This window comes from Lutra lutra, chromosome 8 (genome assembly GCF_902655055.1).
Source record: "Lutra lutra chromosome 8, mLutLut1.2, whole genome shotgun sequence".
NCBI classification, from domain to species: domain Eukaryota; kingdom Metazoa; phylum Chordata; class Mammalia; order Carnivora; family Mustelidae; genus Lutra; species Lutra lutra.
Genome location: NC_062285.1, coordinates 125,931,335 through 126,075,513, shown reverse-complemented (window position 1 = coordinate 126,075,513; position 144,179 = coordinate 125,931,335). Strand labels below are relative to the sequence as shown.

General features: G+C 42.2%; 2 protein-coding genes and 1 long non-coding RNA gene across 3 annotated transcripts; 2 read left to right on the top strand and 1 right to left on the bottom strand.

Annotated features, from left to right (window-relative positions):
- Positions 1-33,991: 33,991 nt before the first annotated feature.
- Positions 33,992-36,505, bottom strand: ASCL1 (achaete-scute family bHLH transcription factor 1). The gene is made up of 2 exons (XM_047741990.1): positions 35,458-36,505; positions 33,992-35,082 (listed from the first exon to the last, which is right to left on the bottom strand). Exon 1 carries the CDS (start codon positions 36,204-36,206, stop codon positions 35,505-35,507), a length of 702 nt encoding a protein of 233 aa, XP_047597946.1. The 5' UTR covers positions 36,207-36,505; the 3' UTR covers positions 33,992-35,082; positions 35,458-35,504.
- A 34,451-nt stretch (positions 36,506-70,956) lies between these two features.
- On the top strand, positions 70,957-143,609 carry PAH (phenylalanine hydroxylase). Its single transcript, XM_047742432.1, has 13 exons — positions 70,957-71,123; positions 77,328-77,435; positions 91,425-91,608; positions 105,567-105,655; positions 121,221-121,288; positions 128,303-128,499; positions 130,646-130,781; positions 132,047-132,116; positions 135,595-135,651; positions 137,450-137,545; positions 137,950-138,083; positions 141,254-141,369; positions 143,008-143,609. The coding sequence occupies exons 1-13, from the start codon at positions 71,067-71,069 to the stop codon at positions 143,049-143,051; spliced, it is 1,356 nt and encodes a 451-aa protein (XP_047598388.1). The 5' UTR covers positions 70,957-71,066; the 3' UTR covers positions 143,052-143,609.
- Positions 111,179-112,462, top strand: LOC125107397 (uncharacterized). Its single transcript, XR_007129536.1, has 2 exons — positions 111,179-111,303; positions 111,486-112,462. It is a non-coding gene; the product is annotated as an uncharacterized LOC125107397 (long non-coding RNA).
- Positions 143,610-144,179: the final 570 nt, after the last annotated feature.

Genomic DNA, 144,179 nt, shown 5'->3' with positions numbered 1-144,179 from the left:
AATACAGAAATCAGTCTTATTTCTACAATGAGTAATGGACAATTGGAAATTGGAATTTTACAAAGTCAATACCATTTGCAATCCTATAAAAACTGTATTAACAGAGTGAAAATAGAATAAAAAATTGAGCAGAACTCAGAGACCTATGGAACAATAACAAAACAACAAAATTTATATCATTATATTATCAGAAGGAAAGGAAAAAACAAGAGAACTGAAAGACGATTGAAGAAACAATTACTGAAAATGTCCTAAATTTGACAAAAGATACAAAGTTGCAGATCCAAGAAGCCGAGTGAATAAACAGAATAATCCCAAAGAATTCCATGCTAAGACACAACATAATTAAACTTTGAAAAACTAAAGACAAAGGAAAAAATTGAAATGACACATTATCTATAGGAAATAGGATTTGAATGATCAATTTGAAATTGACGATGTGTTTCTCATCTGAAACGAATGAAGCCAGAAGCCACTGTGCCAGAAGTGGCACACCATTTTTCAAGGGTCAACTTGAATTCAAAGACCTGTTAATTATGAATTTTGAATTCTAGAATAGCTAAAACAATTGTAATAAAAAAAGAATAAAGCAGAAATAGCCACTCTACCCAATAGTCAGGCTCGCTATTTACCTACAATATTCAAGACAGTGTGGTGCCGATGGATCAATACCTAGAGAAATGGAACAGAAGAGAGAATCCAGAAACAGTTTCACATAAATATGCCTGACTAATTTTTGGCAAAAGTGCAAAAGCAACACAAGGGAGAAAAGATAGATATTCAACAAATGGTCACCATAGCAATAGGATGTCCATAGTCATAAGAACGAACCTCAACCTATACCTCACGCTTTGCAGAAACATTAAGTCAAAATAAACCATTAGCTTAAACACAAAATGTAAAACTATAAACCTTTTAAAATAAAAATAAGAGAAAGTCATTGGGACCTAGGGCTAGGCTAAGAGTGCTTAGATCTGTAAAAGGAAAGGTTATTAAATTGAATTGTCACAAAACTGAGACATTTTTACTTTATGAAAGCCTATGTGAAGAGGAGGAAAATATAAGCTAAGCTTGGGAGAAAATCTTTGCCCGAAAAAAGATAAGTATCCAGAATATATGAGGATCTTCCAAAATTCAACAGTAAAGAAAATATTAAATTAGAAAACAAGGGACACGAATAGACAGTTTACAGAAAAGGTTATGGACATGGCAAACAAGCCCATGAAAAAAAAATATTCCACGTCATTAGCTGTCGGGAAATGAATGTTAAAACCATAATGAGAGGGGCGCCTGGGTGGCTCAGTGGGTTAAAGCCTCTGCCTTCAGCTCAGGTCATGATCCCAGGGTTCTGGGATCGAGCCCCGCATCGGGCTCTCTGCTCGGCGGGGAGTCTGCTTCTCTTCCTTTCTCTCTCTGCATGCCTCTCTGCCTACTTGTCTATCAAATAAATTTTAAAAAAAAAAACCATAATGAGATATCACTACACACCTATTAGAATGACTAAAATGTTAAGCACCAAACAATGGTAAGGATGTAGAGAAACTGGATAGTTCATGCATTGCTTGTGGGAATATACGATAGTAGAGCTACTCAGGAAAGGAATTTTTAGTTTCTAATAAAACTAAACTTTCAATTATCACACAATCCAGTAATTGTACCATTGGGGATTTACTTCCAAGAAATAAAAACTTACTTCTAAACACAACATATACACAAAAACTGTATACAAATGTTCATAGCAGCTTTATTTATAATAGTCAAAAACTGAAAACTGAAAAGACTACATATTCTTCAACAGGTGAATGGTTAAACAAAGTGTGGTACATACACACTATGGAATACAACTTAGCAATAAACAGAGAGAAAACTATTGATACATCGAACAACTTAGACAAATCCTCAGGGAAGTCTACCAATTGGGAAAAAAGAAAGTCAAACCCAAAAGATTAGATACTGCACAATTGCATATATATATAACTTCTTTAAAAATTATAAAATTGTATAGATGAAGGAATGATTAATAGCTACCCAGACTAGAGATGAGGGGAAAGAGGAGGGTCTATAAAGGGCTAAAGGAGAGATCCTGTGGTGATGTAACTGGTCGGTATCTTGCCTGTGGTAGCAGATACAGAACCCTGTACATGTGGTAAGATTGCATAGAATTAAATACACACACGGAATTGAAGATAAGAATAAGCATACTCATAAATGAATACATTGAATAAGATCGCTGGATTGCATAGACATCAATATCCTGGTTGTGATATTATACTATAGTTTTGCAAAGGTTACCATTCGTGGAAACTGGGAAGAGTGTACATGAGATCTCTATTATTTTTCACAACTGCAAGCAAATCCACCATTTTCTCAATAAAAATCTCAATTAAAAATAAAGCAAGGGGATGCCTGGGTGGCTCAGTCATTGGACATTTGCCTTCGGCTCAGGTCATGATCTCAGGGTCTTGGGATCAAGTCCCGCATCAGGTTCCCTGCTCAGCGGGGTGCCTGTTTCTCCTTCTCCCACTCCCCCTGCTTCTATTCCCTCTCTCCCTGTATCTATGTCTGTCAAATAAATATAAAATCTTTTAAAAAATGAAAAATAAAACAAAATCATACACCTACCCTACAATCCAGCCATTCTACTCTTAGGTATTCACCCAAGAGAAATGAAAGAGTTTGTCACACAAAGACTTTTACATTAATATTTATATTACTGATAGTCAAAATCTGTTAGCAACTCAAATGTCCACCTACAGGTGGAGGGAAAAATAAAGTATGTTTCATCCATACAATGGGAAGCTACTCAGAATTTTAAAGGAATGAGTTATTGATACAAACAACAGCATGATGAATCTCAAAATAATTCTGCTGAGCCAAAGAACCCAAACAAATAAAAAAGATGAGTATATGCTCTATGTTTCCATTTCAAGAAAATTCTAGAAAATGTAAACTAGACTACACTGGCAAAGAGCAGATCAGTGGGGATGGAAGGTAAAGGAAAAAGGAATTACAAAAAGGCCCCAGGAAAGTCTTCTGGGCGATAGATCTGTTTATTATTTTAACTGTGTTTATGGTTCATGGCTACACATATATGTCAAGCTTATCATATTATCCATGTTACACACATGTAGTTTACTTACATCTACTATTCCTTAATAAATCTGTCTTTTAAAAGTGCTATAGGAAAAGGGAAGTAAGAAAGAGATTATTATTCCCATTACCCTAATAACTTAGGCTCAAGGAAGTTTCCTCTAGAGTTCTATAGCTAGTAAATATTGAGAGCAGAATTCCAAAATAAGTCTTATTACAAAATCTTCCTTATTTCCATTACACTTTACTGAATGGCAACATGTATGTATCAGCTATCACTATAATAAGTCTGTGTAATGAACTGTCTCCAAACTAAACACATCTCCTTGCTCATTCACCTGCAGGTCAGCTGGAGGTCTGCTGATCTAGGTTGAGTTCAACTGGGCTTGGCTCCCAGGTACAAGGTACACAAGGATGTGTTCTGCAGAACTGCCAATGTCCTGGAACCTGTAGGCTACCTAGAGCATGTCGTTTTTCTGGCAGGGTCAGAAGTACAAACTGACAAAGCCCAGCTTCTCAAGCAGGATTCAAGCCTATGCTTCTTTCCATCTGCATCCCAGTGCCTGACACAGGTCACCCACACACAAAGGGCAGAAAGTCTGCTGGTCCTCTAGCAGGAGGAGCTGGAAAATCACATGACAACAGCCCTTGATACAAAAAAGAGAAAGGGAATGGGAACACTAGTGCCCTCTACTAATGCCTGACCAATAAAACAAGAAAAACAATTCAATACCATTTCAAAACAGGTGCAAAACTAGAATGGATAAAGGAGGACCACTTCTGTGAGACAGGTTCAGGTAAAACTGGGAGGTTGCAGCAGGAACAGGAAGCAGGGTCAGCAGCCACACAGCCAGACTGAGAGGACAAGATGTCTATTTCTTTGTTCCTACCAGCATCCAGCCCACCCATATTTCTGTCAAGGAAGCCTAATTTCTGTCAAATGCATTTTCCTACAACTCCCTCATCACAAGCAGGACCACGGTACTATATGCAGTCTATCTCAGTGATGATTTAACTCTCAAGTGGGGGTGAAGTCAGAGTTGTGCTGGACTCACGGAAGAGGAGAACCCGGGATCCCAAGCATGTCTGTCATCTGCTGTCTGCCAGGCCTGCTTCTTCAATCACTCTTCAGTTCTATGAGCCTTCCCACAGCTTTCTAACACACTTCTTTTTTCCTCAAGGCATCAGAGTTCATGACAATTGCTTACAGCCTAAGAACAAAATAACAGAGTCAGGATTACTATTTGGGGCGCCTCAAAAACCACCATGTCTGAATTGAGTCTCTGGTGGCTCAAGAGCCACATTAACAACAGTTCCCTCAGAAGGTCTTCATCACAATTCCTCCGTACTCAGGACTCCTTCCCTCTCTCTGTCTCTCCTCCACTTCTCTCTAGACAGGCCTTCCTCTGCTTCTTAGTGTCTGCCTTGTTGTGGCTTCTGGTCACTACTTTCCCTCAGCTGTCACTACTTTCCCACTTCACGGGCCACATGTCTTTAAGGGTGTCTCCAGTCCAACATCTCAAAAGAGAGAGAGGTTGTCTGGGCACTGAGGTCACCATGAGGAATTGAGCTCCCCTGCTGGCCAAAAATCTTAAACCAAGCTGCTTCTTAGGTTGCCTGCAGATAGCTTCTCTTGGGGCAGGCACTGGTCTCAGGTCTACAGAGCTGTGGTCAAATTCATGTGGTTAGAAAGCATTAAGATTTATGCATAAAGTGACTTCCCTCAGACAGGGCTGTAGGCACGGCAGTCACCCTGAACCTGGCACATGTATCAGTCTTTATCTGAGTGAGGAAGAAGTGAGCATTTGGAGAAGGGAAGGGAATGGAAGCTAAAAGGCTAACTTTACAAATGAGGGCTCTCCGGGGGTATCAGCAGAGGGAGCCAGGCAAATGTTTTCAAGGCTGATTAGAATACCCTGGTGAATACCTTGATAGACATTCTGTCTTGCCCTGAGTTGCTCAAGCTGAAACAGGTCTAGGGCGGCCAGCCACGTGACAGCTTGGAACAACCAACAGACTGATGCAGGCTGTCAGGTCCTGGAGTGTGCGAAAGAGGATGAGCTAATGAGGGACTTGTCAGAGACCCTGAAACCTTATAGTGCCTCCAACAGGCTGGTGGCCCTCCCCCTACTTGGGGAGTGGAGCATTTGGGAACTCTGTGGCAGGAGCTTTTGTCCTCCTATGTGGCAAATCTCCAGCCGGAGAGTGGCTCTGCAGAGGTTTAATTACAGCTGATGGTCAAACCTGGGTGACATTCAGTTAGACAAAAGCCAGGGCGATCACTCTGTCCTCTGAGAGCGCATGATTCCTTCAAACCCAAAACACAATGCAATTTTAATAACTGACATTAGTTAAAACTTTGTACTTTAAAGAAAATACTTTCAAATACCAAAATATAGGTCATCTTTAAGGGCTTGCTTACTATTGGTAGATAATGAGCTAAGTGTGTTAAATATATGATCTCATTTAATCTTTACAATAAACCTCTGAAGTAGGAGATATTATCTCTTTTTTTACAGATAAAGAAATTAAGGGTTGGGGAAGCATATACAAAATGCCCAGAGTCACATAGAGCCAAGACTCCAGTTTAAAGCTGTTTAAACCCAAAATTTAGCCCTTACCACTACATTCTACTTTAATTTTCTAGATACTCATAAAACCAATGAAGTTGACATTTATTAGCTCCATTTAAAGAGGAGGGATTTCAGCAAAACTAAGAGATGGAGACACTTATTCCAGGTTATATCACTTAGTAGATAATGGACCAGGACTAGACCTTAGACCTGACACCAAAAGTGATGCACCAGGTATAGTAGAAAGATCATGTGCTTGAAATCAGACAGACTTCATTCAAATGCCTCTTGTGTATTTACTATGTGACTTAGGCAAATTTCTCAGCATCTCTGAGTTATAAGGTGGGGCCCATATACCTATACCAAAGGGAAAAAGAGGACATACTGGATGAAGGTGGATCCTGATTGGTGACTAGTGTTCTTATAAGATGAGGATCCAGATTGTGAAATTTGGGAAAAAGGAATATTCCTTTATGTCTATTTCCAGTCTTCTCAGTCCCTCCCCTGAGGCAATGAGTACAGACCTGACTGTCTTCTTGGCAGAAGACCTGATGGAGGATGGAGGACAGAAAGGGTTTAGGAAGAGTGAGGACCAAAGCACATATTAGTGGTGTAGCCTTGTGTGAAGTCAGCCTGTGGGGGATTATGGCATGGCTTTGCCCCATTCAAGACCCAGGATCTGGCAAGTGGATTGACCTCTTATTAATCAAAGTGTGGACCAGGAACCAGCAGGATTAGCCTCAACTGGAAGCTTGTTAGAAATCTCAAGCCTTACCAAGGCCTACTGAATCAGAACCTGCATTTTTACTCCTTACTTCTTATGCACATTAAAGTTTGAGAGGTACTGTATTAACACATCTAAGCCTCAGGCTCACATTAATAAAGTGAGGATAACAACAATAGCCTCATAGGATATAAGAAAGATTGAGTGAGTTAATGAGTGTAAAGCACTTAGCACAATGCTTTGCATACACCAAGCACTTAAACAAACAAGGCTTAGATTTCTAGACCTACATAAAAAGAACTAAGAGAATGAGGGGTACTTGGGTGGCTCAGTCGGTTAAGCATCTGACTCTTGGTTTTGGCTCAGGTGGTGATTTCATGGGTTGTGATATAGAGCTCTTAGTCGGGGTCAGTGCTCACACTTAGTGGGGAGTCTGCTTGAAGACTTCCTCCCTCTGCCCCTCCCCCCATTCTCTTGCTCTCTCTCCCTCTCTCTCTATGTCCCATAAATAAAATAAATCGTAAAGAAAAAAAAAAAAAAACCTAAGATAATAATAAAAAGAATCATGTGGGAGAACCTAACCACCCCCCATTACCAATGTTTTTTGTGAAGAAACAGTTTTTTTTTTTCTTTAAAAAATAGTTTATTATTATTATTATTATTATTATTATTAACCTATAATGCATTATTTGTTTCAGGGGTATAGGTCTGTGATTCATCAGTCTTACACAATTCATCGTGCTCACCATAGCACATGCCCTTCCCAGTGTCCATCATCCAGTCACCCCATACCTCCCACCCCCTCTACTCTAGCAACCCTCAGTTTGTTTCCTGAGGTTAAGAATCTTTTATGGTTTGTCTCCCTCTCTGGTTTCATCTTGTTTTGTTTTTCCCTCCCTTCCCCTGTGATCCTCTGTCTTGTTTCTCAAATTCTTCTTATCAGTGAGATCATATGATAATTGTCTTTCTCTGATTGACTTATTTCACTCAGTATAACACCCTCTAGTTCCATCCACATTGTTGCAAATGGCAAGATTTCATTTTTTGAAGGCCGTATAATATTCCAGTGTGTGTGTGTGTGTGTGTGTGTGTGTGTGTGTTTGCATGTGTGTGTGTGTGTATCACATCTTCTTTCTCCATTCATCTATTATTGGACATTAGGTTCTTTCCATAGTTTGGCTATTATGGACACTGTTGCTATAAACACTGGGGTGCACATGCCCTTTCAGATCACTACATTTGTATTTTGGAAGTAAATATTTAGTAGTGCAAATCTGGGTCATAGGGTAGATCTATTTTCAACTTTTTGAGAAACTTCCATACTGTTTCTCAGCATGGCTGCACCAGCTTGCATTCCTACCAACAGTGTAGGAGGGTTCCGCTTTCTCCACATCCTCGCCAATATCTGTCATTTCCTGACTTGTTAATTTTAGCCATTCTGACTGGTGTGAGGTGGTGTCTCATTGACATTTTGATTTGTATTTCCCTGATGTTGACTGATATGGAGCACTTTTTCATGTGTCTGTTGGCCATTTGGCTGTCTTCTTTGCAGAAATGCCTCTTCAAGTCTTCTGCCTATTTCTTGATTGGATTATTTGTTGTTTGGTGTTGAGTTTGATAAGTTCTTTATAGATTTTAGACACTAGCCCTTTATCTGATATGTCATTTGCAAATATCTTCTCCCATTCTGTTGGCTGTCTTTTGGTTTTGTTGACTGTTTCCTTTGCTTTGCAAAAGCTTTTGATCTTGATGAAGTCCCAATTGTTCATTTTTGCCCTTGCTTCCCTTGCCTTTGGCAATGTTTCTAGGAAGAAGTTGCTGTGACTGAGGTGGAAGAGGTTGCTTCCTGTGTTCCTCTCAAGGATTCTGATGGATTCCTGTCTCACATTGAGGTCTTTCATCCATTTTGAGTTGATTTTTGTTGTGGTGTAAGGAAATGGTCCAGGTTCATTCTTCTGCATGTGACTGTCCAATTTTCCCAACACCATTTGTTGAAGAGACGGTCTTCTTTTCCACTGGGCATTCTTTCCTGCTTTGTCAAAGATGAGTTGACCATAGAGTTGGGGGTCCATTTCTGGGCTCTCTATTCTGTTCCATTGATCTGTGTGTCTGCTTTTGTGCCAGTACTATACTGTCTTGATGATTACAGCTTTGTAAAAGAGCTTGAAGTCCTGAATTGTGATGCCACCAGCTTTGGTTCTCTTTCTCAACATTCTTCTGGCTATTCAGGGTCTTTTGTCATTACATACAAATTTTAGGTTTATTTGTTCTATTTCTTTGAAAAAAGATGGTGTTATTTTGATAGGGATTGCATTAAATGTGTAGATTGCTTTACGTAGCATAGACATTTTCACAATATTTGTTTTTCCAGTTCATGAGTGTGGAATGTTTTTTCCATTTCTTTGTGTCTTTCTCAATTTCTTTCATGAATATTCTACAGTTTTCTGAATACAGATTCTTTGCCTCTTTGTTTAGATGTATTCCTAGGTATGAAGAAACAGTTTCTGAATTTTGGCTGAGAACACAGGGATTCATCTGTTTCCTCTCCTCTCTGTGTAGCAGTGGCTGGTCCCACCAGAAGGGACCATTCAGAGGGAGCCCCTGGGGAGGACTGCAGTGGGTCTACAGCAGCTAATGTGCAATGATGTTTGCCAAATGCCTAGCATCCTGCCTAGCACATAAGAGGTGCTCAATAAATTGCATGTTTTGTATCCCATCATTAATTTCCTACAAATGAGTCTTTGAATCAAATCCAACCTTATTCTTGGGCTTTCTGAGTTAAAAACCCAGACTCTGAAAAAAACCAATTTTTCCCTAGATCATCTATGACACATGCTGGGGAGTAAGGAAGGAGGGAGAAGAAGGTTGCTTTCTCATCTACTTGTTGCTAGATTTCATAACATTTACGTTTTTCTGCTTATATAAATAAAATGTACTCTCACACAGGAAATATTTAAAAAGATAATTAAAACCATCTGAAATCCTGGTACCCAAGAATGTTAGCATGCTCTTTCTTTTCTTCCATACTCTCTATGGATGGTTGTATAAACTATATTTACACAATTGTGTTGAGTACATACTGAATATGCAGTTTATGGATCCTACTTTTTAAATTTCACTCAACATTTTATTGTGATCATTTCCAAATCAATAAACAGACTTCCAACAAACACTTTTTTCTAAGATTTTATTTACTTATTTGAGAGAGAGCTTGCGTGTGCACAAGAGCAGGAGCTGGGGGTGGGGGTGGGCAGAGGGAGAGGGACAAGCAGACTCCCCGCTGAGCAGGGAACCAGATGCAGGGCTTGATCCAAGGACCCTGGGATCATGACATGAGCTGAAGGCTTAACCTACTGAGCCACCCAGGTGCCCCAAACACTTTTTAATGAAGACCCTAGTAGTTCTCAATTATGGCTCGACCATCATTTATGTTACAATTCTTCTATTTCTGGTCATTTAGATTATTCCCAAGTTTTTGCTACTGTAAGTTGTATTTCAGTTATGGTCTTTAAAGATAAATTTTTGTTTATATTTATGACTATTTTCTTGGATGTTAATCCCAATGAGTGGTATTTCTGGTTTATAGGGTATGAGATTGTCAAAATTCTTGATATATACTGTAAAATTTTTTCCCAAAGGGCTACATCAACTTGGATTCCCACACAGCATTGTGAAATATTTATTTCTGTGGCCTGAATTGAGTATTACCAATTTTTTCATCTTTATATTTTAAATGGACAGAAAAATATCATTTACATTTTCATGTCTTTAATCACTGGTGAAGTTGAATATTTTTCTAATCTTTACTGACCAAGCTGGCTGGCTAGCTCAGTTGGTTAGAGTGTGGTGCTGATAATCTTTACTGATCATTCTTATATTTTATAAATGATCTGTTTGTGTCTTTTGCCTATTTTCTATTATAAACTTTTGGCATATCCTATGGGTTTATAAAACTCTTTTCTTAATGAAAGTACTAAATATTTGTAATGTGCATTACAAATACTTTTACTGGATCATTCTTTGCTTTTTAATGTGGTTATGACAATGTAATATACTTAATTTTAAATTGTCCTTACAGTCTAATCTATTTTTTTGTCTTGTGTGTTTTTTTATTGTTCTTGTGCTTAAAAATGTCTTCACATTCCTACAAGTCAGTTAAATAAGGGCCTATTTTGTCTTTTAATTGTTCGTGGCTTTATTTTTTATACTGGTCTCTCACTTAAGCCAGATTATTGCATTATAGAGTAAGATCAGAAAGTAACTTACAGTTTTCTCCTCAAATACCCAATTTTATCATATGTTGAATAATATATACATTCCCCACTGGTTTGTAATGGTCCATTATCTCATACTACTTTATTTTTTAATTTCAAGTTTTCATTTAAATTCTAGTTAGTTAACATATATGGTAAAATTGGTTTCAGGTATAGAATTTAGTGATTCAGGACTTATATATAATAACACTCAGTGTTCATCAGCACAAGTGCCCTTCTTAATGCTTATTACCGATTTACCCATCCCTGGTCCACCTCTCTTCCAGCAGCCCTCAGTTTGTTCTCTATAGTTAAGAGTCCTTTATGATTTGCCTCTCTCTTTTTTCCCCTTCTCCTATGTTCATCTGTTTCTTTTCTTAAATTCCATGTTTGAGTGAAATCGTATGGTATATTTATCTTTTTCTGGCTTATTTCACTTTGCATAATACAATCTAGCTCCATCCATGTCACTGAAAATGGCAAATTTCATTCTTTCTGATGGCTGAGTAATATTCCATTGTGTATATATACCACACATCTTTATCCACTCAGTTCATCCAGCTGATGGACATTTGGACTCTTTCCATAATTTGGCATTGTTGATAATGCTGCTATAAACATTAGGGTGCATGTACCCCTTCAATTCTGCATTTTTGTATCCTTTGGATAAATACCTAGTAGTGCAATTGCTAAGTTGTTGGGTAGCTCTATTTTCAACTTTTTGATGGACCTCCAAACTGCTTTCCACAATGGCTGCACCAGTTTGCATTCCAACCAACAGTGTAAAAGGGTTCCCCTTTCTCTGCATCTTCACCAACATCTGTTGTTTTCTATGTTAATATTAGCCATTCTCACTGGTGTGAGGTTATATCTCATTGTGGTTTTGATTTGTATTTCCCTGATGCTGAATGATGTGGAGCATTTTCTCATGTGTCTGTTGGCCACCTGCATCTCTTCTTTGGAAAAATGTCTATTCAGGTCTTCTGCCCATTTCTTAATTAGGTTATTTATTTTTTGGTTGTTGAGTTTGATAATTTCTTTATAGATTTTGAATGCTAACCCTTTATAGGATATGTCATTTGAAATATCTTCTCCCATTCTGTAGGCTGCCTTTTAGTTTTGTTGATTGTTTCCTTCACTGTGCAAAAGCTTTTTATCTTGAGGAAGTCCCAATAGTTCATTTTTGTTTTTGTTTCCCTTGCTTCCAGAGACATTTCTAGTAAGAAGTTGCTATAGCCAAGGTCACTGAAGTTGCTGCCTATGTTCTCCACTGGGATTTTGATGGCTTCCTGTCTCACATTTAGGTCTTTCATCCATTCTGAATTTATTTTTGTGTCTGGTGTAAGAAAGTGATCCAGTTTCATTTTTCTGCATGTGGCTGTTTTGCAGTTTCCACAACATCATTTGTTGAAGAGACTGTCTTTTTTCCATTAGATATTCTTTCCTGATTTGTTAAAGCTTAGTTGACTTTACAGTTGTGGGTCCATTTCTGATTTTTTGCTCTATTCCATTGATCCATGTATCTGTTTTTGTGCCAATACCATACTTCTCATACTACTTTTTTTGTAAATATTTTTTCAAGATGTGGTATTCCATTCCATTGATTCATTTACTAATTAGTGAATTATTACTGTACTGTTTTCATTATTGTAACTTTCTAAGAATCTCTAACTTCCGGAGGTTGTACCCATACTTTTGATATAATTATTCAGTTAAAACTTCTAAACATTCTGGTTACACATTTTAAAAAAAGACACAAATCATTAACTCTGAGATACAAGAGGCATTGTATCTTATCTCATTAAACAGACAAGTTTGTTCGTGTCAAAAAAGCTGAAATGACTTGGCCAAGATTTCTGAGCTCCCTAGAAGCTGGGGTAGAATTTGAATCCAGACTGCTACAACCGATTTAGAGGGCTTTCTACCACTTCATACTAATTTTTGCTTTCACGAGGTGTCAACAAAATGCAGGACTGAATGGTTTCAATTCAGCCAGGGTGAGCATTAACCAAGATGCAAGTACTCTAATATCGTTCCTGATCCTGGGGGCACTAATATGCTATAAACTTCTTCAGTAAAGTATCAAGTGTAGAAATTGTTGAATAAAGGGTATAGAAGGAAGGAGAGATTCATTCTAACTAGAGGTTGGAGGTTTCCAAAAAGAGATGACCTCTCTGCTGAGGCTCGAAGGATGACCCACATTGAGAAAGAAAAGGATGAACAGCACAGAACGGACAAAAACACAAAGCATAAAACAACAGTATCTTCAGGGGCTCTGTTTTGCTCCCTTGCCCCATGCCACCCAGCCAATCCATCAGCCCTACTGCTGACACCACTTTAAAAAATAAATCCCAACTATGCAAGTTCTTCATCATGTTAGTGATCATCCCAGATAGCTGAGTGTGGCCCTTCAAAATGCTATGTATCTCCATGGTCCTGTCTGTCTGCTGAGCTCCCAAAACTGCCTCCCTGAATCTTCACCTTTCCTCTTTACCTCATTATTTCCAACTAGCTTTCATGTTTCCATCAAAAAAAAAAAAATCTCCATTCTCTCAGAAATCCTATCTTCTGCAGCATCAAGCATTTGGGATAATAAGAGTGTATTTTAGTAACAACCCAATGAGGCTCTTAAATCAAGTACAACAAGTCACAGTGCTTGTTCATAGTGCAATTGTCTCAACCGTCCATTCCATCAGTTTCTTGAGTTCTTCCCTCCCCCCACTTTTCTAATCCACTGGATTATGTGAGTGGAAAATGAGACAACATATATGAAAACACTTTTTAAAAAATATATTTAATTTATTTATTTGACAGAGAAATCACAAGTAGGCAGAGAGGCAGGCGGGGGGGGTGGTGGAAGCAGGCTCCCTGCTGAGCAAAGACCCCCCCCCACCCAATGCAGGGCTCAATCCCAGGACCCCGGGATCATGACCTGAGTTGAAGGCAGAGGCTTTAACCCACTAAGCCACCCAGGCGCCTCTGAAAACACTTTTTAAAACATAAATGAATCTCCATATGTCACTTGCCATTTGTTCCATCGTTAAGATCCTGTGTAATGGCCCTTTTGACATGTACTGTAAGATTACTATTGTCTGACATTACCTGTTCTCGCTTTCTCTGTCACAGTAATGGAACCACTGTTTTTTTTTAGCTGAGTGCGTGACTATATTAACCAACCAACCAACCAACCAACAAAACTCAACATTTCCCAGACACCTTTTCAGATATATGTGGCCAATTGACTAAATTTTGTGTATGAGCAGAGTAAATGTGACTTCAGGGTGTGTCTTCCTCCACCATCCCCCACCCACCACCACCCCAGCTGGCATGTGGATGCGGTGGTGCACCATCTTAGACCAGACGGAACAAAGGAACACCTTGAGAAAAGTGGAGGAAGATACAATGGTTTGGGTTCCTACCACCACAGATCTTCAGTGCTATCCCTGAACTTATTAGATATTGACAGTTATGTATGAGAACTTATTTTCCAAACTTATTTTAGCTGCTATTATTTTGGATCTCTGTTCTCTGTCATCATTAATGCAACATGAATGTACTCGAAGTTTCACAGCTTCTGTGATTTTCTGCCCCTTACTCTAAAATGCTGGCCCTCTGCTTAGTTCAGTTGGTCAAAGCACAGTGCTCAGATGAGAAGTAGCATCCCTGCTTGGACCAGGTAATTCCAGTTTCCAACTGCCTCTAACAGACTTCTCTGTGCTGCAGATGAGAGTGTAGATAGGTCTAGGCAAATATATCCCTTCCATGGTGGGTGAGAAGATTTCAATGAACCCACTACCTACAAACAGTGGTGCTACATGAAAAACACAACTAAGGAGTGGAACATGGTCCTGTAGTCTGGTGTGAATTGATGAGGTTCTCTTGGAGGCCAATTTGGCAGTATATATTAAAATTAAAATGCTAAGCCCTATATCTCAGCAATTTCACTTTTCAGTATCTATCCTAGAGACAGACTCATTGATGTATGACAAAGTGGTATGCAAAGCATTTTCATGGATAGTAGGCAATGCTGACAGACAGTGAATGTCTTTAGCATATAGATGCATACTTTGAAATTTTGAGAAGCTATTTGTTTAATAAGGTGATCCATTTATATCGATTTCACAGGTATTGATAAGGGCTATGGCAAAGTAAGAATTTAAATAGAAGCCAAGAGTCAATTTTACATGGATATGGCAAATATCATGAAGTCATAATCTGAATGAGTTACGTTTGTGATAATGCAGGATTTACTGATCTATGTCAAGCTCAGTGAAGAATTGTTGCATGTCTATCATCTCCCGAATAGCATAAGGCTTGCTCTCCTTTCCATGGCCAGTGCTACATATAACGCTTATGCATAAGAAGCTCTAAATGAGATATTGCCCAAGAACCAGGTGACTGTCACTTTGATATTGTGAATTGAAAGAGGGCATTCCTCAGTGACAAACAGCCTTAGGGAGGTTTATGGTAGGGTTGACGTGCTTGGTAGGTCAGTGGTTCTTGACCTTGGTTGCATGTTAGAAACATCTGTGGAGGTTTGTAAACTCTCCATGCCAAGGCTGCACCCCATATCAATTAAATCAGATTTTCTGGACATGGGACTGAGACCTCTGTATTATTCTGTCTCCAAAGTACTTTGAACATGTAACCAAAGTTGAGAATTATGAGTCTGGGTGATAAAGCTGCAACCAGCCAGCTAAGTGACTGAAATCCAGGGGTTATCAAGGTAAAATGACAGGACCCATAGATTCTCAGACTGTTAAGGACTTCGCTCTGCCAGAATGTTTCCCCCTTTGGATAAATGCATGGCTGACCCTCTCATCACCTAAAGGTTACTGCCAAATCCCACTTTCTCATGGAGGTCTACTTTGACCACCATATTTCATATTGCACTCTGCATCCAACCCCACCCTCACATGTCCCTGTTCCCCCTTATTCTGCCCTACTTTTTCCTTTTCCAAAGCACTTTTTACCCATGAATGGATACCATTTACTTATTACCAATTACTTATTGTTTATGATTGTCTCATCCCTCTAGGAGGTAAGCTTCTGTGGCACAGGGATCTTTGCTTTCTTCCCTAAATACCTCCAGATCTGAATGAGTGCAACATACATGGTGGGCCCTCAGTAAATACTTGCTAAATGAATATAACCTAGAGCTAGCAAAGGCCTGCTAGAGCGTTTGCTCAACCCAACCTTCTCATTGAACTGACGACAAAACCAACCGCAGCCAAGAGAAGAGAAGAAAGGCATCCAGGGCCAAAGAGCGAGACACTGGCTGAACTGAGACTAGACACCAGCCCTCTGAGTCCCAGCCCAATCCTCCTTCAGTCCAGTAAACCAGTTGTCTGTTTAGAAGTGTTCATGCAAACAGTTCCAAACAGTGAACTTGAAGAGCAGCCTTTGTTTCTACCAGGCTTTTCAAAAATCTCTTTCCTTTTTGAGGGCATTATCAGCATTAGGCATTGATGATTGTGTTTGAAATTTGAGAACACCACTATATGCTGTCTTTGTAATCATTCAGAACCTAAAGACCATATGGAGACATTGGTTTTTACCAGGCTTTTCTTTTTCTCCTTCCTTCCTTCCTTCCTTTCTTCCCTCCCTCCCTCCCTCCCTCTTTTTTTCTTTCACAATTTTTGTTTGTTTTTTGCTTTCACTAATCTGGGCTGAAATAAAGAAACCATGAGATCTGCACTCTGGATTTTGTAAATGAGCCTGCTGCTCATCGCACTTTCCAGCAAGATAAGACCCAAATACCGTTCGCAGAAATGCTTCGCTATCTCTCAAGCAATCCGGCTCCTGTGTGGGCCCCTTGGTAACAGCTTGGCAAATCCGCAAAAGGAATGTGACTATATAGTTTGTGTGCGGACCGCGGAGTTATTATGGCTTCCAAATTGCCTAGCAGGTCATTAATCATAGGCCAAGATAGGCCATCGCGGCAGTAGTGGCGTGAAAGCGTCCAGCATAATGCCGGCGAAATCATGTTTAACAGGCAGCTCTTGCTGGCGTAGATATGGAAAGGGGAGAGGCAAGGGAAAAAATCAGTCCCCTTTTAGGAAAGAAAACTTCTACTTATCTTTGATTTGCATTCAGTCCTCCCTCAATAGTCCTTAAGCCTGTTATTTAATTCATTTTGGTGCCAGGGTTCATCACAAAGCAAAAACCCTAAGCGAGACCTATGCAGTCTGTGACCTCCAAACCCCCCGTCTTTTCTTGTCAGTTCTATGTCATTTGTGCAGTTGAACTCCACCAATTTGAAATGCTGACCTCTTCCATAGACAACCTTATTCTCCTCCAGTGAAAGAAAGGCCCAGGGCCGACAAACCACTCAAGCGGAGATGGCAAGAAAAGAGAAAAGTGGTTGACTCGTAAATCAATTTCCACAGCCCACCCAAAACCCACACACACATTGAATTTGTATAAATTAAAAAAAAAATTGCTGAATGGATTTATAAAGAAGAGGGTTCCAAGAACAAAATAAAAAAAAATATGAATTGAGGCCAAGAAGAATGATGTCGGATCCCTGCTCCCAGTGGGCCCACACAGTGCTGAGGGCCTCCCCGCAGTTCTTCTACACCTGGACTCCCTGAGGTTGCTTGAAAAGAAACGTTGAGAATAAAATGCTGGAGAAAAGTTGCATGTCACTGGCAAGGCAACAAAAGAAAGGGGGTGGGGACATGACCAGAAAAACAGAACTTGAGTTATGGAGCCCAGAACTGATAAGCCTGAGATGTGGGATGTGTACCAGATCCTCCTGCACTGGGCTGTGCCTCGGGACCTACAGGCCCCATGTCCCCCCAGTGCTGGGCGCAGGTCCGGTCAGCCCGTGAACATAGAACTAGGTCATTTCCTGTGGCCTGCAATTTCACACAGCCACTGTTTTTTTCTTGCCATGTCTATTATTTCTCTTTGATTTTAGATCTTTTCTCATCAAAACCAATCACCCACTAGATAATGTTATTTAATTAAAATCTTCATTTATTGAGCACGTACTATGGTTTCTGAACTAGGCATTGAGGATAACAAACATAGCTCCTTGACCAAATATCTAACAATCTACTGTGAACTCAAAATATAAAAGCTCCTCTCATAGTAGAAAAAAAATTAGGAGAACAGAATTATGAGTTTCTCTTTAACATACGAATCCATTTTTTCTAGATTCTCTCCACATCCTTTCTCCCTTCCCTGCTACCTGGATTTTTTTGGGCTGAGAAGAAAAGTCCCAAATCAGTCTGAACTTTGCTACAGATGTTCTTACTATTCTATAGATCTTAAAAAAAATTCTCTTCTTGTGTTCTGAAAATTGAGGGTTTCTCCCTAATTTGAAGCACACACTAATGACCTCTTTTATTCAGTTACTTTTAAGACTTGTGAAGCATTGTTAAACAATTAATGAGGATTCACAAATTGTTAAAGTGAGTAAGAAACATCATGGAGTTTCCTGGCTCCTTTTCTTAAGAGCTATTGTTCTCAGAGCTACAAAATGCTCATTGTAACTCCTGGTGGTCAATATGAAAATTGCCATCATTTCTCTTCCTGATACAGCAGAGTCTACTTAATAAAAGTGACTTGGGCAGTGCTACTGAATTTTAAACACAATTCAAAGTCCTTTTGTTTTGATCATTTCTTTACAAAGAAAAGGAAGAGCTGTAGTCAAATAAATTAGGGAACATTGTGATAAGGGCAACTAAATAACAACAGAATATGTAAAAGTTCCAGAGAAAAAGTGATTGATCTGTGTAAGGTGAGATCAAGGAAGGCATCCTGGAGGAAGCTATGTCTGAGCCAGAACTTAAAGGGTAAATGAATACACCAGACTAACAAAGAGGGCATGTGAAAAGGTAATGAGAGGAGAAAAAGTGAGAGCGTGCAAGGGATTATAAAGTGTTTGGTGTGGCTGGGATATAAAGGTCAACAGGGATGATTGAAGATCTGCTTGAGACTGTAGGCAGGAGCTAGGTTATCAACCCTTCATAAGTGAGGTAGTATCATGGGCAGTGGGAAAACCATAAAAGATATATGGTCACACTTCAAAGCGATCACTCCAGTGGCAATGGTGTGGTCTGCATATTATTTTTAAAGTACTCTGCTATCTGTGGTATGGATTGGATGTGACACAAACAAGGGGTTGATCTCAAAGACAGAGACCAAGGGAGAAATGAGAAGGTCCTAAACAAAGATGGAAGCCATGGGGCTGGGAAATCAGGGGCTGAATCTAAGAGATAAATACAGGGTCTCTAAAAACTCTGGAAACAGAGAAAAAATACGTTTAAACAATATATTTTTTACATTTTCAAGTAACATATTCTTTACATTTCCTTCAACTTCCAGACACTTTCACAGGCAAAATATCTCTAAGCTAAAGCCTAATAGGTCTAATCTTTAATCTGAGGAAGGAGATCAATCAATAAACTGAATATTTCCCTGTTTCTACCGATTTTTCAGATACCATATAGAACCTTTTGGATTTAGCGATGCTCACTGGCTGCCAGTTGGAGAGAATGCAAGAGAGAATCTTGGAAATGACTCTTGGGTTTTTGGTTGAAGATACTGGGTGGGTGACAACATCAGAAACCCAGATTTGGGAAACAAGTTTGGCATGTTCTTTCAAGACTTCTTAAATAACTAATGAGAGCTGAATTAAGACCCTTAGAGGCTCTAAGAATGGGCAAAGATAGGAAGGACTGAATGTAGAGTTCTAACACCAATGTCAGTGTCATGGGCTTAAATGCAGAATCCACCAATCAAGGAACCAATTAGAAAAGATTCCACCTGGCCTTGATGGTTTGTACGTCTTTCCATCTTGAAATCCTACTGAGAATATATTCCTTTGAAAGTTATACCTGGCAGCCTCTCCACGGGTTCTAATCTTAGAAATACCCCTTCCTAATTGTGTGATGTTGGGTAAGTCAGCTAGTATCTCTGGGCCTCCATTTCACCACCTGTTGCTCAGAGGGTTAAACGAGGAGACCTTTAAATACCCAGCATCTCCACAAATGAAACTGATGATGTTGTGTTGAGAAATCTGGTCTGGTTTACAACTTAAAAGTATAGACAAATAAGGAAAACTGAAAGGACTGAGAGCTTGATGGTGGGATCCATGAATTGGTGTAAAGTGCCTCTCTTTCTCTCTCTCTTTTTCTTAGATTTTATTTATTTATTTGAGAGAGAGAGAGTGAGAGTATGGGGGTGGGATGTAGAAGGACAAGCAGACTCCCCACTGAACTCGGGCTCCACAATGGCTCGATCTCAGGACTCTGAGTTTGTGACCTGAGCCTCTGAGCCAAAGTAAGAAGCCCCCACCTAGACGCCCCAGTATAAAGTGGTTCTTGGTATAGAATCTACTGTAGAGGGACCTTGAATCTCTTTGATACCCAATATTCATCCTCCTCTTCTTCCTTGCTAACAGAATCCCATTTGTGTTTGAAGCAACCATGTTCATGGCTTAAAAATCCATTTCTGGCTACATTTGCCCCATTCCATTAGCCATTTGATATTATTCTGGCCAGAGATACAATTGGGGTTTATGGAGGAAGTTTCAAGAAAACACTTTAGGGGAGAACAGCTTCAGCTGGCACAGCCCTCCTCTTTATCCTCACCTTTCTTGTCTTAGAAACCAGATATAATCTAGAGATGGAGCAGTCATCCTGGGGCCACAAGGCACCCAGCAAAATGCTAAGTAAGAATGGAAAGCTATTCAGCACCTGTGGCCTGAGAGCACCCTGAGCCATTATACCAACCCCAATTCCTACTGCCAGACTTCTTGCTCAGAGAGAAAGGAAGGGAAGAAGGGAGGGAGGGAGCAAGGAAGGAAAGTGGAATGGAGGGAAGGAAGAGAGGGAGGGAGGGAGGGAGGAAAAAGGAAGGGGCAAGTCCCTCATATTTGATTTCACCATCACAGGTTGGGTATTCTGCACGTGCCATCCAAGGTATTTCTGATAAAATTGTTGCCTGACCTCCCCCATATAATGATGAATAAGCCCATTTCCCTGCAACATTTAGTACCCTTGGGAGAACCAGATATAATAAATGACTGCTTCTGGAAAAGAGCTTGCTTATAATGATAAAACTAATTGCAATCTTCCAGGACAGAGACCATATTTTATTTATTTATTTTTAAAGATTTTATTTATTTATTTGACAGAGAGAAATCACAAGTAGGCAGAGAGGCAAGCAGAGAGAGAGAGAGGAGGAAGCAGGCTCCCTGCTGAGCAGAAAGCCCGATGTGGGGCTCGAACCCAGGACCTGGGATCATGACCTGAGCCAAAGGCAGCGGCTTAACCCACTGAGCCACCCAGGCGCCCCAGAGACCATATTTTATTCATCTTTATAGCCCCAGTGCCCAATGTGGACATGACATATTTTAGGATCACAACCCCTATGAGTTAAATGAATGATGAAGAGAAGGAAACGATCTTTTTCCATCAAGGAGTTATTCCATCTATATGACAGCTCACATTCACCTGTGATGATTGGTCATTAAGTCCATAGGACTGACTCCCATCCCACCCATCCCCCAGGTTACATAAACCAGTCTATGGGAATGTCACAGAGAAAGTATAAGAAGCTACTGATTATTTCATCAGTGTATCTGACAGGCTCCAGGAAGAAACTAATCCCCAGTCTCCTGGAGTAAACTAAGGGCTCTTCTGCTACCATCCATGTCAAACAATAATGGCACTTGACTTAAAAGATGGAGCAGAGCTGGAGAGAGAACCACCCGCAAGACCCAGAGGGCACTAGGGGTGACTGTGTAGGGAAGGCAGAGACTGAAGAAGGTCCTTCTTTTGTTCCTTCTCCTCTGCCATACGGCTTACCTGGAAATTAGCCTCTCAACTAATGCTTAGATCTGAACTTCAGTTCTATTTGGATGTAAATAGCTTATCTGTTTTTAACCCCCTAACTAGGAAATGATTTTCACAGAGAAACCAACAGTTAGGAGTGGCAAGAGAACTGAATGAGGAGAGATGTCTTGCTAGAGCACAATGTAAATATTGCTACTATCTCCAGCTGCATCCATGTCCAGCAAGGACTCAAAGGACAGTTTCTAAAGTTACCCCACTTGTCACCATCATCATCACTCTAAAGCAAAATATCTGTAAACTATGACCTGAAAGCCAAATCTTGTCTTTGTAAATAAAGTTTTATTAGGACACAACCACACTTTCATTTACATATTGTTTCTGCTTCTCTTACACTACAGTTGCAGAAAATATCTACTTGTTACCTGTTTTATTTATTTATTTATTTATTTTTAATTTATATGAACTAGATCAAGGGAGGGGCAGAGGGAGAGTTAGAGAACCTCAAGTAGACTTCCCACTGAGTGCACAGCCCACGTGGGGCTGGATCTCACAATCCTGAGATCATGACCTGAGCTGAAATCAAGAGTTGGATGCTTAACAGACTGAACCACCCAGAAGCCCCTCTATTTGTCACCCTTTACAGAAATAGTTTGATGACCCCTGGTTGACAGCTGTTTGTCATTTTTTGTTATTTTGTTTTGTTTTGGGCTACCCGACATCTGAGTGCCCTTTCCTTGAGTGCTCTTCAGCATTTTGGTAGAAAGCAGAGCCCGTCTCCTACTATAAAAGTGGGCAAAGCCAGATACCATTTTCCTGGTCTCCCTTGCATCTGTGTCTCAATCAATGAGAAGCTCCCACCCCAGATGTGGACTTGATAGCTACTGGCACAAAGAACAGAGATAGCAGAGAATTCATGTTTGTCACAACGGCAGGTGGGACCATGGCTATAGCCAGGCAATTTCCTGGCAATGGCTCCATGGTGCCAGTGGGACATCCAGTGTCTGGTCCTGGAGATGGTGACAGCATAAATGGTGGTATCCAGAGGCTGGAGGCAGAATCGGCTACAACTTCACCCAACTATTGCAGGGAATTATTTTAACCATGATCGTGACTGCTGTCCAGCCTCATCTCTGACCCTTGGAATCAGCCTTTCCAGTTACTCTGAAAAACGGAAAGCCTTTCAATAAGTTTCTTTCAGTGTAAGCCAGTCAGTTTATCTCTGTTGCTTGTAACTGAGAGCTCTGACCAATAAAACCGTCTTTTTTTTTTAAACCTGTGTAGAGCAAATAGCAGATTACAAATCACCATCACATAACCTGTTTTGTTCTTCTGACACCCCTGCAAAGTGTGTCTTTATGCCCATTTAACAGATGAAGAAACTGAGGCTGAGTGAAGTCAAGCAATCTCTTTCAGTTGACCCTTGGAGTCCCTTTTTTTTTTTTTAAAGATTTTATTTTATTTATTTGACAGAGAGAGATCACAAGCAGGCAGAGAGGCAGGCAGAGAGAGAGGAGGAAGCAGGCTCCCTGCTGAGCAGAGAGCCCGATGCGGGGCTCGATCCCAGGACCCTGAGATCATGACCTGAGCCGAAGGCAGCGGCTTAACCCACTGAGCCACCCAGGCGTCCCTTGGAGTCCCTTTTGATGCAAACATGGAAATTCTCTCTACTATGCCAAGCAAGCAGAGCTCTTTCATAATACCAGGGACATGCTCATTTGGTTATACTTATAAATTCCTCAAAGCCCACAGAGGGTTGAGAGCTCTGTTCATGTTTACCGGCATCTTGTCATTTTTTGCTTCCTTTATTCCAGTCCAGGTGGCCTTATTTTTTCATTTGAAAATGTCATTACCACGTCATTAGCAATGCAGTTACCTGGCAGTAGGAAGAAGCATCCTAGGCCATATGGCTGAGTTTAATCTACATGGTCACGGTGTAATCCCATTGAAATGGCTTCCCTTTGCAATCAAAACCGAATTTCACACTTTACCAAGATGGGGACAGCTCTTGTCTTCCCCAGAGTAATATAGATCTCCCCAGGCAGCCAAGGCCAATGGAAATGGCTTTCTTCTCTAGGCCAGCAGCAGGTGGGGAGCAGGGCTGGGAGGTCAGCATGAATGGGAAGAGGCTGGAAATGAGAGAGGCAGGAACACTCTGGGACTCAGAATCCAAAATAATCCTTCACATTCCCTACCTATGGATTACCGTCGGGGACATTCAACCCCTGGAACTTTGGAAATGTAAGTTTGGGATATAAATCACCTTTATGCTATTGGTCATTTTATCTCATTCACAGTTGTTATTTCTAAAGCTGGTTATCTGAATTCTTCCCCCAGAAGGGCTAACGTTACAATCACTTTCCACAAACTGGCCTTATCTCAGAACCACTTAGTTAATTAGACTCCCAGGAATATGTATTTTAAGCAGATAGGCCCCCCATTTATTATAATGCAGCTTTATTATAATACAGTCTAGTGTATGAGAATCGCTAGTGTAAGTAAATATGAAAAAAAAAATCAAATGTCACTAACAATGTAAGACAAGCCGAATGAAAGAAGGAGGCGTCACTTTTAAAAAAATTGGTAAAGTTGTTTGTTTGCCTGTTTAAAATATAATCATACCTCATGAGGCCATGAGGGAGTTGGTCCTCCTCATCCTTGCTGGTGAGAATGTAACTGATTCAGCTTTTCTGAAAACAATCAGGTAACATGAATCCAAAAGTCTTTTCTCAGAAAACACATTTCCTTTAACAGAACAATTCTCCTTCTTAGATACGTCCTCAGGACATAATCATGCATAATTGTTTGGTTATAAAGTTTTTCATCACAGGATTTATTCACAAAGCAAAAAATAAAGAAATCCCTGTATAAAAATACCCAGATTGGTTAAAATATTATGGTACATTCAATGAACATTTGAAATTATTTTTTGTCACAGAAGACTATGATGAATCAGAAACATGTAACTATAAGATTTTTAAAGTCTTTCTTACCCCACAAACTGAAAAGGGGGGGTCATGTTGGTCTCTCACAATGGTATCGTGAGGGCTTAGAATAGGGCTTAGGAAGATATTTGTTGAGTTAATAACTAAACTGATTTATGTTCATATTTTATGTAGAAAAGTGAGTTATATGAAGCCACTTCATCAAAAAATAAATAGGTAATTGTACATTGACTCATTTTCTCTGGTTGATAGAATTATAGGTGATGGCTATTGTTTTCACTTATGAAAAAATAGTTATTATATGACAGATCTATAAATCTACATAAATGCTCATAAATATATATCCCATTTACAATTCTGTACAATATGCCATCGTATAATCCTGCCAATATTTATTTGAATCAGAACTCCGATAGTAAAGTTACAGGTTGTTTTATATTTTCAATACTAGAAAAATAATAATATTACTACAACACTCTTCATTGTGTGTCTTTTGAGCATATCTGATTTTTTTTCTTCCTTAGGAAAAGTACCAAGAATTAGAATTAGCATGTCTATTTTCATCTGTAGAGAATCTCTGGTGACAAATAAGCTGTTCACTGAAATGCTTACCATCTTTAGATACTGCAAAATTAATGCTCTTTGTTTGTGTGTCCCAGTGAAGCAGGTGATATTCCTGAAAATGGGGAGGTGGGTCCAGAGGAGGCTTCTTGGCCACTCCACCAGGAAAGGACTGTTCGGAGAAAGAACCCAATGTGGGCACTGCATTGTCTCCAAGCCTTGCTTCCATTCCCTTGAGAAGTGGAGACATGATGAACTGTCTGAATGCTGAAGGGGGACTGGTCCAGCCTGGCCCCCTCCTGGGGCTTCAGTGTTTGCTTCTGCTGTTTTTTCAAGGAAAAGATCTCATCCTTAGTTCATATAAACTATGACTGCTGCATCACTGTAGCTCTATAAACCACAGGTCTCACTTCAGCAGTGTTCTCTCATGTGCTTGTGGGGGGTGCTCCTAAGATTGACCTGTGTTTCAAACATGACTGCATTCTGAACATCTTCAGGCAATGTCATACTTTCATTAAATATGCTCAAACTAGACCTTGTGCTTACACTCCTCCATTATTTCGGCCAGCAGTCCATGAGGTAATGATTATTTATCAAGGACAGACTCTGTCTTCTGGAAGATGAAGAAGGTTGCTCAGAGAATGAGGAGAAAAGAAACATGTGGGAGAGACAAAGGACATGCAGAGCATCCCTGTTCTCTGGAAACCAAAGCATCCCCACAAAGAATCAGTGGAAAAACAATGATGGAGAAGCTGACTGACTGTTGCAGAATTATTAAAGATTCCTAGAATTATAAACTAAAGCATTGCTGGCCTGCCTTCCTTCCTTCCTTCTTTCCTTCCTTCCTTCCTTCCTTCCTTCCTTCCTTCCTTCCTTCTTTCCTTCTTTCCTTCCTCTTCTTCCCTTCCTCCCTTTCTCTCTTTCTTTTTTTTTTTTTTTTAAATTGGTGTTTAGGAACTTGGATGAGCTGCTGGTAGGTGGAATTACAGCAAAGGGGTGACAGCAAACCCAGACACTTGGGAGTTGATGCAAATTTAATTAATCTCAACAGTGGGAGATGCAATGGGAATGAAGGCCATCCCTTGAATATCTAAGAATGATTTTCTGAAAATTTTCCTTCTGAAGCTCCGAGAGGAGGCCAAAGTTCTGAATCACCCTTAAATGCTGAGAGGATAAGCCTCCTAGGAGGAAAGCACAAAGGCGAGTTCTAATTTCTAGTGCTTGCTTGCTTCTAGCAAAGCTATCACTTCTTGGAACTTCATTTTTGCCTTCCACAAAATGAGCTGGTAATTTCCTGTCTGCCTCACCAGAGAGCCATAAGCAATAGCAAAACCATTCTGCTCTTACTAGAGGGTGACTGCTCACTCTTGGAGGCCCTGAAACTCTTCCACACCACCAGACATTCTCCCGAAGACCCACCCGAAGAGATTCTGCTTTAGCTCATACCATCCCCAGGCTGTGAACACCACACAACAACAGAATACAAAATTGCCTGGACTTAGCTACAGCCATCATTGTATCCATGGATCATTTTTGTTTCATGGATGTAATTGCCTGTGTGGCATTTATTTTCCTGGTACACACACACACACACACACACACACACACACACAAAGACTCTAATTTTAATTTTCAAGTGAATTTTCTTTTTTCTCTTTTCTCTCCTTCTTTCCTTCCTTCCTTCCCTCCTTTCTTTTAAGAGAGATAGGGAGGGGCAGAGGGCAAAGGAGACAATCTTAAGCAGGTTCCAACCAGGGCAGAGCCTGACATGGGGGGCTCCTCATGGGGCTCGATTCCATGACCCTGAGATCATGAACTGAACCAAAATCAAGAGTCAGTCATTAACCAACTGCACCTCCCCGGTGCCCCTCAAGTGAAATGAGTAACCTACTATGTGCTAGATTCCATGCAAGGCACTTTTCCTGTTACACATATTCTATCTTTCCAATTCCCCTCACAGATAAGTATTAGTATCTCCATTTATGCAGATAAGGAAACAAAGATTCAACTCCCTAGTTAATTGATGGTACATGGAGAATCCCAACCAGATTTCTAGACCCCAAAATCAAATATTTTTTGGAATAAAATTATGCTCAAAGAAAATCAAAAGCACCATTCTAAGGAATCCCTCCTTTCTTCCTTCTTTCTTTCGTTCCACAGATTTTTGAGAGTCAAGCATGCTGTTCTAGAAACAGGAAATATTCTTGGTAATATAAGAAAGATGGCTAAGAACATCTCACATGTCAGTCATGTTTTCAGAAGTGGACAAAGTTGATCTCTCGATCTTCTTGGAAAAACTGCGGGCTAGATTATGGTTGAAAGAACATGGAATTTGGAGTCAGGCAAAACTGAATTTCAATCTTGATTCTGCCACTACCAAGCTATGTGAGCATGGAGAAGTTATATAATTTTCTGAGCCCCTCATTTTTTTTTTCCTCTATAAGGTAAAAATGATAATACAACACTTTATAGGATTGCTCTGATTATGAACAAAATTAGATGCCTGGCACTTGGAAAATGCTCAATCAGGGGAGATGAGGGGGTGGTCATATGTGTAGATTTTTAACCATGGTCATTGCAAGAAATGGGCCTCCTACACTGCCCTGGTCTGGGAGTGCTTTCCATGCACCCATCCACAGGGCTACCTTGTATGACCCCTCCCAGGCATCTTGCCCTGACTCTTAGAAAGAAGCAGCTGGGGGTATCTTTGCACACCCTGACACTACAGAAACCACACTTAGGCGGGCTCCATCTCCTTCGGCTTTCAAATCTCTGCTCCTTTGGCTGGCGGGTGCTTCACGGGGTGGAGGGCCAATTCGCCATGGCGGTTTGTATCTGCAGCAGGCCTGACAGGCTGGGAGAGGAAGGCGTTAATGTTTTCTGACAGGCGACCCCTAATTGTGGGAGCTTTTCTTCTCGGGCTTTCTGTGAAATTCTGACTTAGGCGAGCAGCATAACAAAGTGGTAGGGCATTGAGCAGGGCTTGCACTACACTGAGCTGGGGGGGCCAGGGGGTCTGGCCCGGCATTATTCATGAAGACTTTCAGCTGTTTTTGTCTTTTAACTAACCTTTGAGTTTGATCAGAGGGCTGGCCGGCCTCCCTTTCGCCAAAGGCCCTGCTGGCACCTGGACAATGGGGACAGACTGTTTTTCCTAGTAAAGAGCGATAGCCGAGGGAGGCCAGGGCTGAGTGTACTGGAGGTGGGAGGAGAGGGCTGGGGGTGAGGGGGAAGCCAGCCTTATTTCTCTCTTGGTCTTGGAAGAGGGGTGGTTACTGATAGAATTTCCAACTCCCAGCACCAGCAGCCACTCTAATGGTGAACAACTTTAGGTCGAACAACTTTATCCAGGAAAATTCACACAGTGGGCTGGTTTTCTCATTTGATTTTCAAATGCCACACTCCTTTTACCCCCCAATATTTTTCTTCTTCTCTTTCTCCTCACTCCATTCCCTCCTTCCAAAGGGCCCATTGACTGGAGTAGGGCTCCAATCTAGAGATGTTTGGGTGTTGTTAACTGTAAATAATGATGGGAAAACCGCGAGAGAGTAAATGAGTGCAGAAAGGCGAGGAGAAGAAAGAAAGAAAGAAAAAAAAGAAAGAAAGAAAGAAAGAAAGAAAGAAAGAAAGAAAGAAAGAAAGAAAGAAAGAAAGGGAGAAAGGGAAGTGAGAGAGGAGAAAGAGAAAGTGACTCAAAGACGGGGAAAGACCCAAAGAAAGGCAGGCAGAGTGATCCCGGCACGGAGTCTCTGGGAGGGTGGGCTGAGCCGCCGCCGCAGTGCCTGCAACCCGCCGGGCTGGGGAGCGCCTGAGTGCCGCAGCGCAGTCTACCGCCGGCGGGCAGGGGAGCAGGGCGCGGGGAGGGGGCGGCAGGGGGAGGTGCTTTCCAAGCGCTCTCGCTTTTGGCAGGTGCCGAGCTTTTGTCCCCGGCATCCACTTCCTGCCCTGACTGCCCGGACCAGGGCCCGGTCCTCTCCAGCGTACTTTGCAGAAAGTGACTCCCTTCAAGGAGTGTGGGTTGGCGCCTTTTCTCCCCGTCTCATTCCCAAAATAGCCCTGGTAGCCAGCGCATCAAAGGCGGCTTTGTGAGCGGCCGCCTGCAGGCTGCCTGGAGGGGGGCGCACGTGGGGCGTTCTGGGAGCGCGTCCCACTCCCCTCTCCAAACTCTCTCTATTCTCCCATTCATTCTTCTCTCCTCTCCTTCTTTGTCTCTTTCTCCTTCTGCTTTTCTCCTCTTCTGTGCTCTCTCCACATCTCTGTCTCTCCTCTCCTCTCTACCCGGGAGTTCATTTGGGAGTTGTTCTTCCTCCTCTCTTCCGTCTGCCACCCCCCCCCCCCCCCCGCCCCGCTCCACCCCATCCCAATCTCTCTTCCCCTTGTTCTCTCCCTTTCCTCTCTCTCCCTTCCCCTCTCTCCCATCTCCTGCCTCTTATTCCCTTTCACACCTCCGGGCTCCTTCGGCGCCCACGCCCCCCTCTCCCCACCAGCCCCCAGCACCCCTCCAACCCCACCCCTGCGGTCAGGTAGCAGGGCGAGGCCGGCGCGCGCAGCTGACAGCGGACGCATGCCTGCAGCCAATGAACGCCCAGATGCGCTGCAGCTTGAATAAATCATTAAACCTGACACGCGCTCGGGGCCCGCGCTCTGCGCAGCAACTTGCTTCCTGCCATTAACCTACACACCCTCTTTTGTAACAACCTAATCTTGCATATACAAAGGAAGAAGGAATATAACTTCGACCTGCCTTAGAGACCAACCCTTCGCCTGCGCAGCGGGAAGAGAACGTTAGTGCCAGCGAATCCACGGCCCCCCCACCTTCGACTTTGATAACCTGGAGTTTCTGGGGGAATCCGAAAACGGATCATTTCGTGGCCCAGGAGTGGACACCGGGAGAAAAAAGTTGAGAGACGTCTCAACAATAGGAAGAGGAAAATACGGTCGAGGGCATTCACTATATCAGAGACACATCCATAGTGTTTTAAAAAGAGTCTGCAATAAAACAAGCTTCTCGGAGAGCTCACTCTAAAAGATATAAATATAGACAAGTCCTAGAAATGTTGACTAAATTTAATAATTTGTTCCTCCATTTCTAAATGAGTACATAAATGCCTGAGTGAATGAATGAGTGGCTTCCCCACCGAAGCATGGTCTTTGTTTATCTTGGTACCAAAGCCTCCAGCACCACCTTTCTGCGTGGTTCAGGAAGATCAAGAAAAGCAGTTGTCTCTTGCACTGGTATTTCTTGCATTGACAACTCTAAAACCTTTTTGTTTTCTGTTTATCAAGGGAAGCTATTATCTTCATTTTCCAGAAGAGAACCCTATAACTGACTTCTTTTGCGATCCTTGGGGTAAGTCATTCTTAGCTCAAAAAGAACTCATTTTCCAAAGTTAGGTTTAGAACAGAATTAGGTTCACTTCTGCCCTAGTTTCCTACTGATAACCCTGTGTGTCCCTGAAAATCTTACACAAAACTGATACATCCCCGAGATCCTGTGGGAGAGTAGTCCATGCACCAGCCAAGGTCAACAGAACCAGATGGCCAGCTTGAAAGGGTAAATGAAAAGAGTTTAATGGAAAGAGGAGAGGTGGGTGGGGCTAAGGGAAGCAAAATGGTGCAGCACCCTGAGACTACTAACAAGAGGGAGCCATTACCTCCTCTGTGCCTGAAGAAGCAAGAGGAAGAAGCTGTCACTACATCTCAGCAAGATCTGTTCTGGGAGAAAGGCCTTCTGACAAGAGCTGTAGCCTTAGACCCAGGAGCAGAGCCACTGTCAGAGCAACTGAGCACAAGCGGTGAGGAACAGGGGTATAAAGGACCCAACCTAACTCCCTTACTACCTTGCAATCTCCTATTGGTGCCTTCCACTGGCCAAACCCAACAGAAAGCCAGAGGTCAAGGGAGCCCTAGTGATGAGGTCCATAACAACCAGCCTCCTGAAAGACAAAGCAGAGCAGAGAAGGTGGGTTTGGAGGAGGAAAGGAAGATAAGCAGCACTGCCCTCAATCTGACAGGGCAGACCATCCATTCAGTCAGCAAATACCTGTCTCCCCAGGGGCTGTGGAGATGCCAGTGCACAAGACAGGTATGGTCTCTGTCCTCCTGGAGTTTACCCTCTAGCAGAGGGGCAGTTGAGAGCAATCATATAACCAAAGATATAGTTTTTTCACATAGTAGTTAATGCCAGGAAGGAGAAACAGCAGAATGGATAGAGAGTGAGGGTGGCCTGGGGGAAAGCTGCTTTAGACAGAGTATTCAGGGAAACTTCTGGGAGGAGGTGACATTTGAAGTAAGGTGACCTGACCCTCCCAGTTAAGCCGAACTTAACTCCACATCTACTGCCAAACTTCTTTCTGTGTGGTTTATGGGTAAGCCTCAAATCTAGGCTGTGATTTAGATGCATCTGTGGACCAGTCCTGTGAAAATGAGAGGCAGGGCTGGAAGTCGAGAATAACAACTATAGGCACTCACATTTACATAGAGCTTATAACCTCCCCCACAAGGCAAGTGCTAACTGCTTTACATTGTCTCCTCTTGCTGCTGTGGGTCCCATCAACCGCATGTTACAAACACGAACACTTAAGCTGGGAAGGAATTGAATTGCTGCTGCTTCTGTGTTCCAACAGCCCCAGGTTTGCAAGAACAGCCAGGTGGGAATGCACATTCCACTCCCTCCTTCTTATTACATCTCCGTCCTTTTCCTTTGACGCTTGCTCGATGCAGAGAGCAGACTGGTATCTTCTCTCTTCTTTGGTGGGCCTGCCTGATGTGAACTTGAGATAAGTTCTTCTCCAGTTCTACTCCCAATTTAAAAGTTTTAAAAGGCTTTGTCACAGAGGTGCAATGTGCATCCTAGTGGCTCCAGCTCCAGCCTCTGATAGTACTCGGGTCCAGCAGTTCGGCAGCCAGGGGCAGGTCTGCCTTTTCTTTCCCGCACTGCCCCCTCCTCCTTGTCAATTTCAGGCGTGTCTCCAGTCTTAACTCAGTGGTCTCCCCGCCACTTTTTGAATAGGTAAGATTTCTCAGTCAGTAAAGTAAGTCAAGGCAGTTTTCTTCTCCAGTACCCTCCTCCAAAAAAAAAAAAAAAAAAAAAAAAAAAAAAAAAAAAAAAAGTGAGGTGGGGGCTAGGACAGAGGAGAGGCCGCGATTGCTAGCCGCTGGGGTCTACATTTTGTATTTCGCTGACAGCCCAGGGCCGCTGCAAAGCCCGCCGCGCAGCCAATGGGCAGCGGTGATTTATGGAGCTGACTAATGCTGGCTGAATGCGGCCTGTCAGAGCACTGTGAATGGCTTCCCTTCCCCGCACAAGCCCCGGCTTTGTGTTGCTAAGCGATTAGAGCAGATGTAATGAGATTTTGCCCAATCCCCGCTTTGCCCTTTCCTAGCTTCGGCAAAATTGTGTGTGTTTTTGTGAATTTTTAGAGTTTGCCTTCGCATTGTGGCAAACAACGGCTAACTTTGCCTCGAGTTTAACGAGACTGGATATTTCCCATTCAGAAGTGAGTAAAAGAACACCTGTCTTCAGAAGGAGAAGGGGGGAAAAATCCCCTTTGTGGGGGCTGAAACATTATCCTAATGTTATATTCATAGCCATAAATGACTTGCTACACTTTCTTTGCATACCTTATCTGGAAACTTGCAAAGGAGCTAAATTAAAAGAAAAAGAAATGGGGGGAGGGGACCTCCAGCTCTGGTCCTCCAAATGAGAAGATAAAAATAAAAGCAGGCATCACAAAAGCATTACTTCCCTCAAGTAAGCTCTAAATTGGCCCACTGCTGGCAGAAAGTCCGATTATTTATGGCGATGAGGAATTTACTGATTTTTTTCCCCTTAATTACGCTCATCTCTTTGAAAGGGACTGAAGCTTCAATGTGCATTCTATAGAGGGTCATTTAGCAAAATGACATCAGACGCTGTGGCGTGCTCCGTGCATCGCGGCTTTAAAAAATTATTATTCTGTGCCACTAAATGGTATAGATGTACCAACACAGACTAGATTTTTAACTCTGGAAGACGTGCTGGCTCTCCATTCTTTGTTGGGTTTTGTAAGATGCATTTTGCGCTAGGCTTTCCGCTTGGCTGGAGACACGCAAACTGAATCTGCAAGTAATGCAGGCGTTGAGCTAGGAGCTGGCGAGAGAGGGGGTAGGATTCTGATCACGTCCTTGCTAACTGACAAGAAGCAAGCCAGCCAAAAACCCACCAATTTCTTTTTGAATCTTGGTAATTGGGTACTTTTACACGCAGCTCACGCTATTCGGATAGAGTCACAAGCTTAGATAGGCCAGTGTCTCAAAGCGACCACACATTTCTAAGGCTTTCATTCATTTAAATCTAACTCCTTCTGCAAGGAATTCATATCATACGTGTCCTTTACTTAAAATCAACATGGAAAGTGTGTGGAGTGGGGCAAAGGAAGAGAAAATGTGTGCCTAGGAGTGAAGGAAGAACACACCCACCACTGGGAGAAAGGCAGGTGGGGGGGTGGGGGGGGAGGGTTGCTACCACCCCCATGCCCAGGCTCCAGTACCACCAGTCTTCCATCCACCCCTAATGTCCATGATCCCATCCAGCCTTTCCAGTTTCACAAAAAGAAACTCCAAATTGGAGTAAGGGTTAGAAAGTAAGGTGAGGACCCTCTCTTTCCAGTTCACTTTCTGGGGGATTTTAAAAATGCACAATCAACCCATCAAAAGACATCACAGCCATTATAAGTACCTGTTCTTGAGGTGTGTGTGCTTACAGCATAAAAAGGGAAGAAAGCTGTCTTTGCTTATGCAAGTCTTTCCCCCTGCATTCATCATAGAGTCACCTTGGGTAGGACTGATCATAGCCCTTATCTTTGTCATTTCTGCCCCTTGGCATGTTTTATACCACCCTCGTGTCCACCACCCACTCCTTCCCTTTGGCATTTCGAAAATAATGGACAGGGACAGTGGAGTCAAGGAAGACTTGGAGGCAGCTGATTATTTTCATTTGTAAAAAAAGAAAAAAGTTTTATTACGAAACTAGTTTGTATAAAACAGGGTTATACACGTTTCTTGTAAGTTTGTAATAAAACAGTAAGAAAAAAAAAAAGGCAGTGATAGAAATTTCCCAAAGGGCAACCTATCAAAACCAACTGGCTGCCACACTTTACGTTTGGACAGTAGCTGCATAAACTTTGTTCTTTTTGAACAGTATTTAATAACATCATTAATACATTAACAAAGTTTCTATAAAGTAAGACACATTGGTGCTGAAGTTCATCTGGTGGCCTTTTGATCTCACCTGTGAGGAGAGTTCTTTACAAAACCACATAGGGGGAATGGCAGTTGTAACGTGAACTACACATCTAAAATATGCAGAGGTAATAGCATTACATGTTAAAGTATCAAGATATACACATTTTAAACCATTTGTACAAAACTCTATAAATTTTTTCTCTCTTTCTCTCTTATGTACAAAAATATTTTAATATATCCCCAAATTGGTTAGGATAGATACAAATAGATTTTTCTTATAATAAAAAAATTCACAAAAGATTGGAAGCATTCTATGACGAAAATGGTAGAAAAGATGGTGTGAGGAAATGGGATTTAGGGAGTCCCCCCACCCCCACCCCAGGAGGATCTGAGTTTCAAAGGACTGAGTAGAGCATGATTTCACTGCAGACAAATGTCCACAGCTTACTGGGATGGGGGATACTGAGATGAAAGACACCAACCCATTTCTACAGGGCTAAGAACTTCGCTTTCAGAGAGGGCAGGGAGGTGAAGGCACCCTAGCAAGTGCTTTCAGTTCTGCCTGTTACTGGTGGGTGGGAGTTTCTGTAGGGCTGTGCTGCTCCCTTCTGCCTGGAGCCCACTGGTTTTGCACACAAGCTTCATTCTGGGCTTTGACTCAGGTTCTAGTCACCCTTCATAGCTCCGTTAATGACTGGAGTGCAAAGATACAGTTCTGAGCGTATCCCTGCCTTGCAAGAGCCATGCTTCTCAGGCATGCATGGCTTAGTTGGTCTTGGGGTTGGTTGCCTGATTTTATTTTGTTTCATTTTTCTTTCCTTCTTCTCTTCTTCTTTTTTTCTTTTTTTCTCCCTTCAACATCGCCGACAAAGCACTAAAGATGCAGGTTGTGCGGTCACCCTATAACTTAAGAAGAAGGGAAGAGGTTAGTGTGAACTTGGAGGATGGCGGGGGCGGGGGGGAAGGTGAAGGTTTGGAAAAGGATCTGTCAGGTAGAGCATCTCTTTTGACAGGTCGGGGTACTCGAGTCTCCGGCATCCCTCCACCTCACTCCACCCTCAGTCCTTGGAGAACTAGGGAAAGCCACTCCCAGGGGCCAATACTGAAACAAACCAAGCAGCATTTGAAGTCAACAAACTTTAACAATTTTTTTTAAATCAGCCGCCACTCTCCCCCCACCCCCAATCTCCGTGGAGACAGTCTCTGTCCTCCAGACACTAAGACGGAGGAAAAAGAAGGAAGGTAAGAAAATCATTCTGTTCGCTCCCAAATGCGACCTACCTGCTTCCAAAGTCCGTTCGCATCAGGGCCTGACCAGGCCGAGCCCTTCAGAACCAGTTGGTGAAGTCGAGCAGCTCTTGTTCCTCGGGGCTGAGTGGGTCGTAAGAGCCCTCGTCTGACGAGTAGGAGGAGACCGGCGAGCCGGCCATGGAGTTCAAGTCGTTGGAGTAGTTGGGGGAGATGGTGGGCGACAGGACGCCAGCCTGGAAGGCGGCGCTCACCGCGTCGTGCTCGTCCAGCAGCTGCTGCAGTGCGCGTATGTACTCGACCGCGGAGCGCAGCGTCTCCACCTTGCTCATCTTCTTGTTGGCGGCGCCGTTGGGGACGTGTTCCCGAAGGGTGGCGAAGCCCAGGTTGACCAGCTTGACGCGGTTGCGCTCGCGCTCGTTGCGGCGCGCCACGGCGGCCGGCTGCTGCTGCGGCAGGCTGTAGCCGAAGCCGCTGAAGTTGAGCCGGCGTTTGCAGCGCATCAGTTCGGGCGAGGACGAGCGCTGTCTCTTGACTTGCTTGGACGCTGACTTGTGACCGCCCCCTGAGGGCTGGCCGTCGGCCGCGGGGCTCAGATGCGGCGCGGGCTGCTGCTGCTGCTGCTGCTGCTGCGCGCTTTGCGCCGCCGCCGCCGCTGCAGCCGCCGCCGCCGCCGCTGCCGTGGCAAAGAAGCAGGCTGCGGGCGGCAGGAAGGGCTGCTGGGGCTGCGGCTGGGGCTGCTGGCCTGCGCCGCCGCTCTCCATCTTGGCAGAGCTCTCCATGCGCAGCGGCCGCCAAGGAGTCGCAGAATGGGAGCAAGCGGGGACGCGAGGTGCGGACGCGCGAGGCGACGCAGACAGGACTTGGGCGCACGAACAGAGAGGGAAAGAAGGGGAGAGAGGAAGAGGGAGGCCGGAGGGAAGTTAAAAAAAAAATCCCCGGGAGACTTCTTAGGGTGGGAGCAAAGAAGGTGCAAACGCTTTTCCTCCTCCTTCCACTCCACCTCCTCCCTCCCCTCCTCCCTTCGCGGGGTTGGCTTCAGGAGACTCGCGTGGCGCTCGCGTGTGAGGCTGCCGCTAGCGCCTTCTTGTTAAAAAAAAAAAAAAAAAAAGCCGAAGAAGCAAAAGTCAGTGGTGAGCACGGTCTGTTGAGTCTCCGTTCCTCGCTCCCTACGACTGCGCTCTCTTGCGCAGGGCCTCGGTCTCTCCAGCCGTGGCTCAGGCTGTTTTTTATTATTTTGTTAACTCCCTTTCTTTCTTATTTCCTTCTTTCACTCGCCCTCCCTGGCCGGTCCCCTGTCGGTGCGCCTTCCACGTTCCCTGGCCAGAAGTGAGAGAGTGCTGGGCGGCCGGAGTGCGGCCGCCTTTTCAATGGGACACCCAGCCCCACGCGCAGCCCTGGCCCCGCCTCGCCCCCCACACCCCGCTGCTACAGCGAGCGGCTGCAGCCCCCACTCCCCCCCTCCTACCTCCTCCTCCCACCCACTCCCTAAACTCTCCCTCCTCTTCTCCCCTTCCCCCCCGCCCGGTCCCTGCGCCCGCTCCTTGCAAACTCTCCATTCAGTGGGGTTTGTTGTTGCAGTGCGTGCGCCTGGCGCGTGCCGGACTCCCGGCTGAATAAACAGGCGGCGCGCTCAGGGCGGGCTGCAGCCGGGGGGTGGCTCTAGAAAGGGGGGGCCGGCGTCCCTGGAGGGGCCAATAGCCCTGGGAATTGGGGGTGTATGGGTGGAAAGGTTTGGGGGTGAAGTGCCTCGGGATTCGACTGACAACTGGAGCAGAGCACAGAGAAGGGTTTGAGCAGACAAGTGCCACGGGTGGTGGGCAGGTTGGGGAGAATGGGGCTCTATTTTTCCTGCTTTCATCTCCCATCTACTGTCATTCTCTTGGGAGTCTTTGCTGTTTGGAGGAGCTGAAGCAAATTTGCAATTGAAGTTTAGAAAGATGGGGAGAACTCCGTGGGAATTACTGGACTGTTAAGTAAATAAAATTGCGGTTAAGACTGGGTCCCAACACATCCTCTCGATAGCTCTGTGGCCCCTTGGTAAGTGGCAACCGCTCCGAGCCTCAGTTTCCTCATCTGTAGCAACAGAAGTTTGGATTAGATGGTCTCCAGTGTCCCATCCAGGTGTACAAACTAGGATCTGGTCCCCACAACCGAGTAAATGTGGAGGGGACCAACAAAACCAGAGGTGTTCTCTTTGGGGGTGGTTGTGATCGGTGCTATACGTAGGGGTATGGCAGCGATTTCCGCCCTCCCCCCCTCATGACCTCGGTTGCCTGTAGCATCGACCCCCTTCCCAAAGGATTGTTTCCGGACCGGCTGGGGGATGGATAAAGAGGGGAGTACTCTTGGGGTATTCTCAGGGTGGGTCTGAGGAAAGAGATGGGGGTAGAGGTTGAGGGAACAGAGGAGCTTCTCCGGTTGTTCCGCGCCGCCCCAGGCACCTCGGCGGCCTTGGCGCAGCCTCCATCTCGCCCCAGGCGTGTGCCCGGCGGGCCGGTGGCAGGCGACTGGGAGCGGAGCCCGGCGGGGCCGCGTGCTGGCGCCGCGAGGGAGGGGGAGGCGCTTACAGCGGTGGCTCGGCCGCTTGGACAGCGCCCACCCAGGCGCCCTTCCTGGGCTTTGGTCCTGGCGCTCTCTGGTATGGCCGGGTCCAGCTTTGGGGCGCCTTGGGACGGGGCTCTGCGAAGAATGCGGACCCAGCCACCGGTCCCATCTCGGCACCGCTCTGGTGGAGGCAGGGGAAGAAGTGTGGGGCGCGTCTCAGGTCGAGTCTCCATAGACAGAAGGAAGAGGGCAATCATCCGTGGATTTGTCCGGTAGAGACAGACAGTTTTGATCAGAGACCTGCAAGCAGGGCTGATTGTGGGGGAATTATCCAAATAATTGCTTCTCATTGGACTTCCTTTGTGGAGAACGGTCTTTCTAAAGGATCTGTGGGGGTGACCCAAGGAGCGGCTTTTGGTATGTGTGACTGGCTTGGAGTGTTTCCAGAACAATAGCGGTGGTGATGGGCAGTGAAGACGGATGGCTCCGGAGAAGCACCTCTCTTCTCTGCCTCAGTTTCCTCTTCGAAAACGTGTGGGTTTGGGAAGCATCGGACGGAGCCGTGACCAACAGAGACCAGTTCTGTGAACCTCCTTCCCCACACAGTAACCTGTGACTTCACCCCACAGGACTGCTGGACTCGGTGGGGTTTACACCTCTGTCCTCTCCTCCCACCCCCAACCCACCCCAGGAAAGGAGTTGAGAGGACTCCAAGATCACTTTTGTCTTCCCTTCCGGGAAGTATAGGAAGTTGTGGGGCCTAAAACAGAGCCACACCGCCGCTTTCGTCCGTGGAAGCCGCAGACCACCTGGAGAAGAGCGGTTACTCAGGCACTCCTCCCCACCCACGAGCCCCAGCTGTGAGCCCCGGGTGCTGGCCGCTAGGAGGCGTCTAGGAAAAGCCTCCTGGGCCCTATCCACTCCTCTTTAGCAAAACGCGGGGAGTCGCCAACACCGACCCATCTGACTCCTTTTTCTTTCCAAGGCGGATTCAAGCGCCCTTCCATTCAGACTCTAACATTCCACATTTGACCAAGGTCTATAATCCTGGTTTGCACTGTAACCTTGAACAAGCCCCTCTTCCTCGACTGCTCTCAGTTGCTCCATCTATGCAGGAGCGGCTACACCAGCTCATTTCGAGATGGGGCTGCGAGTGCGGAAAATCTGCCAACAGCCAGCACGCGTTCTCAGTTTCCTTTTCGGGTGCGGACTTCACGCGTTATGGAGATCCTAATGATCAGGGACTTCAAGGGCAGAGCCTACTCCCATCCCCCACCCCACACACGCCAGAAAATGGGCACCCAAATAGAAGTTCCAGCTAGTGAAGCCATGCATTGTAGTGGCCATATGCGTTCGCCTCCACCCAGGAGAAAAAAAGACTGCCGGCACTGGGATCCTTCCGGCCCTAGAACATGTGTCCTTATTCTCCCTGCTCCAGCCCAGAACCAAATCCCATCCTCACCCTCCCCACTCCAGCGTCCTCAGCCTGCTTCTTAAGGGCTTTGCAAAATCTCAAAGAACTCAGGTGTTCGCTTCTGCCTATTTGAGTAAACTCAAAGGATGCTCCTCACCATAGCCCTAACCCACCAAGCCTTAACCCTTCCTCTCCATCTTCTCCAACCAAAAGGTAGAGTGGTTTAATATTGTTTTTTAGGGGCTTGGCCTCTGTCTTTGGAGACTGTGCCCTACCAAAGTGAGTTTCCCACTGAAATTGCCTTTCGGGTGGTGTCACCAGTTTGGAACAAAGGACTAAAGCTTAAGAGCCCCTGAGAATCTTGCCTCTGACCCTGGGGCCTAGATGATCTCACACACACACACACACACACACACACACACACACACACACACCTCTGAGAGATCTGCCATGTACTGTCCTGGGCCCTGGGAACCCTAGACCTTGCACTGAGAGGTGAAGCAAATGGACTTGATTTGATATCCAGTTTCCATTGCTTAACAGCTGTGACATGGAGCAAATAGCTTATATTCTGAGTCTTGGTTTCCTCATCTGTACCATGTCCATAGTTGTAGTACGACCTCCAAGTGTTGTGAGGTTTCAGCAAGATGGACATGGAGCGCTCTGGGGCAGGTCTAAGATTGGAAGGAATTGATGAGAACAGCCTTTCTAAAACTATGAGAAAGCCACTGTTCATATAGCCCACCCAGGAAGGGGCTTGTGGGAGGATGCGGGTTCTAAGTTTACTGGAACCACACTGTGATAATCATTTGCAGCCATTGTCCAGCAGTTGGAGATCCACCGTCACCCTGTCCCGCAGTCCCAGCACCTGGAAGTGGGTAATTTCTGTCATTTTGGAGAAGTGGTGGTACGGTCAAAAATCAAGGAGATAGAGATAGGACCCAAGATTTTAACATAAAACAGAAGCAAGTGAGTTCAGATACAGACATGCTTCAAGGCCTGCACATGAAGGGATTTAATAGAGCCATTGGCCCTTACCCCTAGCCTTCTGTGCCTCCCTTGCCAACCAAGGGCCCTGCCTCTAAGCAAGTCCCCTGGGCTTTACTTGACTAGGACACTCAAAATGTCATTTATCTAGATGTGGAGGGAGAAGAAAATGCACAAAAGGAGTGTTTAATACCTTCATCCATAAATGGAGTAGTGACATTTTCTTTGCTTATCTGTCAAGGCTGTCAGGAGAATTAAATCTGATGTTGTTCGTGAATTCACTTTGTAAATCCCTCCACACATGTCAGGGATCGCCATTCTTGTGACAAGGTGGCCATACACTGACCTCCTTTGGTGTGTATTACCCAGAATATAGACATCCCAGAAAAATGGGAAGGTTTCTCTTTCTTTTCAAAAACAGTAAAAACCCTTCCTTACCTTCTCTAGCATCTCAGGCCCCTCTTCTATGCTAGGGAATCCTGGAAGAGTACCTTATCTTAGATGAAACCTTGAATATATTCAGCTTCTGTACCTATGTGGGGAGACAGCTTTCCTAGTGATGCAGGGGGATCTGCCCCCCCCCCCCAGGGCATCTGAGGTCCTGATGCCCCAAGTCTGCCACCTTCATTTCCACTCACAGTTGAAGGCCAGGCCCGTGCCACCTTTGTTCACACACTATCTTCAACCACCAGAGTTGTGCACCTTCTCTCTGTAGAAAGGAGTTCAGCCATATCTTTCTTTAAAGGCTCCATCTGTGCTTTTTTCTTTTGGAAGGAGGGGAATTAACATTAAAAGTGAAGCTAGATTTTCTATCCAACAGATCATTTGGTAAAATTATATTTACGGTGAATCCTGAACAAAGAGCAAAGAAAGTACAAAGATGAACACAGGCCTCCGATTCTTGATTTGGAGACAAGACTTTTTAGTGCAACCTTTAATTTGAGTGAGCGCTAATCGTCAGAAGCCTCGATGCCTCAAGAAAAGTGAGTATACAGGGTGTTCATAGCAGATACTTGGTTTCCAGTAGCTGGAACACAGGGCCTCTGGCCTGGGGTAGACATTGCTCTAAGTCTGTACTTGACACTGTCCTATCCAGGAAAAAGGAAAAGTTTCTGACTGTTTAATCTATTGTCTCCAAGCTCAGCCTTCCCAAGGTAACCCCAGAAACTGCGGCTGCCTAGCCTGAGTTGGGTCTGACCAGCCCGGATTGGCCTGGGAAAAGGGGTTGGGTGTGGGGAGAGGCAGAACAGCATAAACCATGGATTTGGCTTGCCTGCTTGGTCACAGCAGCCAGGCCTGCACCTGCATTAAGGAATCCAGGCTTCAAACAAATCTATTTGCTTTTTCAATAAGCCTTTAAAAAAAAAAAGCTGGAAAAACAAAACAAAAAAAAGCACAAACTATTATTTTATTGTGGCTTTTTGGTTGGGGAGGGGAGATTCGGGTAGGGTGAGGGAGTAATTTGCAGCCACTCTCACAAGTCCTTTTGAAGTTCTCCAAATAAGGAGAAGTAACGCTGCTAAGTCTTTATTTTTTTCTAAAGCCCCATTTACATTATGATTAAATACCTTCCTGGGCTAAGCATAAAGAAAGTCGTTAATCTATATAGCTCTCCAAAGAATCAATACATTCTAAACTTTTGTAGGATTTGTTACACTCTATTTTGTTACAGTAGGCCAGCTCCTCTAGGTCTAGGCACATGGCTCTCCTTCCCTCCCCCCCTCCACCTCCTCCAAGAATGAAAATAAAGTAAAGGTCTTTCACGGTAAACAAAACCAGCTGATTCTTCACAGAGACCCCATGAATAGCTGGAGAAGAAAAAAAAAACTTACAATAAATGGTGCATTTTTTTCTCTGCTGGGTATAGTATTCAAGGATCAGGGCAGTATTCAAACAGAGGTCCATTTTTTGCTCAGCAAGAGAGTTTAGAAAAGAAGCGTGGGGTCCATTCAGAGCTTTCCCCCCTTCACAATCGCAGGGTTCTATGAAACCTATATTCCATGCCTTGTCGGAGTGTTTCTGGGGACCAATTATTGCTTTGTTGCACGGCTTCTTTGCTGAATCTTTGAGCAGCAAGAAAAAGCGCTCTCGAGTCTACCCTTATTTTGACCATTTCAGTCATTACTCAGTGTAATAATTAATATGACAACTGGACGCTTGAGTTTGTATAGAAACACCTCAGCTACAGGAGCGAGCGTGCAGTGGGTGGTAACGAGCCGCACATCAGCCAGAGAAGCCACACACACAAAAAAAGGAATGAATGGCCAAAGAGAAAGAGAAGGAATAAAGATAAAATAGTTGGCACAACGCAGAGGAACATAAAACAGACTCGAATGGAGAGTGGGAGGGGGAAGGGGGGACAATTAGAAGGGGAGGGGGAAAAACACCCTACAGAGGTTAACTTATTTTGAAACTGTTTTCTGAATAAAACCCTGGACGGGAGTGACCAGCTTTCAGCCGCTCCCGTTTCCCCCAGCATTTATGAACTCTCTCGGAAGAAGGCGGGGGTGCAGTGGGAGGAAAGGAAGGCTCCCCCAAGCTTTAGGTTCCTCCAGAACAGGGACCCAAAGTACCACCCCTCCCAAGTTCCAGCTCCTTGTATGGCTTCCATTTTTGCAAAAGTGCAAAAATCCTTTTTCCTTCCTTCAACTTCAGTCTTTGGAATTGGCAATACAGAAGATCGGGAACAAAGTGTAGACGACTCTCTGGGTCTGGGGTGAATTTTGGGGAGAGGGTCTTTCTGATGCACCCCAACAACTCCGAAACGTCGCCTCGGGGAACAGCGCCCTGTGGGGCTCCTGGCGGAGAGGATCTCATCCTGGGAACTCAGGGCTAGACTGGGCGCTGCGCCCCAGCCCCGCGCTGTGCCCGTCTCTGCGGGTCCCCCGCAAGCGCGCCCCGGGGTTGCGACCTGCTCCGTGACGGCATAATAAATAATTAGAGGGTTTAAGCGCGTTAGCCACAGCTCATGCTAATGAGCCAGATAAGGACTCATGCTAACCCAAACTGACAGTTTGCATATAGGAGGGGGGAAAAAGTCCTGCTATTTCCCCCCAACTTGATTGCTCCTTCTCAAATTCATACGCCTTCAGCCACCTTCCCCCTTTCCTCTCCCTATCCTCTCTTCCTATCCCCCCACCTCCCACCACACACACAACACGCACTCCACCCCCTTTTGACCCTTCCTCTGTCTTTCACCCTCCCTAGCCCACTATGGTGTCACAAAATTCCCGGGTGCTGGGGCTGATATTTGACATGTGAGGAAAGTTCCCTCCCAGGCGCGTCCTGGCCGGTCTCAGCCCCGAGCTGAAACGGTTTCTGCGCTTTTCTTTGCACAGTGTGAAACGCATCAGGACTCCCATGCTCTGAGAACGACTTTGAAGGTCAGGGGCCTTTCAGAGCTCTGGGGTCCCTGAACGCACTTGGGTACTCCCTGCGCTCAACAGGGTAACGGGAGCTACGGGCTGGGGCGAAGAACGCAAGCGCCCCGGGTTCTGGAGTTCCCGAAGCGCTCCTGCTGCCTCCGGAAAGCAGGGGCAGTTTGCCGAAGTGACTGAGGTCAGTCGTGTGTCCCCATTGTGTGGCCACGTGTCCTGTGTCCATCATCACCTCCCAAAGTCCAAGCTCAGCCCGACTCCTTGCGGCGCTGCCCGGGAATGCTCTGGCCTATAAATCAGCCGGCGGCTGTGAGCCATCTCCACCTCCCATGCCGACCTGGACGACTGCCCCAAGGGCCAAGGGGAAAGTTTGCTCACGTGAGGTTAGGAAGGAAGCCACCGCCAGGGCCCGCTGTCTGCTAGGAAAACTGTTAGGGCCCAGGTGGCCCGCTAACTCTTTCCTTCTTCTCCTTAACTCTTTCCTTCTTCCACACTTTCCTAGACCTGGTATTTGCAGGGTCTTTATTGGGAGGAGGGGGGGGTGCAGGGGGAGGAAGAGGGTGATTTCTGATACATGGATATTTATTGACATGGTACCTTAAAGAAACAGCAACAAAAGCAAAATTAAATGAGTTAGTATTTGTAAAATGCTGAAGACAGTGCCTGGCACACAGTGGATAGTGTACATGCATTTGTTAAAAAGTGCACGCATACTGGGTGCCTGGGTGGCTTGGTGGGTTAAGCCTCTGCCTTTGGCTCAGGTCATGATCTCAGGGTCCTGGGATGGAGCCCCGCATGGGGCTATCTGCTCAGCTGGGAGCCTGCTTCCCCCTCTCTCTCTGCCTGCCTCTCTGCCTACTTGTGATCTCTGTCTGTCAAATAAATTTTTAAAAAATCTTTAAAAAGTGCAAGCATCCTGAATACATAACAGGAGGTATATGCTATTCATCTAACATGTTAGAAAATGCCACTGGGATCCAAAAGTGTTCAAGGTTGTTATGCTCATTGATTCATGAAATAACTACAGAGCATACTTAGAAATAAGACAATAATTGCCTTCAATAAGCTTGTAGTTTAGCAGGCAGAAGAGGAGGTGTGTAAGAAAGGAAGATCATTAAAACCACAGTGGGACCATGATGGAGAGCCCTCTGCCTCAAGTTCCATTAGTCTGGACTCACCCTGCCTCATCCACCAGGTTACCCCCAAGGAAATACACAGTGTTACAAAGGGTGGATTTGTTATATACACACATCCTAACGCCGTCCAGCTCCTCCTCCCCAACCAAACAGTCATCTGGAGCTTCTACCAAGTGGTGAGGAGACACCAGCAAACGAAACACATGGACACCTGTAGTGTTAGGTACAGTGAAAAAGCAAGCTACTTGAAGTCAAGAGACAAATTCCAAGTTCTGGAACTTTCTAGCTCTGTGTCCTCAGACAAATTGCTCATCCTCTTCCTAGATTGTCCTTCCTCTACAAAATGAGACACTACAAAGATACCTCAGCTCCAGCTCTGACTATATAGACAATACAGGCATCATCATGTGAGCCTCTAGTGGCAAGGGCTCCCCTCTTTGAGCAGACCAACTTCTTTTTCAGTTTTTTATGGGAAGAACCTCAGGGAACATATGACCTCATCCACAAATTCATCGTTTGGACCACTACCTACCTGCTGGTACCAGGATTATGGCTCCTGAGGCCAGGGAAAGATGTGGGCCATTGGCTCACCACGGTTCGGGTGTGAAGGGAAGAAACGCACCACTCTCACCGACAGTTTTGTTTGGGAAACAGGATTCTCCTTTACTGGGCCTGAGAATTTTTTGGTCAGGGATTTGGGTCCCGGGAAATCTCAGAGTCCTCCCTTGCGGGTTGTGTGAGTCGCTCGCCACCTGCCGGTTATTTCTAAAACTGCAGGAAGAACTGCGTGAAAATCTTGCCATTGGATTCCTTCTTTAGGAGTCCATTCTATTAATTGTACAATTACAAATCTTGTACAATTCATTTCTACCATAGAGGGCTGTGCTCCTTGTATCGTGTTCCCACAATACCCACATTAGATATATATGAGGTGCCTGTTAATTTTCAGATTCTGAAGCTTCATCTCAGGCACATCAAGGCATAATCAGGGCCCATAGTCCCTTTTTTTTTTTTTTTTTTTAAGAGAGAGAGAAAGATAGCACAAGCAGGGGGTAGGGCAGAGGGAGAGGGAGAAGCAGACTCCTAGCTGAGTGGGGAACCGGACATGAGGGTCCATATCAGGATTCTGAGTTCATGACCTGAGCTGAAGTCAGACACTTAAGCAACTGAGCCACCCAGGTACCCCCAATAGTCCTTACTGACAAGCTATAGAGTAAGCCTTTTGTACTATGAAGATGGAGGACTAATACTCTAGAGGTATTCTAGGTGATAAGATCAGTATCCATTATTCAGAACTGTGATTAACGAATCTCCCCATAGATACACTTTCTTTGCATAAAGGGACATCCTAGTGACTTCTGAAGTGGGTGGAGAGGATTGGTAAGTTATTACAGAGATAGTCTTTGATGTTGGGTATGAAGAATGGTCAGAAACTTTCAGTCTGGATAAAAGGACCATGGGAACAACCCACCCAGCATGGAGCCTTTTGCTTCCTTGACTTTTGAGACTCCAGCAAACTTAACCCCCACTCCCCTTTGGCCACTCCTTTTTTTAAAAAATTAAGTGAGTTTTTTTTTTTAAAGATTTTATTTATTTATTTAACAGAAAGAGGGAGAGAGAGAGATCACAAGTAGGCAGAGAGGCAGCCTGAGACGGGGGTGGGGGAGCAGGCTCCCTGCTGAGCAGAGAGCCCGATGTGGGGCTTGATCTCAGGACCCTGAGATCATGACCCCAGTCGAAGGCAGAGGCTTAACCCACTAAGCCACCCAGGTGCCCCTGGACACTCCTTTTGAGGCTACATTTTGGGCTTTGTCTACACCCAGAATAGCTCCATCTTGGAAATCATAGCTTTCCATTCTCCACTATGATTCCTTCTCATCCCCATTTTTGCTGGACGTCTCTCCAACCTCCTTTCTCAAGTTCTATTTCTCCCTATTCTGGTCTCTCCCAAACTTAGCCTGGAAAATGCGATTGATTAATTCCTAAACCTGTAACATAAAATGCTTATCTTCCCATCCTTAAAAACAGCCAAATCATTCCTTGATCTTATGACTGCCTTCACCTCTCAGTCACATTTTTTAGAACAGTAGTCTACATCACACTTCCACTTATTTAACTCCAACTCGCAGTCTAAGATTTGTCCCTACTGGAGTTCCTCACTGTGAAGGTTAATTTTACATGCCAAATTGACTGAGCCATGGATTACCCAGCTATGTGGTTAAACAGTATACTAAGTGTGTCTCTGAGGGTGTACTGAGAAAAATTAACATTTGAATTGGTGGATTAAGTAGATTGCTCTCCCAATCTGGGTGGGCATCATCCAAGCCATCTTTGACCAGAATAGACCGAAAAGGATGAGTAAGGGAGATCTCTCTCTCTTTTTCTCTTTCTCTCCCTGATTGTCTTCAAGCTGGGACATTGGTCTTCTTCTGTCTTCAGACTTGGACTGGAACTTACACCATTAGTCTTACTAGTTCTCAAGCCTTTGGACTCAGACTAGAACTACACCATCTGTTCTCCAGGGGCTCCAGCTTGTTGACTGCCATTTTGGGGACTTTTCAGTCTTTGTAACCATGTGATCAATTCTTTATACTCTCTCTCATTATCTATCTATCTATGGGTACAAATATAGATACAGACATAGATACAGATATCTCCTATTGATTCTGATTCTCTGAAGAATACACATTAATACAACCACCGGTATTCTACTTTGCTAAATGTAATAGCTACTCAGGTCCTGCACTTGGCCCTGATTTCTCACCTCTTCTTGATGTTCTCTCCTCCTCTGGCTACCATGATTCTTATCCCTTGGGTGATTTTTTTCTCAGTACTAGTTTTTAGTTTTCCACTTACTTTCCATTTAGTTTTAGTTTTTAGTTTTCCACCATAAAGTTTCCCAATGACACACGTTGTCTGTAGGTCTTAGCTTCCATGTCTTTTGCTTATGACTCTTAAATTCTTATTTCTACCCTGGACCTCTCTGTGGATCTCAAACTGTGTGACCAGCATCACTACCGGGGGCTCCACTGGTATAGCCAGTGCGACATGTTTGAAAATGGGCTCATCATTCTGACTCCCTCAATCTTTACCTCCTTTTTGCCCTGTAATTCAGGGCTGGGCATCATCTACTCATGCACTGAAAACACAATCATGGGAGTTGTCCTACACTCTCACTGCTCTCCCACACCCCCTCCACAGCTGCTGAGTCTTACCTATACACAACATACATCTTAATTATATTAATATATTAATTATATTTATTAAATATATTAGATAGATAGATAGATAGATACCATTTCCCTCCTGTCTATTGCTAATATCATTGCCCTATTCCAGTAGTCTTCCAATTGGTCATTCTGCTTCCAGTTTAATCTCCCTCAAATACGTTCTTCTCACTGCCCCCAGAACAATCTAAGTAGATGACATAGTCAAATGTAAAAAAGACACAAGAGTGTAAAGAAATGGTATTTTTATATCCCAGGCAAAGTAATTTTTTCAAAGTGTGATGTACCCTATTGCTCCTCTATTCAAATCTTTAAATAGCTTCCCAATTTTCTTAGGACAAGAATCCACTGCTCTTGATGCTCCATAATAGTAGGGATTCTGCTTTGCCTCCCTTTGCATGCCCAGCATGGTATCTGGAACAAGGCAGGTGCTCAATAAATGCTTATTGATGGAATGAATGGACTTGGTATAAGATGTATGCACATCTGTGATACAGAGAGTGGCATGCAATGTTTTCCATAAAAATTTTAAAGAACTCAGAAAAACTATCCCCCTCCTTTGGTGCATCTGTCCTTTCACTTACTAGTTGTCATAGGCTCCCGAAAATCAGCAAGACCTTTCTATGTGAGTATCTTCTTAACCTCAAGAAAGCAATCAGATCATCTCTCCAAGGAATACATAACCTGGTATGCAGCAAGTACCTAATCAGGATTAAAGTGTAGTTGACATTGATGGTATCAAATAATGAGGGTTGTTAACTTATCAGAACTCTTCATGTTGTTTCCACAAATGTGTGAGAAGGAGCATGATGGGAGGAGCAGGAGATATGCGCTAAGGGATTGGGTTGGACTGGTTGGGCACGGTAGGTGGGGCTATGGAAAGCCTTGAATGACAGACCAATGGTCTGAGTGTTACAGTCTGAGAGTTTTTTTTTAAGATTTTATTTATTTATTTGACAGAGAGAGACACAACAAGAGAGGAAACACAAGCAGGGGAAGTGGGACAGGAGAAGCAGGCTTCCTGCTGAGCAGGGAGCCTAATACAGGGCTAGATCCCAGGATGCTGGGATCATGATTTGAGCCAAAGGCATATGCTTAACGACTGAGCCATGCAGGCACCCCTGGTCTGAGAGACATTTAAACAAGAGAGTGACATCATTATGTCCACAGGAGAATTCTGGAACTAAGAAATAGGGGTTGGTAGGGACAGACTCTGATTAGATCAATCCCCTTTCCTAAAATCTTTTTTTGTGAGCTGTTTTAGCATGCACACTACCATTCGTCCGTTCTCTCAACAGACATGAGAATGTAAACCCCAAGAGGGCAGGGACTATGTCTGTTCCATTTATTAGTGACCTCCAGTGTCCAGAACAGGGCCTGACACATAACAGGAGCTGAATAAATATGATTTGCAAAAACATTTATTGAATATCAGCTATATGCCAAGTGTGTAGTATGCTCCAGGATGCGAAAATTAAAAAAAAAAAAAAAAAAGACTCAGTTCCTGTGTTTGGAGGGTTCACACTATATCCCTTTCGCAAGAGGGCAAGGAAAAAGGCTATTCAGGGAAGCAATAAAAGAGGAGGAGTTCCAAAGCTGTTTGAAGTCATCAAAGGTTTCATTAAAAACAACTCATGAACACTAGATTAGTTGGTGAAGATTTCATGCTCTTCCTATGTGAGGCTCAGGCTGTTCTTTCTACCTAGGACATCTCACCTCACCTTTCTGCTTGGGTAATACCTTCCTTTCCTAACTGTCATCATGGACCCTGGACATAGCAGGGCACCTCCTCTGCTCTCCCATAGCTCCAGCCCTGACCCAGCTTACCCCTTACCTGCTGTTACTACTTGTTTCATTGTTTATTCTCTCATTGGACTTTAAGTGGGATTCAGGCAGGATATTTTTCCTGTCTTAACCACATAAGTCCTATGTGGGGCAGATTCAAATTTTGGGACCCTGAAGCTTATAAAATTTTGGGGCTCTATTAGGAAAAAGATATATGGTTACAAATATTATATAGAAAAATGAATGTATCTTTAAAGCAGAAATACAAATTATACATGATTTAAAGCTAGCAAAATGTGACACATTTCAGATAAATTAACATATTTTTATAAATTAAGTGTCAGATAAACTTCTGTAACTAACTTCTATATTTTTTGGTGTGCACTCTTTGATCATCTTGTCTTTAGAGTGAATGAAAAGGTAAATCTTTTTTTCTGTAGTATATGATTAAAATTTGTTCTTCAGTATGGATAGTTTGGATGCTGAAAGCATATCACTTCACACACAAGTTTGTAGAACCACTGTATATTTCTGCCATTTAATACAAGAATTCTGATACATTTCTTTGACAGAATTCTTTTTTTTAAGATTTTTATTTATCTATTTATTTGACAGACAGATCACAAGTAGGCAGAGAGGCAAGCAGAGAGAGAAAGGAGGAAGCAGGCTCCCTGCTGAGCAGAGAGCCCCATGCGGGACTTGATCCCAGGACCCTGAGATCATGACCTGAGCCGAAGGCAGAGGCTTTAACCCACTGAGCCACCAGGCTCTCCTCTTTGACAGAATTCTTATCAAAAAAGGAAAAAATGTTGTGTTAATCGTTTTTCATACTTTTTTTGTCAAGTATATTCCTAACAAGGAAAGAAATTCTGTTTTCTTTAATGACAGAGATTGCCCAGGCATATATTTTTTTTTCCAGCTGTATTGAGGTATGATTGACAAATAAAAATTATGTATATTAAAGATGTACAACTGGATGCTTGAATATTCATATCACTTCGGTCAAGTTAATTAACATATTCATCACTTCACATAGTGACCACTTACTTTTTCTTCTTTTTTTCTTGTGTGTGTGTGTGTGTGTGTGTGTGTGTGTGTGTGTGTAGTAATAACAGTTAAGATACACCCTTTTAGTAAATTGGGCAGCTATGTGTAGAAGAATGAAACTCAACGATTCTCTTACACCATACACAAAGATAAACTCGAAATAGATAAAAGACCTCAACTGAGGCAGGAATCCATCAGAATCCTAGAGGAGAGCATAGGCAGTAACTTCTTCAACATCAGCCACAGCAACTTCTTTCAAGATATGTCTCCAAAGGCAAAGGGAAACAAAAGCGAAAATGAACTTTTGGGACTTCATCAAAATCAAAAGCTTCTGCACAGCAAAGGAAATAGTCAACAAAGCAAAGAGGCAAACCACTGAATGGGAGAAGATATTCGTAAATGACACTATAGACAAAGGGCTGATATCCAAGATCCATAAAGAACTTCTCAAACTCAAGTCACACAAAACAGATAATCACATCAAAAAATGGGCAGAAGACATGAACAGACACTTCTCCAAAGAAGACATACAAATGGTTAACAGACACCTGAAAAGATGTTCATCATCACTAGCCATCAGGGAGATTCAAATTAAAACCACATTGAGATACTGCCTTATACTAGTTAGAATGGCTAAAATTAACAAGACAGTAAACTACATGTGTTGGAGAGGATGTGGAGAAAGGGGAACCCTCTTACACTGTTGGTGGGAATGCAAGTTGGTGCAGCCACTTTGGAAAGCAGTGTGGAAATTCCTTAAAAAATTAAAAATAGAGCTTCCCTATGACCCTGCAATTGCACTACTGGGTATTTACCCCAAAGGTACAGATGTAGTGAAAAGAAGGGCCATCTATACCCCAATGCTCATAGCAGCAATGGCCACAGTCGCCAAATTGTGGAAAGAACCAAGATGCCCTTCAATGGACAAATGGATAAAGAAGATATGATCTATATTCCATGGAGTATTATGCCTCCATCAGAAAGGATGAATACCCAACTTTTGTATCAACATGGATGGGACTAGAAGAGATTATGCTGAATGAAATAGGTCAAGCAGAGAGAGTCAATTATCATATAGTTTTGCTTATTTGTGGAGCATAAGGAATAACATGGAGGACCTGGGGAGCTGGAGAGGAGAAGGGAGTTGGGGGAAATTGGAGGGGGAGATGAACCATGAGAGACTGTAGACTCTGAGAAACAATCTGAGGGTTTTGGAGGGGAGGGGAGTGGGAGGTTGGGTGAGCCTGGTGGTGGGTATTATGGAGGGCACGTATGCCCTCCATTGTCCTCCATTGCCCTCCATCCAGTGGAGCACTGGGTGTGGTGTATAAACATTGAATTCTGGATCACTGAAAAGAAATTTAAAAAAATTTAAAAAAAAGAAGAATTAGAGAAAGAATCCATGCCTAAGATCACATATTTGTCTTACCAAGAAACTGAGCACTCCATGGTCTGGTGGGTTGAGTGCCTCAGGAGATGTGTTTCCCAAATTTATGACTCAACAAGTAATGAGTGCAAGTACCAACACCTTAGCTTTCTTTTTTTTTTTTTTTTTAATTTTATAGTTTATTCTGTTGATGAGCAAGTTTGACTTCAGGAAAAACAATAAATGTAGATGTCATCAGATGTATCTTCACTAAATACAATTGAAAAGAAAGTTTTCCTTTTTATTTTTCTATAGCATAGAATCATAAATGCAGTCCCTGCACTTGAAATTGCATTCAAAGGGCTTCAAGACCCAGATTTCCCTGGTCTTTTCTTTTCTTTCTTACTTTTTTTCTTTTACTTAATTTTTTTTTAAATTATTAACATGTAATGTGTTATTTGTTTCAAGGGTACAGGTCTGCGATTCATCAGTCTTACACAATACACAAGGCCCACCACAACACATACCCTTCCTAATGTCCAATGCCCATCACTCAGCCACCTCATGCCCCCCACTCCTCTCCCCTCCAGTCAATATTTATACCCCTAACATGGGAGCAGCCAATTATATAAGACCTTAGTTTTCTAATGGTCAGATCTAATGAGGCTCCACAGGAGCTAGGAGTCTCTGAGTGGACAGAGGTGTTTATACCACCTTTGCCCTCTGCAGAGTGCTCTGCTCACTCAAGAGTCAGAGAGAAAGGAGAAGGGATAATTTCCCCAACCCTATACCTAAGCACCCCAGGTCTTTTGCTTCCTATCCCACAAGACCACAATTCCTCATCCATCCTGTGAGAATACTAAAAACCTCTCTCATTGGACTGTAGCAAGGATTAAATAAGACAACCTTTGAAGTGTGCCTGGCACTAAATAAATATTTAAGTGCTGAATAAATATTTGTCCCTTTCTCTTCCCAGAGAGGAGATGGAAAGAGTAACATTGAGAGATAGTTTCATTTATGTCTAACGAAAAATCCAGTATTGCTTTAGGCAAATTCTCTAGGCAAGCTACTTTCTCTCTTTGGGACATTTCTTCTTCCTTACGTAAGTAAATATAAAAGCATAACTATAACCAAAAAATCTCTTTCTCAAACCTACAATCTAGAGAAAACACCACTTTATCCTCCTTTTTTGTGGTGGTATCCCTTATGATATATTTACACAATGGGAAGTATAAGGCTTTATATTTTACCAGTCACTAATTGAATTATGTGCATTTTGAGATAAAATTTTTTATGGTTTTAAAAGTAGTTTTATGGCTGCTCCTGTTATGTGAATGAACTGTAATCGATTATTCCCCTACTGCTGAAGTTTTAATCTCTCCCTCATTTTTTCCCCCTGAACACTTTTGTTGTATGTTTTTCTATGTTTGTGATGAAACTAATATGAATTGAGTACTTTGTATGGATCAGGCACCATGCCTAGTCTTGGAATTTAGAAAGACTAAGATTTGGTCTCTGGTCTGAGAATGCTTAGTCTAGTAGGAGGGGACAGAAGAGTAACAGAAAGGCAAGAAAGTTTATGAGTTTAGTTATAAAGAAAATTTCAAGATGCTATCTGAGGTGCCTGGGGGCAGTGAGTCAGAGAAAGCTTTTTGGAAGTTGTGTACTTGGGTTAACCGATTGAGTACTAATCCTTACTCCTGAGACTCACCACTGAGGTAGCTTCCCTTGCCTTTGACACTGGATTATTTTTTTCTTCAATCTCAGCCTGATCTGCTTAGATTTAGTGGTCTTACACCACTGACCAGTAACTGAGCCCATTCTGCTCTAAAATATCTTCAGTCACTGCATGACATTGTTGTCCTGGCATCTGAGAAATCTGGTTTCAATCCAGTCCTACTTGTGTTTAGCTGCCATAATTATAGTCAATGGGATGTGGTAAATGTTTAGCAAACCACTGACTGTACTCTTGATTTGTAGTGTTTTCTGATTTCCAGGATGTCAATATTCCCATCATGGCAGATTTCAAGCTACTGATGTGAACTTGAAGCTGAGGAGAGATGTGCAGTAGCATATTATCATGTAGTATTTCTATCATGCAGATATAACAGGCATAAATAACCTGGGACAATGAACTTAGTAAAATAATTATGAGTACTCATTATCTTTGTTTTTAATTTACTTAATTATAAGTTTCCATAATTGAGTTTTTAATCATGGATGTGTTTAGCAACAGACACACAAAACCTCTGAAAAATCAGCTCTCACAAGTCTGTATGAGCTGACTTTAGTGCTCCGCTGGTCATAAACACATGAATTTGTTCTACCTACCTCTCCAAACTCAGCGCACACCCCCTGTCCTCCATTCTTTCTACTTCAACCACAACTGGCTTCTGTCCGCCCCTCAAAGAATTTCCATGTGTTCATGATTTCAGAGATTTTGCATAGATGTTCATTCCTTGGGGAGTCTCCTCCCCCAGATCTTTATAATTAGAGCAAAGCCTTCCCATAATTCAAATAATGCCATGTTGACTAGGTCTTCCTTGTGCATTCAACTTAAATAAGCCTCTCCAAAACAGTCAATTTATTTCATAATATCTCTTTTTATTTTTAAATGTTTTAAAAGATTTTATTTATTTAAGCAAAAGAGGAAACACAAGTTGGGGGTGGGCTGGAGAGGGAGAAGCAGGCTTCCCACTGAGCAGGGAGCCCAACGTGGGGCTTGATCCCAGAACTCTGGGATCATGACCTGAGCCAAAGACAGGTGCTTAATGACTGAGCCATCCAGGTACCCTGTGTAATACCTCTTTTCAAAACTATTTCTTCTTGGAGGGAGGAGTCAAGATGGCGGAGAAGTAGCAGGCTGAGACTACTTCAGGTAGCGGGAGATCAGCTAAATAGCTTATCTAAAGATTGCAAACACCTACAAATCCAACGGGAGATTGAAGAGAAGAAGAACAGCAATTCCAGAAACAGAAAATCAACCACTTTCTGCAAGGTAGGACTGGCGGAGAAGTGAATCCAAAGCGATGGGAAGATAGACCGCGGGGGGAGGGGCCGGCTCCCGGCGAGCGGCTGAGCAACGGAGCAAAATCAGGACTTTTAAAAGTCTGTTCCGCTGAGGGACATCGCTCCAGAGGCTTAACTGGGGTGAAGCCCAGGCAGGGTAAGCGCGGCCTCAGGTCCCGCAGGGTCGCAGAAGGATCGGGGGTGTCTCAGTGTCGCAGAGCTTACCGGTATTAGAACGGGGAAGCCGGCTGCAGAGACAGAGCCGAGGAGTGACTCTCAGCTCAGGGTTGCCTTGAACCGGTCGCAGGCTCGGTCAGCTCGGAGCGCGGCCAGAGGCCAGGGTGACGTGAGTCATTTGGTGCTGTTCTCTGAGGGCGCACTGAGGAGTGGGGCCCCGGGCTCTTGGCTCCTCCGGGCCGGAGACCGGGAGGCCGCCATCTTTATTCCCGTCCTCCGGACTCTACGGAAAGCGCTCAGGGAACAAAAGCTCCCGAAAGCGAAACCGAGCGGATGACTCAGCGCGGCCCCGGGTAAGGGCGGTGCAACTCCGCCTGGGGCAAAGACGCTTGAGAATCACTACAACGGGCCCCTCCTCCAGAAGATCAACGGGAAACCCAGCCAGGACCAAGTTCACCTACCAAGGAGAACGGTGGAATTCCAGAGGAGAAGAAAGCAAAGCACGGAACTCATGGCTTTCTCCCCATGATTTATTAGCCTTGCAGTTAATTTAATTTTTTTTCTTTTTCAATTTTTTTTTCTTTTTCTCTTCTTCTGCTAAATTTTTTTTAACTTTTACCATTTTCTTTTTTTTAACGTTTTTTAAATAGTTTATCTAATATATATATATTTTTCCTCTTTTTATATTTTTTTCTTTATCGGCTTTCTTTTTTTTAATAGTTTCTTTTTTTTTCTTTCTTTCTGAACCCCTTTTTATCCCCTTTCTCCCCCCTCACAATTCAGGATCTCTTCTGATTTGGCTAAAGCATATTTTCCTGGAGTTGTTGCCACCCTTTTAGTATTTTACTTGCTCCTTCATAAACTCTTATCTGGACAAAATGACAAGGCGGAAAAATTCACAACAAAAAAAAGACCAAGAGGCAATACCAAAGGCTAGGGACCTAATCAATACAGACATTGGTAATATGTCAGATATAGAGTTCAGAATGATGATTCTCAAGGTTCTAGCCGGGCTTGAAAAAGGCATGGAAGATATTAAAGCAACCCTCTCGGGAGATATAAAAGCCCTTTCTGGAGAAATAAAAGAACTAAAATCTAACCAAGTTGAAATCAAAAAAGCTATTAATGAGGTGCAATCAAAAATGGAGGCTCTCACTGCTAGGATAAATGAGGCAGAAGAAAGAATTAGTGATATAGAAGACCAAATGACAGAGAATAAAGAAGCTGAGCAAAAGAGGGACAAACAGCTACTGGACCACGAGGGGAGAATTCGAGAGATAAGTGACACCATAAGACGAAACAACATTAGAATAATTGGGATTCCAGAAGAAGAGGAAACAGAGAGGGGAGCAGAAGGTATATTGGAGAGAATTATTGGAGAGAATTTCCCCAATATGGCAAAGGGAACAAGCATCAAAATCCAGGAGGTTCAGAGAACCCCCCTCAAAATCAATAAGAATAGGTCTACACCCCGTCACCTAATAGTAAAATTGACAAGTCTTAGTGACAAAGAAAAGATCCTGAAAGCAGCCCGGGAAAAGAAGTCTGTAACGTACAATGGTAAAAATATTAGATTGGCAGCAGACTTATCCACAGAGACCTGGCAGGCCAGAAAGAGCTGGCATGATATATTCAGAGTACTAAATGAGAAAAACATGCAGCCAAGAATACTATATCCAGCTAGGCTATCATTGAAAATAGAAGGAGAGATTAAAAGCTTCCAGGACAAACAAAAACTGAAAGAATTTGCAAATACCAAACCAGCTCTACAGGAAATATTGAAAGGGGTCCTCTAAGCAAAGAGAGACCCTCAAAGTAGTAGATCACAAAGAAACAGAGACAATATACAATAACAGTCACCTTACAGGCAATACAATGGCACTAAATTCATATCTCTCAATACTTACCCTGAATGTTAATGGGCTAAATGCCCCAATCAAAAGACACAGGGTAACAGAATGGATCAAAAAACAAAACCCATCTATATGTTGCCTACAAGAAACTCATCTTACACCCGAAGACACCTCCAGGTTTAAAGTGAGGGGGTGGAAAAGAATTTACCATGCTAATGGACATCAGAAGAAAGCAGGAGTGGCAATCCTTATATCAGATCAATTAGATTTTAAGCCAAAGATTATAATAAGAGATGAGGAAGGACACTATATTATACTCAAAGGAACTGTCCAACAAGAAGATCTAACAATTTTAAATATCTATGCCCCTAACGTGGGAGCAGCCAACTATATAAACCAATTAATAACAAAATCAAAGAAACACATCGACAAGAATACAATAATAGTAGGGGATTTTAACACTCCCCTCACTGAAATGGACAGATCATCCAAGCAAAAGATCAACAAGGAAATCAAGGCCTTAAATGACACACTGGACCAGATGGACATCACAGATATATTCAGAACATTTCATCCAAAAGCAACAGAATACACATTCTTCTCTAGTGCACATGGAACATTCTCCAGAATAGATCACATTCTTGGTCCTAAATCAAGTCTCAACCGGTATCAAAAGATTGGGATCATTCCCTGCATATTTTCAGACCACAATGCTCTAAAGCTAGAACTCAATAACAAGAGGAAATTTGGAAAGAACCCAAATACATGGAGACTAAACAGCATCCTTCTAAAGAATGAATGGGTCAACCAGGAAATCAAAGAGGAATTGAAAAAATTTATGGAAACAAATGATAATGAAAACACAACAGTTCAGAATCTGTGGGACACAACAAAGGCAGTCCTGAGAGGAAAATATATAGCGGTACAAGCCTTTCTCAAGAAACAAGAAAGGTCTCAGGTACACAACCTAACCCTACACCTAAAGGAGCTGGAGAAAGAACAAGAAAGAAACCCTAAACCCAGCAGGAGAAGAGAAATCATAAAGATTAGAGCAGAAATCAATGAAATAGAAACCAAAAAAACAATAGAAAAAATCAACGAAACTAGGAGCTGGTTCTTTGAAAGAATTAATAAGATTGATAAACCCCTGGCCAGACTTATCAAAAAGAAAAGAGAGAGGACCCAAATAAATAAAATCATGAATGAAAGAGGAGAGATCACAACGAACACCAAAGAAATACAGACAATTATAAGAACATACTATGAGCAACTCTACGGCAACAAATTTGACAATCTGGAAGAAATGGATGCATTCCTAGAGACATATAAACTACCACAACTGAACCAGGAAGAAATAGAAAGCCTGAACAGACCCATAACCAGTAAGGAGATTGAAAGAATCATCAAAAATCTCCAAACAAACAAAAGCCCAGGGCCAGACGGCTTCCCGGGGGAATTCTACCAAACATTTAAAGAAGAACTAATTCCTATTCTCCTGAAACTGTTCCAAAAAATAGCAATAGAAGGAAAACTTCCAAACTCATTTTATGAGGCCAGCATCACCTTGATCCCAAAACCAGACAAGGATCCCAACAAAAAAGAGAACTACAGACCAATATCCTTGATGAACACAGATGCAAAAATTCTCGCCAAAATACTAGCCAATAGGATTCAACAGTACGTTAAAAGGATTATTCACCACGACCAAGTGGGATTTATTCCAGGGCTGCAAGGCTGGTTCAACATCCGCAAATCAATCAATGTGATACAACACATTAATAAAAGAAAGAACAAGAACCATATGATACTCTCCATAGATGCTGAAAAAGCATTTGACAAAGTACAGCATCCCTTCCTGATCAAAACTCTTCAAAGTGTAGGGATAGACGGCACATACCTCAATATTATCAAAGCCATCTATGAAAAACCCACCGCAAATATCATTCTCAATGGAGAAAAACTGAAAGCTTTTCCGCTAAGGTCAGGTACACGGCAGGGATGTCCGTTATCACCACTGCTATTCAACATAGTACTAGAAGTCCTAGCCTCAGCAATCAGACAACAAAAGGAAATTAAAGGCATCCAAATTGGCAAAGAAGAAGTCAAACTATCACTCTTCGCAGATGATATGATACTCTATGTGGAAAACCCAAAAGACTCCACTGCAAAACTGCTAGAACTTGTACAGGAATTCAGTAAAGTGTCAGGATATAAAATCAATGCACAGAAATCAGTTGCATTTCTGTACACCAACAACAAGACAGAAGAAAGAGAAATTAAGGAGTCCATCCCATTTACAATTGCACCCAAAACTATAAGATACCTAGGAATAAACCTAACCAAAGAGACTAAGAATCTATACTCAGAAAACTATAAAGTACTCATGAAAGAAATTGAGGAAGACACAAAGAAATGGAAAAATGTTCCATGCTCCTGGATTGGAAGAATAAATATTGTGAAAATGTCTATGCTACCTAAAGCAATCTACACATTTAATGCAATTCCTATCAAAGTACCATCCATTTTTTTCAAAGAAATGGAACAAATAATCCTAAAATTTATATGGAACCAGAAAAGACCTCGAATAGCCAAAGGAATATTGAAAAAGAAAGCCAAAGTTGGTGGCATCACAATTCCGGACTTCAAGCTCTATTACAAAGCTGTCATCATCAAGACAGCATGGTACTGTCACAAAAACAGACACATAGATCAATGGAACAGAATAGAGAGCCCAGAAATGGACCCTCAACTCTATGGTCAACTCATCTTCGACAAAGCAGGAAAGAATGTCCAATGGAACAAAGACAGCCTCTTCAATAAATGGTGTTGGGAAAATTGGACAGCCACATGCAGAAAAACGAAATTGGATCATTTCCTTACACCACACACGAAAATAGACTCAAAATGGATGAAGGATCTCAATGTGAGAAAGGAATCCATCAAAATCCTCGAGGAAAACACAGGCAGCAACCTCTTCGACGTCAGCCGCAGCAACATCTTCCTAGGAACATCACCAAAGGCAAGGGAAGCAAGGGCAAAAATGAACTTTTGGGATTTTATCAAGATCAAAAGCTTTTGCACAGCAAAGGAAACAGTGAACAAAACCAAAAGACAACTGACAGAATGGGAGAAGATATTTGCAAATGACATATCAGATAAAGGGCTAGTGTCCAAAATCTATAAAGAACTTAGCAAACTCAACACCCAAAGAACAAATAATCCAATCAAGAAATGGGCAGAGGACATGAACAGACATTTCTGCAAAGAAGACATCCAGATGGCCAACAGACACATGAAAAAGTGCTCCATATCACTCGGCATCAGGGAAATACAAATCAAAACCACCATGAGATATCACCTCACACCAGTCAGAATGGCTAAAATTAACAAGTCAGGAAATGACAGATGCTGGCGAGGATGCGGAGAAAGGGGAACCCTCCTACACTGTTGGTGGGAATGCAAGCTGGTGCAACCACTCTGGAAAACAGCATGGAGGTTCCTCAAAATGTTGAAAATAGAACTACCCTATGACCCTGCAATTGCACTGCTGGGTATTTACCCTAAAGATACAAACATAGTGATCCGAAGGGGCACATGCACCCGAATGTTTATAGCAGCAATGTCTACAATAGCCAAACTATGGAAAGTACCTAGATGTCCATCTACAGACGAATGGATAAAGAAGATGTGGTATATATACACAATGGAATACTATGCAGCCATCAAAAGAAATGAAATCTTGCCATTTGCGACGACGTGGATGGAACTAGAGGGTATCATGCTTAGCGAAATAAGTCAATCAGAGAAAGACAACTATCATATTATCTCCCTGATATGAGGGAGAGGAGATGCAACATGGGGGGTTGAGGGGGTAGGAGAAGAGTAAATGAAACAAGATGGGATTGGGAGGGAGACAAACCATAAGTGACTCTTAATCTCACAAAACAAACTGAGGGTTGATGGGGGGAGGGGGTTGGGAGAGGGGGTGGGGTTATGGATATCGGGGAGGGTATGTGCTATGGTGAGTGTTGTGAAGTGTGTAAACCTGGCGATTCGCAGACCTGTACCCCTGGGGATAAAAATATATGTTTATAAAGCTGTAAAAAAAAAAAAAAAGAAAGAAAGAAAGGATGAATCCCCAAGTTTTGTAGCAACATGGACGGGACTGGAAGAGATTGTGCTGAGTGAAGTAAGTCAAGCAGAGAGAGTCAATTATCATATGGTTTCACTTATTTGTGGAGCATAACAAATAGCATGGAGGACAAGGGGAGATGGAGAGGAGAAGGGAGTTGAGGGAAATTGGAAGGGGAGGTGAACCATGAGAGACTATGGACTCTGAAAAACGATCTGAGAATTTTGAAGGGGTGGGGGGTGGGAGGTTGGGGGCACCAGGTGGTGGGTATTGTAGAGGGCACGGATTGCATGGAGCACTGGGTGTGGTGCAAAAATAATGAATACTGTTATGCTGAAAAAAAAATAAAAAAAAATTATGAATCTTAAAAAAAAAAAAAACAAATCTATTTCTTCTTGGTCATTATCAGTACTGAGTATATCTTGCCTTTTTTTTTTTTGTCCACTTGTTTACTGGTCATGTTCCCTAATAGAACGTGAAATCAATGAGAGCATTGACTGTCCTACTCATTATTGTTTGGAACAGTACCTGACACATAGTACATTCTCAACAAATATTTGTTGAATGAATGAACGTTTGAATGACAACATTCAGTGACCTCACTCTCCTGTTGCCAGGAAGGAATGATAATGTAATGGCTTCAAAGTCTCCAAAATATACAGACACACACATTTAACACACACATTTCATTTAACACTCTTGTGATCAAATGCACGTGATTTACCTATTGATTTAATTATAATTCAAAGAAATGTCTAAGTTCTAAGAATTGTAGGAACAGCTTGCTTTAAGTTTTATTTTGGTTAAAACCACAAGTTCACATGTTAATTGTACTTATTTTATGTGGGCATTGGTGATCTTCAGATTTATAGATTGTCTGTGTGGGAGAAGTTAGGCTAAGAAGTACGCCATAGAAATGAGGATCTGGGGGGATGGGGTAACAGGGTGATGGGTATTAAGGAAAAACACCATGTTGTGATGAGCACTGGCTGTTATATACAACTAATGAATCATTGAACACTACATCAAAACTAACAATAAAAAAAGAGAAAAGAAAGAAAACAGTATGGAGGTTCCTCAGTTTTAGTATATGTGCTGCCGAAGCGAGCACGTGGAGGTTCCTCAAAAAGTTAAAAATAGACGAACCTTATTATGATATAGTAATCACACACACTATTTACCCAAAGAATACAAGAACATTATTTCAAAGGGATACATGATACATGTACCCCTATGCTTTTTACAGCATTATTTATAATTTACAATAGCCAAGATATGAAGACATCAATTGATTATATATACATACACACACACACACACACACACACACACATTTATTTGACAGAGACAATGAGAGAGGGAACAGAAGAAGGGGGGAGCTGGAGAGGGAGAAATGGCTTCCCAATTCAGCCATAAAAAGAATGAAATCTTATTGTTTGCAACAACATGGATGGATCTAGAGAGTATAATGCTAAGCAAAATAAGTTAAAGAGGTTAGAGAGGCAAATATCATATGATTTCCATCATATGAGGAATTTAAGAAGCAAAACAAACAAGCAAAATAAATAAAATAAGGGAGAGACAAATCAAGAAACAGACTATTAATTATAGAGAACAAACTGATGTTGGGGGTGGGGGGATGGGTTAAATAAATATTGGGGATTAAGGAGTGCACTTGTTAAGATGAGCCCAAGGTGATATATGGAAGTGTGGAATTACTACATTGTACATCTGAAATGAATAGAACACTGTTAATAACTATTAAAATAAAATAAAATAAAATAAATAAAAGTTTAAAAACTTTTAAACAAGGGAAAAAAAAAAAAGAAATGAGAATCTGAAGAAGCTCCCAGCCAACTGATTTTGCTGGGTGGGAATTTCCCAAGTTTTTCCAGTAAAACATCGCAATGTTCTCTAAGTTCTGATAAGGAAAACAGGAGTTCTTAGACAGAGAAATTCATCTTAAACATCATTTCCATGCATTTCATATTGTCAGAATTAGATTTGGCTGTGAGTGACAAAAATTTCAAAATAACAAGAGTTTAAACAAAATAGAAGTTAATTTTTTCCTATATCAAAGCAAGGTCAGAAGTCCAAGGCTGCTGAGTTAAGTCTTCCTGATGTCACGAATCAGTCTCGTTTTATCTTTATTCTTCTCTCTTTTAATTCTGAAAACCATAGCCCCATTCCTACGTTTATCTCATAATTGAAAGTGGCTGCTCCAATTCCAGTCAGGATTTCTGTGCTCCATCCTGCAAAAAGGAGAAAATAGAAGGAGAAGGGCAAGCCTTCTATAGGGACACTCTTCAGATGTTGCACAAACTTCTACTCCTTGTGTTTCTTTGGTCAAATATTAGACCTTCAATTACATCTAACTTCAAGGAAGGCAGGGGAATGTAGTATTTTATTCTGGGGAGTCTTGGGTTTGGCTGGCTAACATTTAGAGTTTCTATTTCAATGAGAGAGAAGAAAAGAAAATGCTAGCCATTATTGCCTCATTTCTGTTTTTTTTTTTTCTCTGTCAAATAGAACAAGTATTTCCTAAACATCAGTGTAACTGCTAAGATGACTTGCCATACTTCCCTGAAACTGGCCAGCAAGGAATGATAAGCCCAGAGGATATAGATTGTTTATTGCTCAGAGAACAATAGGCAACACACATGTCGTGTTTATATTGGTTCCCTTTGTCCAAGTCCCATAGGTGTCAAAACAAAGTGGATCCAGGTAGATGCTGAGTACACACTGGTTCTGTGTCACAGCCAAGGAACACTGAGCTTAGAGAACTCACTTCTTCTATGGGGCTGATGGCACATTCCCCATCCTCCTCTCCAAAGAGAGGCATTGTCTTTACTCTGGATTGTAAGCAGAAATTCTCCAGGGAGAGGGGGAAAGACTTTATTATCATGGAATATCTTTGGGGGTGGAGATCTTTATCTCTCCACATCAGGAACCAAATCTGCCCTTTTACCCATAGAGAGACACCATCTCCCTCTTCTAAGGCTGTTGCTGTGCAAATGTCCTTGAAAAAGTAGTCCAAGACATAGTCCAAGAAATGTCAGGAAAATAACCGCTCAGTTTTCCCCTTCTCCAAATTATGCATACATACATGGACCTAGTTAAATATTTAATATTTAAAAACCTCCATTGGTCTAATTACTACACTGATTATATATGTTAAATATGATTGTTTTGTGGTCATTGTTTTGGAATCTGAGCCTTTCCATGCAGAACATGCTAAGAGATGGTGAAGCCCATTTTGCAATCCTTGACTCAACACTCATTTTAAAGATTTATAAGGGCATTCTAAGACACTAACTCAAATGACTGGAAAGAAAGAATTTTATTAAAGAGAGTTTTGTTAGTGTGCCGTGACATTTCTCTTTTCTTTCCAGAAATCCTTCTTCTTTACCTTATACCAAATTTAAGAGGGTGAAAAAGAACCTATCAGAGAACTCAGCCTATGTCTTCTGAAATTTGAGGGATGTAAAGACTATGCCTAATTCATGTATAAAGAAAAGAAACTGTCTAGCTTCTTTGAATATTAAACATGGACAGATGGCCAGAGTGTGGACAAGCTGGACTCCACCACAGGCAGGACAAAGGTACATTTTTCTTGACTAGGCTGCATGGTGAGATGACCCCTAAAGAAATAGAAATTTCTTGTGAGATGGACCTCTCTTAGTCAAGAGGTATCACCTGGATCACAGGACCATGTTTGAAAGTCTCCAGTGGGTAATCTCCAAGGCACATACAAAACTCCCCATTAGAAAAATAATCAAAATTTAGACATTACTTTTGTACTAGATGACAACAATACTAGATTGTAACTGTAGGTACTTCCTTGAAGAATGTGTATCTTCCATAGTGCGGCATATCTGAGATTGACGTTGGGGAGTAGGAATGAAGCCTAGGCCAGTGTCCTGCCTGGTAATTTCAAAAATAAAGAGTAGGGACATAATCCAAGGTACAGATGATTCACAGAAAAGTAAATAGAAATAAAAACATTGCTCAAAATTTCTAACTATATTACACTATGGTTAAATAGCCTAGTCTTCGTGATTTTGATTCTTTGGAGTTTGTCAAAGCTTCATAACCAGGCATATTATAGTCCATTTTTATAAATGTTCAGGTATGCTAGTATTCTTTAGTTCTTGAAGATACAAATATATATGTGTGGATGTATGTATATATAATGATTTTTTTAAAGATTTTAAAATTTTTATTCATTTATTTGACAGAGAGAGAGAGCGTGCACAAGCAGGGGGAGTGGGAGAGGGAAAAGCAGATTCCTGCTGAGCAGGGAGCCCGAAAAAGGGCTTGATGCCAGGACCCTGAGAGCATGACCTAAGCCAAAGGCAGACACTTAGTCAACTGAGCCACACAGGAACCCCTATATTTATGATATTCTAAAATTCCTATTTAAGAAATGAATAGGTCAATCAGACAAAAAGTTGTAGAACATGTATTTATACATGGATTATAAATATGTGTGATTATATATATATATAACTTGTATTTTATTTTTTTAGAATTAATTTATTTTTTATTGTGTTCAGTTAGCCAACGTTATAATGCATCATTAGTTTTTGATATGCTGTTCAACAATTCATTAGTTACATATAACACCCAGTGTTCACCACATAACTTGTATTTTAATTTAATCTAATAATTTCTTTTTATTAGTAAGTTTAGCCTATGAATTTTATTATAAAGACTTTTATGCTAGTACATATTTCTGCCATTTTATTTCATATTTTCCACTTCCCACACTTTATATTTATTTCATTTTCTCCTTTTTAACCTTCTACTGGAGGAATAGGTCAGTTTTTCTTTTGTTGATTTGATTTCCTTTCTATTTTTATTCATTTTCTGGTTATATGGACTGAAATATTTGTGTCTCCACCCCTCCAAATTCCTATATTGGAGGTTTAATCCCCAATGTGATGGTATTTGAGGACTTTGGAAGGTAATTAGGTCATAAGGGTGGAGCCTTTATGAATGGGGTTAGTGCCCTTCCAAGTAGAGACATGAGAGAGCTTGCTTCCTCTCTCTGTTCTCCATCATGTAAAGATGACCATCTGCAAACCAGAGAGGGAGTCCTCACCCAATGGTGGATCTGCCAGCACTTGGTCTTGGATTCAGCAGCCTCCACAACTGTGAGAAATAAATATTTGTTGTTTAAATCTCCCAGTCTGTAGTATATTTGGTATAGCAATCTGAACTGCCTGAGAAACTGGTAATCTCTAAGTCATTCATTTTTTTTATTTAGATATAATTTTTATATCATTTATTTATTTTTCAAGAGTTAAATATTCATTAAATTAAAAATAAAAAAGTTAAAACATAAATAGTGAAAATTTTCTCACACTCCCTTATCTTTCAGGCACCTGAGTCTCTTCCCCAAAGACAACCGATGTTTTCAGTTTCTTTAAGAGATTTTTAAATTTTTTTTAAAAAATTTTTATTGTGTTATGTTAGTCACCATAAAAGACATCATTAGTTTTTTTAAAAATTTTATTTATTTTTTAATTCTTTTCAGTGTTCAAGATTCATTGTTTATGCACCACACCCAGTGCTCCACGTAATATGTGCCCTCCATAATACCCACCACCAGGTTCACCCAACCTCCCATTCCCCTCCCCTCCAAAACCTTCAGTTTGTTTCTCAGAGTCCACAGTCTCTCACGGTTTCTCTCCCCCTCCAATTTCCCCCGACTCATTTCTCTCCATCTCCCCATGTCCTCCATGTTATTCCTTTTGCTCCACAAATAAGCAAAACCATATGATAATTGACTCTCTCTGCTTGACCTATTTCACTCAGCACATGTGGTACCAGAAGTCAAAGGGGTATCTCTTACTGTGTATCTCTGAGATCATTTCATCTCAAGTCAGAAAATTCTGACAAAAAAACTCAGTGAGGGAAAGTCTTTGCCAGTGTTTTTCAAAAGCTGACTCATGACATGAAGAGAGGAAAGAGAGAAAAGAAACCCTGGGTCATTATTGTATCCCATCCGCAAAAAAGATGCAGATACACTAAAGATCCAGGTATGAAAGATAAAACTAACACCAATGGAAGAAGAGAATACCTTTGTAACTTGGGGATGAAAAGGACTTCTTAAATAGATGCCCCCCCCCAAATTTTAAAAGATAAATTTTTATTATATCAGAATTATCTCTTTTTTTTTTTCCCTAAAGGAAGAACACCAGTTGACAGTAAACTGGCAGTGATCTATTAGGATAGATAGGTTAGTGTCTGAGAAAGGCCCAGTGCTAATATCTGGACGACACAAATTATTCCTGCAAGTCAACATGGAGAAACAGGAATACCAATAGAAACATAGGTTATAATGAACTATTCACAGCATGGGAAATCTCAGTGGCATTAATCTTTAAAGAGATGCTCAAACCCAGTTGTCTAAGAAAAATGCAAAACACAAACAACAAGGGCATACTTCTTCAAACTGATCGGATTGGCAAAAAATCAGACATTTGGAAAAATGCCAGATATTGGGGATCTCCAGCAACAGGAACTATTTGGCCTTTTTGATAAGGGTGTGGACTAGTATAAGCCATTCTAATGGGCAATCTGATAGTAGTTCGTGCAGTTAAGAATGCATGTTCCCTATGATTCAGGATCCCAACCTTCTATCCAAGACAAATTCTCACACAGGTCTCTAAGGGAACAAGTATGAAGGTGTTTATTGCAGAATTGTTTGGGATGGGGAGAGTTAGAAGCAGCCTAGGGGAACATTGGAGTCAAATGTGGTAGATACACACTGGAGAGATTCTATCCGATAGGAAAGCAAAGAACTAGATGTACATTCATAACATGGTTCTATCCTAAGAATATGGTGAAAGAAAAAGTTAGAAAATATGAAATCTATAGTACATCTACATTCTATAGTAAAACTATACTACAACATCACTCACATCCATGGAAAGTACACACATGCACTAATATTTCCAGGCATTTTAAAAATCCAAGGCTGAGTATTAAAAGTTTTAGGGATATCACCTCTGGGAGGAGGGAAGGGAGGTAGGGAATAAAGATAAAAGAGAATGAATAAATAAACCAAGAAAGGATCTTGTAGGTTTTGATTACGTGCCATGAAATCATGGATTATGATTAACTCGATCCTCCACAAATGAGGTTAAATGAAAAGAGATTGCTTGATAACCTGCCGTAGTTAGGAAATCTTCACCTTCCAAATCAGTGAAGGTCAGCTCTAAGTATACCAGCTACACCACTTGCATCATGGTGCCAATCTGTGTGGCCATTCACAATACCTCAGTGTTCTGTAGGTTGCATTCTCGGATGCTCCTTCTAGATTTGTACTGGGGTCTGGTGCAATTTTCTTAGGACTCGGCACACCCCTCACTAGTAAGACCAACACATTATATTCCATCTAATTAGACAAAAAGATAATTTAAACAATGTCTACAAAATTTCTATCACAAGCAATGAGAGTTTTTATCTTACTGCGTAGAGAAACTTTCCCTTTTTGCTGGAATAATTAAAAAAAATTATCAGTGTTTTTCTCTGGGGTATCTGAAAATCAAGTGTGCTCTGCTCCCAACCCAGGTCTGGGGCATTTTTATGTGAGATTGGATAAATAATTCCATTTTTTGCTGGTGTGAGGAGAAAAGAGATGTGCTATTATTTTTGCTGTTCCAAAAATCACTCTTGTTTTATATCTCAAAGAGGGAGAAAAGAATACTTAAGAGCCAGTGTCTTGGAATTGGGTGAAATGTAGTTCAATTTTGGACTACTTATTTAAACTACATGGGTCTCACTTTCCTTATCTGTGAAGGGGTGCATCGGGCATGGTGCTGTTGAGCAGAATAAATGAAATCATGTGTGTGGAGAGGTTGGCGCGGCACCCAGCATACAGTGTGCATGTAAATAAGTAGCTGTCATTGTTTGCCTTTATTTACTGCATGAGCTTAGAGAGCAGGTGCTGTCCTGTCCATTGTTCTCAGTATGACAGCGATAGCATGGGATGAACGGTGTTTGTCAGGCAGTCCTGGGGCTCAAGGAAACTCTTTATTTCAGGTCTGCTACACTAAAAAAACAAAAATGAAAAACTACTGGAGTTAGTTAAAGGATACAATTTCTCCTGAGGGTGGAGGTCAGGGTTTGCTCTTCTGTGTTCAACAGCATGTATCTTCCAATTACCACAGGACATATGAATCAGACACTCAAGGATTCCTTTTAGACAGAAATTAGTTATATCTATATTCTTAGCAGTCAATAGAAAGCCCAGCACATCATAGAGGCTCAAGGAATCCTACACAATAATCCTTAAAATCCCTATTTTAAAGATTAAGAAACTGAGGCATGGATTTGACCAAAGTTACACAGCTCATCAGTGGTGGATTGGGAGTTAGTCCATTTGTTTTGAATCTCAACTATGAGAATATTTTCCTTCCTTTGGCGATGCTTGGTTACTCCATCAGAGAATTGTGGGAGGGGAAGGGGTGGATTTCCAGCAACCTCTGTTATTGGCTTGTTTTCTGTCCTGGGTAAATATTAGGCAGGCCCTCAAGGCTTTGATGCCTTGATGCCCCTGATTATTTCACGTGTTTTTCTGAACCTCTGACTTTGCAGTGTCCTCCCCCTACTCTCGCCACCACCCACCCTACTCTCCCCCCCCACCCCACCCATTGTCTACTGGCAATGAATGCCTCATCTCAGATTCCCGATCTGAAAATACAGGAGGGAAGGACATCTTCCTACCTGTTTGAAGGAGTCCACTCTTTGGTACCCACCAGCTCAGTCCTTGCCTCTCCCCGTTTCATTTTCTTCCAAAAGCTTAGCTCTGACTAAATTTATTAATTTATTTTCTGTCTCGCACACAGAACAGCAGGCTGGCCGGGGAGGCATTATCCTCTACTTCATTCACTGCTTATTCATATTCTCCCAAGGTGGCTCTACCTCTGTCTCTTCTACGCTCTCAGCAGTTGTGTAAACAGCTCAAGGACGTGTCAGCACATTGCAACCCAGCTTGTGCTCTTCTTACCTTTGCTTTTTATTGCTGTGCTCAGCGTTCACAATGCTACCTCTATGTAGCTTTCTAAAGTCAAAGCACAGAAAGGTAGCTGGCTTAATGGTTAATAGAAAGGACCCTGCCCCTGACCCCTGATCGAAATCTAAATCAGGATTCCAGCTCTGCTCCCATGGGGAGGTGGGTGGGGGAAAAAAGGATGATTTCTTAAAATTTTTTCATCAGCAGATCTCAGGGTTATTTGCACTGCAGAGAAACCGCTTCCCGTGCTCTTGAGTCCAGGACTTGCCAACCCTGCTTAATCCCCAGCGCACACGTATCCATTCAGGGGCTGCAGCCAAGTCCAGCCTGCAGGCGTCAGCCACATCTTCCCCTTGGTAGAGGCCACTGGGTTACCTGGAGTCTACTGCGTCAGGACAACGCCTACCGGGGGCGGGGGCGTTACTGTGGCCTGTACTCTCAGGGGACATCCTTGGAATCTGTCCTTCCCTCCCAACGCCAGGTTAAAAACCTCAGCAGCACGTGCTGTTTGCAAAACTGCCTGCCACCGACCAGAGATCTCACTCACGAGGGGAGCCAGCATGTCGACTGTGGTCCTGGAGAACGGAAGCCCTGGCAGGAAACTCTCTGAGGGACAGGTGAGCCAGAGTTGGCCTGGCTGCACGCTGCCCGGCACTCAGGCAGGGGAATTTGGTCCCTAGAGGTAAAGGGTCTGAGGAATGTTGATATTTCCTACTCCCTTAAACTCATGGAGAAATCTGAACTTATTTGAAGGTGATGAAAATGTCTGGGAAGGCAACAGATAACACAGGTCCCCGACAGCTCTTCCCTCGAGAGGGACATCTGTCCTATGCGGCTTTCAGGGAAAGAGTGCTGTTTAGGGGTCAGGGATCTGGCTTTCAGAGCTGCCCCCAATCAGCTGTGTGTCTTTGGACAAGTCACTGTTCCTCTCTGTTGCCTGCTTTCTCTTTCCTAGCCTGAAGTGGATGGTTTGTAATGATCTGGAATGGGAGATGGGATTCTTCTAGATCTGCTTTACTGTGATATGTATGAAGTGCTCTCAGCCACCTATCAACATGGCAAAATTGTAAGAAATTTGAATCCTTTTTTTCACCATTGGGAGAAAGTGAGGCTTGAGGAAGTCTCAGACTTACTCAGACCTGGGGAAAGAGAAAATTAAACAGAGAGGAAAATGAACAAGGCTTAGCCTTGGACTGGGAATGTGAGAGAACCCTAGACATGACTTGGGATGGGAATAATGCTCAGGGTGCATTCTGTTCGGGATTTGCTGCCTTTCTCTTGAGGTGAAAAATCGCAGAATACATTCTTTAATTGACTTATCACACTCCTAGGCTCTAGGGTTCAGACTTAAAGCCCAGCCCTGGGAGATAACACGACTTTACAGACATGTGTCATCTGCAGGATTAGTGAGAGCCATCTGGAGAACAAACAGGCTGGAAAGGAGAGCATGGTTGATATTTTATTATAGCTAGAGAGACCACAGAACTGTGGACTGGCTTTTTTTTTTTTTTTTTTTTTTTGAGTCCAGTGAGAAAATTTTCCTTTGAAAAAGGTTTGCAGTGCTTGGTAAACAGAACTTTGTGCTGAGGAGGGATAGTATGGGTGTCAGACAGATCCCAGAACAGATCTTGGCTCTGTCATCATTTAGTTCCAGTGCCATTGGCAATGGAGGAAGTGGGACAGCAATCTGGTTAGGGAGAACTTAAAGCTTTATTTCTAGAATAGTTAGAAGATTGAGAACCACAGATTGTTACTCTTGATGACTAGGGGTAGAGAGGAAGGTTTAGAGCAGGCCTGGTAATACCTTTGCATTGAAAGCAGGATGTTAAACTTTGCAAAGCTTCAGGTTTGTCCATTTGAAAAATTGGAATAAAAATACCCATACCCTTGGGTTGGGATGATAATTCAATGAAATAGTGTCTGCAAAGCTCTTAGCACAGTTCCTGGAGCATAGTGTCTAGCCAGAACTTATTTGTTTGCTTGACAAAATGTGTCTGGAACACTGGCAAGAGAGATAAGCATGAGTTAAGCATAGTGCTTGGTACAGCTACACCATGGAGGGGTGTTGGACATGGGGTGAGGAGGTGTGAGCTCTGGTTTTTTTGTTTACTGAAGTTGTGTAGTGGGGAAGTCACCTAAGTAGGAGGAGGAAGCTCAGTTTGGTATCTGTAAAACTGGGGTGGTGGTGGGGAGGGCGGTTTGGACTAGAATAGTCTTTAGGATTCCTGACAGTCTACAAAAAAGACTTGGTTTATGCCTTCTCGAATCTCCCGACCCAGATGAACAGCCCATGCTGGATGTAATTCTGATACAAGGCTGGAAAGCATGTGATAGGTTATGTGATCTACACACACAACAGGCATGACAACCCTGCAATAGATGTTTGGTTCATTCATTCACCCAGGAGACTTATTGTGCCCCTACTATGTGCCAGGCACAGCAGAGTTTCTGTGCCAGTAAAACATATTCTAGTGGGTAAGAAAAACAATACAAAAACGAATGAGATGGACACGAATTTCATGTAGAGAAAAGAGCTGTGAAGAAAAATAGAATGGGGCAGTGGAATACAAGATGAGGGAAACTCAGAAATCAGAGCTCTAAATGGTGAAACCAGGGTTCAAACACAGATCTTACTTCCAACTCCCCAGGGCACCCCTCTCCCACACTTCCTCCTCCTGAAGAGACACCCTGGAATATAGAGCTATAGCGTGTCCATGAAAGGATGTCCACATCTTGATTTTGGTTGTCTTCCACTGTGGACGTCTATGCATATAATTCCACGTGCAAATAGAAACCTCCTACCATGGCTCCAAAAAGCACTAAGATCAAAAGGAATACCTGGCTAAATTTTGTTCCTAATTTTCAAAAATGCTCTTTTCCAAAGATAACAGAGTATATTTATTAGACACAACCATAGGGGATGTATTTCTCCTGTTAAATGGATTGCCCGATGATCAAAATTCTTTCTCTTGGGTGTTAGTAAAGTTCATTTTCCCTGCCCTATTTCTTCCGATCTAGTTTCTGAGTTACTTCTCTACCTTTACCCACCCTGGGTGTACATATTTCTAAGTCAACTCACATGCCTTTTGAAAGCAAATAAGGTATAGATTACGAGCCAATAAAAATATATTCTGGGAGAGATTTGCCCAAGGTCCCATGCTGGATGAACATAGCAAGGCTGGAATCAGGATCCACCCAAGCCCACACCATATCACAAACATCCATGAGCTTCTTTTCATTTAAGTCCCCTCAAGTTTTGGAAAAAGGGAGCTGTTGTCTCAGTTGGTCTGTCACTGGGAGGCAGAATACGGATTGTGGAATTGTTGGACCCATGTTCAAATCTGAGCTCTGCTACTCATTAGCTGGGTGTCTTTGGACAGTTCACTGAACCTAGCAGAGTCTATTCCTTCATTTGCAAAATAATAGCACCTACTTCATGGTGCTATTGTGAGGACTCCATGAACCGATTACATGTGAACTCTTATTAACAGTGCTAGTTACTGCCAATGATGATGTCTATTAACTATAAAAAGCACCAATATGGCTCCTAGCACATAGTGGGTATTCATTCAATGGCAAGTTCTATTATTAATATTAATAACAATAAAAGTAGTACCTTACTATATGGTAAATGTGAGTTTGCAGACATATTTGGGGAAAGTCACAATTAAAAAAATATGCTGTGCATTTATCAGTGGTTTCAAAATCTTTTGTGGTTAAGAATCATCTGGGATCTTTTGAAGATGTGGGTTCCAAGAGCCTACCTCAGATACTAAAATTTAATAGGTTAGGGTGAAGCCTCGGAATCTGCTCTTGAACAAGGAATCCCCAGGCAATTTTGAAGATTTTTTTTTTTTTTTTCTGACAGAGAGAGATCACAAGCAGGCAGAGAGGCAGGCAGAGGAGGAAGCAGGCTCCCTGCTGAGCAGAGAGCCCGACGCGGGGCTCGATCCCAGGACCCTGAGATCATGACCCGAGCCGAAGGCAGCGAGCGGCTCAACCCACTGAGCCACCCAGGGCCCCCCCCCCCCGCCCAGGCAATTTTGAAGTGGAGAAACAAGGAACACTCTTTGAAAATATCTGATCTAGAAAGTGTATGGGGAGAAAGTGAAAGGGACAGGCATGGGTAAGAGTAGGCTGTTGAGAGAGGTATTGAATAACTGGTCTATAAGAAATAGGGAAAATAAGGGGGAGGAACTAGATGAACCCTAAAAACAGGGCCAACTCTGCGAGTCAAGTCCTATGTGGGCATCAGAAGCCAAATAGAATGCATAGAACCTGGAGGGATTGTTCTCCTCATCTGAGAAATACAGAGGTCTCCTGGCAGAAGTGAGACCCAAAGAGAGCTTTTGAGGCAGGCTAAGATATTTGAAAGGGGACGAGGCAGAGTGGTGCATGGCATTTGCTTTAATGAGAAGCTGAAAAGACAAGGAGAAAACCCGTTTGCTGGCAAGGTGGTTCCTGTGGGCAGGCCTCTGGAGATGAGGTCTCAAGATACTCCTGTATATCAGAAAGAGATATTTTATCCTGCTGGCCATGGGGAGCCTTTGAAGAATTCTGAGTAGAAGGAGGACACAAACAAAAGTCTCTTAGGGCCAGATTGATATAGATCACTAAAAGCTGGATTAGCATGGTAGCAGTAGGAACAAAAGGAGGACATAACCCCAAGGGTCATTTCTGGAGAAGGTCAGATAGGACTCGGACCTACAGGAGCATGAAGGTGGTGGTGATGGGAATCTTGAGGAAGGGTGCGTTCAAGCCTGAATTGCCTCAGTCATAGGTGGTGTCTGTTGAGGTCTATCTGGAATGTGTAACTTTTCTTGGAGGCCAACACAAGAGAATGTTGCCAATTGAACCAGAAATGGAAATCTTTCATCTTTTCGAGGAAACCAGAAAGGACTAAGGGCTTAATGTTCTCTGGGAGGAAGAAGACTAACGTCAGAGACTCCTCTGCATATCTCTGGCAGGGTTTAAAAGAGGGAGAGGCAGGACATAGTTCTGCAAGAAGAAGCTGTGAATGGTGGACATAGGCTGGGGTCAGATGATGTGAGGTCCTACCCTGGCTCCATTGCTGACTGCATAACTGTGGACAATTACTTACCTTCCCTAAGGCTTCATTTTATTGTCAATAAAAGCTGACACTTGGTGGATAGTAAAGCCTCCTAAATTGTATCAAAATTAAATGAGATAATCCAAATCAAGTGCTTATTATAATGCCTGGGATATTACAGGCTCTTAGGAAATGATAGATTAACTATACTGGAATTTTTTAAAAAGAAAAAGCTTTTTTTCAAGAAAGAGAAAATCACGGTCCATTTAGGGATGTAGAATAGTTCAATCTTCAAGTCATGTTTAGCTCCATCTAATTACACCTGCTGATAATTTTGGTTCTTGCCCCCCACCTCTGTTTTGGGTGCGGGTCTGTGAAAATCTGAACTTTCTGAATGAGAAGAATTTCATCCTAGGGGCCATCAATTTTCATGCAAGGCTTATTATGCTGAGTCACTGGGAGAGCCGTCCAACACAGCCTTCTTACTGAGCTGATGTAACATCTATTCCACTGATTTCATCAGCTTTCTTACAAGAGAGTAATTGTTCTGCACGGGTTTTTCTTCCTAGTTTTAGGTGTATACTGTTGAATTGTGGGCACATATGGAGCTTTATATATTACTGTAAAACTTGACTATACAATTTTTAAAGTTTGCAGCAAACCCTGCAATACCAACCCTAATCCCACCTTAGTTTGCTGTCATGTGCATGTAGAAAGTGCTAGATCCTTGTCATACTTTGCTTTGTAGTGTAGGATGTCCATCTTCCAACCGATTATTTGTATTACTTTTATGTATTTTGTGACTTTAATTGGATAACTTGGATCCCAGCATACAGAACAATGTTTCCTGAGTGTGATGCTTCCTTGAGATCTTTGCCAAAGGCCAAGAAGTAATTCTTGTGTATATCTATTTCCTTCATTTTATATGTAAACTGCTTTATCTTTTTAGTTTTTTTTCATTATGTGAATACTGCTTTGACAGAGCTTATGATTACCAAGATTTTCCAGATGAGGAAACTTAGAAGGTCAAGCTATCTGCCTAGACTGTTTGAGCTGGTAACTGGGAGACAGAGAATTTCAACCCAGGTCTTTGGTCTCAAACACCCATTTTTAGTACATTCCACACCACATTTTTCATTGTTTTCCCGAATACTTTTTGAACTGTATTATACTACCTCTAAGGATCTTTGTGTGGTTTATGTGTCTATTAAGCCAAATATTGAGCTCCTGAACGATGGGGCATTGTCTTACTCACTTTTGGATCTCAGGGCCCTAATAGTATCCAGCACTTGGCAGGTGTTCATTAAAATGTCTTGAAGCGGGACGCCTGGGTGGCTCAGTTGGTTAAGCAGCTGCCTTCGGCTCAGGTCATGATCCCAGCGTCCTGGGATCGAGTCCCACATCGGGCTCCTTGCTTGGCGGGGAGCCTGCTTCTCCCTCTGCCTCTGCCTGCCATTCTGTCTGCCTGTGCTCGCTCTCTCTCCCTCTCTCTCTGACAAAAAAAAAAAAAAAAATGTCTTGAAGCTATAGGATGACTGGTGATGTCAGTAAATAATTAAAGGTTTCTAAAATTGAGTACTGACCTAAGAGCATTATTGAAAATATCACTTCCCTTGACTTCCTTATTTTCCATCAGAAATTATATATTTCTATCTAGAATATATGTAGCTTACTGTATTCTAAGCCTTGACTAGAAGAGACAGTTCATGCCAGCCTCTTCCTTGGAGGTTTCACAGAAAAGCATTTTAACCAAGAACACTTCATCTTTTAGGAAACAAGCTATATTGAAGACAACTCCAATCAAAATGGTGCCATATCACTGATCTTCTCACTCAAAGAAGAAGTTGGTGCCCTGGCCAAAGTCTTGCGCTTATTTGAGGTAATTTCCATGCCATTCCATTTCCATCTTGGATAATGCATAGCAGACTTCTGGGCTGTTTTCTAATAAAATGCAGCAAGAGGAACATGGGATCCGGAACTGGAAGAATTCATTTTCAGCTCAGACGCTGGCATTAACCAACTGTGTGACTTTAGTGAAGCCTTCCATTCTATCTGGGCTGCTCTCTATTCGTAATCGGAATCATTCAGAATCACTGGTTACATGCACAGAAAGCTGGCCCTGGTTTCAGACTTTTTTTTATCAAGCTCTCCCTGAATTAGTTACTATCTTCTCAGTGCTCCCAAAGCACTTTACTTTTAACTATAGTACTTATCTGCCTTGTTATATATATACATTTTCTGTCTGGGCCTGTTTTTTCAGGAAAGGAATCTTAGCTCAGTCAGCCTTATATCCTCTACAGACCAGTTTTATACATATTTAATGTTCAATTAAGAATGAAATTAAATTTAATAGAAGCAAAGCAAATTAAGCTTCATTCTTTTTGGTCCTGGATTTTAGGAAGGAATATCTTTGAACCAATTAATTTTTACTCCAAGTTCTTTAATAAAATTATATCTAATGGTGTGCCTGTGTAGCATAGTCGGTTAAGCATCTGACTCTTGGTTTCAGTTGGGGTCCTGATCTCAGGGTCGTGAGATGGCATCCCAGGTTGGGTTCAGGGCAGAGTCTGCTTGGGTTTCTCTCTCCTCCCTCTGATCTCTCCCCCACCTCCTGCTCATGCATGTTCTCTCTCTCTTTCTCTCTCTCTCTCTCTCTCTCTCTCTCAAATAAATAAATAAATCTTTTAAAAAAATTGTATCTGGTGATTGAATACATAAATCAATGGAGAAAAGACACATCTCCCATGCAGAAGAGTTCTAAATAATTTAAGTAGATATTCTATACTCAAAGAAGAGCATCACTTCCCACTCTTTAAGTATGGATGGCACATTCCAAACAGGATAGGATGGAAAGGGGGTGGAGACCCCAACAAACAGTAGCTCAGCCAGGCAATGAAGGTCAATATCAACAGTGATGACTCACATAAGAAGATGAACCCTCAATATGACTTGATGAAAATGGTATTTTACCTTCGTGGTCTTCCTCCCCTGAAACCATAATCCCAGTCTAGTTATGAGAAAAACATCAGACAAGTTCCAATTAAGGGACATTCCACAAAATACCTGACCCATATTCCTCAAAACTATGACTATCAAGATCATCAAAAACAAGAAGTGTCTGAGGAATTGTCACAGTCAAGGGAAGGGCCTAAAGGGATATAACATCTAAATGTAATGTGGGTCTAGAATGGGAGCCTAGTACAGAAAAAGGACATTAGATATGAACTAAAAAAATTCAAGTACAGGATGGTCTTTATTTTCTGAAAATGCATCAATATTAGGGCATTAATTATAACCTATATTCCATACTAACATAAGATGTTAGTAATAGGGAAACTGGGTGCAGAGTATATGGAAATTTTTCATACTATCCTCTTAATTTCTCTATAAATCTAAAATCTATTTAAAAAATAAAGTCTGTTTTTAAAAATGTTGAACTTGGCTTTCCAAAGGATGTGGGGGTGGGTAGGGGAATGTTTGCCTGAATGAGAGCAAACAATGAGCACAGAGAAGAGAGACAGAGGACTCTCTGAACGAGGAACTATTCAGAAGGAAGAATGTATCTGTAAGACGCTCCTATGAAACATCTTAGCCTTTGTATTATACAGTTAATCAGCATTTTCCCCTTGAGAGGTCAGGCCTTAATCAGTTAATAAATTAAATAATAGTAAATTAACAGGATGTTTTCAACCTAATAAATAAACCACAAGTAACTAAATTACCAGGACTAGATAAAATGCACCCAGAGGGTGTGTGTGTGTGTGTGTGTGTGTGTGTGTGGCATTTTTATACACATTCACAGAGGAGGCAACAGAGGTCACTGTATCAGGATTGGTGAAGGGTTTCTTCTTAGTGTGTGTTGCATTTTTTTCCAAAGATATTTCAGAAGTTGCCCTAGACCTTGTATAGAACAGCATCCCTTCTACCCTTAACAGACTGGCAAAATACAGAGTTAAGTTACATTTATTCGAAGTGTTGAGGGAAGATAGAAAATCGAATTCTGGTGTCTGCAGAACCATAGTACCTGATAAAGCAGGCAGAGAGGATCCTTGATTTGGTCCCCATTCAACCTGGTGGAGGTGGTATTACTATATTTTGTGTGAAGGAAGTGGTTCTGAGAGGCTGAGTCATTTGTTCAAGGTCACACAGCTAATGTATGCTGGTGAGGGGATTCTGAATTTGCCAGCCATAAGCTCTCTCTGGCACCCCACACCTCTGCCAGATACACTTGTCCCAGTACATCTGAATACTTCTGGAGTCTTTTTTTTTTTTAATACAAATATCATGATCCCATCCTCCTATTCTTTGAGGGAAATGGATCTGTCACTAGATACTCCTTCTTTCCTTCAAATTGAAACATGTACCAAAGTGCAAGAAAAATAACTACTCATATTCCCCTCATCCACATCAGCCACTGTTAACAGTTCGACAAGTTCACTTTCATTTTCTTTCATGTACGATTATGGTTTCAAAAATTACAAATTAATGTACTGTTTCTTAAAAAAAAACACACAACTTTAAAGATGTTGCTGTAGTGCTTTCTGGTCTCCCTCAATCCTGTCATGCAGTGAACTTCCTGGCCAAGGCAGCCTTATTGTGAGTTTAGTATATTTTTTCCTATATTTCAGTTCTTTAACACATAATAATGATATTGGCAAGTAGTGGGCTGTGCTTGCTGTTCTGCAGCCTCTTTGTGTCAGTTCAGTAGATCCGTCAAGAACACGGACTCCGGAGAGACAGCTGTGGCTTTGGGAAAATCGTTGACTTCTCTGTACTTCAGTTCCTCTTAATAATAATCTCATCAGTTTCAAAGGGTAGTTCTGAGGATTAAATGACTTAATGCAGGTAAAACCCTCAGACTAGTTACACATGAGGTGTTCAGGAGGAATTGCTATGTATTTTTTTTTTCTAAATGCAGGGTTTTGAGATACATACTTGTTGATACATATGGATCAAGTTAATACCTTCTGAAGAGTAGTTTTTTTTTTTTTTTAAAGATTTTATTTTTTTATTTGACAGAGAGAGATCACAAGTAGGCAGAGAGGCAGGCAGGGGCGGCGGGGGGGGGGGAGGGGGGGGAAGCTGGCTCCCTGCTGAGCAGAGAGCCCGATGCGGGGCTCAATCCCAGGACCTGAGATCATGACCTGAACTGAAGGCAGAGACTTTAACCCACTGAGCCACCCAGGTGCCCCTTCCTTTCCTTTTCTTCCTTCCTTCCTTTCTCCCTTTCCATCTGCCTGCTGTTCCTCCAGCTTGTGCTCTCTCTCTGGGTCAAAAACATAGATACATACATAAAATATTTTAAAAAATAAATGTTTACTTTTATTTCTATGCACCACAATTTTAGAGGGTCATAGAACTTCGGGGATTCTTAAATTCCTAGCAATATGAAAAGGAGTTAAAGGATTAGGATTTTATGTCTTGAAAAGGGTAGATGAAGCAAGGAAATATTTAAAGGGCTCTTATGGGAGAAAAATACTACTTACTTTTTATTACTTTAGAGGTAAAAGGTCAAGGTGTAGAAATTACAAGGAGCATATTTCAAATCAGTTAAAGGCAATGTCTCTACTGTAGAAGGGTGCCAGAAGTCATTGATTTCTAGTATTAGTACTATGAAAACAGCCAGCAAAAGGCAGGGCAGAATCAAAACCAAAATGATGGTATAAATAAGCTTACTTATCCTTAATAGAGACAAAGGATACAAATCTATCCAGCTCCCCCAAGATTGGCAATGGAAGGAGAACATTCCATAATGGGAGAATCACCTATACCCTATGAATCTCTCACTGTGGTTCTATCTATGTTTAATGAGCAAGACTATCCTTTGATGGCTTGCAGTATAGCAGAGAGGCAACAGGGACATTTAACTAAACTTTAATACATGCTCAGAGTAATAAACGAAACACCAACAGTTGTGTGAACCTGGACCATCTGACCCCCCTGGCCTGACTCCATGACAGCTTTCTTAGCCCCTAGCCACTGGGAGCACATATAGACATCCTAGCTCCTCAAACAAAACGTGGAATCTGCAGAGTGAGGGCAGATTTCTCCCAGCATGGTCAGGCTTCATTCCCTGTGTGAGAGCCCTTCTTTTCCTCAGATGTTTAACACCCAAGTCACTATCCCATTAAGGGACGATGTTGCCTGACGAGGGACTAGCGTCCTTGTCAGCCTCAGCTAGTAACTACATCAGAATGTAACACAATCAGTTTGGTATTTATAAGAGATAAACAGAAGTACTGGTTTGCATGTGTTGGCTGAGTGGTGAGACAGTGAAGCCATTGTTTTTGTGACTTGGGGTCAAATAATTAGAAATACATCCAAACCTCTACCGGCTAATCTGCCAACATCCCACTGTCCTCGGTTGTTCTAATTTTCAATTCTTCATGCTTTTATCGAAACACTGTCTGTAGCTTTCTATATTGTTAGCCTCTGCTAGCTCATGTCTTGCACCTTCTTAGAAAAATAGTCCCCTGAGAGTCTTTGCTGCAAGTGCCTCAGTAATGGACTGTAAAATTAGATACCAGCTCCCTAGGGAGATAGCAAAGAAGAAGTCTTCCTCCCTCTGCTAGCATTACACTAATCACCTTACTATAGATTTTCTAGGGAAGGGAACAAGCAAATACATGAATATACAGAGCGCTGAAGTTCATGGGTATGCTCAACTAGCATCATTTAATTGATGGGGACACGGAGGTTCTGACTAAGCAAGCTGCCTAACGCTAGACACTTGGGGCCAAAACCACTTCAGAGCTTACTTTCCATTTTCACAGTGGGCAGGGCTTTTGGAAACAAATGGAAAATACCCAGTCAATATTGGTCATATTCACTTCCTATACTCTCCCTGTCCCCAGATGACTCATGCCTTTTCCCCATTGGATGTTCAGTGAACTCAATCTCTCTCATTTATGCATTCAGTTAATATTTTTTGAGTATCTACTGTTATCAGACCCTATAAGGTGCTGGGGAGACTGGGGTGAGTCATATAGCCATTCTCTGTCCCTACAAAAATGAGAGAAGCTCAGGGTTCCATGAGGCAGTGTTGGCCAGGGAAGGTTTTTTGCAGATGTAGTGGTTAAGCTGAAACCTGAAGGGGGTGACCAGGAGAGAGGAAGGGAAAACTTAATACCAGAACAAAGAAACAAATAACTTGAAGGGAGAGAATAAACAAGTGGTCAGGTAACAGAATTCTCACAGCCTTTCTGTCTGCCAACCTCAGCGTTTGAGGTTGCAGACTGAGTCTGGGTGGCAAGAGGTGGGGGGACATCTAGGCTCGTGTGTCATGTTTACTACCTGAAGTTTGGACTTTAAGGTCCTGCCTATGACCCCTGGGCCTGGAGAGCGGGACGGGATCTAGAATGAATCACAAGGGCTGCCTTTACCCCTCTGGCCATAAGTCCGGAGCAGTCGTGAGCGGTACAAGTGTTTACAGGAACATTGCTGCTTTAATCAAAATAAGAAGAGCTTTGAGCTCCAGTGGAGGAAAAAAAAAAATCTTACAACACAGATGACGTTTAAAATATTCTTTCAAGGGATGCCTGGGTGGCTCAGTTGATTAAGCCACTGCCTTCAGCTCAGGTCATGATCTCAGGGTCCTGGGATTGAGTCCTACGTTGGGCTCCTTGCTCAGCAGGGAGCCTGCTTCTCTCTGTGCCTCTGCCTGCCACTCTGCCTGCTTGTGCACGCTCGCTCTCCCCCCCCCCCTCTGAAAAATAAATAAATAAATAAATAAAATCCTTAAAAAAATATATTCTTTCAAGCCTCCAGTATTTATCATGATAGAAAGAACACCCATGCAACTCACCCCCAGCTTAAGAAATGAAACATTGCATGAGTGACCCAAGTCCCTGGATACCATGAGCTTCCTCCTCAGATGTAGCTACTAATCTGAATTCGATGTTACTCCACATATCATTTTAGCCTTTGCTATATTTAGTTACCCATTAGCAATGCATGGCCTAGTTTTGCAAGCTTTGACTCTTTGTAAAATTGGAATCGTATTTTAACAGTTCTTTTGTAGTTTCTTTCTTTCTTTCTTTCTTTTTTTAAGATTTTATTTATTTATTTGACAGAGATCACAAGTAGGCAGAGGCAGGCAGAGAGAGAGAGGGGGAAGCAGACTCCCTGCTGAGCAGAGAGCCCGATGCGAGGCTCGATCCCAGGACCCTTGGATCATGACCTGAGCCAAAGGCAGAGCTTTAACCCACTGAGCCACCCAGGAGCCCCTGTAGTTTCTTTCTTGATGACAGAGGGGCGAATGTTGCTTTGGAGATTTGCTCAAGTCCATAGTGCTCTGGCTCATTTATTCTCCCCCCTGCACATTCATGGTATGACTATACTTGATCCTCTCCTGTTGATGGACATTTAGGTTGCCTTCATTATTTACCCATACAGATGGTGATGCATTTAATTTTCTGTACAGGTCAGGTGACTATGTATTGACTAGAAGAACCTCAGGTTGAAAACTGGCACTGTTTTTAGCTGCGAAACCCTTCAGAGGTGGACATATTTGGGAAATAGCAACACCGAGCTTACGGTTTGAACTTTTCTGATGAAGTTCAGTCTCACATGGTGAAAACTGAAAGAGTGCCATGACCCCCCTGATGGTCCATGAGTAGTGATTGCTCCTCAGGAGCCCTGGACTGAAACATGTCCTTTTTCATTTTATGATCCTGTTGGCAAGAAAACGTGTACAAAGAAGAACAAGGGAACAAAAAGGCTCTACTCTCCAAAGCCTCGAAAAGAGCCTAGATTAAGCTGCTACTCCAGATCTCTCCAGAAAATCGCTTCTCGGCCTTTTGGCTAAGATCAAGTGCAGATCTCTCCAGAAAGGGGTCTCCTCTGAGTTCGATGCAACCCCAACCCAGTGGAGGGGAGGGCAGAGAAGAAATAATCTAACAAAGAGGGAGAAGACAGAGGGAAGAAAAGGCCCAGAGATTACAACAGAGGTTATTCCAGAGCAAGCAGCATCGTGTCCCAAAAGATGGTCTTCAGGGTGTGTTAATCTGGCTGACCGTCCAGCCTGAACCTGACCAAGAACTCTCCTCCAGAGCAGGGTGGGGAATAATCTGGAACCCACTCTAGAATTTAATTGTGCTGCCCATGCTTTCCTGAATGTTCTTGGTTTCCTGTTCATCCCAGTGGGTTCGGTTTCCAGATTCTTGCTCAACCAGGGCTGTTCCTGGCCCTGTCCCAAGAGGAGATCAGTAAAATAAATAAGAAGCCCACCTGCATCTCCATAAAATCTCTTCTCAAATCCTTGTAACTGTCATTTCTTACCCCAAATATTGTAGGGGTCTCCAGACTGCTTCTGCTTCTGCCCTGGGCCCAGTACAGTCTATTCTTTTTTTCTTTTTTTTTTTTTTCAAAGATGTTGCTCATTTGTTTGGCAGAGAGAGACACAGCAAGAGAGGGAACACAAGCAGGCAGAGGGGGAGGGAGAAGCAGGCTTCCTGCTGAGCAGGGAGCCGGATGCTGGGTTCGATCCCAGGACCCTGGGATCATGACCTGAGCTGAAGGCAGAAGCTCAACACCTGAGCCACCCAGGCGCTCCTCTACAGTCTATTATTAAAACAGCTGCCAGAGTGCTCTTTTCAAAACATGAGTCCCAAAATGTATCTTCTCTTCCTTATTACCTATCATAGGTAACTTCTTATTACCACTCTGAGTGAAAAACCAAGTTCAGATAATGGCTGATAGGTCGTTGTCAGTTACTGTTCTTCCTCCTGTCCTGTTGTCCTCCTCCTTGTTCATTCTGCTCCAGACACTCCGGCAAGCTTGGTGTTTCTGAGTCATCTTGTGCACTGTCTTGCCCCAGGATCCTTGCACTTGCTGTTTCACTCACAGCTTGATCTCTCATTGACTTCAGATCTGTGCTTAAATGTCACCTGTTTGTTTTTTGAGCCTTTCTTGACCGCACTGTTTAAAATAGCACCTTCATGGCACCCCTGGAATATCTAATCCCTCTTTGGTTTGGATTTTTTCCATTCCATCTGAAGACTGTATAATCTATTTGTTTTTCATAGTTATTGTTTATCTCCTGCTTTAAGAATGTGACCTCCAGAAGAGCATGGATTTTTCCCACTCTGTTCACTGTTGTATCCTAGCACTGGGACAGTGTTTGGCACATGGAAGGTGCTTGATTGAATGAATTATTGAAAGCTCTTGTTTACTTCAGACCAATGATTTGGGACATTCTTTGTGAATGTCTTTGATTTGCCCTCAGAAACCTCTGGAATAGGTCAGAACATAACTCTTTTAAGTTTATTCTAAGGCAACAGTGTGGAGTGGTCCAGAAGCTCTCCTTTTCAAGCCTCACCCCATCTGAAAATATCTTCAACTTTTTCTTCTCCTTTTTGAAACATGTTTTCAGGAAAGAAGCTGAGAAAAATTTAGGGTAAAGCAAATAATAAAGGGTGAAAGAACTCATAAAACATAATGCATTTTGCCTCCCAGGGAAATGTATATCCATACCAAACTGAGAGAAGCAAAGTATCATAAGTCCTTATTGGGCATCCATCAATGAAGCCAAAATTGTGTGAGGTGCTTTTTCTCTTTTTCTTACTGAACTACCAGGTAATACTATTGTCCTTATTTTAAACATAAATAAATAAGAATTCAGGATGACCAGCTAATGTATACAGAGGTGGTGAGCAGCAGAACCAGAAGTTGAACTCAGATTAATTTCCAAAGCCCATCTTTCCTCCGTTATACCATTCTCCTTTTCTTGAGGAATGAAATGGAAGAAGAAAGAATGAACCCCAAACTTGAAGAGATCCAGAAGGGCATTTTTCACCATTTTTCACATTGGGAATTCTGTGTATCTGCAGTTTTATTCACTACTGACCAAGACCCATGTAGAAAGGTTTTTCTTAAGGATGAGAACAAGAAGGGATTTCTGGCCAATCCCTATTATTTCTTTTTAAGATTTTATTTATTTATTTGACAGAGAGATAGAGATCACAAGTAGGCAGAAAGGCAGGCAGAGAGAGAGGGGGAAGCAGGATCCCTGCTGAGCAGAGAGCCCAATGTGGGGCTCAATCCCAGGACCCTGAGATCATGACCTGAGCTGAAGGCAGAGGCTTTAACCCACTGAGCCACCCAGGCACCCCCTGGCCAATCCTTATTAAAAGAGGCTTTTCATTTCAGTTTATTTTTCTCTGAGTCCCTACACTCTCTGCTCAAGAGTCCTAATTAATTAAGTTGTTACACCGTTATTTTTTATGTGTAGATTTGCTATGGGACAAATCATGAAATTGTCCTCGAAATGTTTAGCTTTAAACTTTTCTTGCCTCAACCCAGATGTCCATGTCAATAACAGAAAGAGTTCTTTCTTTGTCCCTCACCCAAAAATATGGTGAGTATATGTGGGTCCGTTTGTATACCTATTCAGATCCCTTGCTTAAAAATAAAAATTTTTATTTTAAAAGGTAACTAAAGGTAAAGGTAACTAAAAGGTAACTATGATCATAATCAGGTTTGAAGGTTGATTTCTAAAGTCTCTCTTAGCAACCAAGATTATTGGTATCTAAGCTGGAAAAACTCCAATAAGCAAATTGCATGCCAAACTTGAGAATTAATTTTTCACAAATTGATTCAAATGGGAAAGAAATAGCTTAGAGAGTTTGGTGGAGTGTTCTTAGCCAAAAACTTCACTCACACTTAAAAGATATATTTTTCTTTTCATTATATGTGTAATATTGTAAGTCTTTTGACAAATAAATAGAAGTTGTACATAATCTCATAATAACTCATTTTGATGCATTTTATTCTAGTCTTCTTTCTTTCTTTTTTTCTTTCCTTCTCTCTTTCTTCCTTTTTTTTTTGACCTGGGCATAGTTTTTTTAAAAACATGTTATAATTATCACATACTTAAATTCATCATAAGTATTTTCCCAAGTGGTTGTCATTGTAACCATTTAAGAAGCAATGTTAATTTTTCTTTGTAAAAGTGTGTTGTTTTTATAAAAGTTGAACTATGATGAAAAAAATAGAAAGAAACAAAAATCATCTGTAGGCCCATTGTCTATAGACTACTACTGTTAACATATTTTAGAGTGATTACTGATACTGCTTTAAGCATTTTTTTAAAGATATTATTTACTGGGACCCCTGGGTGGCTCAGTCAGTTAAGAGTCTGCCTTCAGCTCCAGTCATGATTCCGGGGTCCTGGGATTGAGTCCTGCATGGGGCTCCCTTGCTCAGCGAGGATCCTTCTTCTCCCTCTTCCTGCTACTCCCCCTGCTTGTGCTCTCTCTTTCTCTGACCAAATAAATAAATAAAATCTTTAATTTATAAGTATATGTGATATATAACTATATTATACATAATATCATTATTATATCATATGTAATTACATTATATATAATTTACATATATATATAAATAAAATCTTTTATTTATTTATTTGGTCAGAGAGAGAGAGAGCAAGAGAGAGAGCATGAGTTGGGTGAGGGGTTGAGGGGCAGAGGAAGTTTTTTTTTTTAATTGAAGTATAATTGACATACAACAGTCTATCAGTTTCTGATGTACATCATAGTGATTTGATATTTTTATACATTACAAAATTATCTCCACCATAAGTCTAGTTACCATCTGTCACCACACAAAATTATTACAGTAATATTGACTAATTCCCTATGCTGTACATTACATGCCCATGACTTATTATTTTATTTTTATTTTTATTTATTTTTATTTCCTAGGATTAGGAATTGGGGGACAGGAGAAATAAGTGAAGGGGATTAACAGGTGGAAGCTTCTAATTTGCTAAACATTTTGTATCATATTGATTGATTTGTGAATGTTATTTGCTTTTCAAAAGCGGCATAATCTCCACTGAGTGATTCCACTATAATTTTCCTAATTGTTCCCCTATTGTGGGGAGTTTGGTTAGGTTATGAATTTTGGTGAATTTTTTTCCCCATAAGTTTGATCTCCAGCCTTATAAAAACTGAGTCATGGGGCCTATGTTGTTTTATGGCTATTCCTAAAGTGAGAGTCTTCTCTCTGGAAGTGCTTTTGTGGAGGGTGGAAGGTTGGTGTTGAACACAACAGCCTATAGTCAGTCTTCAAGACCTTTCTCCAGCTCCCACCTTTCCCACCCCTTCCATCACCTGCTCTATTCTTGCAAACAAGCATGCCGGAGGTGTGTCCACTCTTGGTTCTTGGCTTTACTGTATTTTCTGCTTTACACAAGGCAGGAACAGGTTATCTCTTCTTTTAAACTTTCAACCTGGGCAAATAGTAGGTGGAGCTTCTCTTTCTGAGCCAAGAAGGATGACATTGCTCTTTGCTTTGTTTAGGGAGTTACCTCTGTTTGTCTGGAAAGCTTCAGAGCAACTGCTATCTCTCTGGTCTTCCCTCCTCCACACACTCTCTCTCTCTCTAGGTGGGACCCTCACATTGGGCTTCCTGGCCATCACTGTCCAGGCTGGATTCTCTTAAGCTGGTGCCCACAAACAATGGCTCTATCATGTGCCCTCAGATTATGAGGAAGAAAGTACAGTAAGAGTACATGTGTGGGGTTACTTATTGGTTTGCCATACCCAGAACTTTTTATTTTTGTGCTTTGCACACTAGTAATAATAATGATAAAAGCTGATATTTGCAGAATTCTCATAATATCCCTGGCAGGAAGGCAGGGTGGGTCAGAACACCAATGACTCTCCAGCCACTTCTGGAAAAGCATCATCATCTCTGATTTCACATTTTACAACTCTCTTAACCTACTCAAAGCCTTTTTAGGAAGGCCACGGAACGTAATTCTAAACTGTGAGGTGATAATCAAAACAAAAAGTGTCATCATTGTAATTCTTCATGTTTTCTCTTCAACCACATGCCTTTAACAATCAAGGATAAAGATATACTTCCTAGGGCACCTGGGTAACTCAGTTGGTTAAGTGTCCTACTCTTGATTTTGGCTCAGGTCATGATCCTCAGGGTCATGAGATTGAGTCCCGCATCAGGCTCCACGCTGGTGTGGAGCTAGCTTGGGATTTTCTCTCTCCCTTACCCTCTGCCTCCCCCGCCTCCAAAAAATATACTTCCTGAATTACAAGATAGATGAATTTCGTTTTTTGGAATTATAGAATCAGTCAAGTTAGATTTTTTTTAATTTTATTCATTTAAATATTTGGGATAACCCCTATTATTTATTTGTTTTTAAAAAATGTAGAGCATATTCCTTGGTTTTCTTCACAAAGGACAGTCCATCAATGAAATTAGACTTTCCGAATAAGAAGCAGATGACTACCATGCATTTAAATTTGAGGATCAGGTTACATAAATGGCTTTTTCTTTTTCATGACAAAGCTGATAATAAATAAAACATGATAGCCAAAGACATGGAAGTTGAGTAGCTTTAGTGATTATTGTTTTAATAAAACCCACATATACATGAATGTTCCCTTCTCAATGAAGCCTCATGTGCCCACCTTATTTAGTTTTACAGTTTGTCCTCACTTCCCCCTGCCGCCCCCAGGACTGCCTAGACCCTTCACCATGCTCTGCTTGGTGTTTTTTTTTCCCTTGGGCTTTTTCATTACAATCATTATAATACATAAATACATAATAATAATTAATATAATACATAATATATAATAATAAATATAAATATTATAAATAATATAAAATCTAAATAATAAATAATAATATAATACATAAATACATAATACATAAATCAGTTAGTTATAGTTTATGTTTGTTATTTGTCTCCCTCAATTTAAATGTAAGCTTTATAAGGGAAACTATCTTGGTCTGTTTTGCTCACTGATACATACCAACCACCTGGAAGGATGATCAGTACCTGGGGGTACTACCTACATTTGTTGTATAACCTGAATGAAAATTAATTATATAGGGGTGGCTGGGTGGCTCAGTGGGTTAAAGCCTCTGCCTTCGGCTCAGGTCATGATCCCAGGATCCTGGGATGGAGCCCCAAATCAGGCTCTCTGCTCAGCAGGGAGCCTGCTTCCTCCTCTCTGCCTGCTTCTCTGCCTACTTGTGAACTCTGTCTGTCAAATAAATAAATAAAATCTTTAAAAAAAAAGAAAGAAAATTAATTATATAAAAATATGAATGATAGTTATACTACCATTTTATACTAACTAATTTTTACTGAGCATCTACCATGTACCTGGGGTTATGCATACACATGTCAACCAATGCTCCCAACACATTTATGAAGCAGGTATCATTAATACTGCTAAATTACAGATGGAAAAACTGAGCACTAGAAACATGAAAGCAAATTGTCTAATCTTACAATCCATAGAGAACTCTGATTTAAACCCAATAAGCCTGATTCCTGGGGATCCTATTTAAGCTGGGCAATGTTGCTTCTGTATTATTAATTTACTGAGATATTATTATTGAGATTCCAGGGGATTTCATTTGAGAAGGAGGTTTCCCTGTGTATACATTTTTGCCAACTTCTGCCCTAGACATTTGAACCAAACCAAAATCCTAGGTTTGCAACTCTAAACCTTTAGCAGATTTCTGTATCATTTGCACTTTCTCCTCCACCTTTTATTACTTGGTTTTGCACAGAGAAGTAAATAACTTTCGTTACTTTAAGGACTTTCTTCTACTCTTATATTTTAAAAAGTCCTGTTCTTTCTCTCTCTGCATTTTATTGTGTTGCGTGTTTTGCTCTGGTTGTGTGTGTGTGTGTGTGTGTGTGTGTGCATGTTTAAGTAGGTTCCAGCCCCAACATGGGGCTTGAACTCACGACCCTCAGATCAAGACCTGAGCTGAAATAAAGAGCTGGATGCTTAACCAACCATCCAGGCCCCCCTCTAGTTGTGTGTGTTTTGTCTGTGTTAATTCCAGTGACTGTCCCCTTCACACTCCCACTTCTCTTTTCTAGGAGAATGATATAAACCTGACCCACATTGAATCCAGACCTTCACGCCTAAAGAAAGATGAATATGAATTTTTTACCTATCTGGATAAACATAGCATTCCTGTCCTGGCAAACATCATCAAGATTTTGAGGTATGACATCGGTGCCACTGTCCATGAGCTTTCTCGGGATAAGACAAAAGACACAGGTAAGGAACAGAGGGATTTTGCAACACAAGCAACTTAGCCTTCTCTTCAAAAAGTACTGGCAAAAGTAGTGTCTATTCTTGTAGACCACTGCAGGGGACTAAGCTGGAGGAAGTATGTTAGGGACCTAAAGGAGTACCTTTTAGACATTTAATAAATGTGCTTTTTTTTTCACTTCCTTAAGATAACTATTCCTTATATTAGTAATTTTCTTTCTCTTGCTGCAATTTTATATATTCTAAATTTTAGCAATCATGAATAAAGCTGTTATGAACATTCATGTACAGGTTTTTGTGTGGATATGAGTTTTTAACTCATTTGGGTAAATACTTAGTAGTGTGATAGCTAAAATGAACTGTTTTCTTTTTTCCTCAATAATCAAAACACTTTGTTCTACTATTAAAGTTGTTTTTTTTTTTTTGCCAGAACAGTGAAGACTGGGACCTAAGAGGATTTCAAACTCTGTAGTGGAAAATAACATTTTAATTGGCAGAGATGCCTTAAAATGAGAGAAGACCCACCTCTTTGTACAGGCCATTGAAACATTTTCTAAAAGATACCTGCAAAGCCTTCCTAGGAGATCTCTTTTCTCTTCCTCCCCTTGTCCTCCTGTGGCTGCTACCAAGACGGGGAAGTTTATTCCCGGATTCTGCCCCTGCAGAGCATAGAAAGCCAAGCCCACGGGCTCGGGTCACTGAAGGGCAGGCACTTGGAATTCCTCTTGAGATCAACTGTATTTGCCTTCCTTCCCTTCCACCTCCCAAACTGCTTTGCTGATGAGCGCCTTCTCTTGCTTTTCCGGCCACCTGCTCCCAACAGGAGCTGCAGGCCCTCAGGACAAAGGGCCTGCCGGATCCTGGGGCAAACTCTGCCTCTGCTTGGAGCAGGTGGAGGCTGGACCAGCTGGGGTCCTGGGGTAGGAAATCAAAGCAATTGACGAGCAGGCAGGCAGCTCCTTGGGGAGCCAGGGAAGACACATGTAGATCAACTGAAGGGCGGGCAGCCTGAACGGGAGGCTCAGAAAGGAAGTTCTTAACGGAAACATACAAGAATAGTTAGAAGTCCAGACTCCAGAGCCAAGGTGCGCTACACTTGGTGTGACTTTGGGCAAATGACTGATGTTCACAATCTCCCACTGTATCAAATGGGGGGTAACAAGAGTCAGCCTCGTAGGATTAATGAAATAATACTGGTGGAGCATCGAGAACCTCGCAGATGGTGATTAAGGGTTTAGTAGATATTCTCTATTCTTACCATTACCTTCACTGTTATTATAAGTCATGAGCCCAGCACAGGAGCCATGAAAAGCCAGCCTGTACACAACAACTTTTTCAGAGATTCTGAGAACTGCCAAATGACCTCAGAGGTCGTTCAGCCCAACAGACCCCTTAATTTTTCATTGTAAAAGACTGAGGCCATGACTTGCCTTAAGGCACAGAGTGAATTCTGTATGGTTAACAGCACCACTCTGCACCATGCATCGTGATAGGGGCTGGGGGTAGAAAGGCTCAACACGACCCATTCTGAAGGTGCTCTCGGGCTGACGAGGCTGAGGAGACACCCAGGTGAAATAGTGCAGGGGCAGGTGTTGTGATGAGGGCAGGTGATGGAATCTGGCAGCGGGTTGACCTTTGAACTGGGTTGACATATGACCTAGTGAAAACAACCCTGGTAAGACAAACCCTTGAAAACAACACGTGTCTCATTTCATTTATTCATGTGGTTGATCATTCCAGCCCCTACAGGCTGCCCCCATCTGAGACAGTTTCCTGACCCCAGTGTCCATGGAACAGAACAGTTGTTCAGTGTGCTAACGGTGCTAAAACAACACAGTCTTGCCCCAGCAGAGAGGGGTGCCTCTTTGGGTTTCTTGGTTTTGTGACCTGGAGTCTGGGCCCAGAAACAGACCCTTCTAGGGAAAACAACCATCCCTTTGCAGAGCTGTTCTTTTCATGGGACTCAGTGTGAGAATGATTAGAGGAAGAATATCATTATGGTAGATCTGAACCTTTGGTTCTTTCACTCAACAAAAATGCCCTTTCTTTGGAGGGGCTCAGATATCAGGAGTGAGCTTGACAGCAGGTTGAAGTGGGAGAGCTGAACCCCTTGAATCAATTAGGCTAAACCACTTTCCACTCTCGTTTTTAAACCATTCAAAAGGCCATGGTGGGTGATAGAAAATGAAAGTTTCCAGTTTCTTAATTGCTACCGTTCCCCACCCAAAACAGCTTAAGGGAAGGTTAATTATGGTGACATGTTAAAGAAATCCCAACCTTCTAAAATGCCTCCTGGAGAAGCTGATGTGACTTTAATAGGATTTTAATCCAGAGAGTCTTTTGAATACTTGAGGTCTATTCTCTTGCTACCGTCTTTCCTGATGACCTCAAATCCTTCTTCAACCCAACATGAAAGAGCATTAATATCTTCTATCGATCAATCTACTAATCCTTTTACCTTTCCCTTTGAGTCTTCTGCATGACATGACGTTTAGAGGGGGATGGAAAATTCCTACATGGAGGCAGATTGCAACCAGGAGAAGCAGACAGACAGACTGATTTGGCCAGACAGGGGTATAGGATTATCGCCTTTTGAGAAATTTATCCGATTGGAATTATTTTTCCAAGAGCAAATGGACATCTGGTGGATTTTGTTCAAGCTGTGGTAATTTTAAAAGTCCTGTGGTGGAGGCAAAGGGAGTCCACACTGCCAGTATGACCGTATTTTCTGTGGGGGAGTGGAAAGGCTATTTATCTATTTTTTCATCTATCTATCTATCTGTCTACCTGTCTGTCTGTTTGTCTATGTTTCTATCTGTTTGGCCTGGGGGCACTTACAGTTTTGTCTTTTTTTCTTTTCTTTTCTTTTCTTTTTAAAAATATTTTATTTATTTATTTGACAGAGATCACAAGCAGGCAGAGAGGCAGGCAGAGGGAGAGGGAGAAGCAGGCTCCTTGCTGAGCAGAAAGCCCTATTCGGGGCTCCATCCCAGGATCCTGAGATCATGACCTGAGCCGAAGGCAGAGGCTTTAACCCACTGAGCCACCCAGGTGCCCCAGTTTTGTCTTTTTTATTGGATCGATTCCTGAAGCAGTGATTTAGGGGAAATAGTTATTGTGAGAAGACAAAGGGCAGCATCATGACATTCATTCCTTCCCCCTTAAACACCCCTCCCTGCTTCCAGCCCGGCAGTCCAGCCCCCTTGCGGCTCCAGTACGATTGCCCTGATGGGCAGGGCCTGGATAAGGCAGCAGTCTCAGATCAGTTGTTGGGGGAGGAAGACTACAATTCCTTGGAGATTGTGGGCAAGATGGTACATATACTTGTGCATGCATATTTTTAAAGAGCGATTTTCAAAGGGATCATGGTTCCCAAGGAGTTGAAACCCTTAGAGAGAAGCTGCTTAGGGCTGTAGGGGTTTCCAGATGGTTGAGGGGACGGGTTCCCCATACCCATCGCCCGTGCCCACCTTTCCTCTCTCCCTGTATCTGCTGTTCTGTTCTGTGCTTCCGTCTTCCCTTTGTCCTCTTTATGGTTCCAAACCTATTCCTGTGCATTTCACTTTGCCCCAAGGGCACCTCTCAGGGTTGAAGGTGCTTGTTTGTGGCCTTGGGCCTGCAGGAGACCAAGGATATGCATGTTTGTAAAAACACACAGGACTAACAGCCTTTTTCAGTCCGCCTGGATGCTTGCTGGGTGCGATTGATGTCATTAAGTCATGACAGCTGGGCAGGAGACTTTTGCTTCAGCAGAATGCTACAGTGACATGAGCAGACCCACAGCTAAGAGGATAAACCAAAGCAGGGGGTGTGTACCAAGCCCGGAGTTGGAAGCAGAGCTGGCATTGTTGGTAACTCCCTTGCAGTCTGTTAGAGGCAGCTCAACTCACTGGCAAGGGAAGATCCAAGGGGAACATTATTTCTAGAGCCCACTCCATTTGCCAGGTCTCAGGGCTTCAAGCTAAGGAAGATCATAAATTTATAAATGGTCTCTGTTTCTAAGAGGGATCCCTTATTTGCATGCCCAATCCTGTGTTTTCAAAGTTCTTTTCTATTCGGTTGTTTCGTTTAAGCTTTGCAACAGCCAACTTAGATAGCTAGAGCAAGAAGGTAACTGTATTCTCATCTTCAGTATTAGGAAAGGAGACACAGTGCTCCTTTGGAACAGTGACGTTTCCGCAGTCCATGCGGCCCTTCAGGTTTACCCTGTTAAATACATTTTCTCTGTGCGACAGGTGTGATTGGAGGTGATAAGAGAATATGAAATGATTGTAACAATGTCGATTTGCCATTCACGTTGGATTGAGGGAGCACCATAGTGATGCAGAAAAAGCCAGGAATTTAGTCAAGAATTAGGACTTGGATTCCTCTTCTGTGAACTGCCAGCTAGATTTGAATCCCATCTGACCACCTGACCACTGGGTGACCTCCTTATCTCTTGTTTCTCATATGTGAAATAGAGCTAAGACCAACTTGGCCACTTTCTAGGGGTTATGGGGAAGATCATAGAAGATACTCTGAAGGTTATGGTGTTTGATGGCTTGAGCTTGCTTGAGTTGAATAGCCCTTGAACTTACACATCCTTAATCCTCAGTAGGGAGGGGGAGGGGCTCTATGACCCACAACACCAGCCAGCTATTAGGTTATTTGACACCACCAGCTGTGTAGGTATGGACAGTGACTAGGCTAATCTATAAGGAGTTGGTGACAGCCACACCCTCACTGGGTCCAACCTTACCTGGCAACTGGGGACACAGCTTCATGTGTGGGATGATGTGAGGGGTGCTGGGAATGTCCTGTCACTTCCAAATCTTACTTCCTGTGAATATGCTTTTGAAGCATACCCTTATCAGCTTGTCTATGTGTTGTATTAGCAATAGTACTGGTCTAAGAGATAGAAGGCCAGCTTCTCATGCAGGTTCCTTCCTTCTTCCTCCCTCCCTCGCTTCTCACTTCCTTCTTTCTTTCCTTCTCCTCTTCCTTACCATTCTGGCAACACCGATGACCCAAACCAGTACCCTCTATTTTTGTTGTTTTCATTCTCTTTGAAATTTTTGTAGCATTTAACCATGGATTAAACATTTTTTATAGCATTTAGCCATGGATTAATGATTTAATCCATGATACCCCTGGAATTCTCTCTTTCCTTAGTATTTTATAAATTATGTGGCTCTTACTTATTAAAATCCTGACTCTTGAGGGTTTCTTCATCTTCAGATGAAGAAACTTTTTCTCTTACTACTCCCTCTCAAAGACCACAGTCAGCTTTGTCACCTTCTTCTCTTTCATCCACATTTATGTTCTAATTCAGTTAATCATTCATTTGTGTAACTTATATTCATTGGGTACCCATTCAGTATCAGCCACAAGATAAGGATGCAGTAGGGAAAAAACCAAACATGGTGCCTAGACCCACGTGTCTTATAATCAAGTAGGTAGTTTCTATGTGGCATGATACATGCAGGAATAGGAAAGTATGGGTCTCAACAGGAGCACCTAGGAGGTACACTGAAGCCAGTGTTGGGCATGGTAGTGAGAAGGGAGTGCAGGGTCAGGGAGAGACACCTGGAAGAAGACAGACATGATACGTAAGAGCCTTTCAATGTATTCTGTTTGTTTTCAGGTAGATCGTCCATAAGTCCAGTTGTAAGTGGCAGGTACTCAGACTGAGTTACAATGTAAGCTTTCAGAAACCAGAAATTGGTATCTGGGGATATAGTGGGCAACTTGCCAGGAGATATGTCTATAAGATACGTGACATCTTCACAAGGATATTGGGAGGATAGTTCCAGTTTAGGATGGTGATTGGAATAAAGGATGCTGCGGGTCATTCTTTAATTTTTTTCATGATATTATTCATGATTTCACACATAACGATTCATTCTTTCCACCATCAATTTATTTCAGCACACTTTTACCTCTTTTCTTCATGCTAAGGCCCTTTTGTTTGTCTGCTTTTCATTCTATTTTAACATGTGGATGAAGAGATCAAATGCTTTGCCTGTCTCATCACTGATAAAAGCAAGCCCTGAACCCACACTCCTCTTCTCTGTCCAGGAGGAGGAAGGAACTAGCTTGACACCAACAGCCAGAATCTGGTTCACCGTTCTTGCCAAGACCTTCCTGAGGGGCCTTCCTTCTCTCTTCCTTCTGTCTTCCTTTTCCTCCTCTTCCTTCTTCTTCTCTCTTAAAAGAGAGAAATAAAACCGTCAAAAGCCTTCAACCTGCAGGTTGTTGGCATACTACCCTTCTCCTTTTGGGGGAGCTGTTGGGATCAGCACACCAATGCTTCTCCAGGAGGCTGGAGGCCATTGCTTCAAAGGAGACATCCAGGAGCCTGGAAAGAGGGAGTGAGAACACCCTTCTATTTTGGGCCCAGGAAAGAAGGATTTATTGCCCTCCCTGAGACAGGCTGGAGGCAGAAGTCTGGGGCAAGTCTGGGTGCCTTGCTGGCTAGCCCCTGGGGCTGGTGGATGTCTGCTGGAGGGAGGGGGTTCATGGGACTCAGCCTGCACCTTAAACTGCTATAAATTTACAGGCCTTCTCTGACCCATTGATCAGGAAGCAGGCTCCACCAGGCCTGTGGGGGCCTCTTACTCAGGAGCACTCCTAAGCTAGCCACCCCTCAGCGTCCGGGCTGAGCAGTTGACCCCGACTTAATGAGACCACAACGTGGGTGTCCAGGGTCAGTTGTCCTGCAGGCTGCTTCCCTTGGAGCCAAATCAATATTTATTAATGATCTGCCCCCCTCCAGTGCCTCTGGCTTCACAGAGGGCCTCTGTTGCACCAGCCTGCCCAAGTCATTCATTAACGCCAAGCCCAGCAGCCCGTGAGGCGGTCAAGGGGCCCACAGAAGCCAGCCTACCGCGGAGATATTTGCAAAGGTCATTAATGAGCTAATCTGATTTAACTTTTCAAGACGAAGGCCTGGGTCGCCGGGGTCAGTCTCTCTTCCCAGCACTGTGCCAGGGTGGGGGAGAGGCCCACCACTCCCACTGAAGAAGAGAAAGGAAATGTGAAGTTTCTACCCCTAAACCAGGGAGGCTTGGGAAGGGAGATGGAGATGGAAGGAAGATGGGGAGGACCCGGGGCTCCCCTAGGGATTTTCTTCAAGCACTTTAAATTCTGCTTTAGTGTGTGACCTCCTTTCTGTCTCCAGGTGGGAGATCAGGAATCTAAAATCACCCCCCTGCTGCCCCCCCACCTTATTCTAAGCCCAGTGGAGTAGTTCTTCAGAATCCTCGTTTCACAGTAAGTGCAGTGATCTTAACAAGTCCCTTCTCCCTTCAAGCCTCAGTTTGCTCATCAGAAAAGCAGAAATAATGTCCACCCCCTAGCATCACTTTGAGAATTATACCGATAGAAATAATATACTTAGCATAGTATCTGGCGCATCCTAAGCTCTCAAAAACTTAACTTCAAAGGAAAAAAAATAGCTATAACTTTTGCTGGGAAAATTAGAAGATCCCAGGTTCATAGGTACAAGCTCTGACCCTGCCACCAGTGGCCTCTGAGACCCTACTTAACCAGAGAAGTGTTTCCTGGGTTTTCTTTGTTAGGTTCAAGTGTAAGGATGGGAGATCGACTTACTGTGCACGGGTCCGTCGCTTCTCATCCTAACCAAAGAAGCAGGCCAGGAATTGGCCGCCTCACCCATTTCACAGAGGAGAAGCTAGAGCCTCAGGAATCAAGTCACTTGCTCAGAGTCACAGAGTTTGTGGGCGGGAGAGATGAAACTTGAACACAGACCTGCTGGCTTCAGGCCCAGGATGTGCACCCACTTTGCACAGGGTAAGGTGTAAGCTTTACAGCTGGGCCTGCAACCAGTCCATTTTCCCTGGAGCTGCTCAGTCTCACCAACTCCTGGGCCGGGTGCATCTTCAACTGCAGATGAAGGGCCCCTGCTTCTGCAGGACACCTGCTCCATCAAGGGTGGGGAGGCAAGAAGGACTGGCGTCTACCAGCTGTAGGCTTCTGCTGTTCTCTGAAGACTAGCCATCTGTCTGTCCTTGTGGGGTTCCAGCCTTCATCTCCTCCATTTTACCCCAGTCTTCCCTTCTGTCTCCTGCCCTGGGGACTTCAAGCTCTGGCATCACACAGGAGACTAATGGTCTTACAGGTACATAGAAACAAATACAGATATGCAGATATAGGGACATGGAGTACTTCGGCCTCTCTGAACTCTGAGACACATACCTACCTGCAAATATAAATATGTATGATATACGTATATAAATGTATGTGTAGTATTGGAAGAAATAAATATGATAGGCTCTAAAACAAAGAGTAGGCTTCGTACAAAAAGGCAAAGGTTTGATCCTGTTTTGTCTGGGGTCCTCTGTAGTCTCCTTTCCTTCAGTGCCTGGTCACTTCATGTGCTTCATGGCCACACTGAGGAAGTGAACCATGTCGGGACCTTGCTTCCCCCATCCCCAACAACCAGAATTTGCCTCTCTCGGGTCTCATTTCTTTAAGCCTTGCCCTGCTCTCCAAGGTGATGGCTGGTGAACTCCATCTCTTCATTGTGAGGCCTGGCCTGAGTCTTCCTTTTACCCCAGATGACACATAGGCATTACACAGTGTCCTCTGGGAGATGATGCTTTAGCCTCAGGTGAGGTCTGGGGAGGGGACAAGTGAATAGATCCAAAGGTAGGGCTGCTGCCTGGGAAAAGTGTGTACCAGGCTTGTCACCCCTTGTCACTTGGCCTTCTACAATGATAATAATGATAATAATGGAACCAATTACTTAAAAAGCACTTGCTGTGTGCCACGCATGGTTCTAAGCACTACTCACCCATTTACTCTTCATGTACTCTGAAGGCCATATTATGATTATAGTCATTTTACTAATAGGACACTGGAGGATAGAGGTTAAGTAATTTTCCTGAAGTCCCAAAGTTACCAAGTAGCAGAGGCAAGATTTGGACCCAGGCGATTTGGCTCTGAAATCTGTATAATTAGCCACCAAGCTTCGCCACTTCTCCAGCCTGGCTGTGTTCTGTGTCTTTTCTGGTTGGTGACAAGGCTCCAAAACTACCAGAGTTCCCTGGACAGGGGTTAGTGCCCCCACGGTCTTGCAGTGCTGCCTGGGGGTCCCTCATAGTCTCTGTGACGAGGACTTGGGGCTTGGTGGGCTGCTCCCACATTTGTCTCCTCAAGACTCGAATCCTTTGACGTTTTGCAATCTTCTCACATTCTTTGATTTTTTTTTTTTTTCTTTTCTTTTCTGGGTTTGTCTGAACTAACCCATTGGTCTAACTAGTGTTCTCCCTTTGGAGGAGCTAAAAAAAAAAAAACAGAAAAACACCCCGAGCTGAAAATATGCTGATTCTGCTGCCCTCTGGCGTTCAGCGGGTCGACCGCCCCACACACAGCTCTGAGTCCGGTATCTGTGTAGCAGAACCTTGTTCCTTCCGCGAGAGGAGAGAGAGAAAGGGGAGGAGCAATGCATTTTGTGCTCAGTATTCCAAGCAAGCAAGATGGGCATTCTGAATGAACTAGAAGCACATCTTTCACATGCCTTCTGGCCAGCCTCAGCCCTTCACAGCATTCTGGTAGGACTCGAAAATACTAAACCCAAAAAGGATTACAGCAACAAGTGAATCCCATACCCCACGTAGTATAGAAGGGGGAAACTGAGACTCAAGATTTGAAAGCCTGTTAGTATCGGACCTTAACTGTGAACGGGCTTCTGACTCCAGTCTCCCTTCTCTCCTCTTCCTTTTCCTCTTCCTCCTTCTCCTCCTCTTCTTCCTCCTATTCCCCCCTCCCCCTCCTTCTCGTCTTCCTCTTCCTGCTTTTTCTTCCTTTTTATCACCATCAGTAAATTCTTCATCACCCTCATGGCTAATACAGAAAAGCACTTACTGAGAAACACGCACTGTGCTAAGATAGATCACATTTGCTATAGTATTTAATTCATGCAAAAATAAAGTAATATAGGAAGATGATTCTAATCTACATTGTAGATAAAACACTAAGGCTCTAAGAGATAAAAATACTTGCTCAATTACACAACAAAATAAGCAGCGGACTTTCTAGTCTTGCCTGAAGGCTTTCTACTCTGCTTGCTAAGCTAAGGGCAGAGTTAACAAAAATTCCCTGGAGCTTGCCAGTGAACAATAACTGTGTTTACTATGTTCCAGTACTGTTCTCAGTGAACACACCTATTAACTCGTTTAACCTCGTATTGCTCCAATCAAGTAGTACTGCATTGTGCTATTATTATTCCCATTTTTACAGTTAGGGAGACTGAAGCACAAAGAGGTTTCATAATTTGTTCTGGGTGCCACAGATAATAAGTACAGAGACAGCATTCCAGCCAATAGGTGGCCAGCTCTGTTGCACTGGGTCTTGAAGATTGCCAGACTGACTCTCTCTGCGACAAACAGGGAGACAGTTCTGGATGAAGGACGGACCCTGGCTATCCCAGATCCCCTTGAACTATGGAAAGGCAGTGTCAGGGTGCCAAGACCCTCCCTCTGGGATCTGGAGTCACAGGATGATACATGAAATAATATCTCCCTCACTTTCCATCTCCTTACACCGCTTTCTTTTTCAAGAATGTCCTGGCAGGGGCACCTGGGTGGCTCAGTTAGTCAACCGTCTGCCTTTGGCTCAGGTCATGATCTCAGGGTCCTGGGATGGAGTTTCACATCAGGAACCTTGCTCAGCAGAGCGCCTGCTTCTCCCTCTGCCTGCTGCTTCCACTGCTTGTACTCTCTTTCTCTTTCTCTCTGACAAATAAGTTTTTAAAAAATCTTAAAAAAAAAGAATGTCCTGGCACTTTATCTATTTAAATGTATTTATTTTTACTTTTTGGTCACCCACCCCCACTAGAATGTAAGCACCACGGCAGTGAAGACTCCTTCAATGTCTAGTGCCCTAGTAGTAGGTGCTGAACACTTATTTATGGAATCTTTTTCGACAAGATGAAGAGTGACCCAGGTCAGAGGTGGGGGCAGCAAGACAAGGCTGGCTTGCCCTGTCTCTGGGGGCAACTGTGACTGCTGGGATTGTGGATGATTCTCGGGCAAGAGAGAAAAGGAAAGAGTGGGGAAGGGGTGCCCTGGAAAAGAGGTATGGGATGGCGACATACTGGGGAAGCAGGAATGGTCTCAGAGGGGATCCTGGGCCCTGGCTGACTACAGTAGATGTCCTTTCTCAAGTCCTTCCAAACCCGGGTAATGAATAGCCCCCATTTTCAGTGCTGACTACAGAGATCCATTGCACAAGGTAAAGCAGTGGACTCAAGAAGAAAGAAAAGCCTAGAGAAACATTCTGGAGACAAAGTGGGAAGCCAGGTGCCATGCTAGGTGAATAGTCTGGTGCTGAGTCATCTCAGACTCCAAAGTCTAACAGTTGGGACCCAGGAGGTCTATGAAGAGACTTATCCTCCTTGTTCCTCCACATCCTCATCTATGAAATGGGGATAGTAATAACACCCAGCTCCTGGGGGTGCTATGTGGATTGGGTGAGGGGGTAAATATAATATGGGAGGACGGTGCCTGTCAGCAAGCCAGTGCTAGATAAGTCTTAGCTGGATACAGCTGCAAGGTCTGTTCCTGTGACTTTGACCACAGAGAGCCAACCTGGAGAAGTGGGCTGGGCTTTAGAGGCATGGAACCTCTAGGTGGGAGACGGCAAAAACACTCAGTCAGTCAGGCTCCAGAGCCCAGCTAACAATGTACTCTAACTCCCCAGAGTGGCAGGATGGATTCATGGTCACAGTGGAAACCACCGAGTCATCCAGGCCTGAGTTTGAATCCTGACTCATCTGTTTCCTAGCAGAGGAAGCCCTGTATCTGGGTTTGCCACCTAACCTCTCTGTACTTCAGCTTCCACGTTTGTGATCTGGGGAGACCAATAGTACCTACCTCGCAGGTTAAATATTTAGAACTGCACTCAGTGTTACTTTTTATCATTCACATATGGGGCAAACAGCTTTTCACTTTACAGCTATGAGAACAAGGCTCTAATTGGCCCTCTGTTAATGCTGTTAGAGTAAGCATCTCATTTTTGTGGAACATGGCTGATTTCTTGCCTGCCTGTTCTATGTTGAGATCACGGATGGCGCTTCCCCAGTTTGGCCACTAGATGGCAAGCGTGTGCTTTCCCGCCCCACTTGACGGGGCCAGAATCGGAAATTACCTGCCTGAGATGGGAAGCTTCCTTCTATGGGCAAAACATTGGGTTGTACCCTTTGCCTACATTCTCACTTACTCCTCACAGTAATACTCAGATTAAAACAGATATTCCACCAATATGGTAAGCACAGTGGCTGACACGTGGTAAGGCCTCAAAAAACATCTGCTACTCTTCCTGTTATTGTGGCTGTTATTCCCATTGTTATAGTTAGGATTGAGGCCCAGAGAGCAAAAGTAGGTAGATGCAGCCCAGATTTCAAGTCAGACCTTACTGATTCCAAGTTCAGCATCTTTTCCTCTAAACCTCATTTCAGGGGAAGCACTGGACGCCTTGGCCTCCCTTCACAGCTCCCCCAGCCTCCCATGTCTCCTTGGGCTCCATGAGTTTTCCAGGAGCTCTCACTTTCTTACTTTCTGTGTGGCCGTCCGCTAGTTCTTTAGACTTTCAGGACTGCAGTTTTTCATCCGTGCAATAGAGGTCATAATGCCTTCCTTATTTTGGAGATACTTCAGAAATCAGAAACAGCAACTAGACCAGAGTTGGGGCTCCAGGGATGGTAGTTACTTTTGTGAATGCCGTACAAGTTAGCATAACTAGACTTCATTCGTTCCTTCCTTCCTCCATTGTTTCTTGCCTCCCACCCCCATGCCCTCCCTCCCCCCTGGGCACATGAACTACAACACACTCATGGTTTCTGCCTTCATGGACCTTATAGTCCAAAATGTCTTAGTCTCTGTTAATTCCTGGGACAATTCCACCCCCACATGTCTTCTTCCCTGTAGACCACACAGCTCAGGCCTCATCTCCTTCCCCACTATGTTACTCCAAAAGCAATCCTGCAGGTTCTTTAGGTGCTACAAGATACTGTCAAATCCTAAGCTGCCTGACTTCATTCTGTTTCATCCGTGACTTTCAAATTGGCTTGGGCATCAAAAGATTCTGCCAGGATGATGTCTGGGAATATTTGGGAGGGCGATATGTGATAGAAAGATAGGGTCTCATGGGTTCATCCTTGTTTAAAAGAGAACAGCTCTGGTTTTATCTGATGTATATTCTGGGATTACATGTATACTCTGCTACTAAAGAAAATCTTCAAAAACCACCCCACTATAGTACTAGGTAAATTTGGAGATAATTCAGAGAAAATCTTCAGGAAAGAGAATATGTCTTGGAATATATTTTAAAATTCTTTTCTGAGGTGCTAAGTGAAATAAACCAGACAGAGGAAGACAAATAATGCATGGTATCCCTTATATATGGAACCTAAAAAAAAAAAAAAAAAAAAAAAAGCACCAATCTTACAGAAACAAACAGTAGGTAAATGATTGCCAGGGGCCAGGGGCTGGCAAAAAGAGGGTGGCTAGTAAAAGGATATATTTTAGCTAAAAGGTGAGTAAGCTCTGAGGATCTAGTGTAAGACATGGTGACCTTAGGCGATAACACTATATTATATAATTGAAATTTGCTAACAGATTAGAACTTAAATGTTTTTATTAACTGCCAAAGGTAAATATGTGTGTGTTAATTAACTAGATGGGGAAATGCTTTCATACTGTATACCTGTATCAAATCACAATGATGTGCTCTTTAAATATCTTATCCATTTTATTTGTCAGGTATACCTCAACAAAACTGAAAATTTTTAAAAAATTAGTTTCCAATGAAAATTTGAATAAGTTGGGGATTATAGAGGACCCTATGTGCCCCCCCCCAATGGTTTGTCTAACTGGGGCTGATCCATGCTTCTGTCCTTGCTGAAACCTTTGGCCATGTCCTGCCGATCTTCCGCTCAGGATTTTGCCCTTTCTGTGTTTCAGTGCCCTGGTTCCCAAGAACCATCCAAGAGCTTGACAGATTTGCCAATCAGATTCTCAGCTATGGAGCAGAACTGGATGCAGACCATCCTGTGAGTCCCCCCCATCGGTGCCCCTTCCCACAAGACCCTTTCAGTCCTCCCCTCCCTGACCCTACTCCACTCCCTGATCCCCAGCAATGTGTCTTCATTTGTTTGCTTGTAGGACAGACATTTGTAGGCTGTCATCTTATACAGCATCACTGCCATAGTTATCATGGTTGTTATTATTATTGGTGCAAATATAGATTGGCCTCTGGAAACTATTGTTTATATGTATATATGTGTATGTATGTATGTATGTATGCACAACTAGACAAACACACTCATATAAGTAAATAGTCTTTCTTTCTGTTTTCATACAACTGTAGAGGTTTAAGTCAGGAGCTTGAGACACAGTAACCCACTAACAACTCTGCCAGGTACAGCAGGGCAGTGGTGACATTGGACTTGGATCCTAAAACCTGAGAAGAAGTTGAGGGAACAGTATTGTGCAAAGGTTCAGTGTCCTGAAAGTATCTGGAATATTTTGAAATGTAGAATATTTTGAAATGACTGGCTGCTGCATTAGGTGTGAGGGCCAGATTTTAAAAGGTCTCATGGGGGGGGTCCCTGGGTGGCGTGGTTGGTTAAATATCTAGTCTTGGTTTTGGCTCAGGTCAGGATCTCAGGGTCACGATCTCAGAGGCATGAGATCAAGCCCTGAGTCCAGCCCTGCACTGGGCTCCGATCTGAGCTCAGCAAGAAGTCTGCTCTCTGTCCCTCCCTGTGCTTGTTCTCTTTCTCTCAAATACATAGATAAATCTTTTAAAAAGTAATAAAAAAATTAAAGTTCTGATGTACCAGACAAAGTACTCAAACCATGTCTTGTGTCTGGTGGGCAGGGGAACAGGTCCCCCACTGGTTTCTGAAAAGACCAGGGTGGGGGAACTTAATCACTATTTTTTGTGGGGCGGAGGATTCCAGGGAGAAGCAGGACTCAGGCCAGGGCCAGGTCTGCCTTCCTCCTTAGGTGAAAAGGGCCACTATCACATGGCCCATCACTTACTTTTTGTCCAGGCAAATGGTTTCTTAATCTTTAAAGGACTTGGAAGCTGTTTTCATTTACAGTGGTTTAGGGTAACTCAGTGAGAGTGTCTACATTTCATCTGGAGTCTGTTTTCTTACAACTCTGTGGGTCTTTACAGTTGAGTAAGTTGTGAACTTGATCTTCACAAAGGTTCTTTGCAGTAAGCAAAGCAGATGTTCCCATTTTACAGATAGATTCACTGAGGCCCAGTGAGAGTACATGACTTTTCTAAAGTCCTGTGTTAATCTTTGGGCCTTAAGACTCTTAACCCAGTGCTCACAGAGCCAGAAGACAAAGGTCCAGCCAGTGGCAGAAATTCCAGAGCTTTCTCAGAGACAAAGAGAGAGTTATTTCTGGAGTAGGCTGGTTTTTAAAATATGAACACATGTTGCTTATTCTCATTCAAATAGTAAATCCCTTATAGTGGACTTAAAAATACAGAGAAACACGAGGAAGGAAATGAAGATCACCCATGATTCCAGTTATTTCCCTTTTCCTCTTGGTGGTATTCTGCATTTCTTTTTTTACAATGAGAAACTATTTTATTAACAGAAACAAAGTTAAATTCCCTCCTGACACCCAGATGTCAAAATAGGAAAAAAAAAAATCTGCTATTCTCACACTGTCCTGAAATAATAGGTGTTAATTTTGTTATGCTTCCTTCTTCCTCTCCCCATGTCTTTCCCCCTACCTCTCCTTCTATTATTTAGACACTAATATGAATGATTAAATTATGTATATCATAAAATTATTATATATAATTTTTTATGCATTGCCGTAGCTTCCTAAGCAGCCCCCAATGGCAAACATGTTTCTAGTCTCCCTATTACAGTAGTTATCTGGCCTGCGCATCTTGATAAGGATGTCCTATAGCGTCCTTGATTCTTACTTGTGAAACTACTTAGCTCAGGCTAGGAATCATATTTCAGTATCGTGTGTGTGTGTGTGTGTGTATGTATATACATAAATATATTTATCTATATACACTTAAGTACCTTTCCCCTGAAAAACTAAAGGTAAGATTGGAGGATTTTCATCCCCATTCAAGGCTGTATCACTCCTGGAGATGGTACAGCCTTCTACTGTGGGGCAGTAGACGTGCTCTGGGAGAGGCCCCAGATCCCCTTCCACAGGTCTTTGGCTGTGGGCCTTGGGAGCAAAGTGTCTGCGAAGAGATCATTCCTCTGGAAAAAATCATCTGGCCATGTTGACCCAGCCCATGGAGTTGGCCCATCAGAGTGTTTCTTCCTCGTACCAGTCTCTAGGCCTCCTGGCCTGACCCAAGACCCTTCCCATTGGCCACACTTGAAGCTCCCTTGGGGCAGAGAGGAAAGAGGGAAGAGGCCACAGAAGTGGACATTTCCCTCCTCTTATTCTTGTGTCCCCTCATGCAGATGAGCTGGTCTTCAGATTCCCTAGAATTCATTTCTTCTTGCAGACCTAGCCCACATTTTCGGTTCCCAGGCCTCTCGCTCTGATGAACTTTATCCTAAAAGAACAATTTTGTCAGGTACACGGCCTTCCCACAGAGGAGGCCAGGCTCTCTCTGTTCCTTCATTAGAGCCTGGGAACCCATGCGCCAAGGACAGAGTAAACCCTCCTGAGTGCTTCCCCACACTCCCTCAGGCCACACAAGCCTTGGCTGCCAGTGTGAGGAGTGGCGGGTGTTCATCCCCAAAGGACCCTCTGTTCCTCTCTGTCCCTGGCGCAGTCCACTCCCCTGCTCTTGGCAGTGTGCGCTGAAGTTTAACTCAATATCTCACTTCAGAGCCTCCAAAACAACCACTCGGAGAAATGCAGCCAAGGAAGGATTATTCCTGCAACAGAGGGTAAAGGGCATCTCCCTCCCAGCCTTCGCCAAGTGGGAGAATGAAATAGGATAACTGCATTCCACTTGGCCTTCTTTCTTTTGTTGCCAGTGTCTTGCCCTCCCTCCTTCCCTTCTGCCTTCCTCCCTTCCCCAAACACTTACTAAGCAAGTGATACCCACAACTCGCATTTCTTGAGCATAGACCATATGCCGGTCAGTGTGCTAAATGCCTTACCAGCATTTTTTTTTTTTTAAATTTTTAAATTTATTTTCAGCGTAACAGTATTCATTGTTTTTGCACCACACCCAGTGCTCCATGCAATCTGTGCCCTCTCCAATACCCACCACCTGGTTCCCCCAACCTCCCACCCCCCGAGTCTTCAAAACCCTCAGATTGTTTTTCAGAGTCCATAGTCTCTCATGGTTCGACTCCCTTTCCAATTTCCCCCAACTCCCTTCTCCTCTCTAACTCCCCTTGTTGTCCATGCTATTTGTTATGCTCCACAAATAAGTGAAACCATATGATAATTGACTCTCTCTGCTTGACATATTTCACTCAGCATAATCTCTTCCAGTCCCACCCATGTTGCTACAAAAGTTGGGTATTCATCCTTTCTGATGGAGGCATAATACTCCATAGTGTATATGGACCACAACTTCCTTATCCATTCGTCCGTTGAAGGGCATATTGATTCTTTCCACAGTTTGGTGACCGTGGCCATTGCTGCTATAAACTTGGGGTACAGATGGCCCTTCTTTTCACTACATCTGTATCTTTGGGGTAAATACCCAGTAGTGCAATTGCACTAGCATTTTAAAAATTTAAGTGTGATAGCCATCCTGGGAGGATTGTGTTTTCACATTCAGAGGAGAAATCTCAGACAGGAAGCCCTGTGAGCTGTGTCCCAGGCAAAGGAACAGGAGCTGAAATGATTCATAAGACATGACTCCTATCCTTCAGGGGCCTCCAGTTGTGGGAATACAGGGAGGAGTGGTATCTATTCTTTCCTGAGGGGAGTGCCAGAGGTGACTGGGTTATAACTTTGCAGCTCATAGGTTACAACTTTATAAAGTGGTAAACTGTACATTTGCTTGGCAGGCAGAATCCAAGTGGTCTGTTTGGTTTCCATTCTAAAACTGAATCTCTTTTCTCTGACCATTCCCCAGCCTCGGTGGGACTGTCTGTGTGGTCTCCTTCATGGGGATACTTTTCCTTATCCTCTCACCTGCTCTATCCCTGCCGCAAAACCTCTATTCACTTCCTAAGGCCCAACTCATATGTTGGCCTCCTTGAAACCTTCTACTTACCTCTTCCCCAGGCCAAGTTTTTAATGCTGATACTATAGAACTGTGTGTACTTTGAGCACAGAGCATCAGAGAAAATGAGCATCAGAGAGCATACTTTGAGCACAGAGCATCAAAGAAAAATGAAGTCACTTCCTTATGAACTGTAACCTCATAGAAGGCATAAGATATAGATACACACACACACACACACAAGTGAAAGGGTTATAGGCATGCTTCCCAAACTGTAATCTACAAAAAAAACCCCTCACTATCAAAGTGAGAAACACTATATTCTTGAACCCCATTTTAAGCATATGCAAGCCCCATTATCTCATTAGGGGCTTTGGCAAGTCCTGCGAACATGAGACTCATTCAACCTAATGTCCATCAAACTTTTTTCCTTATGGAACTCCCTTTTCATGGAATACCTAGTAACATTATCTTAAATGGTAGTGTTCCATGGAACTCAGTTTGGGTAATATTGAGTTTAAGTCATAACACACAAAAGTACATGATTAAACACCAGGTTTAATCATGGTTTAATGAATCAAAAGGCATGTGCTATCAGTTCTAAGGTCACTGTGGACTGGAATGGTTAGAGAGGACTTCTGGAAGAGGGAAATGTGAGTTGAGCCCTCTAACAACTAGGGTAGGCTAACTGCTTATCAAACAATCCCCAAAGCTCCATGGCTTAGCCTACTGGATGGTTATTTCTAGCATAGGTCAATAAGGAAATTGCTCCACACAGTCTTTCAGAGACTAAGTCCTTTCCACTTAAGATCAGCGCCTTCCTCCAAGTCCTCAAAGCCCTTTTCATTCTGCCAGCACATGGGAAAATGGAGTGAGAATCACTCCTGGTTCTTATGGGCCAGGTTTGTAGGGGACTCATATCTTTCCCTCAGATTTCATTGACTGCAGTCCAGTCACATGGCCACTATGAGCTTCAGAGAAGACTGAGAAAAGTGGTTGAGAAGTGTTCTCTGAAAGAAGGATGAGACACAGATCTTAGAGAGCCTCTGCCACACAGACTTTAACCCCAGAGTTCCCTATTCCAGATCCCCTTGTGCCTACACCAGTGTCTAAAGCTGAAGATCTGCACTGGGGGGCTTTCTGGGGAAGAAAATATTAGTTAACTCAACTGTCCTTTCTTCTACTATCTGAAGCTTTCCGACTGTTTTTCAGTCTTTCAGATATAGATATTGAGTTTCTCTTCTCTCCAGAAAGAGACTTGCCCTTCCCAAGAGCAGGGCTATATTTCTAGTGCTTCTCTTCTCTTCCTTTCTCCCATTCAAACTTCTCCAACCGTGGGCCCCATTAGAGTCTGTTCTAAGGATGTCAGTCGTCAAAGACTTGTTGCATTCCTCCTAAATTGCTCTGTCAAAGCATAATTTTCAAAAAGTTAAAAACAACTGTCATACAGGTATATAGTCAAGATTTGTCAAAAATCCATTAACTTGGTAGTGAGGAAACCAGCCAGATGACAACGTTGTTGTGAAGGAAGCTATAAAAGACCAAAGTGTGGATGGTCATTGAAAAGTTGAGTGCTGGGGTGCCTGGGTGGCTCAGTGGGTTAAGCCGCTGCCTTCGGCTCAGGTCATGATCTCAGGGTCCTGGGGTGGAGTCCCGCATCGGGCTCTCTGCTCAGCAGGGAGCCTGCTTCTCTCTCTCTCTCTCTGCAAAAGATTACTCTCAAAAAAAAAAAAAAGAAAGAAAGAAAGAAAAGTTGAGTGCTGGAACAAGACAATAGAGATTGCTATACAAGTGATTGATATTCTAGAAGGCAATAAAGCCATAACCACAAATTTTCCTTTTTTCTACTGGATAGAAATCACTTGCAACTTGGTCATAAAATAAGTATTTTGCTACTTGTCCATCTTCTATAAATCAGCATCTTACCTTAAGAGTTTGGGCCTTACTAAGTAGTAAATCGCACACCAAACAAATACACAGACCCCTTGAGTGTACAGTGAGCTTGTTAGGCAGTGATCTAATTTTTTGGCATAACTTTTAACAGCTTCTACTCAGAAGTATGCTGATTATACCATGCACTGAAAATCCAATGATAAGTGAAACAAACAGAGTCCTGAGTTTAATGATAGTAACAAGCATAATGATTATCTGGAAAGAGAAACACTCAGGTTATTGAGAAATTGTATTATAGAGGAAAACCAATAAATTTTGGAAAAAGCAAAGAAGGTCTCTAAAAATTCAGTTTAACCAGGATGGAAAGGCGAAGTCATAGCTTATTGGTTTGGAAGAGTGGTTAAGAGTATTCCAGTAAGAGGGAACAGCATGTGTGAAGGCCTTAATTTGGGGAAAACATAATGTGTTTAAAGAATTAAAATAAGACCAATTTGGATGAATTGGAATGTAGTATGCAGAACTACAATTGTAGTTCTACACAGAGTTGGAAGCATAGGCAGAGCCAAGTCACACAAAGCCCTGTGGACTGTGTTAAAATTTTTGGACCTTATCCTAAAACTGATGAGAGGCCTTTGAATGCTTTTAAGGATGGGAGCAATCTCACCAGATCTGTGCTTTATAAATCTACTTGGGCTGTGTGAGGGGGGACACAGGGAGAGAACCCAAGAAGGGCCACTTGGGAAGCAGTTATGGTAGTCCAGGCAAGAAGTGATAGGGACCTAAAGTAAGGGATAGCAGTGAGAATAAAGTAAAAAAAAAAAAAAAAAAAAAAGATAGACTTAAGATATTTGGGAGGAAGAATGGACAAAAGTTGATTATCAGATATGAAGGAAGATTGAAAGAAAACAATGACTCCCAGCTTATAGGCTTGGACAACCAGGTATCTGAATAATCCTTCCCAAAACAGACATCTTGGCCTTATTAGTGGTGGCCAAGACCAGCAACAGAGAGTGGGCAAGGGGTGGGGCTGTTGTCAGTGCAGCCCTGGTCTATTGATTTGCAAATCTCTGGCCAGTGTCTTCATGGTGGTATTGGTAGATAACTGTACCACTTTGAACCTCTTGTCTCCCGTGTACCATGCATGGTTCCTTTAGCTGGTGTGGGACCAATGGAATGCAAACAGCCTCTCATTATTGGCATATATGAAATGGAAATTGTAAGGTAAGAATTCTACAGATGTTGTTTAGAAGGCCCAAGGTTGGTGACAGGGCTCAGTGACCCATTACAGAATTTATCCTTTTTGTGTTCTGAGCCAGATTTCTCAGCTTTTGGATTTCCCACCATTTTGTACAAATACATCATTTTTTGATTCAGAATATTATTTGGTGCCCTGACTACTTATCTGACCTAACCCACCCAACACTGTGAGGTAGCTGACAGTCTCATCTTACTGACGAAGAAACCTAGGTTCTGAGAGTTGAACTAACTAACCGTAAGTCAAGTTCATAGTGACTGGGGTTAGTAAGCCACCCAACCTGTCTGACTTGAAATCCCCTGTTCTCCTTACTAGTCTAAAGATGGCATTTCTGAGGTTTAACCTCAGCCATGAAATAAAAATGATAAAATAAAGATCTCAGTCTAGAATACCCAGAAGACTTTACCATATCCAGTCCCCCAAATCCCCACAAAAATAAAGCCACACACTTCTACAGCCAAGTTGCAACAATTCTGAGATTAAAGAAAGTGATTGCATGCAGACAGCAGGTGATGTTATAACTTTGCATCCTATAAAATTCTCTCCATTTTGTCCCTTCCACTCCTCCCCTCTTCTCCCTCCTCCCCTCTCCTCCTTCACCAACAATATATTTTCCTGTCAAAACATACTTGGTTACATGCAGTGCAACCAAAATTGCTGCTATTAGCTTAATTGAGACAGGGTGATTATAAATAAATTACATGCAGTGCTACTGAAATTGCTGCTATTAGTCTAAATTGAGACAGGATGATTAGTCATCATCAAGGGAAGCTTAATTCAGAGTGTACTTAATTCAGAGTGTATTCTGCATGGCTGCAGAGGCCCTGTGGTCATCTGGAAGCCCAACCGATACAAGGCCAAACCACCAAGAGAAGGACTTCGAGGCCACGGTTTTCTTTAACTGGTAACTGAGGGACAGAAGCCCTTGCAGCCTGGCCAGTCAGGGCTTCTTGAAGACCGATAATGAACTTCTTAGGTACTTTGAGCTGGAAAGGACTGTCATCAGAAACTTTCCCTATGGAAGATCCATGCGGTATAATATGTGTGTGTGTGTGTGTGTGTGTGTGTGTGTGTGAGTGTGCGTGTGCGTGTGTGTGTGTTGATATAACTCAGTGTGTGAATCTTCTGTTACTTCATAATGGTTTGACTTGGATTTGTAATACTCTTACTTTTTCACAAATTACAAAAGAAATCTACACTTACATTACAAAACTTCAAAACATAAATAGTATAGAAAAATAACGCACTTACTGTTTCTCATTTTCATAACATTTGTTAGACTCTGGTATACTTTTTCCATTATTTCATTTGTATATTCCCTTTGACAGAGTTGATACCTACTGGATATGCAGTAAGTTTTTTTTTTCCCCTAATGGAAATATCTTTGAACTACCTAGACAAAGTGCATTGACTGATGAATTGTTGAACTCTGCATCTGAAACTAACAATATACTGTATATTGACTAATTGATTTTAAATTTTAAAAAAATGGAATGGGAGAAAATCCTGCAAACCATACATCTAATAAGGGGTTAATACATGAAATATATAAGTAATTCATACAAACTCAACCAAAAAATTCCAATAAGAAAATGAGCAGTGGAACTGAATAGATATTTTCCAAAAAAGAAATTCACATAGCTGGTGCTCGACACTAATCATCAGGGAAATGCAAATCAAAACCACAATGAGATATCACCTCATACCTGTCAGAATGGCTATCATCAAAAAGGCAGGAGATAACAAGTTTTGGCAAGGATATGGAAGAAAGCTAACCCTCATGTACTGTTGATGGGTATGTAAATTGGTGTATACACTTAGGGGCTGGAGAGAGCCATTTATTAATGACTATTAAATAAGACTGGTAGGTGAGGAGAACTGTGATGATCAAACCTTAATGACAGGAAAGCATTAAGTTTATATTTTGAGTCTTAAGTATGAAGATGTGTCCTTCATTTAGTCTGGTAGGAAGGTTCCTAAAGGGGTGTGTTTAGTGGTTCTTGGAAATCAAATCACGGTGCCCAGTTTCCTGACTGTACCATCCCAAGGCAACTTACCTTCATCCAGCAGAAGTGCACCAAGGGTAGTTTTAAGTTTTTAGATTCCTAAGCCTCCCTACCTGTAATGAATGATTCAAAACCATTTAGTATTCTGAGGAAAAGTGAAGAGCTGTGCTTTATAGTTATTGTATCATAGAATCTTGAGATATAGGTTTGGAATAAAAATTTATGGTGATTTTGATTTTCCAACATGAAACACTTAAATTTCTCTCTTTCTCAAAATGTATCTTAATAAACAAAGAGATTCTTTCTTCCTTCCCTCTGCTCATCCCTCTCTCCCTCCCTCCTCATTCCTTCTTTCTGTCTTTCAACAACTGTTTGTAGTTCTTTCTATATGGCAGACTCCGTGCTACAGATTCTCAGATTATATATATATGTGTGTGTGTGTGTGTGTGTGTATATGTGTGTGTGTGTGTGTATACACACACACACACACACATATATACACACATGAACCCACACATATACACTTCACATACACACACACGCACACACATGCACACACACACCACACACACCCGTGGTTCTTTGGAAATGCTGGCAGGCCCTGATTGATTTTTTTTTTTTTGGATGTGATTTTTTTTTATCTTTTTAAATTAACATATAATGTATTGTTTGCCGCAGGGGTACAGATCTGTGAATCATCAGGCATACACATTTCACAGCACTCACCATAGCACATACTCTCCCTAATGTCTGTAGCCCAGCCAAGCTATCCCTACACCCTCACCCCCCAGCGGTCCTGAGTTCGAGCCCCACGTCGGGCTTTCTGCTCGGCGGGGAGCCTGCTTCCTCCTCTCTCTCTGCCTGCCTCTCTGCTTACTTGTGATTTCTCTCTGTCAAATAAATAAATAAAATCTTAAAAAAAAAAAAGAGTCTCTTGTGGTTTGTCTCCCTCCCTGATCCCAACTTGTTTCATTTTTTTCCCTCCCTACCCCCCCAACCCCCTACCCTGCCTCTCAAACTCCTCATATGATAATTGTCTTTCTCTGATTGACTTATTTCTCTTAGCATAATATCTTCTAATTCCAGCCACATCGTTGCAAATGGCCAGATTTCAGTTTTTGGATGGCTGCATAGTATTCCATTGTGTGTGTGTGTGTGTGTGTGTGTGTGTGTGTGTGTGTGTGTATCACATCTTCTTTATCCATTCATCTGTTGATGAACATCTAGGTTCTTTCATAGTTTGGCTATTGTGGGAATTGCTGCTATAAACATGCCTCTTCCGATCTCTTTTATTTATTTGTCAGAGAAAGAGCTCAAGCAAGACGATGAGCAGAGGGAGAAGCAGGCTCCTCTCTGAGCCAGCTAAAGGGGAAGATGTTATTGTTTATGGGAAAATGCTTGGAAGGAACAAAGCAAATCCAATAGTGATGATGCTAGTCTCTTGTCTTTGTAAAATTCAGATTACAGTCATTTTCTTTTTGTAGAATAAATACTTCACTTTCCAAATTTATTAAGATATAATTATCATATCACATTGTGTAAGTTTAAAGTTATAACATGATGATTTGATACACATATATATTGCAAAATGTTTATAACAGTAGGGTTAGTTAATGCCTTTGATTACTTCACATGTTTAATATTTGTGTATACGTGTGTGTGCAAGAGATGAGAATACTTAAAATCTACTCTCTTAGTAAATTTCAAGTGTATTATACAGTATTATTAATTATAGTAACTGTGCATACATTAGATTCCCAGAAGTTATTCATCTTGTAGCTGGAAGTCTGTGCCCTTTGATCAACATCTGCCTTGGCTTGTGAGAAATGCTGTAGTGAAAGTGAGAGAGAAAATGTCTCTTCAATATCTGTTTTTAATTTCCTTTAGATACATACAGAAGTGAGATGGCTGACTCATATTGGTAGTTTTGTTTTTAATTTTTTAAGGAACCTCCATACTGTTTTCCATAGTGGCTACAATTTACATTCCCATCAACAGTACATGAGGGTTAGCTTTCTTCCATGTCCTTGCCAAAACTTGTTATCTCCTGCCTTTTTGATGATAGTCATTCTGACAGGTGTGAGGTGATATCTCACGGTGGTTTTGATTTGCATTTCCCTGATGATTAGTGTTGAGCACCAGCTATGAGTATTTCATTTTTGGAAAATATCTATTCAGTTCCACTGAGTTTTTTTATTTTTGGAAATTTTAATTTTGGAAGTTTTTGGTTGAGTTGTATGAATTACTTATATATTTCAGGTATTAACCCCTTAATAGATGTATGGTTTGCAGAATTTTTACCCATTCCATTCGTTGCCTGTTGATTTTGTTGGTTGTTTCTTTTGCTGTGCTTAAGAATTTAGTTTAATATAGTCCTGTTTGTTTACTTTTTTTTGTTGTTGCTTGTGCTTTTGGTATCATGTCCAGAAAAATCTTTGCTAAAACCAACATGAAGGAGCAATCCTGAAAAAGAAGAACAAAGAGGGAGGTATCACACTTCCTGAGTTCAAATTATATTACAAAACCATAGAAATCAAAACAGTGTGGTATTGGCATAAAAACATACAGGCTAATCAATAGAACAGAATGGAGAGCCCAGAAATAAACCCATGCATAGGGAGTCAACTAATATTTGACAAGGGAGCCAAGAATACTTGATGGGGGAAAGGATGATGGTCTCTTCAGTAATTGGATTTGGGAAAACTGGATGGTCACATGCAAAAAGGACGAAGTTAAATACCTATCTTCTTTTTTTTTTATGTCAAACAACCCTTTATTTTATTTCTCTAGTACATTAATTCAAAAAAGGAGGGGCTTGCCCAGTATAAATAAGCATTTTAGTCTTAACAATAGGCACATTTTCTATTAGATTTCTTTTTTTTTTATTTCTTTTCAGCATAACAGAATTCATTGTTTATGCACCACACCCAATGCTCCATGCAATACGTGCCCTCTCTAATACCCACCACCTGGATCCCCCAACCTCCCAACCCCGCCCCTTCAAAACCCTCAGAGTGTTTTTCAGAGTCCATAGTCTCTCATGGTTCATCTTCCCTTCCAATTTCCCTCAACTCCCTTCTCCTCTCCACCTCCCCTTGTCCTCCATGCTATTTGTTATGCTCCACAAATAAGTGAAACCATATGATAATTGACTCTCTCTGCTTGACTTATTTCATTCAGCATAATCTCTTCCAGTCCTGTCCATGTTGCTACAAAAGTTGGGTATTCATCCTTTCTGATGGAGGCATAATACTCCATAGTGTATATGGACCACATCTTCCTTATCCATTCGTCCATTGAAGGGCATCTTGGTTCTTTCCACAGTTTGGTGACCGTGGCCATTGCTGCTATAAACATTGGGGTACAGATGGCCCTTCTTTTCACTACATCTGTATCTTTGGGGTAAATACCCAGTAGTGCAATTGCAGGGTCATAGGGAAGCTCTATTTTTAATTTCTTAAGGAATCTCCACACTGTTCTCCAAAGCGGCTGCACCGATTTACATTCCCACCAACAGTGTAAGAGGGTTCCCCTTTCTCCACATCCTCTCCAACACGTTAAATACCTATCTTATACCACTCACAAAAATTAACTTGAACTGGATTAAAGACTTAAATGCAAGACATTAAACCATAGAAATCCTAGGAGAAAGTGCAGGGAAAAGGCTCTTTCAATCAATTGGGCTTACCTCTGACTAAAGGATACGTTGTACTAACCCTGAAAGGCACTCTTGGATACTTTTTACTGTTTAGAAATATGCTGCTTATGAATTGTTGGGGGAAAGGCTGCCTGCAGGTGTGTCTCAGAGGAGAAATGATTATCTTCATTTTTACATATTGGATTGGTTTCTCATTTGAGCCCTTGCCCTAATACAAAGGTTGACAATTACTGAAGTGTAGTGAAAAGAACATGAAACTGGGTGATTCAAACCCTGGCCTCATCTTTGCTTGACTCCTTTTCCCCTGAGCCACTGTTTGTTTTAGAAGGATGGGGATAATTATACTGATCTACCTTACGAGATTTTGTAAGACATAGATAAATGAGTCCCTAGCTCACATAGATAGGCACATAGTAAGCACTAATGAATAGCATTTTTATAAAAATTGCAACATCACCAAGTATGTGCCTGTTTGTTTATTAAGAAGTCAGGAAGGGCTCCTGGGTGGCTCAGGTGGTTAAGCATCTGCCTTCAGCTCAGGTCATAGTCTCCAGGTCCTGGGATGGATCCCTGAGTTGGACTCCCAGCTTTTCCCTCTCCCTCTGCCTTTCTCCCTGCTTGTGCTATCTCTGTATCTCTCTCTTTCTCAAATAAATAAATAGCTCTTAAAAAAAAAAAAAGAACTGAGGAAGCAGTTCTAGACACATACCATTGGCTAGGAATTTAGTGGATGTTGTATATTTCTATCATGGACATCTATCCTGCTAACTGCATAATTAGTCAAGTTTGCAAATTAGAAATGCTGTAGATGAGATTTTTTAAAAACTTGTACACCTGGATATCAACCTTTTGTCTGTACTGTGATTTGCAAATATCTTCTCCCATTCCGTGGGTTGCCTCTTTATCTTCCTGTTTCCTTTGCTGTGCAGAAGCTTTTGATCTTAATGAAGTCCCAAAAGTTCATCTTCGCTTTTGTTTCCTTTGCCTTTGGAGACAAATCTGGAAAGAAGTTGCTGTGGCTGATATCGAAGAGGTGACTGCCTATGTTCTCCTTTAGGATTCTGATGGATTCCTGTCTCACGTTGAGGTCTTTTATCCATTTTGACTTTGTGTACGGTGTAAGAGAATGGTCGAGTTTCATTCTTCTACATATAGCTGTCCAGTTTTCCCAGCACCATTTATTGAAGAGACTGTCTTTTTTCCACTGTATATTTTTTCCTGTTATGTTGAAGATTATTTGACCATAGAGTTGAGGGTCCATATCTGGGCTCTCTACTCGTTCCACTGGTCTATGTGTCTGTTTTTATGCCAGTACCATGCTGTCTTGGTGATCACAGCTTTGTAGTAAAGCTTGAAATCAGGTAACGTGATGCCCCCAGTTTTATTTTTGTTTTTCAAAATTTCCTTAACGATTTGGGGTCTCTTCTGATTCCATACAAGTTTTAGGATTATTTGCTCCAGCTCTTTGAAAAATACCGGTTGAATTTTGAACAGAATGGCATTAAAAGTATAGATTGCTCAAACTCAACACACACAAAACAGATAATCATATCAAAAAATGGGCAGAAGATATGAACAGACACTTCTCCAATGAAGACATGCAAATGGCTATCAGACACGTGAAAAAATGTTCATCATCACTAGCCATCAGGGAGATTCAAATTAAAACCACATTGAGATATCACCTTATACCAGTTAGAATGGCCAAAATTAGCAAGACAGGAAACAACATGTGTTGGAGGGGATGTGGAGAAAGGGGAACCCTCTTACACTGTTGGTGGGAATGCAAGTTGGTGCAGCCACTTTGGAAAACAATGTGGAGATTCCTCAAGAAATTAAAAATAGAGCTTCCCTATGACCCTGCAATTGCACTACTGGGTATTTACCCCAAAGATACAGATGTAGTGAAAAGAAGGGCCATCTGTACCCCAATGTTTATAGCAGCAATGGCCACGGTCGCCAAACTGTGGAAAGAACCAAGATGCCCTTCAACGGACAAATGGATAAGGAAGATGTGGTCCATATACACTATGGAGTATTATGCCTCCATCAGAAAGGATGAATACCCAACTTTTGTAGCAACATGGACAGGACTGGAAGAGATTATGCTGAATGAAATAAGTCAAGCAGAGAGAGTCAATTATCATATGGTTTCACTTATTTGTGGAGCATAACAAATAGCATGGAGGACAAGGGGAGATAGAGAGGAGAAGGGAGTTGGGGGAAATTGGAAGGTGAGGTGAACCATGAGAGACTATGGACTCTGAAAAACAATCTGAGGGTTTTGAAGGGGCGGGGTTGGGAGGTTGGGGGATCCAGGTGGTGGGTATTAGAGAGGGCATGGATTGCATGGAGCACTGGGTGTGGTGCAAAAACAATGAATACTGTTACACTGAAAAGAAAAAAAAAAAAACTTGTACACCATTAGCACTTTGGAATTCCATAGCAGAGAGGCCCACACTGATTTGAAGGAGTTGCTAATAATATGTCATTCATACCTGGTGGGAGAGCTTGCCTAATGTAGTTTCACTGAAAACTTATTTTCCAGGCATAATTTGAGGAAGGAGACCTGGACTGTTAGAGTTCATGAGCCCCCCCATTTGAATCATGTATAAATATGCCAGACCTCTCTGCTCAAGCCTTGAGAATTCATGTGTCTCCTTTCTCCTAGGGTTTTAAAGATCCTGTGTATCGAGCAAGACGGAAACAGTTTGCTGACATTGCCTACAACTACAGACAGTAAGTCTGCTTTGCTTGTCTGGGGGAAGAGAGAGGTACACACTCCTAGCTTACTTTTTCCTTGCCCAAGTTTGGAAAATACTAGCATAGAGAGTCCTGTCTTTCGTGTGTGTGTATGTGTGTGTGTGTGTCTGTATTTAAACCCTCCCTTTAATAACACATGTTTTTAAAAAAAAATGCTGCTAGACAAAACAAAATTATCCACTGAGTAGGGGCGCAGCTCTCTCTCAGCTTTGTTGCGTCCTTATGCACTAATGTCTGAAGTAATTATAAAAGGCTTCAGCCCTGAATAAAACAGCCTCTGGTATTCTCCACATTAAATGGGGAAGAAGGAAAAAGAGAATCATTTACATTCAAGGAGGAGTTGGCTGCTTTACTGAAATAATGAATCATTTGAGGTTTCAGATGAGCTCTGCCTCAGTGTTCTACTTTTATCTGATCTGACCCAGCTGCAAAGGGCAATTTTTGGATGAGTTTATTTTTTTCTGTCTGGGATTCTACCCTATTTTAGCCAAAGGAAAGTGCAAATATCAAAGATGTCATTTGGGAAGAGAACTGTTCTTGCTATTTTGAGTCCTGAGGAACTATAGAAATGTTACCATGAGGAACTTAGTGACTAAGCCCTGAGCTCCATTCCTGAGTTAAGGATATGAGAAACGACAGGTTCAAGAAGAGACTTAAAAGTTGACCAGAGCGCTAACGGAATGGTACTTGAACAGCTTTGATGAAATATGAGGGAGATAAAGAAGAAGATAGGGCTGTGTTTACTGAAGACAAAGTGACCTTCCAGATGGAAAGACCTCCAGAGAAGATAAGACAATTTCCTTCTCTGGATGATTCCCGGCAGTGTAAAGATCCAGAATTTTGCTGACTTCTGGGCCTTGGCTTGTGACAAGCAAGAATCACAGAACATGGCCAGCCCCTGTCCCTATCTTTGCTTTAGCATTGACAGGTGAACACCATCAATCAGGGGCAGACACGAGCCCTTTTTCAGGTAATCAACAAAAATACATTATATTTATGATTTCCTTGCTATGTTTGGGGTTTTGCTACATGCTTTGCCTCCATGATTTCATGATTTCATCTAGACTTAATAATAACTCCCTATTTTTCACATTGGAGTGCTCCATGCAGTTAAGTATCTTGCCAAGATCATTTAACTTATAGGTGGCATCATCCAGTTTTGAATTTGGGTTTCTTTAACTCCAGAGCATTCTCACCCTCTTCCCTGAGTGCTAGGATTCTCAGATCCAGGAGATCACAACTTGCCATATAATCCAGGAGCTCCTTAGGAAGTATATTCAGTTACTACTTGGCTGTTGGGACTTGAAGGAAGAAACTGATCCCCTAACCTCCTTTACATAAAAATGTTTAAACCTAATGAAGAAGCATGGAATTGATTGAATGCTTCACCATCCCGAATGTTTATCAAGTAAGTAAAATGGATTGCTGAAAACCGTCCATGGATGGCTGGCTTTCTTAGGAAAGTTAGAGATCTTCTAGTCAGTTTCTCAATTTTTACAGATGAATCTCAGATGGTTAAGTGATGTGGCCAAGGTCATGTGGCTAGTAGGGTTGAATATGTTCTCAAATTTAAAGCCTATTTCAAAATGCATTTTACTTTTTTAAACTTTTTTAAACTTTTGATGCTGTTTATCATTTCTTTCTTCTTTGAGATTGCCTCTTAGCTCAGTATTTGGCACAGTGGCTTCTCATTATTCAAAGATTACTTGCTTACATTTATTTGAGCAAATATCAATATTTGTGGCACTTCTGTGATCATTCCCAGACATGAACAGAATGGGGAAAAATTTGTGTTGCCTTGTTACACAAGTTTCCAGGTTGAACAAGGTGACACCACCTTCTTATTCCAGCTCTTGTACTGTAAACAACCATTGTTTTTGTGATCTATGTAGATTAGATCCACATTTGCCAAATTTTTATATTTTTCATTTGCAATTTTGCTGCTTAAAATGCCCCTCCCCCCAGGATGGAGGTGAAGTACTTTGTGTGGTTCCTAAGTGCAAGAAGGCTGAGATGTGCCTTGTAGAAAATACATGTTAGGTAAGCCTCTTTCAGGCAATGTTGATGACTCAGCCATATGTATTAAATAAGATTTCTTTATATAAAAGTTCACACAAATTAAGATTTGACTAAAATGTGACCAGAAGCTAATGGGACTCTAGTCATGGTTTCCTTTTGGATTAGTGGTCCAATGTTCAGAGTTCATGATGACTGTACGTAGCATAACTACCATATATAATGAGAGTCAAATGTATCAAATGTATTCTACTCTTTACTGGTTTCCCTCCTGACTTTTTGAGGCTCCTACTCAGTTCTCCATGGCCTGATCATCCCACTCCAGAAGTTGCAATGTCTCTCAGGACTCAACTTTGGCCCTCTTCCTTGGTGTCTGCCACCCTCTATGCCAATAGCCCCTACATTAAGATTTCTGGCACTTTCCCAATCATTATTCCACAAAGGGAATAAAGCATAGACTCATGCATCACTAGTCATAGAATCATAGGATATTGATCAGGTGATAAAATATGTCTACTAAGTTCCAGAGCCTACCCAAGAGCAAGATCAACAGAGTCCATGTCCTCTGGGGGACCACTGGGGACGACAACGACAATAGTAGCAATAAATGTGATAGTTTTGACCAAAGTCAAAACTCAGGTGTCATGAGGCCATATCATTAGAAGTTTAAATGTAGACTGAGTGAACTGATCTGTCAGATGTAAAGTTTAGGCTGAGAATTAAAGATTGAGTTAGAATTTACGCCAAAGAGAAAGGGGGGGTTACAGTTGTGTTTGGGGACACCAAATGATTTGTCTTTTAATAATTCCATGAGTGGGAGGAAGGACCTGGAGTAAAATAAGACACCAAGGAGAGGGAAGGCTATGCCAGGTCCTAGAGTATCTTGAATGCCATATTTGGTTGGCAGAATAATTCAGAAACAATGTCTTCTACTTTTTTTTTTTGAAGAAGGATTCAAATTGGCTTAACTATAAATATCCTTTTTGTTTCAAAACAAATTGACACTCTTCCTAAAAATATCTTAGTTTATTTTACTTAATGAGATCATGATTTGGTAAAAATAATCGACAATTTCTTCAAAGACCAAGGACCTTATAGAACCTCAGGTCTCTTAATGGAAACAGAAGATGGAATAAAATGTGTTGTGTTTAATTCCCAAGCGGACCATGGAAGTTAGTGTATATGTGTGTGTGAGAGACAGAAAAAAAGTTCTGAAATATTTACTATATCCAGGTAACACTTCAGATATGATCTACTTGATTACCATTACAACATTATAAGATAGATTTGATTTTCTCTTACTGAATGTATATATGGCCCAGAAAGTAGCAATAACTTGCTCAGAGTCCCACACACTTCCTTCCTTCTCTCTGACTGGAGTCCTTTACTTTGGCCTTAGTCTCTGGCATTGGTCTCATATCTCTTGGAGGTGAGCCCAGTGCCACCAGGCTGAAACTCCAACTCAATCATAGGTTCTAGCTCTTTTCAACAAAAGTTCACACAGGTTTTCTCACTGAGTCTCACTGGCTCTGATTAGGACATGGGCCCACCTCTCAGCCAGTCTCTAGGACCAGGGAAATGAGACAGTCTAATTAGCCAGACCTGGTCACATGCCCAGGTGGCAGTGGTAGAGTTTCTTCCCACCTGAATCTCAGACTGGGAGGGGAGGAGTGTGCTTTACTGAAAGAATGGGGAAGGGATATTGAACCTCTAGATCAGCAAATACCAGCCAGGGAGACATCTTAATACTCAGGATGTTGTTATCTCTTAAAGGTTTGTTACAAATATCTTCTCCCATTCTGTGGGTTGCCTCTTTGTTTTCTTGACTGTTTCCTTTGCTGTGCAGAAGCTTTTGATCTTGATGAAGTCCCAAAAGGTCATCTTCGCTTTTGTTTCCTTTGCCTTTGGAGACAAATCTGGAAAGAAGTTGCTGTGGCTGATAACGAAGAGGTGACTGCCTATGTTCTCCTTTAGGATTCTGATGGATTCCTGTCTCACGTTGAGGTCTTTTATCCATTTTGAGTTTATCTTTGTGTACAGTGTAAGAGAATGGTCGAGTTTCATTCTTCTACATATAGCTGTCCAGTTTTCCCAGCACCATTTATTGAAGAGACTGCCTTTTTTCCACTGTATATTTTTTCCTGTTATGTCGAAGATTATTTGACCATAGAGTTGAGGGTCCATATCTGGGCTCTCTACTCTGTTCCACTGGTCTATGTGTCTGTTTTTATGCCAGTACCATGCTGTCTTGGTGATCACAGCTTTGTAGTAAAGCTTGAAATCAGGTAACGTGATGCCCCCAGTTTTTATTTTTGTTTTTCAACATTTCCTTAGCGATTTGGGGTCTCTTCTGATTCCATACAAGTTTTAGGATTATTTGCTCCAACTCTTTGAAAAATACCGGTTGAATTTTGATCAGAATGGCATTAAAAGTATAGATTGCTCTAGGTAGTATAGACATTTCAACAATGTTTATTCTTCTAATCCAAGAGCATGGAAGAGGCAACCCACGGAATGGGAGAAGATATTTGCAAATGACAGTACAGACAAAAGGTTGATATCCAGGATCTATAAAGAACTCCTCAAACTCAACACACACAAAACAGACAATCATATCAAAAAATGGGCAGAATATATGAACAGACACTTCTCCAATGAAGACATACAAATGGCTATCAGACACGTGAAAAAATGTTCATCATCACTAGCCATCAGGGAGATTCAAATTAAAACCACATCGATATATCACCTTACACCAGTTAGAATGGCCAAAATTAGCAAGACAGGAAACAACATGTGTTGGAGGGGATGTGGAGAAAGGGGAACCCTCTTATACTGTTGGTGGGAATGCAAGTTGGTGCAGCCACTTTGGAGAACAGTGTGGAGATTCCTCAAGAAATTAAAAATAGAGCTTCTCTATGACCCTGCAATTGCACTACTGGGTATTTACCCCAAAGATACAGATGTAGTGAAAAGAGGGGCCATCTGTACCCCAATGTTTATAGCAGCAATGGCCACGGTCGCCAAACTGTGGAAAGAACCAAGATGCCCTTCAACGGACGAATGGATAAGGAAGATGTGGTCCATATACACTATGGAGTATTATGCCTCCATCAGAAAGGATGAATACCCAACTTTTGTAGCAACATGGACAGGACTGGAAGAGATTATGCTGAATGAAATAAGTCAAGCAGAGAGAGTTAATTATCATATGGTTTCACTTATTTGTGGAGCATAACAAATAGCATGGAGGACAAGGGGAGCTAGGAGAGGGGAGTTGGGGGAAATTGGAAGGGGAGGTGAACCATGAGAGACTATAGGCTCTGAAAAACAATCTGAGGGTTTGAAGGGGCGGAGGGTGGGAGGTTGGGGGAACTAGGTGGTGAGTATTAGAAAGGGCACGGATTGCATGGAGCACTGGGTGTGGTGCAAAAACAATGAATACTGTTATGCTGAAAATAAATTTAAAAAAATTTGTTACAAAATAGTAAATAGCTTTCTTTTCAAATAAGAATCAGTTATAATGATAATCATCCATTATCCAGTGGTATTATTGGTCAGCACCATTATTAGGTACTTTATATACAGTATTTCACTTAATTTTCTTTTATACCCTCCAAATATTTACTTATTATTCACCCATATAATAGTTGCACAGACTAGGCTTAGAGAGCTTTATTAAATTTCCAGAGGCTATCCAGTTAGGAACTGGCAGAGCCAAGTAATGGATCTATCTCTGTCCATGATCAGAGCCTGCTTTTTCCTTCCATTAACTTGTGGCCCAGAATAATGGTGCATCCTCAGGCAGGAGCTTACCTGATGTTCTATTCACAATCCCTAGTGGTCATTATAGAGTCTTCTGAAGTTGTCCTATTTCCAATTCTTCACGAAAACTCTATCGTTTTTCCCTAATCTCTGCCCACCTTTCTGGGGAACATACAGTGTCTTTGCTTTAATGAGTTTGGATGAGCTACAACTTTGAAAGGGCAGGAGAAACCTACTTTGGAGCCTGAAGATGATTCATAATTCCAAAGTAAATAGTGCTGCCTTGTCCCCAGACACTGTGTACCCTGTTAGGAAACAGGCCTGTGGTGCAAAGAACAATCACTGGTTTTTAAGGTCAGGCTTTGTTTTTTCATTTGTTTTTACTGTTAAGAACACAGCTCATTCTTAGAGAATTTTCAAAAAGATCATTTGAACTAATGACTCTCAAACTATACTATATCCCCTGGGAGCTTATTGGAATAGATGCCTTGGCTTTCCCTCCCCAAAAGATTCAGGATCTATGGGGCAGGGTCCAACACATGTACTTTAACCAGCTCCCTATAGTTCTGTTGTGTCATAGTGGAAATGCTGCATAAGTGGATCTTATACCTAGCCTGCATTTAAATACCTTTATAGTTTCCTAAGGTCAGAAATATCAAATCCAGCAAGTGCATGCCCACAAAAAAGGGTCTCAAACTCATGGTCCACAAATTAGATCTACTTTATCCCACAGATATAATTATGTTAGTTGACACAGTACAAAACATGATATTATTTTATTTGTACTTGGATGCCTTTTTTAGAAAGAGGATGCCTTCTTCAGTTGTCTTGGCTCTCACCCCCTTATTGTCCATACTTGCTACTTTACCCATTTATGTTACCTGCTGGGTCCCTGCAGTTAAGTGAATTTCCACCCTGGGTAAATAATTGGAGAGATAGGGGAGCAGAAAGGCCAAGTGATTTCCAAAGTGAGAACAAAGTTTGGTGTGCAGGTGAGCTGAGAGCTTGTATCATTGCTTAACCAAACTGCATAAATGTTTCCTATATCATGAAATAGAGCTTTCCTCTTTCAAATAACTTATGAAATCCCCTGTAGTCTGGGTGGCTGCAGCTCACAGACTCTGTATCTGTCTCTCTCTGCTAATGCTCCTTCTTCCTCTTCTTTACATTTGCTCTGCTGGAGACAAATATTTCATGCCTGTATTCTAGTGGTCAGCCCATCCCTCAAGTGCAATACACGGAAGAAGAAAAGAAAACATGGGGGACGGTATTCAGGACCCTGAAGTCCTTGTATAAAACCCATGCTTGCTATGAGCACAATCACATCTTCCCACTTCTGGAAAAGTACTGTGGCTTCCGTGAAGATAACATTCCACAGCTGGAAGAGGTTTCTCAATTTCTTCAGAGTAAGTCCACTTTAGGGACAAAAGGGGAGGAGGGGGAGGGAAGGGATTGGGAAGAAAGTAAATCGAGGCCAGTGTGAGTGTGTTTGTGGTAATGCATGCAGGTTAATTCTTGGAGAAACATTTTTCTGCTGTGTTCTGCCTCACCGCTAGCTTCTACGTTCGTCCACTCTCATCCAAGACAAGGCATCATGTGTGGGTTTTGCCATATCCATGTCTCTGAAAAGCACTTTTTCCCATACTCAGAGCCCCAGGTGCCCAGACAGGGCTCTCCTTGTAGTTCCTGCTGTGTTATGAGATCTGCAATGTGCATTTGTGTAAGAAATGTGCTCTTTGTGGCAATGCCAAGAGCCCTTAACTCTAAGTCTGTGCATCCAACTGGTATGGATCTTGCTTTGACCCTCTCTATTTGGGGTAACCTGCCTCAGTTTAGTCATCTGTCAAATGGAGACTGTCTCTTAGGGAAGTTATGGGAATGAAATAAGACATTGCAAGTGAAAACATCCAGCATGGTGCTACTATATACAATAAGTGCTCAGTGAATTTGGGCTGAACTGGAATCTGAGTAACTCTGTGGGGAAATACATTATTGGGATGACTAGTTGCTGCACACCATTTCCAAGTGAGGTAAGTATATTCTTTTCTGCCAGGAGGCATTAATTCAGCAAAACTGAAATAAGACTATCAGCTAATGCACATTGGACATCTAGTATGTGTCAGGTAGAACTAAAGAAAGTAGGAAGACAGACCACAGCTTTACAGAAATGAAGAAACTTCTATGCCTCTGAGCTATGTGGAGATGGTATGGTTGACTCTGGGGTAAGGAGCAGAGGAAATTATGTGGCAGGGAGAAAAGTGGCAGCTGGGATAGATTGGGGATGGGCTGGATGACATTTCAGGTCCCTTCTATTTGGACAGTCTCTACCTATCAGATAAAGAGGGGAATGAGAGGCCAAGCAGAGTCAGTTTTAGCCTGAAGGTCCAGGGAACATGGCACAGGGGCAAGGAGGTCTTAAAGACATTCTCTGGCCAATTATCCATGTTTCCATGGCCAATAGTGAGATAATAAAATAGTAATAATAGCAGCTGGGGAGTTATAGAGAAATAACTAAGGAATAGACTTTGAAGCCAGACTGACTGTAGCTGTGACCTTGGACAAAATCTTTAACTCTTTGTTCTCAACTTTCCCATCTGTAAAGCGGAAATGATATGAACATCTACCTCATAGGGTTATTAGGAGAACTAGTTAGTATTTATAAAGTGTCTAGAACATATGGTGTCTGACATATGGTGGGCAGTATATAGTGTTAGCTACCATCATCATCATCATCATCATCACCATTATCACTGTGATTATTATTCTCCTTCCAAGTTTGAAACAAACTGAGAGCCAGATATAGGAATCAGAGAGAGGATCAAAATATCAACTTTATTACTGATAAAACTACTTAGAGAATGTGGTATGGATGTACAAACAAAATGGATTTTCTAGTATTTCACCTCTGAATTATGTAACCTTTTCAGAATATACACTGGTGAAGTGTATATTCTATTGCATGACCCAGAGCAGACCAGAATGTGCTCCTCTGTGGGCAGACAGTTATGAGAGAAAAGACCAAAGGGGTCAAATGGAGAATATCCATTTTCTCTTCCCAACTGCTCCAATCAGAGAAGTCCTTGCTCTTTCTGGGGTGTAGTGTGTGAAGGACAGTAGAGAAGCTAGATGTGTTCCTTTCATACTCTTTCCTTCTGGAAGTAGAATGAAAATTCCCTCCCTAGTCTAGGGACATGAGAAATAAGGAATAAATGCTTCATCCTAATAAACTATAATGAAAGGTAAATTTTTTAAATGCTCCAGTGTGCTAGGCTCTGTGATAAGTACATTATATTTATTAGTTTATTTGATTCTTGGAATAACCCTAGGAAGTATCTATCCACATTTTGCAGAGGAGGAAATGAGGCTCAGAGAAATGAAGTTACTTGACCCAAATTGCCCAACTATATAGGTGCAGAGATGTGAACCCAAGTCTACTTGACATCAATATCCCTGCTGCTAGACAGTTGGGAGTATTGCTTTCCTACCTAAAGGTCTTCAGGTGCCTCTGGCTCTGCCATGATAGGCTTTGAGTTTTCTTTCTCTGCTTTGCAGGTTGCACTGGATTCCGCCTCCGACCTGTGGCTGGCCTGCTTTCCTCCCGGGATTTCTTGGGTGGCCTGGCCTTCCGAGTCTTCCACTGCACTCAGTACATCAGACATGGGTCCAAACCCATGTATACACCTGAACCGTGAGTGTTCTGCTCCTGCTGCTAGTATCCAACCACAGTGAGTGCCATTTCTCACTGCTCCAGGATGAGGTTTGGGTTCATCAAGGGCTGATCCACAGATCATTTTCTGGATGGTTTGATGTTAGCACAAAGAGAGAGATCATCTCTCTTGGGTATTTTCTCTGTCCAATAGACCATACTGATTGGAGATTTGGGCATCTTGTGAACCACACATTCAGATCTCCCTGGGTCATGGGAATAAGAAGTCACAGTCAAGCTCCAAAGGGATTTTAAGAGTCAAAACTATGATGTCCCCAATGAGAACAGGAACAAGTGGTGGCCAAAGTATCTCAAAACTTCCAGAAGATACATCTAGATGATTCTAATATTTTTATGTCTAGATGTGTCTTGTCTAAAGGTAGAGAATGGCTGGCTACCATGTCCCTTATGTTGGCATTTAGCCATCTTCTTAATCAAATAGAACTTACTCAATTTATACAAAAAGTTAGCAGCCTGTCCACAAAGTTTATAACTACAAATCAGAAAAGACCTATTCCTCATGAACCTGACACATAATGTATTAAATAAATGTAAATTTTCTTCTCTGAATGACTGTTGCCCCCCCCCTTTAAAATAAGAAAACAAGGGGCACCTGGGTGGCTCAGTCGTTAAGCGTCTGCCTTCGGCTCAGGTCATGATCCCGGGGTTCTGGGATCGAGCCCTGCATCGGGCTCCCGGCTTGGTGGGAGGCCTGCTTCTCCCTCTCTCACTCCCCCTGCTTGTGTTCCCTCTCTCGTTGTGTCTCTCTGTCAAATAAATAAATATTAAAAAAAAAATAAGAAAACAATAGCACTATTTTTAATTTAATTTTTGTTTCTTATGGGGAATAACTGAGCACATTTCATCTGCTCAAGATGCCCAGGATGTCAATACCAAGATGAAGACTTGGGATAGGAAGTGCTCATGACCCACAACATGCTCAGGTGTATAGGAGAAAGTCCAAAGGAATATTGGCTCTTTTGTTCTGCTTCTGTACTGAGTGTACACCTAAGACCCTCTGGCTGTTGTTCTCTGACTTGCCCCCTACTTTTCTTTCCTTCCTCCTTTTCTTTTATACCTTGCCTCATCTGTTCCCAAGCTTTACATACCACTTATTGTTGGGAATGAGGTCTTAAATTGTAATGGCTCACTTCCTTTCTACTTGTCCACTTCTCATGTAGAAAAACTGAGTCTCACTTGGCTTATAACCCTCTTTACCTCCAAGCTCTGTGCTTTCTCTCTTTCAGTGACATCTGCCATGAACTGTTGGGACACGTACCCTTGTTTTCAGATCGCAGCTTTGCTCAGTTTTCCCAGGTGAGGAATGAATGCTTTTGGCCTTTTAATTATAGGATTGAGACCTAGATTGCTCAAGTGAATTGAGTCTGTGGAGGGGCCCTTATGTTCTCTGCAAGAGTGGAAACCAGATACTGTTCTGTGATCCCACCAGAGATGGGCATATGGTCCCATGGAGATGGCTAAATACCCATTCCAGGGATCACAACATGGGGGTAGTGAGCCACTCATCCTCTGAATTATATATGTGCTGTTGAATTTGCTAATCTCACCAGGTTTAGTTTAAGAGCATTTTCATCCAAGAAAGCCTGCCTGATCCCCACATAGAAGTAACCTTACCTTCTTCCAAGTTCTCCTGGCACCTTTCCCCTCCTCTTTAGGGCCTTGCCATTTCCAACCTTGTCAGGCAGTTGTTTTTGTATATGCTTTAGTTAAATAAGATAATACTTGCTGAGAATCCAATTCCAATAACCCAGCTCCTAGTTGGCAAGTACTGATGTGTCAAGTGCTTTGCCATTATCATCAAAGCCACAAACGAAGCCTTGATTCCTCTATCACAGGGGTGAGCTTTTTACATGAGAGAAAGAATCCTGGTAATCCCTTCAGAGCCCTGAGAGGCTAAGCCATGTTTGGGTAGCTGGGATCATGGGAAAGGTGATACATCCCACCCTGCCATCAACCAGCTGTGTGACCTATGTGCATCAGTCTGCACAAATGAGAATCAATACAAAGCTTTGACTGCCAATAATCTTCCTTATAGGGAAGGATAAATATCAAATGGAATGAGTCATAAGCAAATACTGCACCAAACATGAATTTCAGAGTAATGGGATTGTGTGTGAATTTTATGTCTTTTCCCTCAGCTGCAAGAAATAAATACTTTCACTGTTGATTGAAGAGTTACCACTTAATATCTGAAACAAATAAAGGAAAAAAAAACGTACTTTTGTGTGGGGTTTAGGGAACTGTGGTGTTTAGAGATTGTTGGACTTTTATGAGTTGAGTCTGGATTAGCTGAACTTAACTTGTAAGTATCACCATTTGACCGAGGCTATTGTTGACTGGCTAACTTTCAGAAGCATGGTTCCTGCTGTCAATAGGTCACTGATTGCTTGGAACAACTTTAAAACTGGGGTTTCTTCCTCTGGCCAAAGAACAATCAGTGATTTCTTTAGAGAATAGGAACTTTTTATTCTCACTACCAGAAGCTATTCTGCTCAGTCAGAGGTTAAGTGACAATCCTCCTTAAGCCATTTCCATTTGGGGGAGTTCCCCAGAGGAGTGGACAATTACCCGAGTCAACAGATAGATGCTACTGGTCCTAAGTGTTACATGGCTCCAACTTATACCTGGACAGTCCCAAGGGAGGTGTAATTTTGAAAGTTCCCTGAGCAAATTCTTTTTGATCTAAAAGGAGGATTTGCTTCCCACTAGAGTGCAAGAAGGGATGGGGATTAAGCATAGGGAAATCTTGGGACGCTTTTTTTAGGCAAGCTTTGGGCTCACAAAGAATGGTGACCATGAGAACAGAGCACTGTTTCAGTGGCTTCTATTAGACTGTGGCATGTCTGGACAGGACGGATGGACAGCGATGGGGAGAGGGACAAGAAAGGAGAGCCAAGCTGTCTGAATTTAGTTCATTCTACCTCAGCATTTTCTCAGCATTCAGTATGGGCCAGGCTCTGAGTTTGGCCCAGAGATGAAGACCATGTGGCCTCTTGCTTTAAAGTAAGCCCAATCCTTAGTCCTTCTCTGTCTACCTCAATTCTTTTGGTTATCTCACCCATACTCACTGTGTTAAATATCATCTCTGTCCTGATGACGCGCACATTTGTAACTTCAGTCCAGAACTTCAATCCCCAAACTCAGACTTATGTATCCAAGAACCTATTCAATTTCTCCACTTGGGTGTCTATTAGACATCTATATTCATCCTTTCCAAAACTGAACTCCTGATCTTCTCCAAACCTTCTCCAACCACAGCCTTCCCTGTGTTAGTTCATGATAACTCTATCCTCTCAGTTGCTCAAACCAAAAGCACTTAGGGGACATTATTAGCTTCTTTCTCTCTCAAATACCCATAACTAATCTTTCTGAAAGTTGTATGTATTTTGCCTTCAAAATATGTGTAAAATCTGACCATTGTCGATTATTTCCACTGCTGTCAAGCTGGTCTCAGCCATAACTGTTTCTCACCCTGGGGACTGTGGTAGCTTCTTAAGGGTCTGTCTCTACTCTCGACCCCCTACAATCTGTTCTCACATAGCAACCAGAGTAAATCTTGGATGACGTAAATCAGATCTTGCTGCTTTTTTGCTCAAAACCTTGCAGTGACTACCATTTCACTGAAAATAAAATCCAAAACCCTAAAATGCCAAAAAAGTTTTATATGACTGAGCCCCAGATCCCTCTTTGATACCACCTGCCTCTCTCCCCACCCTTATTCTGTTCTAGCCATACTGGTCCCTCCCTGTTAATTGAACCTACTGACATTTCTCCTCCTTAGAGAGCATTTTCATGGGCTATACATGTGATCTATACAATGCTTTTCCCTCACATGTCAGCAGAGCCAACAACCTCACTTCCGTCAAGTTTTTGTTCAAATATCACCTTCTCAGTGATGTTTGCTCTGAAGCTATTTTTTAAATTGCAGCCTCTCTGTGTTCTCCTGGCATTTCCACTCACCCTTGTCCCTTTCTTCTTTTATTTCTCCTTTTCAAATAACATATTCCTTCTAATATACCTATGTATATGTTTATTATTTATTGTCTGCCTTTAATGTAAACACCATGAGGTCTAGGATCTCTTTTGATTCTGTACACTGCCAACCACATAGAAGACATTTAGTAAACATTTTGGAATGAATAAATGCATATAGTAGGGAAAGCAAATATATTTATTTGTATATATATACTCTGTCTAATACAAAGCAAGCTGGAGCAAATGTTATAAAAGAGACAAAGACAAAGAGACCACTAGGGGAATCCTGTAATTGGAGCTGGAATGAGAAGTGGTCCATAACATTTCAGACTCTCTAGCTGGTATTTACCTGCGTGGATGCCAAGCATTTCTCTGTAATTCTCCTGTGGTGTCTTGAAGATACTTGATTAAGACACTCATCTTGTATTCCATGAATGTTCTGCTTGAGCTGTGGGAGAATAACCACTGAGTTGGAATCAAGCAATGAAGCTTTAGACATAACCTACTGTGTGACCTTGAGTAGGTCACCTCCCTTCTCTGTGCCTCACTTTTCTCATTTGTAAAGTAAATATAAAGGACCAAGTGACGAAGTAAGGTTTCCTGCTCTAGGGATCTATGATTCTATGATGTGTGGCTAGACAAGACTTAACAGAATAATCAGGGTCTATCTGGGCCCTTCTGAAGGCTTTTGGTCACCCATCACCTTCCTGTGCTGTAGTGCAAGGTGGGAGCTGAGGGTGAAGTTTTAAGTTATGCAGACCTCAGCCATGCCAGTGACTCTGTTTCTCTACAATTACAGGAAATTGGCCTTGCCTCTCTGGGTGCCCCTGATGAGTACATTGAGAAACTCGCCACAGTAAGTTCCTTCTGCCTCTGGTGGATAGTGAGAGCGCTATAGGCTAGAGCCCTCAGGTCTTCAAAGCTTCAATCCCCCCCTGAAAGCCAGGTCATTTGGGGGGAAATATCAGAATGTGCTGACTTACATTCACACAAGTAAAATTTCACATTTTGATTTGTTCTTAATGGTCTGATTTTGAAATCAGCTGCATGCAAATGTTTACATGTAATTTTAAACAAAGTATCTTAAACACGAATGGGCTATAATGATAGCTTTTGAGAATCTTTGGGCATAAAGTGTGCGTGTGGTAGAGGAATAGCCTGTATTCATAGCTTTGAAGAGGAAATATTTACACCCCTCTTTTGCCCTGGAGCCAGCATTTGGATCTTTCCTTTATTAGACACAGGTGGAAACGGGGGTGGGCTTTCCTTGTCTTATCAAACACTTCCCTCTCTCCAGTGAACGTGATGACAGTCATGGATTGAAGCCTGGAATCAGCAACTCTGCGCAGCAGGGGGTTTTCTTCCTACAGACTCCTTTCCAACTTGAGTTTATCCCTCCCCAACATCTGAGTCACATTCCTTACAATTTGATGTGTATCAGTTTAGAAGTTTATGAATTCAGTTTATCTGAAGGGCAAAAATTTCCAGAAGTTTCTTTCTCACTGAGCTGCTGCTCTGAGCCCCTGGACAAGTGGCTTTTGCTTCCTTATCTCTAAAAATGGTTACATTAGTTTATATTCTGCCCACCTAAAAAGTATATCATAATGATCTGAAGAGTTACACGTGTGTGAACATGGATTTTTAAATGTCAGATTCTATATAGATGCAAGAAGCAGCTTCTCATTTGTAGGAAGAAAACAAACTCAGAACTCAGAGCATTATGTTATCTGCTATGACAATGATAAGAGTACTTATCGCCAACCTAAATTCTCAAAAAACAAAAACAAAAACCTTACTATTGAATACTGGGCTGGGAATAGCTCTAGGCTCTTGCTCTGACTTTGATTTGCTGTGTAACTAGATGTATATTGCTTGACCTCCCTGGGCTGAAAACACCTCATCTGTACATGAGGAGGTCTATGTAGGACTAAGGTCTACAGAGGACTAAGCTTACAAACTTCACATTCTGTAGTGCAATAAACAGACTTAACTAGTAAGCCATCCCTAATTCTCCAAGACTGTGACTGTCTGCAGCAGCTAACTGGACCCAAGGTTTCTCTTGGCCCTGGTCAGTAAAGTTATGCCAAAATTCCAGGATCACCTTCCACAGGCCAGGCATCTAGGACATGTTGGACTGGGAGCTGTTTAAAGAAAGGGCTTGGTTATTTGAGGAGGATAAGTGTAATTGTTGGCAGTACATCAGAACCCGCCCAGGTTTTAGCATGGATGGCAGGATGCCCTCAATGATTTTATCACTACCCAATCTCCTACCTCCCATGACTGAGCTTGATGGGATTGCATGGTAAGTCTGGCCAACTAAACGGAACATCTCATTCTACTTAATGCCACAGAGAACAAAGCAAAAGGGGTTGAGGAGTTCCTGTCATTTAGAGTTACCTGTTGGTGGTATCTTCTTGGGGCTTCCTCAGCACTCCCTCTCTGCTTCCTATCACTTCTTACATTCAGCCAACTCTTGATTCAAGCAGTGACTAGATAGAGTGAGACATAGAACACAGAGAAGTGACCCCCGGTCATGGTGATTCAGAGAAGAGACCTGTACAAACTCCCACCTGGACAGTCCTGTCCTTAGCCCTGGGGCATCTGCTGCCTTTCGCTTCCTTGGGGTGTGCTCTCAACTTCACATTCCATTCCAGATTTACTGGTTTACTGTGGAGTTTGGCCTCTGCAAACAAGGAGACTCCATAAAGGCCTATGGTGCTGGGCTCCTGTCATCTTTTGGTGAATTACAGGTATGACCCCATTAATATCCATTTTGAGATTCAACCTAGGGGTTAATCCTCAAGTAATTGGTACCTTAGCAGCTATGATTTGCTCATGACTTTGGGTGTTAGATATAGAAATTGAACTGCAAGTACACAGGTCTACAAAACAGAGGGGCCTCCAGATCCCAGGGCTGACCTATGCATACAGATGTATGTAAATCCTTGTACTTGGCTCTTACATCCTCTTTTGATCATGGCTAGAGGGAATTACTCCTTTCTATCTGGACAGTAGGTTTTAAGATAGGCTATGAGGGTAGGATCTAGTGTATGGGAAATAATTTAGTTTAATGCATTTGGTGGGGGGTGTGGAAGGAGTCAGGATGCGATAGGAGAAGGTACACAAATAGCCACTTTCCCCTTTCTACCTGCAGTACTGTTTGTCTGGCAAGCCAAAACTCCTCCCCCTGGAGTTGGAGAAGACAGCCACCCAGGAGTACACTGTCACAGAGTTCCAGCCCCTCTATTATGTGGCTGAGAGTTTTAATGATGCAAAGGAGAAAGTGAGGTGAGGTGGTGACCAAGGTGGGTCAGAAGAACTTGGGGTCTCCTGATTTGGTCTGGTGCCATTGATCTGTGGGTGGTTGTCCAGGAGAATGGACTCCAGTGCTTATAATAAGAGTGTGCAGCAGACAGAACCTCCCCACCCTTGTTCCTTTTCACTTTCTGTTTGGGAGGGTTTCCTTAGTGGGACACGATTTCACAGATTATTGTCAGGACATGTTGACCTATGCAGACAATTCTGCCACTGGATCCTTGTTTTAATGCAGCCACTAAGTCCAGGCACTGAACTCCCCTGTATACAGAGTAGCCACGAAGGCCCCCAACAAATCACTCCTAGGATTCTCCTAACCTGGGGGAGTCACTTTATTGTTCCAATACCTGCATAATTCACCCCTCAACGCCTTCAAATCTTCACTATCATTTAACCTTCTCAGTGTGTCTTTCTCTAACTGACTTACTTATAATCCCTACCCATCCCCATCCCCACATTCCTTGCCCTCTTCTGCAGTATATTTTTCCCCTTAGCACCTGCTAATGTTAGATATATGACATGATTTAAGATTGATTTGGGTAGGAATTTTTGTCCTTTCTGTTTTCCTGTTCTCTCCTCAGTCTTTGGAACAGTGTCTGATACATAATGATCATGCAGTAAGTTAATAGGCAAACACTTCAATTGCAGAGGCAGTCTAGCAAAAGGTTGATAGAGATGGAAAGCTAGCAAAACTCAGATTCTCAGCCCTCTCAGCTGACAGACCTATCTATAATCTGCTCGAGTGACTCTCCTCCCAGCAAGAGACAGGCCAGGTAGAGGCTCCACCTAGACATGGCTATCCTGATAGTCGGTGTTTCTTTTGTTTTATATCTTATCCATGAGGGATGATAGACATAGATATACAGGTTTCTGGGATCCCATAAAGCTGGGTATGCCAGCTTCCCCTGCATTGGGCTTAGGTGATGGAAGGTAACATTCTTGTCCATAAGTCCACATGGTTTGGCCCAAGATGTCTCCTTTCCTCCTATCTCCCCAGGGCCTTCAAGCTATTTCAGTTATTCATTTCTAATTATTTCCTAAATCTCCATCCCCTGCTGGGAGCATAGTCTTCGTCTAGCCCCTAAGGGTTCCTCTCTGCCATTTCTGGCACCCTTTGGGGGTTATGTATTTCAGTGGTTTTGTGCATTACCCCACCTGGGTGGTAAGAAGAAGAAGAAGAAGAAGAAGAAGAAGAATCAGTAGCAGCAGCAAGTTAAATACCTAACACTTACTATGTACTAAACACTGTTCTAAGTGTTTTTCATGTATTGATTCATTTACTCTTCAGATAAGACTATGAAGTTTGCAGGTGGGGTTCAGAAGCATAGAAGGGGTAAGAGACTCACCCAGGGTTATAAAGCTGGTAAGGGGCTGACCCAGGGTTTGGACCCAGGAAGTGGGGCTCAGAGACAGTACTCATAACCTCTCTGTCAAACCAAGGTCACATTTAAGTGGGACCTCCTGGTGAGGACTTTCTTACCCAGGAAGTGATCAGTTCCAGACCAACAGAGAAGAGCTTGTCAGAACCTAGATTTCTTGGGCCTTAGAAATCCCACCCACTCTGTCAGTGCCCACAGCCCAGAGGAGACTACCACACAAACCCCATCCTGCCGAGTGGTTAACTCACAGAGTCAAAGGGAATGCTGAAAAACAGGGTTCAGAAAAGGAAGGGATTCTCTCAAAGTCTCCCAGCTAAGAGAAACCACTTTTAACCATTTTCAGTTTCAAAATTCAAGTTCTAGGTAGAAAGAAACACAGTGAGCGTGATTGTGTGCCCCCTCCCTGTCTGGAGGAGAAGTGGGCCCTGAGACTGACTGCCTAGGTGAAGCACTTCTAATGGTATAGAGGCAGATTTTCCAAAGTAAAGATGAGGCAAACTATGGGAATAAGAGGGAAGAGGCTCAGAGTGGGCCAAATCACAGACATGCATTACAAGCTTCATGTCACCAGTGGGGGTTGAGAAAGCTCTTTTCAGAGAAGCAGCGGTAGAGAGACATACTTAACCATTTGTTCTTCTGGAGTCCCAGTCACTAATGAAAGAGAACAGCTAACACTCATGTAGGATTTACTCTATACTATAAGAGCACTTGCCATGACCCTCTCAGGTAGTACTGTTCTCGTTCCATATTTATAGAGGAATGAGGACACCAAGGTGCAGCCCATAAGGGCTGTCATTGGCAGAAGCAAGGTTTGAGCCCAGTGTCTGGTTCTAGAACTTGGGTTTCCAGCCACTATGATCCACCACTCTTGGCAAACTTGGAGAGAGCCCAGTAGTTTCCTTTACAGTTGTCTTCTCAGTATGGTAGCTTTGACTCTTACCAGAAGCCAAATTAGAAATATCATTTCTGATGCCATTGCATTTTATAGGCTACATGGGGGTATCTTACTAGTTGCATTGCTTGATGTCCCTCATAAGGCCCTCCTGGTACATTCCTCCAAGACCCAGATGTAATGAATGCATCAAGAAAGCAAATAAGTGAAGAGCACAGGCCAGAGTCCATTTTCAGTTGCACAATTTATTGCCAGTATGATTTGGTAGTCATTGAATCTCCCCAAGCTTTAGTTTTCTCATCAGTAAAATAGGGATAGTAATAGTACCTTCTTCTATGATTTGTATGAAGATTAAATTAGGGATGATAGTTGTAAAGAGAATAGCACAATTATGACTTCACAGAGTTCTTGGTACATAAATGGCACTCAGTTCATGTTAAATTTCATTTATAACATAGTGTTTTCTTCCATTCTTGAGAGCTGTGTTTCCCTCCTTGCATTGATTTCCAAGCATCTCAGAGCTTATTTCTTTCTATAGCATTCTTTGTTTAGATTTACTTGCTTTTTTTATTTTATTTAATGGTAGGAATTTTGGCTTTAATGTCTTCTGTGCTTTTATTTTGATATCTCTTTTTTGGAGGTTGGTAACTAAATAAATATGTACCAAAGTGTGTTTGTATATACACCTAGACACATACACAGCACACGAAGTCTACCCAAGAGGATCTCACTAAAATTCCATTTCTCTTTTCAGCCTGGCTTCTAAAACCCTTGGTCTAGTGAGATTGAAGTGAAATTCCACTGAGAAATCTTTTTTAGAATATTTTCCCCTGAATTATGCCCTTTACTAATCTCTGTGGATTTGGTTTCAGGAACTTTGCTGCTACAATCCCACGGCCCTTCTCAGTTCGTTATGACCCATACACTCAAAGGATTGAGGTCTTGGACAATACGGAGCAGCTTAAGATTTTGGCCGACTCCATCAACAGTAAGTAACTCACACCCCAGGAGGCCACTCTCTTTACCAGAAATAGAGAGTTGGATTTTTCTTACCCTCACCATTGGAACAATAGGAAATTTATCAAATATTGAATTAAGGAGAAAAGCAACTCCAGGTGAGCCATTTGTTTGTCAAGGGAGAAAAGCTTGGCAAAAAGGCCAGAATTGCTTTGAGTGTCTTTTCTTCTTTGATTTTCCTAGATTCCATGCTACTCCCAGCACCACACCAGCTCTCCACCCTGGCTTTTCCCTGCCATGTTCCTCTTTCTTCTTTGCCTCTGTACTCTCTTACCTCTAAGTGCCCAGTGGATATTGCTGCGCCTGGAACTTTAGCCCCTATAAGACGGATTCTAGCTACTTTATTGACCATCTAGTGGCTCATCCATGGGGCAACCACTCTTCCAGGACAGTGAGGATATTATAATAGTTACTCATAAACAAAGTGGAGTGTTACATTGCTTTTCGCTGGATCCTCTTTCCAGTGCTTCAAACTCCCCTCCAGCAACACCGACCAGCTTTCACTTCTCCAGTTCCTCCTAGCTTTTGGTCTTTGCTTATGCAGGTCTTTATGTTTAAAATGCTTTAAAAAAAAATGCTCTCATGCCCATTCTCATTTAGAGGTCCCCAATTCCAGTTCATCTTTTAAGTCTTTCATAGATATATCATGGGAAGACTAGTTTGAGTGTCCTTCTTCTGTCTTGGCATTCCCACAGGTTCCTCTCTCAGAACACATATCACTATATTGTTTTGTAATTGTTTACTTGTCTCACTTCTGAACAAGACCCAAGTAGAGAACCAGGTTGGGTTTGCCGTCAAATCCCTGGTACCTAGCCCTAGTTCTAAAAAAGTTATATTAGGTCCTCAAGATTTATTAAATGGATGAATGAAACCACCAAATGGGTAAACAGCCTAAAGGGAGGAATTCTAGGTCAAGTAGAATTTCCTGCCTTATGTAACAATAATGAAGTCCTAAAAGGCAGGTGGGCTTGAAGTATCGCTCTAATACTCCACTGAAATTGCTTGTCCATCTCCAGGGCCCCTTCCACTTCTTTGAAGTATATTTGTTCCTGTGGACCCTTGGTCTATGCATGAATGGGAGCGGCTCCATTGTAGTCCAATGGTCTAGCAATCTAGGCTGATTTATCTGCTTAGACCATGCATTCTCAAACCTAGTATACATCAGAATCATTTGGAGAGCTAGTTAAAAATTAACAATCCTGACTGATAGTCCCAGACTAAATTTACTAAAATTGTGATAAGTCTTGGGACTTTGTATTTGTAATAAGGCTCTATGTGATTCTGACACAGGAGGTTCTTGTGAACCACACTTTTAGGTTTCATAGCTTAAGTCTTTACAAATATCTATAGATGGTCCTATAAAAGAAAAAGAGAGAAAATTGTTAACTCCTTCCATGGAAAAAGGAAGCTAATTACATTAAAACTTGTAAGTCCCTATGCTATAACTGCCCAAATCATATCACCATAACTAATCTGTAAGCTTCTTAAAGGTTGGGATGGTACCCAACATATCTATACATCCCATTGATCCCCTAATGTGTTACACATTGTAGAAATTTAAAGTGTGCTTTCTTATGATATGAGTGGCCTGCTTTTTTTTTCTTTGTAGGTGAAGTTGGAATCCTTTGTAGTGCCCTCCAGAAAATAAAGTGAAACCATGGACAAAACCTGTCAACTGAGAATCTGTTGATAGAAATCTGTTGATGGAAATTTCATTTCATCTGAAAAAGTTTGAAAAGTAAACCTTAATTTGAATTGACAGCCTTAAATCTTTTTTGGAACAAGATGGAGGATGAACAAATAAATCAAAATAACTTGAAATGACAGCATATTAATGCATATCCAAAAGCATAATCTTCTGGGGTCATCTTTGATTTAGAGATGATAATCCCATATTCTCAATTCAGTTAAAGTCAATAATCTGTCACCTTTCATCAACATTAATTAAAATTGGGAACTGATTTACTCAAGCTTCATATATGCTTTTGTTATTGGCCATAGAGAATTCCTAAAGGAATACATATCACTCAATATAAAACACAAGCCTCTTATTAGAATTGAATTTGTTGATTTAATATAAATTTAACTTACAAAAGTCATTTTCTGTTTCAGTAAACTATAATTCTAATTATTGTTGTGTTTTACTCATGTAATTTCCTTTAATTCAAGAGCTCATTAAAATAGTTATAAATATTGAAGTTCATAACATAATATTGAAACACTTCTGTGTATTTTATTGTAATCATAAATACTGCCATGGAAGGTAATATAAGTCCTCACCTGACTCCCACAACTTTCAATATCATTTTCCAATTAATTGTCAACTTTTTTGTAGATATTTTGTAGACACATGTGATGCAACAGATGTTAACTGAAGGTTTGGCTGGTAGATATTCAATAAATACTCAGTGAAAGAATAATGGAATATATTATTAAATAGCAAATCCTCAACAAAAGTGAGAATTTTAGTTATGTTTAAAAAAGTCTAGGGGTTAGAAAATTTTAGTTTCAAATATTTCTTGGAAGGAAATATTCCTCTCCATTGTCTTAGAAATAAATACATTAGCTGGATAACCTTGCGGCATGAAAAAAATGATCAGTCTCAGATTTCCAACCCATCACAGAGTTCACTGTGATAATCTAAGTTATGTCTGGATAGTCAACAGACTTTGATTTCTGTGGGCTGTACATTTTACACAAATGCATGACTATCTGAGAAACAGTAGGAAAAATTTTAAAGAGTCTTTAAAGCTATGCTTTGAAATTTTCACACCACCTTAT

Coding starts and splice junctions, on each gene's coding strand:
- ASCL1 (XM_047741990.1), bottom strand. CDS start 36,206: ATGGAGAGCTCTGCCAAGATGGAGAGCGGCGGCGCAGGCCAGCAGCCC.
- PAH (XM_047742432.1), top strand. CDS start 71,067: ATGTCGACTGTGGTCCTGGAGAACGGAAGCCCTGGCAGGAAACTCTCT. Junction 130,782..132,046: donor CCCATGTATACACCTGAACC/GTGAGTGTTCTG, acceptor TCTCTCTTTCAG/TGACATCTGCCATGAACTGT. Junction 138,084..141,253: donor GATGCAAAGGAGAAAGTGAG/GTGAGGTGGTGA, acceptor ATTTGGTTTCAG/GAACTTTGCTGCTACAATCC.